This window comes from Megalobrama amblycephala, linkage group LG5 (assembly GCF_018812025.1).
Source record: "Megalobrama amblycephala isolate DHTTF-2021 linkage group LG5, ASM1881202v1, whole genome shotgun sequence".
Classification (NCBI taxonomy): domain Eukaryota; kingdom Metazoa; phylum Chordata; class Actinopteri; order Cypriniformes; family Xenocyprididae; genus Megalobrama; species Megalobrama amblycephala.
The window spans coordinates 30,213,360-30,357,538 of NC_063048.1; the positions used below are offsets into that span (position 1 = coordinate 30,213,360).

Here is a 144,179-nt window from a genome sequence, read left to right on the forward strand (position 1 = left end):
TTGCATTGTCCTGCTGAAATACACAAGACCTTCCCTGAAACAGACGTCGTCTGGAGGGGAGCATATGTTGCTCTTAAACCTTTCTATACCTTTCAGCATTCATAGTGCCTTCCAAAACATGCAAGCTGTATGCACTTATGCACCCCCATACCATCAGAGATGCTGGCTTTTGAACTGAACGCTGATAACACGCTGGGTGGTCTCCCTCCTCTTTAGCCCGGAGGACACGGCGTCCATGATTTCCAACAAGAATGTCAAATTTGGACTTGTCATAGAACACTTTTCCACTTTGAAACAGTCCATTTTAAATGAGCCTTGGCCCACAGGACACGGTGGTGCTTCTGGACCATGTTCACATATTGCTTCCTTTTTGCATGATAGAGCTTTAGTTGGCATCTGCAGATGGCACGGCGGATTGTGTTTACCAGCAGTGGTTTTTGGAAGTATTCCTGGGCCCATTTAGTAAAGTCTTTGACACAATTATGCCGATGAGTGATGCAGTGTCGTCAGAGGGCCCAATAAACGGGCAACCAATAAAGGTCTAGGTCCAGTTTCTCTAAATCTTTTGATGATGTTATGCACTGTAGATGATGAGATTTGCAAAGCCTTTGCAATTTGACATTGAGGAACATTGTTTTTAAAGTATTCCACAATCTTTTTATGCACTCTTTCACAGCTTCAATTCAATTCACATTTATTTGTATAGCGCTTTTCACGATACATATCGTTTCAAAGCAGCTTTACAGAGAATGCATGTCAACATTACAATTTAAAGAATGCAGTTAGCCAATAATGTAATAATTTAGGCAATTAATTTACAATCACTGTTAGCAGTTTAACTGAAGGTAGAAGCAATGAGCTCCTGGAAAAATGAATTACATATTTACAATAATTAGGATATATAGAAATTTGGGAATGTGCATGTTGATCCAGATGATTGCGACAGCTCTGCCCATCTTTACTTCTGAGAGACTCTGCCTCTCTAAGACATCCCTTTTATAGCTAATCATGTTACAGACCTGATATCAATTAACTTAATTAGTTGCTAGATGTTCTCCCAGCTGAATCTTTTCCAAATTTCTTGCTTTTTCAGCCATTTGTTGCCCCCATGCCAACTTTTTTGAGACCTGCAGCAGGCATCAAATTTGAAATGAGCTCATTTAGTGGATAAAAGTGTAAAATTTCCCAGTTTAAACATTTGTTATGTTATCTATATTCTATTGTGAATAAAATATTGACTCATGTGATTTGAAAGTTTTTTTAGTTTTCATTTTATTCAAATTTAATACCAAATTCCCAACTTTTCTGGAATTCGGGTTGTATATATTATTGTTTTTATAATAGCACTATTCAGATTTTCTCCAGAAAAATCTAGTTGTTCTTGAGGGTTTATACAAGCAGGGTGTTTTTTAGGCAACACATAACAAGGTCATTCTAAAATACAGTCTTGCTATAAACCTTATGATGCATCATGATGGCAGTTTTCTGTGTGTGGGTGTTATTTTTGACCTCTGTAGTCTCATATGGGAGTCTTTAATGGCCATAATAATAGAATAATGAAAGCCATTTCTTTCTAAATGACTGCCAACCATCTCTTGAGGTCTATTTCTTTTTATGATTCTTGTCTAGGACAATGAAAGGACTAGTTGCTTAAGACAGCAATAGTTAGGAATATCTGAAATAACCTTTTTGACTAGATATTCGCCCTATAGGAGGTTATTTGGAGTGTGAACCCAAGCTTTTGTGTGTGTCACCTATCTATGCCCATCCACCCTGAAGACATTGTATGTGTATGTTTGTTGGGTGCCTTGGCTATCAGGCTGGGAAGTGTCTCTGGGATCAATATGCTTCATCTCCCTCTGCAAAGTGGAAACAAGTCCAGTTCACTGATTTAGAGTCTCACTGGATGGCAAACGCACACACACACGCACACACACACCCTGCTCTCCTTGCCCCCTGCTGTTTGGAGATAGCCCTGAAACAGTCTCTCATTTGGCCTGCTGTGAAAGGTCTCAAGAAGGTGGGGTGCCACCCATTTCTGCAGAAGAGCCCATAATTACAGAAGCTGGGTGCCCTACTATTGGGCACAAGTGAATAATAGGCACAATTTGTCTGAATAAATGCCCCATGCCCCATGTAATCTGATGACAGAAGAAGCAAGAAGAGTGATGAAGTGATGTTTAGCTTAGATTGAGAGACTGTGATTCTTCACTATTATCTCATTTGGTGGACATCAGTCAGAGGCGCAAAAAAAAAAAAAAAAAAAAAAAAAAAAACCTTATTAGGTTTGACTCTTTCCTTCAGTCATTCTAACATCAAATGTGAAAAATGGTGGATAAAAAATGAGTGGCAATCAGTATCAAATCAGTATCAAAAGTTGCATTTTCTAATATATATATATATTTGTATATATAAAATTGTAATATATATAAATCTAATATATATCATTTTAAAATTGTTAAAACATACACAATATTTCTCTAGTCAAGCTTCACATTCCTCATTCTTTTTTATCAAAAAGACAGTACAAACAGTAATATTTGTGAAATATTATTACAGTTTAAAATAACTGCTATCTATCTATCTATCTATCTATCTATCTATCTATCTATCTATCTATCTATCTATCTATCTATCTATCTATCTATCTATCTATCTATCTATCTATCTAGTGTACATGACTTAATGGTTCTGAGGGTATAAATTTGATTATCATGAGTCAAAGAAAAGTTGATTTACACTTTTAATCTTCAAGTCTACCAATTAGAGAAAACATTTAAAGGTTAATGACTGAATAATAGCTGATTAACTCTCCAGGTAAAATTTGTTTAGAAACATCATTATTATTTATGATTTATGAACATCAATCATGTTCTTCTTCTTTGCCTTCATTTTAAATTCATGAGCTTAGCAACAATAGTCCACTGGCATAGTCCTATGGAAAAACAGAATGTGAACTTTTAGACCATGTTTACACCTGGTAAGATGCGTTTTGGTCAAGTAGTCGAGGGAGACACATTCCCGATTACACCTGGTGTTTTAATCCATGTCTTTTGTCCATTTTCAACCACTCTATGAGCTGGTAAATGTCTGGGTTTGCTGCAACAAATTGACGTTTAAAAAAAACAAACAAATTAACGTCCATTTGACTTGACTTCCCATTTGACGTTCACATACTGATGTCAAATTAATGTTTTAAAAAAACATCAAATTGATGTCAAAAACTTGACGTCCATTTGACATTCGTTCACACACTGTCATGATGTTTTTTCTTTGTTTCTACAAAATAAAACCGGAAACCGAGAGTAACGCAGGTATGATGTCATTGATAAGCGACACATGGACACGTCCTGAGTCCTGGTTAAAATTGCTTATTTCTCTGGATTTAAACATTCTTGGAAGCATTTGATATAATGAGATCACAAGTCAACAAAATATATAACATTGTTCTAGTGGATTTTGGATATTTTAATCCAAAAATTTTACATATTGTGCCTTTAATTTCAGGTTTAAACAGGGCCTCAGAAATTCCTGGCATGCATCTGACTTCTGTTAAATGCATGTCAGAGTACACAATGTGCAGGAATTTTTGCCCACCTCTCATGCTCGATGAGAATGGCTCAGTTTATATCTTTTGCGATGAAGGAGAAGAAGATGAATAATAAGTGGCACCTCTTAATGAGGGCACTGATTACACACAAAGCGCATCATCAATCAACAGGAGCATTTCTGCTTTAATAGAGCCAGACAAATGCAAAAAGGGTAAAATCAAGAGCTGCTGGCCTTCCATCTTTTATTATTCACACTGCAATGTTAATATGAGTTATTTGTGTCATTATACCAAGAGTCTCGGCACAAGAAAAGAATGTTGATTAGCACCAAATCTGGAGACTTTCTTTGAAATGACTGTTGTCAGGCGAATCACACGATCCCATTAATTATGCTGAGCTGCTTTCTAAAGTAGTCTAATCAATGACCATAAAAACTGAGGTTACTTTTTATGTGCAGAATTAATTTAATTAGCATTATATAATAACACATTTCAGCATGATACAGAAATATGATCCTATATAATACAGTGCAGAACAAGAGTAACTTGGACAAAAACATATATAAGAAGTTCAACAATAAAGAAAATGAAATTTTTTTAGTTTAAAACATATGCCAAGTTCTTAGATAGGCTATGTACTCTTTTTTTTATGTTCGTTTCATACGGTACCATTTTCAACAGTTTAAATTTAAAGGTGCCCTAGAATCAAAAATTGAATTTACCTTGGCATAGTTGAATAACAAGAGTTCATTACATGGAAAAGACATACATTGAGTTTCAAACCCCATTGCTTCCTCCTTCTTATGTAAATCTCATTTGTTTAAAAGACTTCCGGAAAACACGCGGATCTCAACATAACACCGACTGTTACGTAACACTCGGGATCATTAATATGTACGCCCCCAATATTTGCATAATGCCAGCCCATGTTCGACGCATTAGACAAGGAAAGGCAGTATTAACGTCTGGATCTGTGCACAGACAAGGTAAGCAAGCAAGGACAACAGCGAAAAATGGCAGATGGAGCAATAATAACTGACATGATCCATGATATCATGATATTTTTAGTGATATTTGTAAATTGTCTTTCTAAATGTTTCATTAGCATGTTGCTAATGTACTGTTAAATGTGGTTAAAGTTACCATCGTTTCTTACTGTATTCACGGAGACTAGAGCCGTTGCTATTTTCATTTTTAAACACGTGCAGTCTGTATAATTCATAAACAACTTCATTCTTTATAAATCTCTCCAACAGTGTAGCATTAGCCGTTAGCCACAGAGCATAGCCTCAAACTCACACAGAATCAAACGTTAACATCAAAATAAATACTTTACTCACATAATTCGAAGCATGCATACAGCATGCATGACGAACATCTTGTAAAGATCCATTTGAGGGTTATATTAGCTGTGTGAACTTTGTTTATGCACTGTATAGTCGAGAGCTCGTGGGGCAGGAGGGAGCGCGCCATTTAAAGGGGCGGCACGCTGCAAAAATCAGTGTGTTGCTAATGATGCCCCAAAATAGGCAGTTAAAAAAATTAATTTAAAAAAAATCTATGGGGTATTTTGAGCTGAAACTTCACAGACACATTCAGGAGACACCTTAGACTTATATTACATCTTGTGAAAAAGCAATCTAGGGCACCTTTAAAGGTGCAGTGTGTACATTTTAGCAGCATCTAGCGGTGAGGTTGCGAACTGCAACTAACGCCGCACACCCCTTCCTTTCAGAGAAAGTCGTCTGAGAGAGCAGAGAGTAGCTTATGTGAAGCAATGAGGTTTCTTTTTACTTCTAACATGGAATGGTCTCTGTTTCTAATAAACCAGATGACTACTACTACTACTACTACTACTTTGTGCGTATTCAACGTAGTGACGATGCAAGCTGCCTCTAAAAACACGAACGATTAAAAGAACAACAACATAGTGATGAAACACGCTCTGTAGAGTGTTTGTCCATTTAGGGCTACTGTAGAAACATGCTGGCGCAAAATTACGACTTGACATGGAGGGGGGACCCATGGTGTATGAGATAGAAATGGCTCATTCTGAGTTAATAAAAACATATGTAAGGTCTTTATGCACCACTGTAAACATAGTTATGTATATTAAATTGCATCTCTGTCAATAGGTCCTCCCAAATTTTACACATGGCACCTTTAATGACTAAAATTAAATCTTTACACCATTTTATTTTGAATATATAATTAAAATGTATATATTATGATTTTTTCTTGCATTACTTTTTATTGCATCATTCTTGAAGTAATATTTTAAAAAGAACTAAACTGCTTAATAGATTTTTTTTAAATGATGTTACATTTTGAGAATATTTTATATCAATTAACGTAATAAATGTACAGACTTGTCTCTTCTGTCTAACCAAATTAATTATGGCTATAGAACATAATATCAACAATAGTAAATGGTAAAAAATAAAAATTGTCCACAGCGACAAAGGAACCTATAATAATAGATAAAATAAGCGGGACTCTTACAACAGCTTTTTTTCCCCTTGAAGGTAACTCTTAAGCTTCTTAACTAGAGCTATATGGCTTAGATTGTCTATTAAAAGTAATCATGTTTTGGGTTAAGGGAAGTCTAACTGTTTGTGTGGATAACACCACATGTTTGTAATAAACCAGAATGGAAAAGAGATTTGGATAAGTCTCGCAGGATCCTTTTATGAGCTATTCGATTCAGTAATCCTCCAGTTCTATATGGAATATTTGAAAGAGGTTGAAAACACTTCAGTATTGCTCTGGCAACCATCTCCACAGAGAGTCAGGTCCATGCCTATCCAATGGATTTTATTTCAATAAGTAGAGCTCCGGAAGGGAGGTTCTATGGGTTTTCATACACAGCATACAGGCCTCTGAAGATAACGCCAATAATTAATGTCCATTGTAAGGAGGACTATCTGTAACAGTTTGAATGTGCAGATTCATTCATCTTAAGGTTGGGTTGGGCTTTTTGTTTATGAAGTCATAGTTCTTTACATTTTGGTAATTACTTTTGCTATGCTAGATATGTTTATTCATTCACACACAAAACAATGAAATGCTCACTTGAAACAAAGATGTAATGCAACTCATCATGCCTCCAAGATAATACAGCTTATCTATTCAAAAAAGAGCAGCAGATTGTGTCAGTTCAATGTTTAATGTAGTTCATAGTTGTTGCGGTAGTGTGGCACCATACATGAAGAAGGAATACTCTTTAAATAAAAACTTTCATGGCCCCCAGAATACATTTTATTCTAGCTTCATGCATTCTTGAATGTGGGTAAGTTTAATAAAAAAAGCAACATTTTGAACAAAAAGCTGGGAAAATTGTGTTGTTTTCAAAGACTACAACGAGCACTGACTTCAAAGACTACAATCACTTGTTTCTGCTCCTTTTTGCCTGTGTTTTGATCTGGAGATTCTCTACTTTTACAGAAGTTGCGTAATAGCGCTTCCTATACCTTATAATAGTGAAAACATAGAAATCCGGAACATTCTGTCAATGAAAGAGTTGTCTCATAGATATGTATACATGCAGACATAATCCAGACACGTCGGTGTGCCAGCCATCTTGTAATGGTCAGTGTGTCATCACTCACAGTAAGAATCAATGATGCCACAAAATTGTGTAGCTTCTAGTTGTGAAACTGCTGAGATTTAAAGGTGCCCTAGAACTTTTTTTTAAAAGATGTAATATAAGTCTAAGGTGTCCCCTGAATGTGTCTGTGAAGTTTCAGCTCAAAATACCTCATAGATTTTTTTTTATTCATTTTTTTAACAAGAGCTCGCGCTTGCCTTAAACAACATAAAAAAAGTTCAAACAGCTAATATAACCCTCAAAATGGATCTTTACAAAGTGTTCGTCATGAAGCATGTCTAATCGCGTAAGTACAGTGTTTATTTTGATGTTTACATTGATTCTGAATGAGTTTGAGGCTATGCTCCGTGGCTAACGGCTAATGCTACACTGTTGGAGAGATTTATAAAGAATGAAGTTGTGTTTATGAATTATACAGACTGCAAGTGTTTAAAAATTAAAATAGCGACGGCTCTTGTCTCCGTGAATACAGTAATAAACTATGGTAACTTTAACCACATTTAACAGTACATTAGCAACATGCTAACGAAACATTTAGAAAAACAATTTACAAATATCACTTAAAATATCATGTTATCATGGATCATGTCAGTTATTATTGCTCCATCTGCCATTTTTTGCTATTGTCCTTGCTTGCTTACCTAGTCTGTTGATTCAGCTGTGCACATCCAGACGTTCTGCCCTTGTCTAATGCCTTTCATCCAGACGTTAATACTGGCTGTCCTTGTGTAATGCCTCAAACATGGGCTGGCATATGCAAATATTGGGGGCGTACACCCCGACTGTTACGTAACAATCGGTGTTATGTTGAGATTCGCCTGTTCTTCTGAGGTCTTTTAAATAAATGAGATTTATATAAGAAGGAGGAAACAATGGAGTTTGAGACTCACTGTATGTCATTTCCATGTACTCAACTCTTGTTATTTAACTATGGCGAGGTAAATTCAATTTTTGAATCTAGGGCACCTAGAAATTCCCAAAGAAATAAGATAACCTTTCACAGGTGAGAATGTGTTGGTTTGTGTTTTTATATGTATTAACTCAATATTACAGGTTGGTACTTTTTAATGTTTTTAGTTTTACTATGCTAACTTTTTAATGTCGTGTTAGTTGACACCTTCATCTTGTTGCATTGTGTTAGTTTAAAAAAATCATCCACTGAAGTCTATTGCAGAAATAGATATTGATACCTGCGTTTAACTGTGGTTGCAGATGCTCAGTCAACTTGCTCTCGAATGCTCACGGACCGGCTTTAACTGTTTCAATATGGCGAACAGCTTACATATAACGTAAAAACAGCTGCTAATGAGGCAGCTATGTATTAATATATATGCGTTGTCTCTGAAAATTCTGTCAATGTTGGGGGAAGAGTTAATAATAAACTTAAGAATGCAGGAGATTGCTAGGAGTACTAAGGAGAAAAGAAAACCAAACACTGCTTAAAGACGATAACCGACAGAGGACTAAACTGAACAGGGAGTATATATGCAAGAGATAACAAGGAACTAAATGAGATACAGGTGATAATTATAAGTAACCATGGAAACCAACGGACACAAGGAACCCAAAACTGAGGGGCCGTTTACATGATGCCGGTTTCAACTAAAAACTTTTTATGTGTTTTGGCCGTTCATTTACAGCATTTTGGGGGAATGCAAACTTTTAAAAATGGGTTTCAAAGTGCACGTTTTTGAAAATGATACCATTATTGTCTCCATTTAACTACAAAAAGAGAATTTGTAAAAACGGTGATGTTATGCGCATGTGTATTACATGTTCAGTCTATAGGCGCATAGTCTTTCTTTACAAAGTGACATCGCCATCTACTGGCCTGGCAGCGTAATACAGCATTTTTAGTCATTTTTACAGATTCGTGTGAATGGGGATAGTTTTGACAACGTTGTCGTCTGCACACAAAAAATGTTAAGGAATTTTTTTTTAATTTTTAGTACATTGTTGTTGTGTAAACGTACCCTAAACAGAGCTGGGAAACAGGAACTAAAGGAAGCAGAACAGAATATCAAAATAAGAGTCCATAGAGCCAAACATAACTGTTGTGTGCTTGTGCTTTGGAATAAACAATAAAAAAAAAAGAATTCTGCACATTTATCATATTTCTTTCAAACCTAGACATTTATAAGATTTTGAAAAGCAAACAAATTTAACATTAAAAATATTTAAGATTATTTCTAGGTTAAAAAAATTGAAGCAACTCTTCCAATGAAGAACAAGATGCTCATTCTGAAATCATGCTGGATAACATGATTCATCAGGTTCTCCACAAACTTTCTAACTCAAGAGTTGTAGTCTTTGTAGCAAAAGGGGACATAGCTAAGAAATATACCATATTACCATATAATGTTTCATACCTAAGTACATTTTTATGTAAATGAATCAAAATTTGCTACATAAACTCTTATGCTGGTAATATAATTTATATTGGAAATTGCCATATTAAATAGAAAAGAATGTAAAATAGAAGCCTTTTCAATAGTGGTGCTTACTGTGAACAGGCTATGTATGTGTTGCACATACTCCATAACTGTAAAATATAAACATTAAATGCAGAGTTTGTCATCGATCACAACTGGTCTGATTCCCTGAAGTGAAGCCTCCCATAGGTTATACAGCTTGACATAACTTTAGACTGACAGTGCATCGATAGTAAGGTATGAGAAATGACCTTGGTTACTAGTCAGTACATCACTGTATTGATCATTGTGCTTTTTATGAGGTTCAGAGTCTCAGTGAAGAAGAAGCCTAGTCAGCTAGAACAGATACATAACCTCCCTTAAAATAGGTGAGGTGGAGATTATATAAATTAGGAATAAAATGCTGAACTGCTTTTGGAGGCCTTTTCTGCACTTTTGTTAAAGGTGCCCTAGAATTAAAAATTGAATTTATCTTGGCATAGTTAAATAACAAGATTTCAGTACATGGAAATGACATACATTGAGTCTCAAACACCGTTGTTTCCTCCTTCTTATATAAATCTCATTTGTTTAAAAGACCTCCAACGAACAGGCGAATCTCAACATAACACTGACTGTTATGTAACAGTCGGGATCATTAATATGTACGCCCCCAATATTTGCATATGCCAGCTCTTGTTCAAGCATTAGACAAGGGCAGGACGTCTGGATGTGCACAGCTGAATCATCAGACCAGGTAAGCAAGCAAGGACAACAGCGAAAAATGGCAGATGGAGCAATAATAACTGACATGATCCATGATATCATGATATTTTTAGTGATATTTGTAAATTGTCTTTCTAAATGTTTCATTAGCATGTTGCTAATGTACAGTTAAATGTGGTTAAAGTTACCATCGTTTCTTACTGTATTCACGGAGACAAGACTGTCGTTATTTTCATTTTTTAAACACTTGCAGTCTGTATAATGCATAAACACAACTTTATATACATTCTTTATAAATCTCTCCAACAGTGTGTAATGTTAGCTTTAGCCACGGAGCACAATCAAACTCATTCAGAATCAAATGTAAACATCCAAATAAATACTATACTTACGCGATTAGACATGCTGCATGACGAACACTTTGTAAAGATCCATTTTGAGGGTTATATTAGCTGTGTGAACTTTTATGCACTTTTATGCGTTTATGCACTGTTTAAGGCAAGTGCGAGGTCCGTGGGCAGGGGAGCGTGAGCATTTAAAGGGGCTGCAGCCTAAATCAGCTCATATTTAATGATGCCCCAAAATAGGCAGTTAAAAAAAATTAATAAAAAAAAAATCTATGGGGTATTTTGAGCTGAAACTTAACAGACATATTCAGGGGACACCTTAGACTTATATTACTTTTTTTTTAAAAGACGTTCTACGGCACCTTTAAGTCACTATGAAACAGAAGGATTTTTTTCTGTATTTTGACATAGATTCGAGTGATTATTGATAAAAAAAAATGTTGGGTGGGAACTTGGTTCTATGCATTATTTGTTGAATGAATTTTGAGATGTGGCCATCAGGAATTATGATATTTTAAACATTACAGTATGAGGTCAGTGTATGTGTGTGTGTTTTTCTTTTAAAGAAACATATTCAAGCATGAATTGTTCACAATAATACTTAAAGCATGGATTTAGAAAATAGATGAGATGAATTTTCATTTCATGCTGACTTTAAGGTAGAGATAAACCTTAAGAACAATTTGAAAGAAAAATGACGAAATGCCATATTTTGTTTTGTATTTACAGATGACAGGGCTCAGGCCCTCTGTGATTTCTATTACTTCCAAAAACATAATTTGTACAATATTTCATTGTAAAAGTTCTGGTAAAGCATTCTGGTAAAAGTACAAACACATTTTGAAGTGCACAAGCAGAACACCTGGACCCCTTGGTGCATACACCAGCTGCAATAAAGTGAGGGTCCTTCAGAGAGTACCTTGCAAAGACTCCCCAGGCCCACAGTACTATTATTAGTCATATGTTATCTTACTAGCCTATTTAAGTTTAATTTTTCTTGTCATATTGCCCTTGTCGCTTGATGTAGGGTAAGCGGTCTGCCACTAGGGGCATCAGCACTGGAGAGGACCATGTGGGAATTGCATTCGGTAGGAATAAGTTTGCCGTCACGTGAGAAGAGAATAAGAGGAAAGAAAAGCATGTGTTTGAAAGTCAAATGTTAAAGTGCCCATATTATGCTCATTTACAAGTTCAAATATTTTTATATTTGGGGTCTGCAAGAATACAGTTACATTATTAACTTTTTTTTCTCATAGTGTCCAGTGCTGCAGCACCTGTTTTAACCCTCTGCCAGAAACATTGTGTTTTAGTTCCTCCTTCTTTAAAGCCCATCTTTCAACAAAAGCTTAGTCTGCCCTGATGCTGGTGCAGTGTGTTGTGATTGGTCAACAGCTTAGGGGTCTCCAAACTTGATCCTAGAGGGCCACTGTCCTTAGCTCCAACATGCCTCAACACACCTGCCTGGACGTTTCTAGAATTCCTAATTAGACCTTGATTAGCTGGTTCAGGTGTGTTTAGTTGGGGTTGGAGCTAAAACTCTGTAGGACAGTGGCCCTCCAAGACTGAGTACGGAGAACACTGGCTTAGAGCGTGTGTTGGAAATGTAACGCCCCTTACCATTATCAGGTTTCAGCTCCCGAGGCTTCATGAGCAGATGTAAACACTATTGTATCTATGAACTATGGCATAGGTATTGCTATACCAGTTTGAACCTGATTTTGATAGTGAGAGCCTCCTCGACATAGCGATTATGAGGGAGGGCCAAAGCAGCCAGCAGGCAGGCATTAAATTAGTAACATGGTAACGTAGCTAACGCTGCCTTCGCGTGCTATCGGAAATTTGATAAATGGGAGGGCGTTCATGTGCAATTTTTACCTAGGAATCTCTTATTTACGAGAACTCCGAGAGCACATGGAGGCAGCATGAAGGCCCGTTCACACCAAGAATGATAACTATAAAGATAATGATAAAGAGTTCTAAAAATCGTTCTAAATATAAAAGTATAGCACTGTCCACACCATAGCTATAACAATAACGATATAGAGAACACTTTCAGAATGATTTTTTCCAGCTGTTGAACGATAAAAACATTAACAGCCATCAGAATCAATTCTAATTTAATTTAAAATGCATTTAAAATGGCAGAGAAGTTAATCGCCGAGGTCCAGAAAAAAACCACCACTGTTTGACAAATCAACCCCCCTTTTCAAGGATACTTTAAAGAAAATGGACATATGGAAAACAATTGGTCATACCCTCAGAATAAATGGTGAGAAGTATTAATGGAGATCATTAAGCCAGGCTAGCAAAGAGTGTAACATAATTACCTCAGGTATCCAGCGCTAGTTTTGACAACATTGTCTAGCTTCCTTTGAAGTTGACTAGGTGATTTTATTCCACTATATTGACTTTGTCAGCTAAATTCACTGATTGATTACACTAGCTAGATTCACTCAAAACATAGCATGCTGAGGACATCTGCTGGTTAAAGCTGTGCAAATGCAACAAGAACAGCGAAAACATGTTGTACACACTTTGAAACCGCAGCGCGTTAGCTCAGAATAAACAGACTGTTATCGTTCATTGGTGTGGATGCAAATATAGTTACCCTTATAGTTATCTTTATAGTTATCGTTCTTGGTGTGAACGGGCCTTAAGTCACGGAAACAATGGTAGGACTACAAATCAGGCAAGTGTTTTCTTTTGGGGAGATTAACTTCGATTTCTCTGTTTTATAGCAGAGCGTTTACATGCACAGACAGCTAAATTGTACACAAAAGGAAAGGTCAAATAAAAAAATGCACAATAGGTGCATAAAATATGCTGTATTTTTTTGTCAATATATGCTGCATACAGATGATTGAGGCCCTTATTGACCTGTAGAGATTCACTTACAAACTAGGAACATGATAACCAACGTCATATTATCAATGATTCATGGTAGAGAAAATAAACCTTTTTTTTGTTTGATCTTGCATCATTTCAGAAAGCTTCATGATTGCTGCTGAAATGTTTGTTCGAGTCTGCACTCAGTGTCATTACGAAGTGTTACATCTCTGCTGTCGTCACTTTGAGTGCTCTGCACTTATAGTGAACCAGTGCTTGGTTGAGATGAAGTAAATGGAGCTATTAAAAATGAATAGGAGTTCCTGAAGAAGATCCTTAAAAGATATTGTCAGTTCTATAGCCAAGAGAATTCTGGACATCATGTCCGCTCAGTGCTTCACAAAATAGCTGCCACATTATTACTGAAGAGACTTTTCCAATTAAATCAAAGCCCAATAATTCTTTCAGAACACTGCGTATTCATGCCAGGAATAAGTAACCTATTAAAAATGTGTTAATGACTAAACCCTTGTAAATGAATGTCCTTGCTGAGTCCTCCACAGATGGATTGATACGTGCTGGAACAAATAAATCAAACCTCAGTGAAGCAATTCCCAGCAGTGACCACCACATCCCGTTGTGTTTCTTACCGTGCCCATATTTGTCATTGATGACATGAGCTCATTTTTACTTTTTTGACACTACTGCAGTGTAGCTGCAGCATGAGAAGTTTTTTTTTTTTATTAACATGTGGCTCTGTGTGTATCTCAACAAGCCATTACTCTTTCTTCATACTTGGCTGACTGTCACCGTACCGTTAGACCAAGCCTCCTTTTCCCTCTTGACAGGAAATGAAACTCAGGGAAGGCTGAACTTTACTTGACCTCATCATCTGTCTCCATGGTGATCAATTCGAACCCTACCATGGTAACTGTGTTTCCTCAGAGTATGGTAGTCTTGGACTGATCCAGAACCATAATTTACAATTCTGTATTTTTCAGTTCAGTGTCTCATCTAGTGGAGAAACTCACACCTGCTCCTGTTGTTCCTCCTTCTACCTGCAGGGGCTAACTGCACCATGCTAACCAACTAAACCTAATGCCTTGGATATTGTAGAGGATACTAAACAATGCTGGATGAAAAATGCAACCTCGGAAGGAGCGAATTTTAATCCTCCACCTTGGAAAGGTGCAATTGAACTGCATTTGCATAAACATGGTGGTACCAAGGTAAGTGTACACGATCAAATATTTTAAGCACATAAAATGTGTAACTAACTCAGAAATTCTTGATAGTAATAATAATAATAATAATTCTTGAAAATGACAAATATTGCTACAGTAATATTATACTGTAAAATTAAAATCTGAGTGATTATTATTATTATTATTATTATTATTCAAAATTATCATGTAGGAATATCCCACACATCCGACTTTGAATGGAACAGACCGGAGAGAATGGGGAAGCCTCAGACGAAGATGACAGGTGTGTGGGAACATGGTGGCCCAAGACGTGATTGTGTTAAGACCAGAGATGAAACTGGAGATTTGCGTGGGAGGCTGCCAAGAACAAAGCCAATATGCCAAGAAACAGAAAACTCTGTTGACACACACACACATACACATACGCAGTATCACAGTACTTCTATCGGCAGCAACACCATGAGTTTCTCACAGGCGGCCAGCCACAGCAGTGATCAAAGGAGCCCATCAAAAGACAGCGTCAGGCAGAACTAACTCCGGGATGTTTAGACAAGACTAATCAAATTCAAGCACTCTGCAAATATTTCTAAGCTTCTGTAGATTTGAGAACTGGTTCTGTGTGTGGTTAGATACAGTAAACCAATAGCTTACTGCTCTGTAAGGCTTTTGCATAATTCAGACTAGCGCTTTATCTTCATATCTCAAGGCTGTTTCACACTTCGGCAAACTTGGAGATAATCTCTCAATCAAAACTCAGCCTTATGCTTCATAAAATATATTCTAACAGTAATCAGGTTGGCATGAAATAAGGATCGATCGGTCAAACATTCGCTATGAACATATAGCTACTTGTGAGAATTTTAGTAATAATTCAAATCTCATCACACACGCAAAACTGCTGTTGTTCAAAATATTAGCATAAACAATAAACAGAATATTTATTATTAAAAAATGTATATTTTAGACATTGTCTATTTTTGTACACAAAATTAATTTCAGATGAAGTTAAAGGTGCCCTCGAATGAAAAATTGAATTTATCTTGGCATAGTTAAATAACAAGAGTTCAGTACATGGAAATGACATACAGTGAGTCTCAAACTCCATTGTTTCCTCCTTCTTATATAAATCTCATTTGTTTAAAAGACCTCAGAAGAACAGCCGAATCTCAACATAACACCGACTGTTATGTAACAGTCGGGGTGCACGCCCCCAATATTTGCATAATGCCAGCCCACGTTTCCAACATTATAAAAGACAAGGGCAGCCAGTATTAACGTCTGGATCTGTGCACAACCAAATCATCAGACTAGGTAAGCAAGCAAGAACAATAGCGAAAAATGGCAAATGGAGCAATAATAACTGACATGATCCATGATATCATGATATTTTTAGTGATATTTGTAAATTGTCTTTCTAAATGTTTCGTTAGCATGTTGCTAATGTACTGTTAAATGTGGTTAAAGTTACCATCGGTTATTACTGTATTCACGGAGACAAGAGAGCCGTCGCTATTTTCATTTTTAAACACTTGCAGTCTGTATAATTCATAAACACAACTTCATTCTTTATAAATCTCTCCAACAGTGTAGCATTAGCCGTTAGCCACGGAGCACTATCAAACTCATTCAAAATCAGAAGTAAACAATATAACAGTATACAATACTCACATAATCCGCCGCATGCATGCCGCATGCATGACGAACACGTTGTAAAGATCCATTTTGAGGGTTATATTAGCTGTGTAAACTTTGTTAAGGCACTGTTTAAGGCAAGCGCGAGCTCTGTGGGCGGAGAGCACGGGATTTAAAGGGGCCGCAGCATAAAATGATGCCCCAAAATAGGCAGTTAAAAAAATTAATTTAAAAAAATCTATGGGGTATTTTGAGCTGAAACTTCACAGACACATTCAGGGGACACCTTAGACTTATATTACATCTTTTAAAAACATAATCTAGGGCACCTTTAAAGAAAAATTGACCATCGCGCATCTCACAAAGTAATTTATTTCCTGAATGAATCAGTATTTTGAACAAATCGGTTGGGTAAATGATTCAGTGACTCGCTCATGAGCGCAGTCAGTTGTTTCGTTTTTGAACACATTGGTTGAGTTATTCAATGACTAGAGACACTTGTCACCATCTACTGGTGTAACTGTGTAACCTGTAGAAACAAACATTGAAAATCCCCCTTCTATACAGAATGACAGTCTGTCTGGACCAGGCAAACACAGACAAGCAGAGTGATACAAACAGTGAAAAGTCCCAGTACGTTTTGCTCAGTACTTATATAAAATAACTAACCTATAATGCCCCTTTTACAAGATGTACTATAAGTCTTTGGTGTCCCCAGAATGTGTCTGTGAAGTTTCAGCTCAAAATACCCTACAGATCATTTATTATATTTTGTCAAATTTGCCCCTATTTGGGTATGAGCAAAAAACACGTTTTTGTGTGTGTGTCCTTTTAAATGCAAATGAGCTGCTGCACCTGGTCCGCTTTCCAGAGGAAGGTGGAGCTTTAACAGCTCGTGCTTCAGTTGCTCAACAACAACAAAGCTGGAGAATCTCACGCAGCCGAAATGACGATTGTTAGTAACAGTGTTCAGCCTTACATTGTTCAAACCGGAGTCGGACACTGATGGATAGACTCAGGAAGAAGATACAACTTTTAGAATACATCTGGACGTTTCTAAACGGTTATTGATGTAGTTGCTGTGGAGTTGATTTAAGTCATAGACTAGCATGTGCCGTCAAGTTAATCTTTTGTGCAAATCCAGCATTGAATTGACCCTCTTTTGTGAAGCAGTCCAGTGTAAAATGACGGCATGGCATCAAAACTCTACTACAACAACTCTTCCTCTTCTCTAAATCAGCCCAAGATGGCCTCACCCCCTTTCTTGCATGTTCCTGGGTTAACTATATATAATTCATGTGGCCTTGTAAACTTTACTCAAGATAACTCCCATTTCCTTTTTGCAGTCTTCTCTGATGACGTGTTTACTGGTGTGAGGGCAGGACAACCTGTCACTCACATGAGATCACAGCAAAAGTAAACCACAACCATCCAATCATTTTCCGATGGAAAAAATCAAGCCCCGCCCTACATTACGTTCAAGAAGCCATTTCACTTGATCATATTTCACAATAGGGAATAAATGACTATTGCAACTTCAGTTGCATGCTGACTTTAAAGGCCTGGATACAAAGTGATTTTTTTTTTCTATCAAAAACTTACAACAGAGTTTAATCCAGGACTAAGCTTAAATTGAGTGTTGGAAAATAGTCCTAAAGTATAATTTCAGAAGGTAAAATTTTAATTTCATGCTAGTGAAATAACGCAATAAGAGGATTCTTCATGGCAGCTCATGGCAATGTTTGCACGCATGTTATAATTTAAATTGATATTAGTTTTATTCAAGCAATGGGAAATAAACATAATGGTATTATTCTCAAAATGTCTGCAAGGCAAAAGCCTAATATGACATATATGGTGAGAAAAGCAATGAACATAAAAGAAAAAAGTCAAGGAAAACCTTAATGAAGTTTCTAAAACATGATGGAAACGCATTCTTTTTCATACGAGTGACTGTAAAAAAGAGAGGGCCATGTTTAATATTCCAGGAATGAATCTATGACTTCACACCTCTCCTTCCGCTCTGCTGAGCGCCCATTTCTTATTATGCATATCATTTTGCATCTGAATCCACTGCCTTTATTAGTATCCTGGGGATAGGACACACACAGAAAACCCTCATACCCAACCTCACCAAACATCAGCTCAGAACTCACCAGGGCAGCGATACCTACATCTGCCATGAATATTTTTTATAAGAAGCTCTGCGAGTAATTTACCCCTTTATAGAAACAGGAGCTTAGTATAATCTGTTGAAAAATGAAATGTGTGCTTGCTTTAACTAATTATGAAAGCTGTGATAATACCATGACAAAATTATAGCTTTAATGGTCCATTAGGTTGATCAGATGCCCCCTAACATCACCGTATCGGTTCGGGGTCATAACGCAGCCCTCCTTACTCATTAACATCCTCTAAACTATAAAGCACCATTAAATTATGTCCTTGTAAAATATTTCACTTTTTTTTGTTGTTGTCAAGGTCTAAATTCCCTTAACAGCTGCTGCTATGACAAAGTAGTTGCAAAACATCAGATTTGGGCAGCTATGCAATCCATCCAGTCCTCTGGCACTCAGTTCAGAGCCTGAAGCCAGTGTAGCTGTTTGTCTTTGCCTCTGCCGCAGCGTGCACGGTTCATTTACTGCCAATAACCATGCACATAATCTCACCTAGCACTCGCAGGGAGCGTCTCCATCGTTCTAACATGCCTGTATAATGATTTCAGCTTGAGACAGTGATCCATACTGGGGTAAATTTATGGATTTCACTGTTGGGATATTCTCTGCATATTCATTTTGAGTGCTGGGGAGATAATTGTCCATTGACTGTTCATATACCCTCTGGAGTGTGCAAAGTAAATAGCAATGTCGGCCTTAAGCATCTGTATGCACAAAACTCATAGGTAATAGTCACATTATTATTATTATTATTATATAAACATCCATCATACTTATTTTGCACTGGATCTAACAGGCTCTTCTGAATGTCTCATCTTACTAACTAGACAGTAGTGTTATTTTACCTATATTTATATACTATATTTATAAATATATTATACTAGTATTATAATATTAGTATTATATTATTATACTAGTATTTATTAATATTTTGAATAATATACTTTTTTATATATATATATATATATATATATATATATATATATATATATATATATATATATATATATATATATATATATATATATATATAGCTTTATTTTCCACATCCAGAACACATTAGCGATGACTTGGCATCACATGCAAGGTCCTCATAAGTTTTTTTCAGAAAATCATAAAAGAGTTTTTAAAGGGATAGTTCACCAAAAAAAAAAAAAAAATCTGACATCATTTACTCACCCTCAAGTTGTTCCAAACCTGTATTAATTTCTTTCTTGTGCTGAATACAAAAGAAAGGTTTTCAAAGAATGTTAGTAACCAAAGAGTTGCTGGTCCCCATTGACTTCCATAGTATTTTCTTTTTTCTATACTATGGAAGTCAATGGGGACCAGCAACATCTTAGGTGTATAGGACTTTCTTCTTTCTGATGAACACAATCGGAGTTAATATACCGGCGCATCCAAGCTTTATAATGGCAGTGAACGGAAAACAAGTATGAAGCTCAAGAAAGTGCATCTATCCATCATAAACGTACTCCACATTGTGCTTTTTTCGTAAGTTAAATATGGAAGGCATAGGACTTAGTGTAAATGTTTTGAACTGCGAGAGGCTTTACACTTTCTTCGTAAATTGAATACGGAAGGCGGTCCAGCGGAAGCTAGATATTTTACTTTATAACTTGATAAATATGGATTTTTATGGATTTTTCTTACACAAACGCGTCGCTTCGCTTCAGAAGGTCTTTATTAACCCCCCAAAGCCGTGTGGAGTACGTTTATGATGGATGGATGCACTTTCTTGAGATTCATACTCATTGGTCCCATTCACTGACATTATAAAGCTTGGAGGCATCAGGATATTTAACTCTATATATATAACTCATATATATAACTTATATAACTCTGATTGTGTTCATCAGAAAGAAGAAAGTCATTTACACCTAGGATGGCTTGAGAGTGAGTAAAGCTTGGGCTAATTTTCATTTTAAAGTGAACTAATCCTTTAATATCTTGTTCATAAGTAGGCTAAATATTTGCAAATAATTACAAATACAAATTGTGATTGTGGAAATGATTTTAAATTTTGCTACTCTTTCTAATGACTATGCTATAATCTTATTCATATTGATCATATGAACTTTCTATGATGTTAATAAATTAGCAGGTAGACAGCCATAAACATGTTTATAGGTCACAAATCGGAAGACTTTTTGGATGCTGGGGTCTCATGCAACAAAGCTGCCCTTAATGGAACCCAAATAACATTACTGACATTCCATGCACTAGCCAATTAGACATGCTAATTGCTTTAGTAAATCACTCCCTTGGACTTTATTCCCAGTGCTGTTTGCTATCACAAGCTCCTCATACATTATTAAATTGCAATTCAGAATTTGAGGCTTGCTTCTCAGCAATACTGAAGACAGTGTTCAAAGATATACACCGTAGGTCGTAGGTCTTTATTTCATCTGGAAATCCATCAGATTGATGTCGAATTAAAACTCCAACTTCAAATCCAATGGAAGCAAGTTTCAAATCAAGAAGACCACAGTGATTTAGCTGAGCTGAGCACATTCATTCCATGTTAAGTGAAGTTCAGTCATAAAAGTACAATATTCACCTTTGAAAAGACTGACACCTTACAAGCTGAAGCAGTCCTGAAGATTTATTTAGTATTGCTCGCGGCTCAAGACAGACTCACTCAAAATGATCTGGGATTATGATTACGTTTCTATCCTGCCTTTACTTCTTGCTCTATTCTTCACGCTCACTCGCTGCCTTTCTCATGAAATCAATTTTACACACATCCTGCCAGGCGATTAATTGAACTTCATGATATTTATGGTACAGCAGATTTATCCTGCATATGGTCTGTCTTTGGCTGATAAGAAGAATGGTAACCAGGTACTTTAACAACAGCTTAGTGATACGTCAAAAATCACCCCAATGACAACGAACGACATGCAACAGACTTTCAATAACATACAAAAAAAAAAAAAAAACATCATTAGCATTAGCAGATTTTAAAAATATTTTTTCAATTAATTAATTTTTTTGTATGTAATATGCAAAAATAATGCTGCAACAAATAGTTAAAAAATCAATAAATATACATATAAATATATACATTCAGTTATGTATGTTAAATGGGTTATTAAGAAATGGGTGATGAACCTGGAAGTTGTTCTGAAAGATTTTCTAGAATCAGTCCAGTACAATTTGATTGAAAGGAAAAGTAAATTGCCATATTTGAAAGTTGTAAACCGTTAATTTGTACTTTCTAAAACTTGAAAAATGTAATTAGAAATGTCATAAAAGTTTGACTCATATATTTTCATATATATCTATATTTAAATATACAAAACTACTGAACAGTTCATCATTTTTGTACTTGTTAATGAATTATAAATGAAAGATGTTATAATTGTTTCTACACTTTGCTATCATAACACCAGTGATTCATTTTTGATGTTATCCATGTTCACACAGCAGGACACCTTGGATAAATTACTCTTCATTCACCATACGTGGGTGTCTGGATCCATATGCTGCAAAAATCTGTTCATCTTTAAACGGAAAGAACCATTTTGCTTAAACCAACTGCTTTTTTTCCCCTTTACATTCAAGGACACATACACCTTTGTACCATGACAACATTAGCGGTGCTTCATGGTAAAAAAAAAATTAAATAAATAAAATTTAAAAAATAAGTTCAAGTGGATGAGTGCCAACTGTCAGTGAGGTTAATGTGGTATCTGTTCTCCTCTGTGCTCAGTGTGACAATGTGCTGATTGTAATTGCTGAGCACTAATAACAAGGAGGTGCGGCTGTGACTGTAGCACTAATTAACTCTCTGATGCAGATTACAGAGTGAGCGGAGAGATGAAAACACCCGCCCTCCTCTTGGCCCCAAGAAGCAACTTCTAAAACATTTGATACTGATAACTTTAACTCAAGTACACAGGTACACCATATTAAAGATATTTATAACATGTCTCATTTGGATAATTGATCCCAGTTGGTCAGTACATTTTAAGACATTGAATCGTTCACTCAACCAATTCGTTCAAATCACTAAAGTTGTGTCAGAAATCTTACTACTAAATTTCAAGTATTTGAATAAGTGATTCCTTTGCAATGCTTAAAAAAATTAGGTTCTGTATAGTACGAATGTGTTTAGTATGAATGAAATCTGGACGTATTATATCCACCATTTTGTCACTGTCCTGTGACCTAATGCATCAGTTGCGTCACTGCTATGGGCGTTCGCTTTGGGTGTTACTTACTACGGAAGATCATATGACACCACATCTTCGCCCCCACCTCACTCAGGTCAACACCTATCGAAATTAAATTTAGGCTTTTATTCACATATAAACATTGATCAGCGAACATAAACAGAAGCTCAACCAAACCTGCTGGACGCGCGAGAGCAAACAAGCTTCAGTTTACCACAACTGATGTGAGTTGATGAATGTGTATATGTGAATAAAAGCCTAAATTCAATCTATTCATCATATAAAGCAATCAAGTCTCTTCAGAGAATTTGGACTAAACCACTCGATTCATATGGATTAGTTTTACAATCTCTTTATGAACTTTTTGAAGCGTCAAAGTGGTAGTTGTATAGACTATGGAGGCACAGAAAGCTCTCAGATTTCATCAAAAAGATCTTCATTTGTGTTCCGACGATGAACAAAAGTATTACGGGTTTGGAAAGACATGAGGGTGAGTGATTAATGACAGAATTTTCAGTTTTGGGTGAATTAACCCTTCAAACCTCTGCATTTATATGCTAGAGATATAACATCTACAATCCAGTGACAGCCACTGACGAGACAACTGCTTCCCTTTGTGAGGAGTAGCCTAGGACTTAAACATCTGGTCATTCTTTCTGATACCTGCTGCCCTTTCCAAATACACACAGAGAGCCCGTACTGGACATAACGAATTCAATCTCTGATCCTCTGGAGAAGAGAGTGGAGGAGGCTGGAAAGCTGTAAGTTCTGTAGTTGGACATCTATAAGCCGAGCTGACTGCTCTCCCTGTCTGAAAATGGGAGAGACACTGTGAAAGATGTGATTCTCCCCTCTGCGAGTTTATACTAAATCCCAGATATTTTGTCCATTGAGAGGGCTCTAAATGGCTCTTTTTTGTGTTTATTCTGAATCCCAAGTTTCTGTGGCGGAATCCAATGACGGTCCGCCTGCTGAACAGTTGAACAAAATCAACAAAAATTTGGATGTGCTGAGAGAGTTTGCAGGGCCAATAATATGTGAGGAACATGTATGTACATGTTTGTGTTTTTGAAGGAATAACGTTTATGCGTGGTTATTGAAAAAACAAATAACTTAAGTCACTGAAATAAAGCCAAAAAATATATATTAAATCTGTGTTCACAAGACTTCTGGGTATTGGAGGTTGTAGACTAGAGTTTTTGCTTCAAAATTATGTAAAAATTATCCTGCCTGCTCGTTCATTTATAACAATGTATTGATTTAGTTTTTGTAAGACACTTTTTGTCAAGAAACACAGTATGCGTGGAGGCGTGAATCATCATGAATAATGGGTCATTTACACCTGAGAAGACAAAATAATTGCATAATGATGACCAGTAATAACTTGCATAAATAATGAGGCCTTACAGTCAGGTAGGCTGTGAAAAAAAACCCTCTGTAATCATGTCTCAAGCTCATCGTGGTGTATTTCAAACATACAGAAAAAACAGCAATACTGTGAAATATTATTACAATTTAAAATAATGGTATTCTATTATATACTTTAAAATATAATGTATTTCTGTGATGCAAAGTGTCTGAACATTCATGTTACCTCTATGGCATTTCATATAGCCTTTTAGCTTAAAAGCATGCACATTTGGAGAAATATTGATGGATTCTCACATGTTTATGTCAGTTTTCTATACAGAGGAGTAATATTTATTTAATATTTATTGTCATCACTATGACCGCTGGATACTGTGTTTTCAATTCATACTTGCAGCCGGAGGGCGCTCTGTGCACCTTTAGTCCACAAATAAATCTAAAGAAGAACAGGACAATCCAGAAACGAACAGGCTTCCAGAGATTGCTATAATATGTAGATAAACACTTTCAATAAATACACGATTGAGACGATGTATGATGTATGCATGTATTGTCTCAGAATTTGCGTCTGAATAGCGCTGGCTCCGTGGGCGTGGCCGCATTAGCGGATAATGAGCTGAATCACAGGCGTCTGACGTGTGTCTCTTTTCATACAGATTACATAAACAGAGAATATTTGTTTTCGATTTGACTTACACGATTTAAAACCTGACATTTCAACGTTTCTTTAGACATATGTGTCATTTTTTTTTCATTAGTATTCACTAAGTTACAGTTCATTTTCTGAGAACTATCAGATTGGACTTCGTTCAGAGTGAGACGAGAGATCACGCATCATGTTAGTTTTCTTTATTTTGCAAAAAGCACAACATTTTGTTTTTACTCTGAGTGTACACAAATAAAAGAAGATATTCCACAGATTAAAATGGTGTATAACTCTTAATTGTATGTGCAACATTGACAGAGTATTTTGAGTCTCTTTCACACTGGTAAGAAAAAACCGAGGTGGTATCGCCGGCGTGACTGCCGACCCGAGGGAGAATAATAGTCTACTTTGCTAGAAATTCTTATACTGACAAAATAATTAGCTACTCATGATCTCATTTGTATTTACCCAATCGTGAGCCCAAACTACCATTTTGCTTAATTTTCTGGGGGACTTTGGATGAGACCATGCTGCTTCAGCTGTTCAAATAAAATAATAGAGCCATGATAACTTTTCCCCAAGCTCAGATGATCTTTCGCACGAATTAGGCATGTGGACAGTAGCTGAACAAGCTTCTGTTACAATGCAAATGTTAGATTTGTGTTCCACAGACACCAGATCAACCATCAATGAAAATTCATGTTTCAGAATGTCCCCCACGTGAATGCTTGTTTGAAACCACAATTCTCACCCCAACAGCAGCAGAGCTCATTAAAAAATCATGTGTGCTTCTTTAATTTGTAATCCAAAGCTGAGAAAGGTTCCACATTACTGAGCCTCGTGACATTTATGTGGGTGTGCGGTTGGTGTTGTAGAAATCAAATTGTCCCTGGCGATGTCATTATGTGACAAGCTGAAGCTCTCAGTCCACAAGGGTCAGTTCTGTCCGTTGTCAGGGGAATACGCTCAATCTCACTCAATGAAGCTGTTCGTTCACTCGTTAAATCTAATTTAAGGACCCATAATTACGTTCTAACAGACCAGGCAGAAGAATAACTCCACGAAATTGCCTAAAATAAGCCATATTTTTTCAAGCCACATTTTTTTCTGAAACACAAGAGAATTTAGATGAGAAATAAGATGACTAAGCTCTATACAAATGGTATTGAGTCCCATTTGGTCTGTAATGTAATGTAGTTTCGGCCAATATTGACATAGATTCCTATTATAAGTGTGTATGTGTGGTGGTATGTGTGTATTTAGGGATGGTATGGCCTTCTTGTCAGGGAGGTTTCATTCGTTTTCAAAGGTTTTGGTACATTTGAATAGACATTGAAATGTATAATATTGCAATGCATTGGAAGTGTTAACACTATGTAACTTTTTTCTGTTCAAAATTAACAAAATTTAAAGGGGACCTATTATGCCCCTTTTCACAAGATGTTATATAAATATCTGGTGTCCTCAGAATGTGTTTGTGAAGTTTCAGCTCATTTTTGAGTGTCCCTTTAAATGCAAATGACTCCCACTCGCACTTTGGTTGCTCAACAACAACAAAGCTGGAGAATCTCACACAGCCAAAATAAGGACTATCAGTAACAGTGTTCAGCCTTACATTGTTCAAACCGGAGTCGACACTGATGGAGAGACTCAGGAAGAAGTTACAACTTATAGAATGCATCTGGATGTTTCTGAATGGTTAGTGGATAAATTTATGTAGTTGCTGTGGAGTTGATTCAACTCATCGACTAGAATGTGCCATCATCAGCAGTCCAGCATAAAATGACGGCAACATGGCAACAACACTCTACTACAACAACTCTTCCTCTTCTCTAAAGCAGCCCAACATGGCCTCACCCCCTTTCTTGTGTGTTCCTGAAGGCAGGGTTTATGTAACTTTTGGGGTTTGTGATGTCACCAACCTGGCAAAAAGCTCATTGTAGTCCCTACCAGCCTTTGTTTTAGTCCTTAAAAAGAGATTTTTGTAAAAGAAAATGTATGTAATAAAATTGTTGCAACTTTGCAGATGTTGTTTATGCTCAGACAGCAACTTTACACACTAAATAAAAAAAATCATAAAATCAAGGACCCCTTTAAATAATCAGTACATCTATCACCAATCCTTCTTTGACAACATGTTTTTGTCATACCCTGGTTCATTATGGTAAGCCCATTAAGTGTATATTAAATGTTTATTTTTTAGACCTAGTGGCATGGTTTTTGAGGGAAATTGTGTACATATGTCACTCTCTGTGCGTGTCTTGTCATATCTGTAAATAGAGAAAAGTTGCTCCGCCTACTTTGACGCATGTATGGTGTGGGAGTGACATAGGTTAGTTGTCACAATGAGTGAGAAAGGTTGACATAAAGCAGCTAAATCTCCATCCTCCAGGGAATCAGTTTTAAAAAAATTACGAACAGAGGAGAGTCTGCTGGCAAAAAGAGAATGCGACAGAGCTCGTAATAAAATGAGAATCAACATTGGCTTGGCTTTTTGGAGATGGAGTGAACTGAGGGATTTGAAATGTTGTAAAAGTGATGCAGAGATGGCGTTTTTATTACTCAACAGGTGAGTACGGTATTTTATTGAACAGATAAATTACCATACCCACATGGAAAAAACCTATATAAACATATATGTTTCAATATAGGTTTTGATATAGGTTTTACATATATGTGACATATATAAAATTGGCCGTTTTCCTATATTATATGTACATATATGTACATATATGCACAGATATATGTACACATATATGCACACATATATGTACACATATATATATATACACATATATATATACACACATATATGTACATATATGTACACATAATATAGGAAAACGGACAATTTTATATATGTCACATATATTAAAAACCTATATCAAACCTATATTGAAACATATATGTTTATATAGGTTTTTTCAATGTGGGACCAATTTCACGTGTTTGTGTAGCGGTGTGTTTTCTGCGTTGTGTCGTAATCAAAGACAGACTGCGAAAAATCTTGCCATCAGGTCCTCACTTTATTCTGTGTAACACAAATGGCAATATATGAGGACTTGTGCAGCATACAAACAGCATGCGGCAGCAACGCACAACGCTGAGAAAGAGAGATATTAAAAGTAACTTAAGTAAAGAAAAATAATCAACGAAACATCTGAATGTACATCACAGAGGGGTTTTGGATTACAATCATACAAATATATCATGTGAATTCAGCTGTTACATGAAACATGGCCTTAATTGAATCACCACAAAAACTTTGTGCGACCTACCGCTGTGATGTCTCATGCAGACTGGGAAGCAGCAAAGTGCGTCAACACCCCAAGTCAGCATGGCGGCAGGAAACCCCAAATATGGTCATGGCAAGTGGAATCACAAAATAATTGTCTAAATACATAACTGCTACATTCGCACATACATAAGTTCTTGCATAATTTTTTTCGTTAATTCTTAGTTTTTGCCTTGATAATAGAAAATATGAGCTAGGCATCATGTATGACAGTCAAAAATGAGATATGAGCTACAAAATGACCAGATCCTGCCATTAGCTATATAGAAGACATATCTTGTATGTATAGGGCATATATATGGATATGAAGAAGCAATACAGGAGACCTATATTTCCTGTATATGCACATATATGCACCTCAATTTTGCCTATATGTGGCATATATACACATATATGCAGCATATATATAGCATACATGCAGTATATATGCGCATATATGCAGCATATATATTATCATATATGTGCATATATGCAGCATATATGTACATATACACTGCATATAGGTTTCATATATGCGCATATATCCACATATAGGTTCTTTCCATGTGGGTATGTAGCTCTCTAACAGAGTTCAAGCATTATCTTTTGTGAAGGGTCATTTCATTATGGATGTTGTAGCGCTGTGCTGGAATTTATTTTCAAGGAAGTACCGTGTCTATGGGTATAACTACTGTAACACCTTCAGCTAGTCAGCTTGAGATCCTTTCCATCAAAACTGGTTGTATCTCTTAAGCCTATAACTGAATGTTTTATGAGCAGTGGATAACCATAACAATGTTCTTTTACAAAATGCATGCAGTTTTTTTTTTTTTTTTGTCTGTTAGAGGGCCAAGGTTACATAGTGTACATTTATAAATGTTTAATATTTAACTTTATAAATCTATAATGTTTATGAATCTGACAACTAGTCTGAACTGAAATTGCCAGAACCTTTGCTGGTGACGAAGTTACACAAATAGAATTTCATAGCAGGCTTCTTGTTTATTATTAAATGATGGAAAAGCATTGGCTCTTAAGGAAAACACCATTTTAGTGGCAAATTTATTTTAAAATAAAGTCTAGATGTGAAGTAATTTGCATTCATTATGTGGATGAATTTAATTATCATCAAAGCTCAACGAGTATGGAAATAAGTCTGTGTGTTCTTGACAAGCCACACGGAACAAAAAAAAAAAAAAAATGTTATTATATAAAATGAGGTGAATACATTTACTGCATTAAAGGAACACTCCACTTTTTTTGAAAATAGGCTCATTTTCCAACTCCCTAGAGTTAAACAGTTGAGTTTTAACGTTTTCAAATCCATCTCCAGGTCTGGCGGTACCACTTTTAGCATAGCTTAGCATAGTTCATTGAATCTGATTAGACCATTAGCATCTCGTTTAAAAACGACCAAAGAGTTTTGATATTTTTCCTATTTAAAACTTGACTCTTCTGTAGTTACATCATGTACTAAGACGATAAGGAACTTTGCTGCCGTACCATGGGTGCAGCTGGTGCAATGATATTACCAAAGTCCCTTTATTAAGACAAGTCATTTCACTCGGCGGCCATCTTTGAAACGCCTCTCGGGCATCCTGGGCATCATGCCCTATCTCTTTGAATGGGGAAACATCAAATTCTCCAAAACTGTTCGCCAACCTTATGATTACATTCCATATTTGAAATCACCAATTAAATCTAACAACAGCTGTCTTATAAATGTTTTATCCATACGCTCGAATCATGACAAAAAACTGCATTTTTTAGGCTGGATCAAGCTAATGCGCATGCGCAGACCTAATGCGCGTCTCTTCTGCCATGTTTCAGAGGCGCACGTCTGACTGTTTCTATAGAAACCGGTGCTTCTAACGGCTGCTGCAGTGACGCGATGACTTTACCAGTCGGTGATTGGCTCTTATTTAGAAGGCGGGACTTATTCCGCCATATTGCGCGTTACACTTTCTTCCATTCAAAACAATACGAGTGACACGTCTTGTGTTATTCTATAGTCTTTGATATTACGCAGCGCCTCTCACAAATGTCTCCATGGTTGCAAGGCACGCTCCTTGTGCAAACAGGAGGTCACAGCCGCTGCGTAATATCACTGCGCCTGCTGCACCCATGGTACGGCAGCAAAGTTCCTTGATTATTACGCCGGAATGAGAGTATAGTTCCTAGCCATTTCGGCCATATTGACAATAACTTTTCATTTTCCGTCGGTCTTAGTACACGATGTAACTACAGAAGAGTCAAGTTTTAAATAGGAAAAATATTGAAACTTCATTTTTGAGCGAGATGCTAACAGTCAGATCAGATTCAATGAACTATGCTAAGCTATGCTAAAAGTGCTACCGCCAGACCCAGAGATCGGCTGAATGGATTTGAAAACGGTAAAACTCAACTGTTTAACTCTAGGGGAGCTGGAAAATGAGCCTATTTTCAAAAAAAAGTGGAGTGATCCTTTAAATAATGTGATGCTGTTAAACTGTTTTAATTAACTTCAGTTGTTATAAATAAAACCAAACTGTTAATTTTATAAATTCAATATTATATGTATTCATTAACAATTCTACCTCTCTAAAGTTGCATATATGCATATATATAAGTGCTGCCAGTATGTTGATATTATACAATTCAGTGTCTACCAGTGGCGTAGCCAGAATTTTATTTTTGGGGGGGCCCATCTAAAAATGAGGGGGCCGCTACTATATATATATATATATATATATATATATATATATATATATATATATATATATATATATATGGCACTAATAATGACTACAATGACACTAATAATTCTTAACTTATAAAAGAAATGCAAAATCAATCGGCAGTTATTAATAGAATAACGAGACATAAACCTTTACATTCAGTCGCGTTTGGTCCCATTTATATTTGATCACAGTGCATACTACATATACAAACTTTTACTCTCAAAGTGCGCACATTTGTAGAAATACACGTTTACCTCAGATTTCATTAGATAGAATTTATAGAACATGTACGCAGAGTTCATAATTACAGAGGTCATAAAATGTAGTTTGCTAGGGGGGTACGGGGGCATGCTCCCCCGAGAAAATTTAGATTTCCTTGGTGTACATATGTGCATTTTTAAGACGTTAAGGCCAACAAATCGGACAACAATAGCTTTAAAACTATGTCAACAAATACATGCATGCACAGTTTTGAGGCAGCTTTAATAGCATGTTTGGCAATTTCATTTTCAAACGACGGTCATTGCTCGTAGTTTCTATTGCGCTTTTTTAAAGCTGTAATAAAGTAATTATGCAGCGCGCGCCGGCGCATTTGCGTATGCAATTCTTGAGTGCGCGCCACGAGCACAGTGGCCTATAACGGCTGATTGGACAGTCGTGTTATTTTTTCTGAATTTTACCGACATAGGCTTACATGATCTCATCTGACCTCTTCTAGCAACATTACATCCAGGAGAGAAGACAATTCTAGAGAAAATGCATGTTTGATTTACATGGAACAAAGTTTGAGCACGCACAGCCGCACTCGCAATATCTGAGCGAGAGCAAATAACGCCACGGAAACTGTCTCAAATTAACTATAATGACGAGAAGAAAGATGTGTGCGCTGCAGTCAGAGGTTCTTGATTCTCTAACGACTTTTTATTGGTTAACATGAATGGAGAGTATCTGAGCTCGAGCATCCACCGGATTTCACTGCATTGAGATGCGCGTCCTGGAAACGGGAAGCCTCGGGTGCGGCTTCACATTGCCACTCACCGCATAATAATGAAGTCTCACGCGCAAAGATAATAACAGCAGAGACTACGCGCAACACGTGAAATAATCAAACCAATAAGTCTAAAAACAGCTGTTGCCTAGGCCCCCTCAGGCCCCCCGTGGCTACGCCACTGGTGTCTACACAAAAATGTTACAGTACCACACTTTACATACAAATATCTACAAATACTAATGTGATCATGTTGCGGCCAAATGCTGTTGTTTTGTATATTTTATGTGTCTACCGAATTGTTTTTGCTATGGTATTATAATACAATAGATTCACTGTATGATTGCCTTGTTATATTTTTCACTGTCTCATGATTTTTTTTTTTTTTTTTTTTTTTTTTCTGGTACAAATTTTAAGTAGAACTATGTGCCTCAGGCTATATTCTGACTTCAACAGGAAAGAAACATAAACTCTTCTCTCAAGCAATTATGTAAAGAATGAGAGTGAACAAGGTCATAAATTATTTATCGTAATTTACCACAAATGATTTAACCTACTACACATCAATAACAAAAAACAAAATTGCACGGGCAATAAAAAACTCCCAAGTAACCGCTAACATACAAGCCATTAAATCTATTGTCATGCCCTGTCAGAGAGGACAAAAACACTCCACCACTGCATTACAAACAGCATGAGCATTTTGCTTTGTCTATTGACAAAGGGACATTTGACAGCATGGAAACTCTCTCCAGGACTCCTGCTTTTGCAGCAAAGCCTCCTCGTGTGGCGAGATCTGTTAGATGGCAAAGCTGTCATGTCTCGCCAATACGCCTCAGTGCTTTGTGTTTGTATCTGCTCCAAGCAAAGAGTTACAACCCACAGAACAGAGAGAGTTATGTTAAACAGATGTATAGTTGATACATAGTTTATGGCTAAGTTGACACGGTTCCTGACGCTTCTGTTCTGTGGATGCTCTGACAAAGCAAATTACTGTTGGGAAGCTGCTTTAAAACTGTAGAATGTCAAAGTACAGTTTTTTTTTTTGTAATTTAAAGTCGTAAATGACAGTCAAGGTACTTTTATTTACTTACAAAAAGTAGCTAATTGAATTAAAACAATTGCAGTATTTCATTACAAAGCGTTATTTTTCTGGGCCCAAAATGCTGTTTTTTTTTTTTTTTTTTTTGGTATGAATTGAATGAGGTGACTTGAATAAGAACTTGATCAGACAGATTTACATTACATACCCCAACAAAAATAATGCTAAAACCTCTGATTTATCAAGAAAGATACTGACTTTTTGAATCAATGTGTTTTTAACTGAAAGCTGTTACTTCATCCAAGGTAAAGGGGAAAAAATCTCTGTTCTCTCGAAGGAAAAAGTGACATTAATCATGATGATTTTGTTTGGCATTAAGACACATTGGAGAAAGTCTCTACTGCATTATTAAATGTGATTGTAATTGCTTTTGATAGAGGAAGGTCAGTCCCTGCTTTTTAAAATCAACTTCACAGTGTCAGAGTCAGCGGCTTTTGTCACTGTCACTGTATTAAAGATAGAGTTTTTACTGTTTAATGACTTTCTTGGTAAAAGTCAGTCAGCTTAATCCAGACATACCCTCAAATCAGAGACTCAGTGCTGCGTAGATAGGATACATTTAAGTCGACCCCACTTCTCTCAGTGGGTTTTGCATGTAATTACTTGAATCCATTATTTGTCATTTCAGATAAAGCTGAGTGATTGACAACTCGGGTTTGAAAGCAGGATGGTGAAGCTTAGTGGTTAAAGATCTGGTTTAGTCAAAAGATTGTAGGTTCAAATCCTACCTTACTGTGCCCTTAACAAGGAACTTAACTTTGAGTTCAGCAACTTTGAGTTGCTATGAATAATTCAACTAAATGACAAGTTAGTAGGGCTGGATAAAAAAACAAAACAAAAACTGATCTTCATTAAAGCGAACGTATTCACATTTTTTTAAATCACATTATCAATCTTTTGCGCTGTGTCAGTGTTTCTGCGGTTTCACAGATGAATCTACAGCACAAGTCATATTTTATCTGTTTGCATTCTAACTTAAATGTGATGAGATAATTGAGTAATTAAATACACAAGCAAATTATTCTTTTTAGTTAATCAAACAAATTGGTCATGACCAGTGCAGTCTGATTCAAAAGCTAATGATTCTTGACAAACAAATGACTCCTTGTATTGAATCATTCGAAATGACTGCGGAACTTTCTGTACTCTTTCAGGTAAGTTTATAACTTAAGTATTCCCGGGTATAAATTTCCTGATAATATACTCACCACCATGTCATCCAAGATGTTTATGTCTTTCTTTCTTCGGTCAAAAAGAAAGGTTTTTGAGGAAAACATTCCAGGATTTTTCTCCATATAGTGGGGTTCAACAGGCTGAAGGTCTAAATTCCAGTTTAAATGCAGCTTCAAAGAGCTCTACACAATCCCAGATGAGGAATAAGGGTCTTATCTAGTGAAACGATCAGTCATTTTCTAAAAAAAATAATAATTTTTATACTTTTTAGCCACAAATGCTCGTCTTGCACTAGCTCTCCGATGCACCACGCATTAGTTACGTTAGAAAGGTCACGCGCGACGTAGGCAGAAGTACCGCAAAGAACTCCATCTCATTTATTTAAAAATCGTCCGACATCTTTGTTTTACCTTTTTTTGACTTGCATTTGACTTAGTCTTTGCATGTTCGCTTTGTAGACACTGGATTGGTACTTTCGCCTACATCAAGTGTGACCTTTCCAACGTGGCGCATCGTAGAGCTAGTGCAAGATGAGCATTTTTGGTTAAAATGTATATCTTTTTTTTTTTTTTCGGAAAATGGCCAATCGTTTCACTAGACAAGACCTTATTCCTCTGCTGGGATTGTGTAGAGCCCTTTGAAGCTGCCTTGAAACTGCAATTTGGACCTTCAACACATTGAACCCCATTGAAGTCCACTATATGGAGAAAAATCCTGGAATGTTTTCCTCAAAAACCTTAATTTCTTTTCAACTGCAGAAAGAAAGACATAAATATCTTGGATGACATGAGAGTGAGTAAATTATCAGGAAATTTGAATTCTGAAGTGAACTAATCCTTTCAATAGCAGTTCATTTACATAGTTTGGGCACTATTGGTAATTTTCAACCTTAATATTTTTAATAATGTTCCATGTAAGAAGTTTTAATGTATGATTTGGAGCTGAGAAAGTTTCTTGGACATTATAACAGAAATATTCCCAAATGAATAAGAATTGAATTAGAATTGAATCAGAAAATATGTATCCATATCCAACCCTACAGATCAGTGCAATTAAAAAAATAAAATTTAACATCTAAGAGGACAGGGTTAGAAAAAGAAGGAGAAAAAACATTGCTCATGCCATACAGTTACCAAGTGTAAATGAGTCCCTTGAGTGTAAATATCTCACTCTAGCAGCTCTGCTTCCATTACTGTTATTAGAACTCTATGAGTACATGTTAGCCATACAGAGAAAGGACCGTGAGGATCGAGCAATGCCTTGTTAACAATGAAATTTAAGACTAGACATCACCTTGCAAATGATATGGTGCATGCCAGCAAATTTAATTACCAAGACTAGAAATATTATACTGCCAAATCTACAGAGTCCTTTTTATTTCAGGAACACGTCTCTAGCAAAGGGCACTTGGGCTAATTTGGTAAATGCAAATATGTTGGTCAGTTGAGGACAGTGGATCTGCCCTTTATAGATTCTTTCCTGGATGCCTCGAAGGAATAATGCAGCATTCCGGTGATAACAAGGGGAGGTTAACGATTAAAGTGTGGTCAATTGTGCAGTCACCATCTGTGTCTAACTAGGCATGCAATCTCTGTTATCTTTGTGAAAAATCAGCGTGTGTGTGTTTGGATAGACTAGGTAAGGGGAGATTACTGAAGGTAGGGGGCAGCAACGCTTCAGTAGATGTAAATAGTCCAGGACACCTGCTTTGTTTTTTATACACACTGCTACACATACAGACACCCGCACACATGCTGCCAAGAGAGCTGTGCTGACACCATAAAGCTTGAGAAAAGGTTTAAACAACCACCAGTGATGCTGTTAATCACAGTCAATCTCCTGTGCACCACGCTTCACAAAGCCTGAAGAACATCCAGCGTCCTCAGTCCCTCGACACACGTAACATCTGCCTACTCCCCTCCATAGAGCACTCATGAGATGAACACAGTACTCCTCTTCACAATACTCTATAATAGCAACCTTTGTTCATTCTTCCTCAAAATATAGAATTACTACATGATTTGTGGAACCATCCTTTCAGCCAAGGTTGATTCATCCTGACAGTGTGCCCTGGAGAATCTCCTATTTCCATTACATGTAGTTGCAGCCCATTGTACTGTATTTGCATAAATAAGGAGGGGTCCTAAAGTCTGAAACCACACTGAAAATCTGGGATATTTAAACTATAGGTATGTTTTGGGATTGAAATAAAATGAGAAGAAAGTTGAATGAAGATGAAAATGTAAATTCATGAAGATAATAATTCATGGAGATTCTGCACTATTTCTAGGCCACTAATCAATTGTCAGCACAAATTGTTAGGTCTTTTGTAACTCTTAAAGGGATAGTTCACCCAAAAATGAAAACTCTGTCATCATTTACTCACCCTCAGGTTGTTCCAAACCTGTATAAATTTCTTTGTTCTGTTGAACACAAAGGAAGATATTCTGATCCAATTCATGAACAAATGATTCTTTTAAAAGGATTCTCTTTAGTGAACCAAAAACACAGCGTGACCAGTGTAGTCCGATTCACAAACAAATGAGTTGATAATTTTATAATAACTTTACACATTGTATTGTTATAAAAACAGATTTTAAATGGAACTTAAAGGGATAGTTCACCCAAAAATGAAAATTATCCCATGTATATGACTTTCTTCTTTCAGATGAACACAACCAGAGATATATTTAAAAATATCCTTGCTCCTTCAAACTTTATAAAGGTTGTGAAGGGGGGCCACATTTTGGAGCCAAAAAAAAAAGCATCCATCCATCATAAAAGTAATCCATATGGCTCCAGGGGATTAATAAAGGCCTTCTGAAGCGAAGCAATGGGTTTTTGTAAGAAAAATATCCATATTTAAAACTTTATTAGCTATAATAACTAGCTTTCGGCAGACAGCCATACGCATCGATTTGCGACGGAAGAGTGACCTCTGACCTGATGCATGACAAACGTGGAAGCGCAGAGGATAGAGCAAAACAAAACACCGGTCACGAATTAGAAATTGATCATTTTTAAAGAGAAATGTCGGAGGAGCATGAGTTTGTTGCCCAGCCCTATTTGTTTGAACCGCGAGAGGCGTCTAAGCTTACGATACTCCTACTGGGCTTAGTCATTTGGTGCAAGTTGACTTGTGCAGTATGTGTACGGTCGTCCGCCGGGAAGCTAGTTATTTGAATTTATAAAGTTTTAAAGGTGCCCTAGAATTAAAAATTGAATTTATCTTGGCATAGTTAAATAACAAGAGATCAGTACATGGAAATGACATACAGTGAGTCTCAAACACCATTGTTTCCTCCTTCTTATATAAATCTCATTTGTTTAAAAGACCTCAGACGAACAGGCGAATCTCAACATAACACAGACTGCTACGTAACAGTCGGGATCATTAATATGTACGCCCCCAATATTTGCATATGCTAGCTCATGTTCAAGCATTAGACAAGGGCAGGACGTCTGGATGAGCACAGTTGAATCATCAGACTAGGTAAGCAAGCAAGAACAATAGCGAAAAATGGCAGATGGAGCGATAATAACTGACATGATCCATGATAACATGATATTTTTAGTGATATTTGTAAATTGTCTTTCTAAATGTTTCGTTAGCATGTTGCTAATGTACATTGCTACTGTGTTAAATGTGGTTAAAGTTACCATTGTTTCTTACTGTATTCATGTTATTTTCATTTTTTTAAACACTTGCAGTCTGTATAATTCATAAACACAACTTCATTCTTTATAAATCTCTCCAACAGTGTGTAATGTTAGCTTTAGCCACGGAGCACTATCAAACTCATTCAGAATCAAATGTAAACATCCAAATAAATACCATACTTATGCGATTAGACATGCTGCATGACGAACACTTTGTAAAGAACAATTTTGAGGGTTATATTAGCTGTGTGAACTTTGTTTATGCTGTTTAAGGCAAGCGCGAGCTCCGTGGGTGGAGAGCGTGAGCATTTAAAGGGGCCGCAGCCTGAATCGGCTCATATTTAATGATGCCCCAAAATAGGCAGTTAAAAAAATTAATTAAAAAAAATCTATGGGGTATTTTGAGCTGAAACTTCACAGACACATTCAGGGGACACCTTAGACTTATATTACATCTTTTAAAAAGACGTTCTACGGCACTTTTAAATATGGATATTTTTCTTACAAAAACGCATTGCTTTGCTTCAAAAGGCCTTTATTAACCCACTGGAGCCGTATGTATTACTTTTATTATGGATGGATGCATTTTTTTTTTTTTTTTTGGCTTCAAAATGTGCCCCCCCCCCCCCACATCGCAACCATTATAAAGTTTGGAGGAGCAAGGATATTTTTAAATATATCTCCAATTGTGTTCGTCTGAAAGAAGATTATACACCTTGGATCGCTTGAGGGTGAGTAAATCATGGGATAATTTTCACTTTTGGGTGAAATATCCCTTTAAAGTTTAATTTAGTTGCTATCAAGTGGGCAGTTTTTGGTTGTGTTAATTATATTTGTTAAACAAATAGTGATTACTGCATAGTTTGGGCACTAATGATGTTTTAATATTTCTGGAATGTCCCATGTTAGAAGGTTCCTTGTGTAATTTAGAGCATTCAGGAGTTTCTAGAGAGTTTCTGAGAGCAAAATGGATGATTTATACCTGCATTTGAGAAATACAATGTGTAATGAAAAGAAAATGTTATTCAAATACTTTAAAAAAAGAATGCAAAAAAGAAGCATTTTTTCTTATGGCCCTAGCTTGCAGACCCAAATGAAGAAAAATGAAGAAATATTCCAGTGTGTGATTTTAATTATAATGCTAATTTCTTTTTATACCTATTGAACTATAAAAGGATGGAAATTAAGTGACCTAAAGGATGGTGGGAAAATTCTTGGAGGTTATTTTGTTATTATGCACAGTCAGAATATACATGAAGTGGGTTCATGCAGTCTCGAGGGAATATGCATGAACATTATGAAATTAATGAGCAGAAGGTGATCTGTTCCTGTAACAATAAGAGGAAGCCCAGCGGCCTTCAGTGAGAGTTGAGCCAATGGGAATCAAGCAGTGAAAATGACTCTTAGCTGCGGCAGAAGAAAGCAGGAGGATGTGCTCACAGCCTCAAGATGGGGAGGTTTTCTCCTCTCTTTTTACTCCTCTGATTAGGCCTGCTCAGTAATATAGGCAAGAGCTCTCAGAAAACATCTCAGCTGTCTCTCTCACTGTTTCTTTCCACCATATCCAGACTCACACCTCAGGGCATGTTCAGATCAGGGTTAAAACAACCAGAAGAGAAAATGATTCCCTTATGTTGTTCTATTGCCTGCTGATGACACCTTTGAATTCGATTTTGGCTTCTATGCAGAGAAAAACCGTTCTTGACAGGCAAATTGAACCGTAATATATCTGGCTCATAATGCTGTGAGGGGGGCCTCGCATTGTATCTGAATCCCCCAACCACCACGGGGGTGTCCGGTATGCCAATGGGAACATTCTGAGTTCATTGTCACTTTAAAAAAGCTGATATGTATATGCTGGCGGCACCAAAAGACAGTTTGAATTGCACGAGACAAACCTCAACAGAGCACGTCCTGAAAACGGCAGAAATTCCATTTAAAAGATTTGACCTCGCTGAAAGTCACTGTATAATTTGCACACTGACTATTACCACTTAGGGCATTCTGGGAAATGTCAGCTCGAAACACTTCCCATCCTTAAACATCTTGTGAATGGAGTCTCCATAAAGTATGTTTTACAAATCTTTTTTTGTGTTGTCAAACTGTTTAAGCTGTGTTAGCAGATGGAGTCTATATTCCTGCTGAATTAAAAAAAAAATTCTCCTTCAGTAATTGGTGGAGAGAAGAGTGTTATTTTACTTTCTGCTTAATGACAGCCGATGGCCTGAGGCACAAGGGAGAGAAGTTCCATTTCACAGACACCTGCAGAGACGAACATTTTGTGGCTAAGAGAGACACAGTGTATGAACTCCCTACTCACCCTCTAATGAGAACAGCCTTTTTTGCTGTTTTAATTGCAGAATATGTATGCAGAATATTTTTTCTGAACTTCATGAATATGATATGAGCACATTTATTGATGTAGGAACACTTTTAGCGGTTGCAAAGTAAGCTGAATTTGTAAAGCAATCAAGCATTTTTTGGAGGAAAATCTGAACAGGTTGTACAGTGCAAATGAAACGCCAAATGTTCTGGCAAGTACTGCAGATTATAGTTAGATGCAAATTTAAAAGTGAAAATTAAAAACTGAATGCAGTACAGTTTCTTTTTTTCCTATGAAACAAAACAAGGTGTTCATAAACGTATTTAATTCTGTTCCACTTGTTGCCTACAGTTTGAAGTCTGTAAGCTTTGGGAGGGTGGATAGTAATTTTGTGAAATATTATTACAATTTAAAATATCTGTTTTCTATTTTATTATATTTTAAAATGTAATTTATTCCTGTGAAGGCAAAGCTGAATTTTCAGCATCACTACTCCAGTCTTCAGTGTCACATGATCCTTCAGAAAGGATCAATCTCATATGCTGATTTGCTGCTCAAGAAATATTTGTTATTATCACCAGTGTTGAAAACGATTGTACTGACTGAATTCAAATTTCCTGATAATCCACAAAGTTTATGTCTTTCTTTCTTTTTATGTTTTTGCGGAAAACATTCCAGGATTTTTTCCATATAGTTGACTTCACTGGGGTCGTGAAGGTCCAAATTGTGGTTTCAATGGCCTTTACAAAAAAAAAAAAAAAAAAAAAAAAAAAAAAAAAGAAGGTAAAACAACGATGTCGGACAATTTTGAAGTTGGAGGAGAAAATGAGGTGGAGTTTTTCGCCTTACCGCGGTACTTCCGCCTACGTCACGCGTGACCTTTCCAACGAGATTACTTAATGCGTGGTGCATCGCAGAGCAGTGCAAGATGTGCATTTGTTGCTAAAAAGTATATAATTTTAATTTTTTTTTACTAAATGACAGGTCGTTTCCCTTATTCCTCAGCTGGGATCGTGTAGAGCCTTTTGAAGCTGCATTGAAACTGCAATTTGGACCATTGTTAGCCGTTGAAGTCCACTATATGGAGAAAAATCCTGGAATGTTTTCCTCAAAAACCTTAATTTCTTTTCGACTGAAGAAAGAAAGACATAAACATCTTGGATGACATGGGGGTGAGTAAATTATATATTATAAATTATAATCCTTTAATATTTTTGGGGAATCTGTGATAGATTAAAATGGGTTTAAAGCACCAATTCACATTGTCTTTGAGAATAGTGACCATCAAGGTCACATCCCTGACCTTGAGTTCATGTATTATCATCATCAGCAGTTAGAGTGGCTGTGCTGCATTCCAGTGGAGGTACAGTAAAAGGGATCTGATACTAAATTAATGCACCAAAGAATTGTTCTGAAGCAGGTTTATGAAGTGTTATACTCCACTAGCTTGTATTTCATGTGCATCTCAGTGGCAGAGAGTGAAGAACAAAGATTCAGTTTCAGGATGGGAACATATTACTCTGGGTGAGGGAAAGAAGTTAATTCATGGCATGAAAAATGGCTACAGATTTCAAGGTTTTTCGCCCCGTTGGATTCATGTTATTATTTTTAGTAAATGTCTTAACTTAAATGACCAAGTTGCCAATACTTAGAGGTGCCCTAGAATCAAAAATTGAATTTACCTCGGCATAGTTGAATAACAAGAGTTCAGTACGTGGAAAAGACATACGTTGAGTTTCAAACTCCATTGCTTCCTCCTTCTTATATAAATCTCATTTGTTTAAAAGACCTCCGGAAAACAGGCGAATCTCAACATAACACTGACTGTTATGTAACAGTCGGGATCATTAATATGTACGCCCCCAATGTTTGCATATACCAGCCCATGTTCAAAGCATTACACAAGGGCAGCCAGTATTAACGTCTGGATCTGTGCACAGCTGAATCATCAGACTAGGTAAGCAAGCAAGGACAATAGCGAAAAATGGCAGATGGAGCGATAATAACTGACATGATCCATAATATCATGATATTTTTAGTGATATTTGTAAATTGTCTTTCTAAATGTTTCATTAGCATGTTGCTAATGTACTGTTAAATGTGGTTAAAGTTACCATCGTTTATTACTGTATTCGCGGAGACAAGAGCCGTCGCTATTTTCATTTTTAAACACTTGCAGTCTGTATAATTCATAAACACAACTTCATTCATTGTAAATCTCTCCAACAGTGTAGCATTAGCCGTTAGCCACAGAGCATAAAGCCTCAAACTCATTCAGAATCAAATGTAAAGATCAAAATAAACACTGTACTCGCAGGAATCAATGCATACATGCAGCTTGAATGACGAACATCTTGTAAAGATCCATGAGGGTTATATTAGCTGTGTGAACTTTGTTTATGCACTGTATAACTGCACTTATAGTCGAGAGCTCAGGAGGGCAGGGAGCGAGAGATTTAAAGGGGCCGTGCAGCCTGAATCAGTGCATAGTTAATGATGCCCCAAAATAGGCAGTTAATTAAAAAAAATCTATGGGGTATTTTGAGCTGAAACTTCACAGGCACATTCAGGGGACACCTTAGACTTATATTACATCTTTTGAAAAGACACCTTTAAAATCTGCCATAATATTCATAATAATGTTGTGTCATTTAGATAAGATTTAGATACTTTTCTGCATTAAAAAGTTAAATGCAAACTATTAACTTTATTTAGTTTTTAATATATTTTTATTATGTGTCATACATGAAAAACATACATGCCATAGAAAGCAAAGTGCTTGTTCTCTTAAAGGGTTAGATCACCCAAAAATGAAAATTCTGTCATTAATTACTCACCCTCATGTCATTCCACACCCGTAAGATTCGTTAAGCTTCGTAAAGTATTCTCGTCGCTTCATAACATTAAGGTTGAACCACTGTAGTCACATGAACTGTTTTAAATATGTCTTTAGCAGCTTTCTGGGCATTTAAAGTGTTAATTATCTTGCTGTCAATGGAGACCTCACTGAGCCATCGGATTTTATCAAAAATATCTTAATTTGTGTTTCGAAGATTAACGAAGGTCTTAGGTGTGGAACGACATGAGGGTGAGTAATTAATGACAGAAATGTCATTTTTGGGTGAACTAAAACTTCTGACACCATACGTTGAACACAAACAAAAAACACTCATGAAATATTCAACAAACTGATTATTTTGAGTAGAAGAACAAACCCATACTGACATCATAATTTACTATTGACAACAAAATCACAAATAGCATTGCAAGTCCATATTAATTATTCATGCCCCAGTGCATGCTGGGAAGAGTGGATGGACTGAACCACACATCATTTTAGTGTATGTAGGACTAACAAAAATGCATTCATCCACAACATAAGCTATGCTTTTTCAGTATATCCTAATAGAAAAGCTTTTTGTTGTATTCCTAAAAGTTGTACTTTGTTAGAGCTTCAGAATAGCAAGTAAACAAAACACTAGCTACATCAATCAAGTAAATATTTTGTTGTTTTTTCCAACGTGATCTAAGATTTAATTTTACATCGTGGCATAATATTGTGTTGGCTACGTATGATGATCGGGACAGTCGCGCGCGTGTGTGTGTGTGTGTGTGAGAGAGAGAGAGAGAGAAGTAGCAACAACAAGGTTGATTGATCCCCAGAGGAATTCTGGTAATTATAAAACACAGAGATGGCTCGCGTTAATTAACAATCCAATTACGCTTCCGTACATTTTATTTTTTTTCACCCACATTGTAATCTTCCAATCTCTCCATCTCTTTCTCATTTAAATCATGTCATCTTGTAACGAGGTGTAATCAGTGTGATAATACACGGGCCAGCCAATTAAAATGCGTCAGTATTATTACTTCTCAGCTTTCGAAAACCCCTTAACACACACCTACCACTCTGATTATATAATCTCTGTGGGTTAGGAAGCTCAGATAAGAGATATGGCTGCTAGTTTGTGAGATGACCAACTCTCTTTCTCTCTTTTGCTTTCCAAACTCTCCCTCACATCCTGTCTCCTTTATCTTTCTCTCTCTTTTCTTATCAAACACACAAGGTCTGCAGCAACGGATGAGGAACATCGTCTGCGTACGCGCGCGCGCCAACTGTCTGTGCTCTTGTTATATGTGTGTGTGTGTGTGTGTGTGTGTGTGTGTGTGTGTGTGCAGTGCGCGCACACATGTGCCTCTCTCAGTGATGTGAGAAATCAAGAGGGACATATCTCTTAAGCCTCCTTGTGGTGGGATTTCAATTTGACGCAAAACGTAGCGCGCATCTTCGCTCTCACACACTCTCCCTTGCATGTGTGTGCGCGTGAGCGTGTCCGCTCGCTCGCTGCAGCTCCGGCGTTGGGCAGACCCTCTCACTGCTGCACTTCAGCCAATGTGGAACAACTCGTCTGCAGCCGGCCGCCTCGCATGGCTCCTAAAGAAACGGATATGCCCCAGTGCCACGGGAGACTGACGCCTTCACTGTCTTCCTCTCCTCCGCTAATGGTCCTCTTAGGGTGAGTGTGTCCTCCGTCCGGCTTCGTTTTCACATCAAGTGTTAGAGCAGGAAGGTCTGTTTGTGCATTGCAATGTGCTTCGTTGAAACACGGCTGGCTGACGGTTACTTACTGTATTGGTGCTAAGTAAAGTGACTGAGTGAGCTTGGGTTCAATTACACTTCATATGTGTCTGTGCCACAAACCGGAGGATGTTAATTAATTTCACTTTTTTTTCTGTTCCCTGGAGACGGTGGAGCTTGTGAGGTTTGAGATTTATGTGGTTTGTTTGAGCTAATTTATATAGTTGGTTATGTCACGCAACAGTCGGATGTTTAGTTCCAGACTTTCTACAGCCTAAAATATTGTATGTTAAAAGCCATGTCACAATACTTGCTGAACGCTGCAATAACAGTGTAGGTGTAAAGGCAATTTGATGAATGTGGGATTATGTCCTTCGTGGATGAGGGCTTTTTCTCTTCCACGCCTCAGCAGGCTCAACACAATGTGTTTGCGATTGGATGCTGTGATTTTGTTTTTTTTCTTTCTCTCTCTTATGTATAAGGTGTATCTTCAGTTAAAGTTATGTATTTTAATGGTGCAGACTTGGTTAAGACCTGTTTGTCACTATTATGGGTGGGTAAATAAGCATTTATTGGAAGCTATTATGTAGATGTGACAAGTAATCATTTAGAGAACTTTTATGTAAGGTATAAACGTCAGCAAAACATGAGAGGATGTGGCTTTGAATGATGGCATCCTTACCATATGATATTGTGCTACAGTGTGTGTACGTGTATGTGTGTGTGTGAAAGAGATTTCCACTTGGACCACCCTGTATGATGGAATGACACTTGCTATCTTCACTGCGATTCAGAATCTCATTTCCTTCAGATATGAACTTTTTTGTCGTTTATACACATGCCAGAATAGAAAAATCTCCAGTGTATTACTTTTTACCCATTTTGAGTAAAATGTTTCCATCATTCTTTCATTATTTTCTCCTTGCAGTAAGATTAGGTGCTGTTTTTTTTCATACAGATTTTCCTTTGAGACATCCTTGGGTCTAAAACCAGACTGAGTGAGGTATATTACATCCTTCCATCTCATTTTAGCAGAATTTTCGTCCACCGTCTTCCCCAGCTCTGCACAGTCTTAGGCCTCTATTTGAACAGAGGATGAATGCTTTTTGTCACGCTCCAGAGCGTCTTTACTCTCTTTCCTTATTTTTTGCTCCTTCTTCAGTTTTTGTTCACTTCTGTAAGTCATGACTGATGTTGGCCCTTTTGAAATAAGCTTTTGTTTAAATTCTAGAAATCTGTGAACAAAGGAAAGATATTTTAAATGATAAATCACAGTATTTCACATATGTTTTGTTCAGCATACCAAATCTCAGTAATGATTTTCATGGCAACATGTAGAATGTATTAATCACCCACCTTTCAGTTATGAAGTCCACTGTAGAGGACCTGTGTGTCAAAATCTAGTGGGGTTTAGATTTTGTATGATTTTGAAACATGTAAAAAATTTGTAAAATTAATTAAAAAAATATTCCAGATTCTGCTCTATTTCTAGGTCACTAAAAAATAGGAACATTTGAGATGGCCTATTGATCATGTGACTCTGCACAGATGTTCTTCAACTCAAGATGCTCTTTTAGATCATTCTTAAAGGGTTAGTTCACCCAAAAATGAAAATTCTGTTATTAATTACTCACCCTCATGTCGTTCCACACCCGTAAGACCTTCGTTCATCTTTGGAACACAAATTAAGATGTTTTTGATAAAATTCGATGGCTCAGTGAGGCTTGCATTGCCAGCAATATAATTAACACTGTCAAATGCCCAGAAAGCTACTAAAGACATATTTAAAACAGTTCATGTGACTACAGTGGTTCAACCTTAATGTTACGAAGTGACAAGAATACTTTTTGTGCACTAAAAAAACAAAAAAACAAAATAACAACTTTTCAACAAAATCTAGTGATGGGAGATTTCAAAATAATGCTTCATGAAGCTTACGAATCTTATGTATCGAATCAGTGTTTCTGAGCGTATATCAAACTGCCAAAGTCACATGAACTATTGAAATTTCGAAACACTTATGACGTAACGAAGCCTCGTTTACTGAAATCATGAATCATTGATTCGAAACAAAAGATTTGTAAAGCTTCATGAAGCAGTGTTTTGAAATCGTCCATCACTAGATATTGTTGAATAAGTCGTTATTTTGTTTTTTTTTTGGCACACAAAAAGAATTCTTGTCGCTTCATAACATTAAGGTTGAACCACTGTAGTCACATGAACTATTTTTTAAATATGTCTTTAGTAGCTTTCTGTGCATTGAAAGTGTTAATTTACTTGCTGTCAATGGAGGTCTCACTGAACCATCGAATTTTATTAAAAATATCTTAATTTGTGTTCCAAAGATGAACGAAGGTCTTATGGGTGTGGAACGACATGAGGGTGAGTAATTAACGACAGAATTATAATTTTTGGGTGAACTTACCCTTTAAATCATACTGAAGAACATGATCTTTCTTGTTCTTGTGGAGTTCATGCAGTTTGAGTGCTGCAAAATGTCAACATTTTTCAATTCCACTTCTTTCCTTTCTTAAATTATGTTGATAACCATTTGTAATGGAAAAAGTAGTAAATTAGAAAAATAGTAATAGAAGAATTTGTAAATTCAGAATTTGAACCGCACTGTATATCATTTTGAATTAAAAAAATGTGAATTATTAATTTTTTACTTCACAATTGTAATTCATGCACCAAAGGGTTAAATTTTTTTCTTCACTTACAGTGGTTTAATGACACCCAAGTGTACATCACAAATCCAGAAGGGGATTCCTCCATTTTCAGTCACTTTAATACTTTAGCTTGTTAGTGGGATTAGCGGCACATTTCTCATTCGCAGCCCCTCGCACCGAGCTGTGGTAATAGCAGTCATTTGATCCCACTGTACTCCTTACATGGCTTGCTGATAAGTCTGTAAATCCAGTGTTACAAACTAGTGCACTTTCTCTGTACCAGCCAGTGGCTAAAGGCAATACGTTGTTTAGTGAAGCCTGACTTAGTACAGAGAGACAGTGACCCCCTTTTAAAATGGTGATTTTGGCCTGTCCCACCTTTCATCCTTCTTAACTGAATGCAACAATTAAAATCAGAAATTGCATAATTTGTTTGATATTAAATATTCAGTTTATTGTAGTAAAAAATGTTTTAAATTAACCTTTTTTTTTAAACCAAATTTCCCCAAAAAACTAAATGTTTGCAGCAGCTGTTTTTCTCCCATTTACAAAAACTGCAAAATTTCTTAGCAATAACATCATTTCAATCATGACAACTCTTGGAGTGAATTATTTAACCAGAATTTATTGGCATGGTGTGTTGACTGTATATGCTTGATTTTGGTGGATGGCAATGTACAAAATGTACAAAAAAAAAACAAAAAAAAATTCAGCTTGAAATAACATACATAAAGGACATGCTGCTGCAAGAATATATTAAAACGCTTGTAGCAGATCTCTACAGGTGGAGCTGAGGAGGAGGAGGGGTAAACACAAGTTTTCATAATCGCACAGCAGAGCGATCAGAGGCTATACATATATAATATATGATATATATATATATATATATATATATATATATATATATATATATATATATATATATATATATATATATATATATATATATATATATGGTTACGTGGATTAGGAAGCACATCTGATTGGCTAATGCCACGGCCAATCAGCGCTCGGTTAGAGTTTTATTACTGAACTATGTATTTAAGAAAATAATCCCACTGTATTTTTACACAAAATTGTAGTGTTGACTCACTGCATTTGTCATTTTATCAATTAATAATTTTAAAGTTAAGAAAAAAAAACGATCAAACTAATGTTTTCTTTTTATCAGTATTTAAAATCTATCCATCCATCCATCCTTAGTCATTTAATCATTTTTATCTGATTAGGATATTTATTTATTGTTTAACATTTATTTTGCCCTCCTGTGCCTGAATTTTCTGAAGGTTAAACATCTCTTTTCCACTGACTTGCGTTTTTTAAGAGTGTCAGGCCTAATTTGTACCTTGTTTTTGGAAAGTAGCATGTATATTAGACAGCAGTGTGAGGACTTTTGGCCTCCCAGCCTGCAACCTTCCAGTGACTCATAACTTTTCACTGTACCGCAGTGTCAGTGCTTTCGGGTTTCAGACTGCGCAGCCATGTGGTGACAACGGAAGGCAACGGCAGCTAAGGAAAATCATTAGATTGTTTTTCATGTTAAGGTTTGATGCTACAAGCAGGGCTCAAAGCCCTTTGCAGAATAAAAGACAGAGATTACAGCTCTCCCAATATTAATGACTGTTGCACCACATGCATCTTGGGATTATGATAAGGGGAGGAGGGGGAGAGGATAAAAAGGGAAACATTGGACTGGCTGAGGATATTGTATTATCTGTGTGCTTTTGGAACAAGCATTTATAAATAGCAAACACACCAAGGTTTTCCAAATGAGACAAATACTTTGGTGGAAGTCAGTTTACAGGTTCTTTTTGGCTGAAGATGTTTTTTTAATTATTTATTTTTTATTTTTTGTACGCTGATTGATGAATAATGTCAAAGGTAAGATCTGACAAATCAGCACAGAGACAGGTCAGCCTTCATTTTACCATGATCCCCAGTGCTAATCAATGACGGTGTCACAAAAAATACGTCATATTGTGACGTATGTGACATTTTGAACATTATTATATTACAAAGCGGTCAACCCTTTGTTCAAAGGGACGTAATGAAATATGTCAGTTAAGTGTGTTATCAAAAGAGCAACAGACAATGACGGCTCAAGACCTTAGCGTGATGCAGAAGGACAGTCAGTCAGGTGCTGTTTTATCTATGGCAGACAGGGCCTGATTTATGCAAAGGCATTCTAGGCACGTGCCTATGCTCGCACGTTCCAATTACAATGAGGAGAAATTATATATATATTTAATTAAATTATTATTATTATTATTATTATTTCACTCTAATGGTAAAACAATGTATGACAATTACTATCTAAATTAACTACATTTTAAATATTGGGCAGACACCTTGTATCGCTGTATTTCATCTTTTTTCCCCATAAATCATTACTATTGGTCACCCTTTACATCTGTCTGTAGGTAGCAAATATTTAACCAATGAAATGTATTAAAATGAGTTTGTGACTAAATCTCATATCTCCATTGGAACCTCAAACTGTCAGTCAAACATCATAACTCCGCCCACCTCTATCGTGAATGAATTGCCGCAAGCAGTTTGGACCGTCTGTTTGTTTGTAATGCAAGAACTGGTTGTTTGAATCAGTGCAGCATTTTCTATACTCAAGAAACTCTCTCTCCCTCTCTCTCTCTATATACAGTATATATACAGTATACTGTTTTAGTCTAGCATTTTTCGTTGAGTCATAGTCAAGCCTATGCGTAGCACTTTATCTTTTATAACATGAGATTTTAGACAAATTACAGAAAAACTGAGCACCCACATAGCTACAATAAAGTTTGTAACTAGTAAGTTTATGAAAAGTAATGTGCTGGACTTACTGCCTTAGATGCGGCTGTTCTTATGGCGGACAAAACGAGTACGACATTCACTGGTCAAAAGCTCTATTGAGTGTCTGACCATATAAAGCCACAAAATAAACTTTGACAACAGAGTGTTTTAAAAAAATACTATTTTTATTTTCCTTTTCCTGAAAAGTAGCAGATTTGGACATTTGAGGTTTCCGCCTGACAGTGAGGATGCATAGGTTAGTATGTAAGCTACAGGTTGGGGGTACATTAGGTAAATCTGGCCAGCCATGATGGCCAGTTTTGCGAGATCGGGTCGATGATTTCCAACCCAAAAGCTCTCAAAAACCCGCCCAAATCATTCGGTGTCAAAATAATGCGATAGAATTGTATTGTCATGACAACCAAGGTGTATACTGTAAGTACCATTTACCTCCTTAAACTAAATGACAAAATAAAATTATAGAAAATTTAGAACAATACAACAGGAAAACGATTCAAAACAGGCAAGTCCAGTATAAGATTTTGAAAAATTAGCAAATGACAAAAATGTTTAGGGTTAAAACTATTAGTATGTCAAATATTTGCAAACAGCAGTCAAGAAATTAACAGAATTTAACCCTCGCACACACCATAAAAGCGGAAAATGTGCCATTCGTGTTAATAAAAAAAGAATGACAATAATAATACACTTATGTTGTTGCACTTTGACAAACAGAAATACAGTATGTCCTTCTTTAAGTACACATTGCAGAACTCTTTCAGTAGCTGTCAGGGACGAGTATGCCGGAGAGCAGTCTGGACGGTTTTAAAGTTGCAGATGTTCTGAATAGAATAGAATAGAATAGAATAGAATAGAATAGAATAGAATAGAATAGAATAGAATAGAATAGAATAGAATAGAATAGAATAGAAAACCTTTGTCATTGTACTGCTGTACAACGAAATTCAAAAGTGCACCCACATACGAAAATATACAATTTAAACAAATGTAACCTGTGCAAATATGACATATGTACAGTAAAACAGTGCAATGTAAATGGATATATATAGAATGTGCAGAATAAGGCAACTATACATGTAAGAAATAAATATATTATAGTAAATAAGGTCAGTGTGCACATAACAATGGACAGGAGTCGTCCCATATTCGATATTCAATTAAGTCATTCAACTGTGCTCTCAGAATTACAGTTATATTTAACAAAAAGCCTTAGAGTTATTTCCCACCACAGGTGTAATCCACATTTTGAGAGATGGGTCACTCTCTCACTCTTTATTGTAGCTACAACTTACTGTATATTTAAGCCACTTTGGCTAGCGATCATTTGAATATGCAGGTCAACACCAAAACCAGCTGGCTCTGCAGTGGGCATGTGTGTTTAGTAATGTCATGAAGACTGATTTTATGGAGTACATGCACTCTTGAGTTTTGTTGTTTTAGCCTATAAAATTGAGATGCTTGAAAATCGCCAAATTGACCCCAAACCAGCCCAAATTTTGGCCACTCGCCCAAACCAATTTTTACCCGCACAATTAAATTCAAAACCGGCAAATTGATGGCAGAGGCAGAATTGCACCCATCCGCTCTCTCTCTCTCTCTCTCTCTCTCTTGAATCTTGCATAGACTTCTTGGTGGGTTGAAAGCTTGCTGGTAGTTGGTTGATTGCGTCGCTCACAGGCTCCATCATAGAAATAAAAAAGGAAGACAGAAAATCAAGCCGTCAAATCAGCTCAGTTCAAACTGATGCTTTGAACCAGGTGTGATATTAAGAATACCATGGCTAAAATATTCCAGCATTCTCCACCATAATACATTAAAATTCATATTTAGCAGTCTGACAGAATAAATTGTGGCTAGAAAACCATTATAACAGAAACACAACCATTGTATAATATGAATTATATTTTAATATATAAAGTAGTTTAATATTATATTTTAAAGATTGTGCCTACACCGTCTTTATGATTTTATAAAATATATGGTGCATATTATATTATATAGGCAATCGCTCCATGTTGTCTCTAAGCGTTAGAGGCCATTTCCCTGCTAAATGTTACAATGCTTCATTCACACATCATGCTTCATTTGCATTACAAAACATGAATAATATTTGTAGGTTTTGCACAACAGCTGAGTACAATAGCACATAATAAAGCTTCCCATGCAAGCAACAACAATAAAACCAGCAAGTGCAGTTATATCACTGCGATGTAAAAGGAATACTAATTATATCTCTGTGGTATAAAAGTCATATCAGCTCACAAATCCACAGCCAATCTTATTATCCACCCAAAATCATGAGATTAGGACAGATTTTTGATATGAATTCCCTGGTGGAACTGACCCCTATATCTGAGGTCTCCTTCAATGCAGAACATCATGTTATGCTCCAAGTTGATAGGATTTAAAAAAACAAACGAAAATGAGATGAAACATAAAGAAACATCTGAGAATATGATGACACTGAAATAGGGATGCAGGATGATTTTGAACAAGGAATTGTTTGGAACTTTGGCTTCCCTGCCAAAGGAAGATCACTGGAAGCTTTACAAATCTACAGTACCTATGATAGCCATCCATAGACACAGCTGGATGAAAGTGTGGGTTAAATTTCTGAATAAATGTGTTGAAAACCTAGAAAAAATGCACATTAAGTCTGTTTCTTTTTCACAGTTGTTTTCAATAGGAGCAGTGTTTGAACTGACATGCTGCTAAAGTGCATGAGGAGAGTTAAGAGGATTACTTTTGCAATTTTAGATTCAATGCATTACTCATAATCCTGGGGTTGACGGTGGCCAAATTGTCAGGGTCGAAGGGGAACCTCTGTGTGTGTGCCTGAAAGACAGAGTGAGAAAAAGAGTGATTCGGTTTAAAGGGGTAGTTCACCAAAAATTTTAATTTTGAAAGAATAAGTTTAAGTTGTTCTTTTCCTATTACAGTGAATGGCAAATGAGGAGGTTTTAACCTTCAAAAAGGTTGCAAAAACACCATAAAAGTCATCTATGTGACTTGTGCACTATATATCAAGTCAATACAATAGCTTTGGCTGGCAGAATGATATTTGAGTAGTTTCACAGATAATCTTTGAACTTGAGAATCAGATCAGTCTGGTTTGTTAATGAATCATTTAGATGGCTTTTGTGAAACGAAAAGATTTAAAATAATGATACTTTCCTAAATTGGACATCACTTTTCTCATGAACAAGAAGAGCAAGAACGGATGTCAGTATAATGTCAGTGAATTACTACTTACTACCATTCATGTTCATATGAACTACTTTTCTGATAATTTTATGGAGCTTTTGGGTCCTTTTTTGAAGCTTCATTCATTGTAATTGGCTGGAAAAGAATAACCAGGGTGAGTAAAGCTACATTTAGACTGCACGTAAATGTGGCCCAAATCTGATTTTTTTTTTTTTCTTTCTTTTTTTTTTTCCTCATATGTGAGTGACTCAGTGGTGTTTTTGTCATGACAGTGAAGAGCACAAACCACACACTGAATCTGATCTTTTCAGTTATGGTTTGAGCTAGGGCTGCACGATTATGACAAAAATCATAATTGTCAATTATTCCCTTGAAACTGTAATTGCGATTATTAATTACAATTATCACTTACATTAAATAATGTTTTGAATAGCTTTACCATTGTTTGAAACAATAATATTTTTTTTACTTGGTCTGCTTGATTTCAAATGGTAAATTGAATTAAAAAAAAAAAAATAACAGTAATAAAATAAGAAAAAATTAACAAATTACTAACAAGAGCACAAATAAACACCATAGAATAAAGATAAAAATTAAATAGACTGCTTTCTTTTTTTTCAGGTAGGTCTAGTGATCAGGTAAGAAACTGAATAAAGAAACAAAGTAGTCAAATGTAAAATAACATTGGATAATCTTCATTGTAAAATTAAATACAGATTAATCAATTAAAGTAACAGAAGTTAATCAGTCAAGAGCAGTACAAGTGACTTTTTTTTGTTGTTTGATTAACATTAACAACTTAGAGCGCAGCATGTTTATTTGGCTACTGTCCCTTTAAGATTTGACAGACACATTCTTCCTGAACTGTTTTACGTTAATACTCACCAGAGCCATGTGCATTATAGTATTGTTTCTGAGTGTATTTGAACATTAATAATCCGCAGAAAAGAGCTTATTTTGGCGCTTATATGTCAAAGGAGGCTTTATTATGTGTCTGCGCTTCGCGTGAGCGCGAAATCTGCGGGAATTAATACAATTATGCGCAATCCCGCGCCGAAATTCAGACCCGGTCACACCAACACTATTAAACCGGAGAGCATGAGACGATGAAAGGAGCTCGTGCGTCTCAACTCGCTGTCAGAGAGGAGATCAAGAACGCGCAGCTGGTATCGGTGTATCGATACTGCAGAAAGGAGTATTGGTATCCTTTCTCATATTTAAGTATAGATACATATCGAAATATAGATATTTTTGACAGCACTAGGCTGTGTGCACGGCTTTTTGAAAATGGCGCTTCCTGTTGTTTCGCTTTTTTACCCCGGTGTTTCGTGTGCGTTCGACATATCAGCGCACACCTACGTCACTGGTAGCTCCTTTTGTGCTGGGCTTGACCTTTTACACTCTGAAGTAGTCATGATTCGCCTCTCACAACATGACATGCTAATAACACAACTCTTAAACACGCAGAATAATGTAAGTGGATATGTTTTCCTTGTAATCGCGCCTTTGAACGATTATGAAATCGTCGCATCCGTAATCGTAATCGCGATTAGAGATTCGATTAATTGTGCAGCCCTAGTTTGAGCCACTTCCATATGTGCTACTAAATACATACCCAAAGTTGCAAAAGGTAGTCAGTGGAAGGGCAGTAATGGCAGAATAGAAGTATTACAGTGCTCTATACAAGCTAAACATCAAACTTTTAAAAACTCTTCATATCCTCGTCTTTTATATTGCCTGTGCATAAATTTCCATTGGGTTCTATGGCAGATAACACAACAAAGAAACACGTACTCCCTTACTTTAATGTCCTGTGTGTTTATGACCAGCATGCTGCTTGACGTCTTTTTATCGTACTTTTGCGCATGCAGGTCAGTTCAGGACCGTGATCTGTTCACACTGGAATCTGATGTTGGCCACATTTAAAACAACAATGTGATCTGAGCAATAAATCGGAATTAAGCACTAAGGCTCACAGTGTGAACGTAGCCAAAATGATGAGAGATTGTTCATTTTCAGTCTCTATCTGTATAATGTCAAGGTATTTTTGCCCGAGTGCCCTTCGAGAGGAGAATTATTCACTGCGAATTATTGATGATGACAGTAATGATGACAGTAATTGCTGTCATCAAGAAACTATAACACTGAAGTGTTTCTGGGCCCTCTGGTATCGACCATTAATACCTTTCACAAGAGTAAACAGAATCAGTTACACAAGTGTCCACCATTACAGTTTTAATAATTGCCTCTATGGCTTTGAAATCCTTCCCAGGACATTTCAAAAACATTTCCCTGAACACCGCAGTGAGTAGTGACAAATGACCAAAGATTGTTTTCAGTCCTAATCATAATCGCGATTCAGTTGGCACTTATGAGACACGCAGGTGAGCCACTACCATGTGGATTTAATTAAATTACAGAATCAATGAATCAATCAGCCATCGCCATCTGTTTAAGGACAGATGGTGCTATAAATCAGAGATTGGTGGGACTACAGATGATGCTATGAGGGATCTGCAAGATTTTGGCATGTGCAAGACAATACAATTCTGACAAGTGATTGTATGTACGAAAAGCATTCATACGGGAAAAAAAAAAACATAGTGTTACAAAACCTTTTTTGGCCCTGTACCAAATGGCACCTGCATCACTCCTCTTGGTCTGCCACATGGCCTGCTGGGTAATAGTACGCCATGAAGTCCACACCTCAGCGGGCTCTGCAAAAGTGCACATCGAGGGGGAGTGACCACTGTTCTGAGGCCTAAAATGACAAATGGCTTCACTGACACAACCACTGATACCAAACCAGAAATGTTTGCCTTTTGAATTCACTGTATATCATTTAGCAGTATGGTTCATCATTATTATGTAACAGCGATATTATACTCTGCTCAAAAAAATTAAAGAAACACTTTTTAATCAGAGAATGGCATCAAGTCAGTTAAACTCCTGGGATATTGATCTGGTCTGTTAAGTAGCAGAGGGGGTTGTTAATCAGTTTCAGCTGCTTTGGTATTAATGAAATTAATAACAGGTGCACTAGATGGTCAACAATGAGACAACCCCCAAAACAGGAATAGTTTTAAGGCAGGAACACACCAAGCCGACGGTTGGCTATCGGGCAGTTATTATTCGTCGGCTGACTAAGTTTTCTCAGTGTGTTCTGCACCGTCGGCTGAAGTTGGTCATCGTTGGCTTTTTTTCGGCCGATTCGAAATGTTGAATCGCCGTCGGAGCTCGTCGGTCCGTCGGACCATCTGATCATTCTGATTGGCTGTTCAGATACTGCCACCTGCTGGTACGGAAAGGTATTTCATCTCCCGCAGGTGCAGAACAGACGTGCTTGGCTGTCGGCTGTTTAGCGTTGGTTTGGTGTGTCAGGCCAACTTTGGACACAGACGCTGCTGACGTGAGCCAACCCCGCAGTCTGCTTTCGTCGCCGTCAGCTTGGTGTGTTCCTGCCTTTACAGGTGGAGGCCACTGGCATTTTTTACATCTCATCTTTTCTGACTGTTTTTCAGTAGTTTTGCATTTGGCTAGGGTCAGTGTTATGGCTGCACCATTATGACAAAAATCATAATTGTTGATTTTTCCCTTGAAATTGTAATTGCGATTATTAATTACGATTATCACAATTTACATTGAATGATGTACTGAATAGCTTTATTTAACACAATTTTTTTTATGTTTTTCTATAGCATTAAACCTCAAATTATCAACTAATATATTGGTTTGGTTTCTTCTTTAAATAATAATAATAATAATAAAAGTCAACATATGCATGGTATAATAATTGGGGCTTTTGCCACCAGTGTGGTTCCCTGAGAACTAATGTTCCCCTGGGGCTTGAAGTGACGTAAACTGTGCTTGTTGTCATTACTTTTATTTTGATGCCGCTGAGAACAGTTCAGACAGATCCTGAGCACACAGTGCTCACATTCTCAGTCTTGATTAGTTTGTGATCTGTTTAACAGTCCTGTCTAATACGTTATTAGATAGAACTGTTATACAAAGAAAGTAGACAGTATATGAAAAAGTATTAGCTTTTGCCATGTGGTTGATGCCCAATGTCCCTAGCTTAGCAGAAATACATAATCATGTTTCGCTTGGTCTGCTCAAAGTTGGGGAGGTTTGGTTTGGTTATATATATATATATATATATATATATATATATATATATATATATATATATATATATATATATATATATATATATATATATATATATATATATAAATAATCTCAGAGGTTGCGTTTCGCCGTCATTTTGATGGACAGGATCGTAAAAAAATACAACATAGTCAATAATTAAATTAAATTTTAATAAGACATTTAATAGCTTCTGATTTCGTCCACATTTTTATTTTTATTCACGAACTTACAGGATAAGCAAATAGGAATAGCTATGCATTTATTTATATTATGAAAAGAAAGTTAAAGACTGCGTCACTTCTCAGTTTTCATCTTGAACACTTGTAACGGATTATGAGTGAATGCGATCATCCTTTCCTCTTTACTACACAGAACGAAATAAACATGAATTAAAATAAAAAAATATGTTGAAAGATACAGTAGCTTACCGAAATCTGTATCACGTCAGTTCAATCAGTGTTGCAAACAATGTGACGTAACGTTATACCTCAGAATAGCCATTCGTTGACCATAAACTTATAGTCAGCAAGAAAAATAACAAAACTTAATTAAGCATGCATGCATAAGTAACTTTATTATTATAAAACTGACTTAAACTGGGTGCTCGTCTTTGTGTAATCAAGCGCATCCTTTTCATTTTATTCTGGAGACTGAACACTGGAGCGCACTCACCACCTACTGGACAGGGGTGGGATATATATATATATATATATATATATATATATATATATATATATATATATATATATATATATATATATATATATATATATATATATATATATATATATATATATATATATAAAATATAATGTCACACTACCGCTGGTGACAATCCACGACCGCGGTGTCAACTTCATAACCGCGGTGGCGCGGTTGTCATGCCTATCGTCACAGCCCTAAGTCCAACTCCTCCAGGATGGCACATCAATACATGCCATTGCCAGGTTTGCTGTGTCTCCCAGCACAGTCTCAAGAGCATGGAGGAGATTCCAGGAGACGGGCAGTTACTCTAGGAGAACTGGACAGGGCTGGAGAAGGTCCTTAATCCATCAGCAGGACCGGTATCTGCTCCTTTGTGCAAGGAGGAACAGGATGAACACTGCCAGAGCCCTACAAAATGACCTCCAGCAGGCCACTAGTGTGAATGTCTCTGACCAAACAATCAGAAACAGACTTCATGAGGGTTGCCTGAGGGCTTCACGTCCTCTAGTGGGCCTTGTGCTTACTGCCCGGTACGTGGAGCTTGATTGGCATTTGCCATTGAACACCAGAATTGGCAGGTCCGCCACTGGCGCCCTGTGCTTTTCACAGATGAGAGCAGGTTCAACCTGAGCACATGTGACAGATGTGAAAGGGTCTGGAGAAGCCGCGGAGAACTGCCTGTTATGCTGCCTGTAACATCATTCAGCATGACTGGTTTGGTGGTGGGTCAGTGATGGTCTAGGGAGGCATATTCATGGAGGGATGCACAGACCTCTACAGGCTAGATAATGGCACCCTGACTGCCATTAGGTATCGGGATGAAATCCTTGGACCCATTGTCAGACCCTACACTGGTGCAGTGGGTTCTGGGTTGATTTTTAGGGCATCTTTGAATTCAGTCCTCTGTAGGTTGATAATTTTCATTTCCATCAAACAATGTGGCATCCTTTCATTCCTAACACATTACCCTGTCGATATCAGTAAAGATATCCAGCATGATATTTTTCCTTGTTGAGATCTGATGTGTTTTCAGTGTTCCTTTAATTTTTTTGAGCAGTGTATTTTATTAATAGTTTAAATTAGCTTTTATTTTTATATTTTCAGTTATAATTTTAGACATAATTTGTTTTAGTAATTTTTGTGCTTTTTTCATTTTTATCTTTATTTTAGTTTAATTTTTTATTTCAGTTTTAGTTAGATTGTATTTATTTACATGTTGTAATTTTAGTGTTTCAACTAATATTTATATTTTATTTCATCTTTATTTTAATTAACAAACATATTTGAATAGTTATAGTTTTAGATTTAGTTAATGACAATAACCCTGTTTCATTACGCTAAACTTTTTTAAGACTTTTAAACTGGAAACGATCAATATTATGGATAAAAAAACAGATGATCTAAGTACATTTTAACCCTGGATGGGAATCACTGCCATAATATACAACAGCCTGGCTGAAAGTACCTGCCATATTAGCTCCAAAAATTGACAGGTCACCAAGCTCATTATTTTGAGATGCTGATTGAATCGTTAGAGGGGGCAGTTCAATGACTCCAGGAGGATGAGTGTCATCACTGTCGAGTCAGATAAGCTTACGGAGTGAAAATCAGACACCGAAAGACACTGCTGCTGCCTGACAGATGACAAGGTGTCCATTTGTATTCTTCCCTGTTACTGAGCCTGCCAGACATTGCAATGACTAATAGTAAATGATGGACCACAGCTGAGTGAAATGAATATGATACAGAATGAAATAGTCTTGGCATTATATTTATCTACATGCTGAGACATTTATTTTACTTCGTATAGTTCAGCCATGGCCAATGTTCAAAACTTTTCTCTATTGAGCGGACATTTTTGGTCCCCTGAGCAAAAACATTTTTATATCAGACCTGTACCGTGTATGTAAACACACAAAAATGGTTTCATCATGCAATTGTAACTTTTAACTTTAATGTGCCATTTCTATTTTATTTGACCCTTGATGTAACTTAGTGATATATTAAAGCATTTTCGAAAACAAGCAGTTCAGTCACTAAATTACGCAGATTTTAGGTTACTTGTTTTTTTTGTTTTGTTTTTTTAACAGTGCTGTGTTAACTGTACCCGTCTTTACCAAATAATTCTATTTCTCCCACAGGACAGTTCAATTCTTTATAATAATAAAATGAGCAGTTACACTGAGATGGTTTGGGACAACCGTAATGTGTTTTTGTAAAGTCAATTATTAGCAATAGACAGCATTAAACCATCAAAATTAAATGTTTGTTGAATTTCCAAGATTTTCTGTATCAGGGGGTTTCAAACTTTTTAATGGCAAGGCTTTATTAGGCTTACAATATAACATAATAAAATATAAAAATAATTGAAGTATTTAAACTGATATATTATATCGGTTCTAACTCTATTTAAACTGATATCTTATATCAGTTTGCTTTAATTTGTTTTACTATTATATTATTATAATATGAAAACAAACTAAAGCATTTAAACAGATAATAGGTCAATTTTTTTTTCTAGAAAAGTTAACGTGAACTCTTTAATAGTTATCTAAACATCCCTGAAACCCACACCTCACACAAAAATCTATTTAAACTGAGGTATGTAACTGAGGTATTATGGCCCCCGAATGTGTCTGTGAAGTTTCTTCTCAAAATACCCCACAGATCATTTATTATACCATGTTTATATGCCTATTTTTGAGTGGAAGAAAAAACAAGCTGATTTTGTGCATGTATCTTTAAATGCAAATGAGCTGCTGCTCCCCGCCATGCTTTCCAGAAGAGGGCGGAGCCTGTGCAACTCCTGCCTCAGATACTCTGCCAAAAATTAACAAAATATCTGTTTGGTTTTGATTATCATGTCTATTGTGGTCACCCTCACATAATTTTGCAGTTCTTCGTCTTCATGAAAGTTATTATTTGCATGCGTTTTAAAGCAATATCAGTTTAAACTTTTGATTATATGGTATTCTGAGCGCACGCATCCAAAGCACGCACATAGAAAGCTGACTGTCATATGGCGCATCCTGTGAGTATTAAACTGCTTTCTCTTTCATGTGTTATTGCACCTAAACTGGGAAAGAAATCACATGTGTATATTAGATCTGTATATTAAAATGACAGCAGCGTAATATGCAGTACCTACTGCTGTACATGCTGTTAATATTAACCAAACAACAAAAGGAAAACAAAACAGACAATCACTCAGTGCTCTTGCTTGAATAACTTCAGTAGCTTTAATAAGAATACATTTCTTACTTGAATGCTGCTGTTAAATGCTCTGTCGAGGAGATAAACATGGCGGACTGTGTACAGCTCACTCATTATACCCTTTATACCCTACATTTATACCCTCTGCATGCGTATATACACATAGTAAATAAAAATTATGTTGTTTTAATTTATATTTTTCGTGCTGGAGACCCGCTAAGATGTCATTTATTTGCATTATGTTCTTCCTCTTAAAATATAAATATATATGTCAAATATAAGTATAAATGTCAACAACATGTATGTCTAAAGCATTGAAGTCTGTCATGGAAAACATGAGCCTATTGATGTGATCCAATTGGTCTGCCATTTTAATCCAACTGTAACTCCTGGTTGTAGACTTCAGTATTTATTGTATATGCAGGGTTATGTTTCACCTTTTTCCTTTCAAAGTTTAATGGTGCAACTTTCAAATATTTAGTAGTAAGCAATCTGTAACCTAGTGGCTATTTATGCTAAGTTAAATAACTTTCACACAAGTGGTGCAACCGACCCCTGAATATCACTTAGGGGAGTGCATAATGTTTGATTTGGACTAGCAAGCAACCACCAGAAACCACCCATAACACCTTAGCAACCACCTAGCAATGCCCCAGAACACCACTGTAATGCAAAACCACATATAACACCTTTTCAGCTTCATGTCAAATTATTCACGGTCCACCAACTGTTAAAGCATTTTTTTAACACACACCCCATCTATTAGGTTTGTACATGAATAACTTATTCTCGTCCAAATTGCTAGAAAAGTGCCAACAGTGAATACTCGTGTACATCACTCTTTTTCTGCACTTCCGCACACATCTTCGATTGCTGATGTATTTACACTTGTTCCTCATAATTCAGGTGTCATGTTTTCTTGTGTGTCTGTATTTGCCATCAAGTGTTGAGTCATATTTCATATCTAATGACTCAAAGGCCATGTTCATCTCTCTAGCAGTGCTTTACCCCCATCTCCCATGTACTGGCAGCCTCATTAGAGAGATGAAGCCTTAGTGTAATGAGAGAGCCTGAATGCAGGTCGCTCCATGTCAGCTGTGACTTCCACCGCTAAACAAAACACAGACGCACACAAAAAAGAAACAAGCTTTGACTGCCAGGATGTTGTGCGCTGAAGAAAAGACAAAACTAGGCCATCTGTGCTTGAGCTGCAATCACTGCCATTTTATTAACTGTAAACGCTTTTGCCGTCCCTTCATTCTTCTTCCTCTCTCTTGCAGGAGTTATGGTCAGTAAGGAGGCAGGCCGCTGCACTCTGTCAAGCTCAGAGTCTGACTCGGAGTCTGGCGGGCCTTCGTTGGAGCGAGGCGGAACAGACGCGGTACGCAAGCGAAACAAAGCCCTCCAGGTACGTTTTAAAGACATCTGCGAGGCGCAGAATGAGGCCGCCCACCGAGGTGCCAGGGACCGCTCTGTTTCCTGCAAGGTCATCCACCGGAGGTACATGACCATGCCGGCACGCCGTTCCATCCCGAATGTCACCAAGAGCACGGGTGTGCAAACCTCGCCCGACTTGAAAAAGCGCTACCAGACTTTCCCCTTCGAGCGCAAGAAGGGAAATGTTATCAAACACACCGCTCTGGTGGAGAAATACCCGGATCAAAACAACGGCTTTCTGAGCGACGTGAAGGGTGGGGAGCGAGCGGCAAGGTGTGACGGGCGGGTGCAGCAGACCCGAGTGTTGCTCCACACTACGCCGCAGTGCAGCGACGCAAAGGACTTATGCGCCGGGCCAGACTGCTCGGATGGAAAACTCTGCCCCGATCCATCAGATACGAGTTTGGATCAGTCAGACTCGAGGAGAGACGCCAATGTCCCAGGGAGTGGGGCCAAGCACAAAGGATTACCCAGTGAGAGCGAGGCAGGGGCAGGCCAGCAGCCCAACTGTGCCTCCTCGACCACGCCGACACAACCTCTGCAGGTCAGGGGTGACTGTTCAAAGATTTCCGGCCCTATTGCGTGGACGTCTTTGACACAAGTGGAATGCCTGGAGAGTCCCTCAGGGAGCTGCAAACGCAAAAAAGACACGGCGCAGCTGAACGGATTGCAGGCGCGGTCTCAGGCTTTGCCTCATTCGGCGAGCTGTGCTTCCCAGGCCCACATACAGGCCCACTGTCACAGTGGCCAAAACTCGGGCACCGCAGAGACCAGGCAGGGCACACGGGGGCAGATGATCGCTCTCCCTGGGGCCGATGGGAATGCGAAAGCCAGGCTTCAAGCCATGGAGGCTCTGATCAGCTCCAGTCAAGAAACTATCAAAGTGCTGCTGGGGGTCATTCAGGAACTGGAAAGAGGAGAAGCACAGCGAGAGGGGTGAGTCATAGTCTTTATGTAACACATTTACTATTCATCAACTGTATTTGTGCAGTTTTTGTGTTTCAGGCTTGTTTTTTCAATGTGAAAAGGCAGTATCACATGCAAGTGTTTACAATATACATCTGTGACACTGTTTCAAAAGTGTAAGTAACTCGTATGGAAGCTTGTTTCCGCCATGAAATAAGAAATAAAAAGTCGCAATTACCTTTTCACAATTCTGTCTTTTTTTTCTCAGATTTGCGAGCTATAAACTCAAATTTGCAAGTTATAAAGTCAGAATTGTGTGATATAAAGTCAGAATTGCGAGTTATAAACTCACAATTGCGAGAAAAAAACTTGTGTTGTAATGTCCAATTGTGAGGGGAAAAAATACATTTTTTTTTCTCAGAATTGCGAGTTTATATCTCACAATTCTGATTTTATATCTCGCAATTGCATGTCATAAAGTCAGAATTGTGTGATATAAATACAATTCTGAGAAAAAAAGTCAGAATTGAAGCGACAATATAGGTTATCTCGCAATTCTGACTTTATAAGACGCAATCGCAAGTTTATTTCATGCAGTTCTGACTTTAGGATGCAATTGCAAGTTTATATCACGCAATTCTGATTTTATAACTCGCAATTGTGAGTTTATATATCGCAGTTCTGAGAAAAAAGTCAGAATTGCGACTTTATATCTCTCAATTCTGACTTTATATCATGCAATTCTGACTTTATATCATGCAATTCTGACTTTATAACTTGCAGTTGCTGAGAAAAAGTTAGAATTGTGGGATGCAAACTTGCAATTGCAAGAAAAAAGTCAAAATTGTGAGATAAAAAGTCACAATTACCTTTTTTATTTTTTTTATTTAGTGACGGAATCAAGCTTCCATAAACTCGGAATGCATTAATTTGAACAGTTTAGCCAATACCGATAAACTTTTAAAAAACTATTAAAAACATTTTTGTATGCGATTTTCTTTAAAATAAAAATAAAACCTAAATACTAAAATCGTTTAAAGGCTTCAAATGATTTTTGTCATCACACAATCTAAAAAATGGATATTCATTTAGCGATAAAGATCACATTTTAGTAAAGGTAATTAAATTGCGAAAATAGGAGGCATCATCAGGCACAATTAAATTTACAATATGAACTTTATATATATATCCAATATCAATAAAATAATATAATATAATACCAATATGTTACTGATGTATTGTGCATCCCTAACTTTAAACAACTTTTTGGTTACGATTTTTTTTGTTGTTGTTGTTGTTGCACCAAAATGTAATTATTAACAGATCTTTTCTTATATGTTGTGATGTACATCCTAAAGAAATTGATTATAGAATTCATTGGTTATGTTTGGTTGGAGGCCAAACTGAATGCAAGCTTGCAGTCAATTTGCAAGAAAGGGGCTGTGTTTATGCATGGACAAACTTTTCACAGTAAGATCAATAACATGAATTTAGAAAATAAATAGGGTGAATTTTAATTTCATGCTGATTTAAACTGAAGACTTCATGTTCAAATCAAGTTCTTTGATTTTATTATTTTATTGAAATTATTATTGTTGGTGGTAATCAACAGGGCTCCACAAATGTGGTCCATAAAATAAAATAACCTGCAATATTCCTTTTAGCCTGGTGTTACAGTAGGTGGTCAAAAACATCTGTTATTGACACTTTTCACTTTATATTCTGAGCATTTATGTGTTTGAATAGTTCTAAATGCAATTGTTTTGGAAATGATCAAATAAATTGGGTCAGTTATAATGGTGACACAAGGTATCCAGAAGGGTGTTTTTGTCCTAATCCAAATCATTAAATAAACCTTGACAAGTGAATTAAACAGTAACACGCTTTCCTGAATGAACATGTTGAACTTCAGTAAGAACACTGACATTTGCTCTGGGATTAATTAATCGTAACGTCATAATTTTGTTTCAGTTCATTGTAGTGTTGCTAGGATTCACAGTACCATAGTGAGAGTGTTGTAGAAATGTTAGAAACAGTTCTGTTCGCTTACACTAATGTTATCACTTGTAATTGCATTCAAATGACGCTTTTCAGTTGATTGTGAAGCATTTCCCTCCATTCTGATTTGCAGTCTTTGCAGTTTTTAATCACATTACTGCAATATTTAACACTTTCTTTAGAGGGAAAATGCAATGTCACAATTCATTCCAACCCATTTAAAGGGATAGTTCACCCAAAAATGAAAATTCAGTCATTATTTACTCACCCTCAAACCTGTATGAATTTATTTCTTCTGTGGAACACAAAAGAAGATATTGATACCAAACAGTCGATGGGCCCCATTTACTTTAGAAAAAAAAAATACTATGGAAGTCAGTGAGGCCCATCAACTGTTTGTTACTGACATTCTGATATTGAGTGATGTCAGAATTTTCATTTTTGTGTGAACTATCCCTTCAAGTATTACATCTAATCAAATGTTACCACTTTATGAGCACGTTTCTAACAATAACATTGTTCACACAAATCCAGGTCATTCCTATAAGATGTTTTGTTAAGCAACAGTAGCAAAGGGGGGTGGGGCTTATTGAAGTGTCAAGTCATTGGCTGTATTAGTCACTGTTCACAAATCTTGAAGAATAATGTTTGTTTGGAAAAAGTGCTGAAGCTTCTCTCGCATTGCACTATACTTCATTTAGCAGACAAGGTCACTCGTAAAAAAACAAAGCATTTCTAAAATGATCCGTCATACCTGATTTATGAATGAAAGGCAGGTGTGAAGTCAGCAGGGAATATGTATTCAATTTCAGCAGCTTGAATATTTTAATTTCGCTGCATTTATGGTGTCAGTGCCGCACAGGTATAAACCGGCACTGTGAGGAACAAGAACATCATTTATAACAACTGTTTAAAGCTTTTAAATGCACTTCAGCTCCATTTCCATGTCAGCATCTTTCGTGAGTGCCAAAAATTCAGGGTTATGCATTGTGTGGTGACTGTTGAAATTGGAATATGGGAAGCAAATGTGTTAAAAAGATTCTTTGGTGCCTGTTGAAAGCCACTTGCGGCGCAAAACAGGGACACTTCAATGTCAGATGTCGTCCTGCATTTCCTAATACCTGATGCTCCACAGGCACAGAGCCAACCTCGCTTTCTCTCTGCCGCCTGTGACGGCATGAGCTCGATACAATCAGTGCTCCTCATGTTTAATAATGCCCCTCCATTAAGTGGACGTCTCTTCTGGTTGGGATGCTAGAAGCTTTAGAAGTGCCTGCCTCAGCTGTTGGCCGACAGGATGTGACGAGTTATTTAGTAAGGGTCGATAAGAGGGGGTTCTGGAGATATTAGCAGCTTTTAATCCCTGGTAGACGTCCAAAAGGAACGTTAGGCATTTTATGTGGTTTTTTTTGTTGTCGTTGTTTTTTCATACACTACCGTTTTAAAAGTTTGAGATCAGTACGATTTTTTTTTTTTTTTTTAATGAAATGAATTCTTTTATTCTGCAAAGATAGTTACAAACGATTTCTGTTTTAATTAAATGCTGTTCTGATGCTGTTTTGAACTTGAATTAAAGGGATAGTTCACCCAAAAATGAAAATTTGATGTTTATCTGCTTACCCCCAGGGCATCCAAGATGTAGGTGACTTTGTTTCTTCAGTAGAACACAAACGATGATTTTTAACTCCAACCGTTGCCGTCTGTCAGACGTATAATGCATGTCAATGGTAACACAATTTATAAGAGTCAAAAAACATGCATAGACAAATCCAATTTAAACCCTACGGCTCATGACGGCACATTAATGTCCTAAGACACAAAACGATCGGTTTGTGCGAGAAACCTAACAGTATTTATATCATTTTTTAACCTCAAATACACCACTATGTCCAACTGCGTTCAGCACTCGGTTAGTGAGGTCTGATCGCGCTCTGACAACGGCAGTGATGTCTCGCGCTCATTTAAGTATAATCGTGAGACATCACTGCCGTTGTCAGAGCACGATCAGACCTCACTAACCGAGTGAGAAGTGTTCCAGAAATTGCTCTTATTTACCTCATTTCTAAACATCTCTTCTCAAGGTTTTTTTTTTTGTTTTTGCAGCATTTTTGATAAGTAAATTAGACAGTTTTATTCTCAAATCAACTTTGTCTAACATAGTTTTACTGTAAATTGAGAAAATATCAGTGTTGCCATATGGCAATGCTGTACCACTATGGAAAAATAGGTATGTTGCCATATGGCAACTCTGTACCATAGTGAAATTGCAGTAATGTATTTCCCCATTGGGATTTTTTATAGATCGTAGAATCAACAATATGATTGCTGTTATTTATTTATTTTGAAGTGTATTTTTGTAGTATAGTTGCATTTATGTATAAATAACAATATAGCAATACCCCCCTTCCGGCCCTTCTCAATTTTTTGATTTCATAATCTGGCCCTCGAATGAAACTACTTGAAGAGCCCTGCATTACAGTATTAAGGTTTCCCAAACTTTTGAACGGGGTTATTTTAATAAACTCAGCTATTTTTATGTAAAATATCTTACTTAGGATAGTACTAAATAAAAAATATCATGCATTTTGTATGATCTCTCTTATTTTGTTAAAATTATTTACATTTTCACACCGTTTCACATAGTTTTTCATGCAACTGTATGATAAAGTGGTATGAATTGGATTGGATATTATTTCTACATTGGCTGGAATAAACTGTTATAATATATATGATGCTTTTCTTTTTTTATTGTTAAATTAAGCAGCAATGTGATTTTTAAATCTGAAAATCAAAATCAAGGCTTCTCACAGCCAAATGCATCTGAAGCCTCAAAAGCAATTAGAACTGATAACAAAATCCTCTCTGGATACCTTGTGCCAATTAAGAGTGAATTACTCTTTCTCTATCCAAACACAGAAATCCTCTGTAGAATAACATGCGAGAAACCAAAAGTACTTGAAAATGCAACACTTGCTAACGTAGGATTGGTTCATAGGGTTTTTAGGCTTGGCTCAGCGAGGAGTCATTTATGGTCCAGTTCTAATAGTAGCATTTATGTCTACCTTATCATTACCCATTTAGTATGGTAGACACCTTGTCAGCAGCAAATGGTTGTATTTGTGTATACCTCACCTTAACAATTCCTTGAAATGAGTCAAATTGGCCACTCAGAGCTGGTCTAAAACTCCTAGTCTCAGCACTTACGCTTCTTCAGGCATTGCTTTGGGCAGGTAATGGCCCTCAAGCATAACTCACTGTTTAAGGAGCACTGGACTTCTTTCTTTTCCTGAGCCAGGAGTGAGAGAAGCAGGGCGTATTTTCGGAGCACAAAACCACTACTCAAACAGCCTCAATTAGCAGCGCCTCATCAGGCAGCCCTTTCATCTTCCAAAGGACAAAGTGCGTCTGTTTTTGTGTGTATGTGTAGCTCCCATCTTCCACAATGAGTGCGGGGACTATTATTAGAGGCAGGACCTCCGTGCCTGCTCTCCCACATGCTAGGTGTCATCAGAGCAGCTGAGCTCAGAACCGATGAGTGGCTCAGTGTGGGCACATGAAAGCCCAGTGAGTCTCCCTGGGTTAAACCAGCCCGAGCCAAGGGTTTGATGTTCCTCTCTGTCTAAGAGCAAGGCTTTTAGTGCAAACAAAGCGTCTGCATGCTGCTGACAGCCAGGGTGGGCAGAGCCTAAAATGCCAAGCACTTGGGAGCCCTGGCATGGATGTCTCTGAAACACCGGGGTAGAGACTTTAGGTGTTAATCCAGCTTTTAGTGCTGATAGAGACGTGCTGTGGCTTGAAATTTTTCCAGTTAGTTCACATTTGCGAGTTGTAGCTTGCAATAGAAAAACGCTACAGCACCACACAATATTATCTGTGCACTAAGTCATCAACCTAACAGGATTTAGGCCATTTTTTTTTACATAATGACAAGAGTATGTCAGAAATCAATACATATCAAACAGTGAAATATTATTGGAATTAAAAACATTTACACTAGTTACAGTGAAAGTTACTTTCCCACCCATACTTTTGCATGGTAGTGTATATTAGGCTTATTTATTTTGTGAAACTTCTGTGAAACACTCCTATTTGCACAAGTATAGATATAAAAAAAAACAATTAACATGTTTCAAATGCTGGCATGAGTTTCTTGACTTTTGGCGGAGGCAATTGCAAGATAATTGTCGAGGAGGAATAAATGAAGATTTTGTGTTGCTTTGCTAACTTTGCTGAGCCCTCAAATTAGCAACAATATATCATTTTCTCCACAATACTTTAACACATTTTGTTCCGCTCACTGAGGCTCATTTCACCATTACTGTATATTAGATAATAGCTGCTTTTTTAATGCAGCACTTTCCAAGGACAGTCACTGGGTGATGTATCCAAATGGAGATCCAGCCGCCTGAACTGCTTTTTAATCATTAACACGACTGGCTCATTAGTGTGTCAATGACTTCCGCAGCCTATCCAGACGGCAACAGATTGTCAGCGTCTGGATGACAGTGGGATTTCGTAAGGCATGCGCTGCTGTGGTTTGAGGGCATTTGGATTCCTTTACACTTCTAGTGCATTTCCAAGCATTTACAATACATGACAATGCAAATAAGAATTAGTCGATGATGCATATTAGTGCTGCTAAGGCACACTAAATAGCTCTGTGAACATCTTACCAACCAATAACACCCAAGCATTTGCAGCAAGTTTTAAATGAGAAAATATCTATAAATAGAATTGAACAATTCTGGTTTAAATTCATGTTTTAATACTAATAAAACTAATAGTTTTGGTTTTGTGTTCAGTTCCTGTTTGGCAGTGTTTCCTTTGCTAGTTTGTCTCCGTGGACGTTGGTTGAGTTATACAGATATACGTTAATTATCTCTGTGTGTATATTAGCCTTCAGTTCATTCAATTTTTTTGTTCCGTGTCGTCAGTATTTTATGTTTTTTTTTCTTTTTTTTTTCGCTTTTTCTCCTGAGTTCTCCTGTGAATGGAAGCTTGTTTCTGCCATGAAATAAAAATAAAAAGTATTGCGACTTTTTACCTCACAATTCTGATATTTTTCTCGCAATTGCGAGTTTAAATCTCACAATTCTGTATTTTTATTTCTCAGAATTGTGAGATGTAAACTCACAATTACAAGTTATAAAGTCAGAATTGCGTGATATAAACTTGCACTTCTGACTTCTCGCACTTCTCGACTTTATAACTCACAAGTTTCTGTATCAGTGTTGCGGCACCATTGAATAACTATTGCAGGAAACTGTCTGAGTATTTTAGTGTGGTGTTCCATCTACATTGGCAAAAGATTGCCTTTAGACTGGGAATCAAACATCAACCGGTTCCTGGTTCCCAATCCTAGACAAGCACCTCTCGCATTACATTTAGATAACATAAATATCTGGTTCTTCTCTGTATATTCTGTCTTTGATAATCAACAGATGAATTATCCATGAGCAAATTCTGGGACATATTTGTGTCTGAAGTCAATGGACTTCAATATAAGTATCGTCAGATGCTGCTGCTTCTACCTTGTCACGTATTACTTTCATTAGCGTGTGCTAACACTGGTATGTCCCAATGACATTCACTGCATTTCAACAACATGCCAAACCATTGTGAATTCACATTAGAAAGAAACATTAGCACACTATTACACACTGCGTAATGTGAGATGTGCTTCCTCTGTCAGTGTCAGTTTTTCACAGATTATTCCAGGAACGTAGCAGTGTTCACCTCCCTGCAGACTCAGGGCACACCTCCAGCGAGAGAGGGCAGAGCGCGTCTCTCAACAGAGCTGATGTCTGCAATAACTGAGAGCCAGCTCGCAGGGAAAAAACACACAGCACTTGTGTGATTCAGCGACATGCACACACTGTCTGATCAATATTTATTTCAAAAGAACTGAAATACTGTTTATACATAATAATAATGTATTCTTACTTTCTCACTTTCACAGAATAGGAAGGGACCATAGAATTTGTCCAGTGACCTAGAAACTCTAAATTATTCCCTGCTGAAAAATCCATAGGTGTGTTTTGTAACATGGTAGCTTGCTTCTAGCTGATCTAAAATGCTTAGTTCCTATAAGCTTGTAGACCATCTTGGATCAGCAACAAAACAGCTACTTGCTGGCCATACTAGCTTTAAGGAACAGATATTTTGAAGAATGTATTGTACATGCAGTGAAAATCAGTGGGGTCCAAAACAACATTGGACTAGGGGTGTGCAATATTAAAGAGGTCCTTTTATGTGCTTTTACGAAGTCTTGATTTTGTTTTTGGTGCAATACCTTTGCAAGCATGGATTTAGAGGGTTAGTTCACCCTAAAATGAAAATTCTGTCATTTATTACTTACCCTCATGCCGTTCCACACCCGTAAGACCTTCGTTCATCTTTGGAACACAAATTAAGATATTTTTGTTGAAATCCGATGGCTCTGTGAGGCCTGCATAGGGAGCAATGACATTTCCTCTCTCAAGATCCATTAATGTATTAAAAACATATTTAAATCAGTTCATGTGAGTACAGTGGTTCAATATTAATATTATAAAGCGACGGAAATATTTTTGGTGTGCCAGGAAGCTTCGGAGCATAATGAATCAGTGTGCCGAATCAGCTGTTCGGAGCGCCAAAGTCACGTGATTCAGCAGTTTGGCGGTTTGACACGCGATCCGAATCATGATTCGATACGCTGATTCATTTATGCTCCGAAGCTTCCTGAAGCAGTGTTTTGAAATCGGCCATCACTATATAAGTCGTTATTTTGTTTTTTTGGCACACCAAAAATATTCTCGTCGCTTTTTAATATTAATATTGAACCACTGTACTCACATGAACTGATTTAAATATGTTTTTAGTGCATTAATGGATCTTGAGAGAGGAAATGTCATTGCTGGCTATGGAGGCCTCACTGAGTCATCGGATTTCAACAAAAATATCTTAATTTGTGTTTCGAAGATGAACGAAGGTCTTATGGGTGTGGAACGGCATGAGGGTGAGTAATAAATGACAGAATTTTCATTTTTGGGTGAACTAACCCTTTAACATGACGTTTTAAAGCCCTGTAGCTAAACACTTCATCAACACTGTAATGTTAGCTAGCAGGCTAGCAAAGCCACAAGTAAAAAAAAAAAAACATACTTACAGGTTGTGATCCATAAACAACTGATTGTCCCGTCAGAGTAGGAACTGCTCCGTCTTTGAGGAGAAGCTTTTGTGCATAAACAGTATTCTTCATAATCTGTTCGGTGGTTAGTTGTGCAGTGACAGAGATCAACTTTTCCATTAAGGGGTGATATTTCCAGGGGCTTATTTTTTTATTTTTTATTTCTTTTTTAACCTTATTATATGTGAATACTTATTTTTAAATACAAATCTAAAACCACCAGTAGCCAGTATAGGTAAATCAATGAAATCTTAATGAGTAAGTCACTGAATAAGTTATTCAAACAATTTGTTCAAAATGGCTGATTCAGAAACAAAGCAAGTTCTTCATGAATAGGTTATTGAATCATTCACTCGAACAATTCATTCATGCAGATTCATTCAGTACCGAAACGCTGCCTTGTGTTGCATGTTTTTGTTTGGTTTTTGCAAAGTGATTGACATACTCGATAATGTGTGCTTGCACTTGGTTAAAACAGCAATTACAAGATTATTGTAGATGATATACATATCGCTCAATCCTACATTGGACCCCATTAAGTTTCATGAACAAAACAAAAAAAATATTGAGACAATTTACAAAATCTCGTATTTTGTTTTCCACAGAAGGGGGGGAAATGCTGGTTTGGAGCAATATAAGCATGAGTAAATGAAGACATAATTATGTTCATTCCTAAACACACACCAACCTGCACACAGCTCCAACAGACCTTATTACATGTGGGTCACCTTGACCACCAGTAATCCCTTGCCCTCCCTGACCTTTAGGATATTTCTTCTCCAGTGCTTCTACCATGATGAAGGGTTCAGTCTCATCTCATTCCCATTTATTTCAGATCATTTTGACCATATTGATTTTCTTCCTGTTAAGTACCACTCTACCATGACATGGGGCTCCAGGAACGTGGTTGGGAACCCCTGCTATGGAGTAAAAATATCATTATGTTTAAAAATATCACTTTAGTCTATTAGCGAATAAAGTAAAAACTCGGTTCAGGTGTTGTTCTTGCCTCTTTGCATGGCTGCAGCGAATATTACTCCTCTACGATTGGACATAATGTGTGTAACCACTGTCGCTGTGAACTCCTCAGCAACATCAGATTGAACTGAATGCAGAATATCAATGACCATCCTGACACCTGAGCGCTCAGAGGGATAAAGTGATCCAATTAGGCTTTCATTAAGCTTTAATGAAAATGCATAACTGCATGGCTGCTGGGTACAGCCCCGTTATTGTCTCTGTAGAAATGCGAGGCATGTGTCACAGTGTCACATCAGCACACAAACAATATATCAGAACCACTTCAAGTATGCCAGGCTAGTGCATGATCCATCATTCCCTTGTACATACATTAATGCCGCTGAAGCCCAAGGGCCATGAGTGAACGGTGGATAGATACAGGGAATTCAATCCCAGTGTCTTCCATCATGAAATAATCTATAGAAATCCTGGGCACAGGGCAGAATAAAGCAATCTGCAAGAGGCTCTGCATTAAAAAAAAAAAAAAAAAAAGAGACTCCAATGCACAAGAAATAATTATGGGGCTGTGAACCAATCAAAACATTTTATTGCGTTAATTCAGATATGATGTTTCATTAATCAAATCAGTCAAAATAAATCTTGACACAATTAAAACAATAAAGCTAGCACTATAGCTGCATTTAGTTGATTAAAAATACAGTAAATATGTTGTGGAAAATTATTACAATTTAAGATATCTGTGTTGTATTTTAATATATTTTAAAATGTAATTTATTCCTGTGATGCAAAGCTGAATTTTCAGCATCATTACTCCAGTATTCAGTGTCATATGATACTTCAGAAATCAGTCTGATATGCTGCTTAAATGGTTAGTTCACCCAAAAATGAAAATGATGTCATTAATGACTCACCCTCATGTCGTTCGAAACCCGTTCATCTTCGGAACACAGTTTAAGATATTTTAGATTTAGTCCGAGAGCTTTCTTTCTCTCCATTGAAAATGTATGTACGGTAGACTGTCCATGTCCAGAAAGGTAATAAAAACATCATCAAAGTAGTCCATGTGACATCAGAGGGTCAGTTAGAGTTTGTTGAAGCATCGAAAATACATTTTGGTCCAAAAATAACAAAAACTACGACTTTATTCAGCATTGTATTCTCTTCTGGAATCCTTTCCATTGAATTGATTCCATTGAATCCTTTCATCTGTCGGCATTGGTAATGCACTTTTACGTCGTTGTGGTTGTTTTTGGCGATTAGGACATCCGCGACATTTTGAAGCATCGAAAATACATTTTGGTTCAAAAATAACAAAAACTACGACTTTATTCAGCATTGTATTCTCTTCCGTGTCTGTTGTCAATTCGCGTTCAAGACTCCGCTTCTTCTTCTCCTTTTTTGTTTTACGGCGGTTGGCATCCAGCTTATTGGTGCATTACCGCCCCCTTCTGCTCCGTATACCGTCCATACATTTTCAGTGGAGGGACAGAAAGCTCTCGGACTAAATCTAAAATATCTTAAACTGTGTTCCGAAGATGAACGGAGGTCTTACAGGTTTGGAACGACATGAGGGTGAGTCATTAATGACATGATTTAAATTTTTGGGTGAACTAACCCTTTAAGACACATTTCTTATTATCAATGTTGAAACCATGATCTTTTTTTTCAGGATTGTTTAGAAATGTTTGCCAACAATGAAGAGTCTTTACTGTCACTTGTGATTAATGTAATGCTTCCTTGTGAATAAAAGATAAAATATCAATATATATATATATATATATAATTTTTTTTTTTTTTTTTTTTTAATGTTCAAGATAAAATAGTAGATCACCCAAAAATTAAAATTCAGAAATTTCTCTGTGGAATACAAAAGAATTTATTCTGAAGAATGACTTTTTTGTTTTGTTTTTGTTTTTTGTTTTTTGTCTGACCATACAGTTCAACATTTTTTATCCCTTTAAGTTATGAGTTGTATCTTTTTATTATACTACATTTATCACATAATGTTTTTCCACAGATTGTCATATCGAACTGGGCAGGATACAGCTAACTGTGACACGTGTCGAAACAGTGCCTGCATCATCTACAGGTGAGTCTCAAACTGATACTATATCTGAATCTTTGAGCTTGGCCCAAATTTGTACTCTTGTTTTTTTTTTTTTTTTTTTTTTTTTTTTTTTTTTTTTTACATTTTGATGTTCCATCCATGCACAGTACTGGCATTGAGAGGCAGCTAAATCCTTGATTCAAAAATGTGCATACTAGGTTGCAGATGTCATTTGTACAAGTGCAGCTGTAGTGTCGTCATAGTCAAAATTGTCTCTGTTGCAGTAAAGCTTTGAAGAACTGAGTATAGAGTAAAAGAGTATAAAATCTGTGCTGTTAGCCTGAGCTCTTCTACCAATGAGAATTTTCAAGGAGGGTAAAATGAAGTTCCTTTGATGCATGCGGCAAATGGACATACATTTTTACCAGACCAATTGAAAAATCCACTCGTAGATGGCAAACGTGAACTGTAAAACTAGAGCACTTGGTTTATTTTTATTTATTTATTTATTTTTTTAAAGTTTGTTCTTTATATAGGAATGCAAGTTAGGTAGCTAATGTAATTGTACGATTCTCAGAAACAACCATTCCTGCTAAATTAATGGGTTTGCTGTTAATTATTTTGTTATAAAAGCAATAATCTCTAAATGGTTTTGCAGTTAAAGGGCCTGTTGACTTTAAATGAAGCACTTCAAAAGCATCGTAAGTGCTCTCATTTTCTACACAGATAGCACATTCTGTTATTTCCACATCTCTTTTCCTCTCTCTCTCTCTCTCTCTCTCTCTCTCTCACTACATACAAACATGAACACATATGGGTTGGATGATTTAAAGGGGCCATGAATTAAGAAATACAATTTTCCTTGATGTTTTGACCTATAAGAGGTCATTGTACTAAAAAAAAATCCTGTAATTTTCAGAACTCAAAGATTCCTTGTTAGTCCAGGAACAGCTTTTATTGAAACCAAGCTATCAAAACGACTCATTTCGGATTTTGTCTCAGTATGACATAATAGTGTGATGAAAGACCGCCTCTGCAGAAGAAGATCAGTGGCTACTTTTATGTCATTGCCTCTTTAGCCCCACCCACCACTGGGTCATTCGCGCATGCATGTAGTAGTAAATGCAAGACAGATGCAAACACAGGATTGCTCTAGCAACAAAACGATTTGCATTGCCATGCTAACATTAAGAAGGCGTGGATAAACTTTCTTTTTAACAAAGTCCTATCGCATCGTAAGACACGTTTTGTGGTCGATTCATTGTACTGTGGATTCATTTTTACTAAACACCACGGTTCAGAGAGACTGAAAATAAAAGATGATGCAGTGACGACTATATTGAATCAGACCGCAATGTGGCAACACACAAGTGTGAGTTACATTGTTTTTAATATGGGTCACTATTGCTTTGTCTGTTACAGATCATTTGATATGTACTCACTTTACTTTCACTTTGCCGAAAATGATTAACGATGAATACAACAATGACAGTGTGACAAATGATGGTAATTCATTTACACAAAACACCTTAAGTTATCCTGTCAACTATAACTATGGTTACTCCAAGTACTTAAACTTTATTTGCCACAACCAAGACTTATAAAGCATATGTAATATGCATAAATGTTTCACAAATGTTTCAACTATATACTATATCATGAGATAAACACCTTTATGTAGCATCTTCATTTCTACACTAATATAATGTAATAAAATGTTATGAGATTGTTTTAAATATTTTTAATATAAAAATAAGAAATTTTGGGGGAAAAAAATATACTTTTAAACATGAAACTAAACCGCCAGTTGGTTGCAGCAAGTGACCGTCTTAATGAGTGAGTCATTTATTCAAATGATTCGTTCAAATGCTGATTTATTCAAGAATGAGGCAGTTGTTTATGAATGGGTCATTGAATCTTTGACTTAACCAATTTGATCAAAACGCTGAATCATTCAGTAGTATTGTTGTGAGATGTGCTATGGTTCTGCTGTGATCTTTGTTCAGAACTAACAAACTTTTTGCTGCTGAAATAGAACAGTAACAGTCAATACTGTGTCTAAAATGTAAGTGTAAATTAGGCCTACATTATATATTATGATCCACTATCGATCGCCATGCACTTACACTAAGGCCTGGTTTCACAGACAGGGCTTAGATTAAGCCAGGATTTGGCCTTAGTTTAATTAAGACATTTAAGTGCCCGGCCTAGACAATGGCAGTGACATATTTTAAGATATGTCAATGCATGTTGCTTTCAGTTAAAACAGCTCAAACATGCTTTTTAGTCTGGGACTAGGCTTAAAGGGATAGTTCACCCAAAAATGAAAATTTAATGTTTATCTGCTTACCCCCAGCGCATCCAATATGTAGGTTCAACTTTGTTTCTTCAGTAGAACACAAATGATGATTTTTAACTGCAACTGTTGCCGTCTGTCAGTCTTATAATGCGAGTGAATGGGAACTCTATCAATAAGAGTCAAAAAAACATGCATAGACAAATCCAAATTAAACCCTGCGGCTCGTGACGACACATTGATGTCCTAAGACACGAAACGATCGGTTTGTGCGAGAAACCGAACAGTATTTATATCATTTTTTACCTCTAAAACACCACAATGTCCAACTGCGTTCAGCACTCGGTTAGTGAGGTCTGATCGCACTCTGACGACGACAGTAATGTCTCGCGCTTATACTTCAATGAGCGCGAGACATTACTGCATCTTGGATGCGCTGGGGGTAAGCAGATAAACATCAAATTTTCATTTTTGGGTGAACTATCCCTTTAAGCCTTGTCTGTGAAACCGGGGTAAATGTAATAAAATCAGAGTCATTTTTGCATTTTGGTGATTCCCTAGTTATGTTTTTGTTATTGGCAATTTAATCAGGCTACTTGTCTGGTCGGGCAAGTAAAATTCTCTTGCCCCTTCAAACATTAATGTCGAGCCCTGTTATTCCTTATATATTGTCTTCTGATGTCGATCAGACTCTGGCAAAAAAAAAAAAAAAAAAAAAAAAATTATGGCTGAATTTCACAGTTTTTTTATTTTTTAAACAATTCCTCGTGTGCAATGGTGCAAACAAAACTGAAAAGTATTTTAATATGCAAAACTGTTTTCCAATCATTAGAAGTGGACTTATGCAGTCTCGAAAGTCTTGAATGCGGCATGCATATCAAAACAATGTGTTTCAAAGAGAGGGTCAAAAACAGGATAGAAAAAGCCTATTACTTCTAAATTAGGATGTTTTTTGATGTAAAAAAAATTGACAACATTTAAAAGTGAAACTTTTAACATTATAACATTTTTAAAAAAAATACAGATCATAACCCTTTTAAGTCATTATTTACTCACCCTCATGTCTTTCAAACCCATATGACTTTGAAACACATAATGCAGCAAACCTATATCTCTCACACACACACACACACACGGCTATGTATTCATTAATGTTTGTTTTGTAGCAATATGTTGGCACATGGAAGAAAAAACAACTTTTTGCCTCTAAAGCATTTTTGTATTAATTTATTTACACATTGAAATCAAATGCAGTGACATGTACATAAAGGCATGCCATCTATCATCAGACAAATGCACCACTTCACCGCATACCAGATGACCTGGAATTCATTACCTGGGTCGGAAAAGAAATCAAAAATATGCAATTCCGTTTACACAATGATGGAAGTCAAATACACACAGATGTGCATATAATGTATCAGCATGTCAGCTCTTTTTTGAACACTAGCCCACTAAGGGCTGTTACTCTACTGTAGAGAAAAGCTAAAACACATTCACCAAAAACTGCACACTCTTATGCACATTTGGTAATCGGCAGATTATTTAGGTGTAATTGTTGAATTAAAGGAATTTTAAAATCAGCAATGAAATATTGTTTTTGAAATAAATAATATTGTTATTACTATCATTACATTAAAATATAGTATGTAGTAAATATATTTAATAAATATAATATTGCCACATTTAGTCTTTTTTCTTTCGTTTTCAAAGACGTACTTCGTACTTTTTTAATGTTTTTTTTTTTTTAATGAGAAACATACTAAAATGTATAAGACTAAATGAAAAGAACAAATACAAAGTCTGATTTTGCACCAGTAAGATATGAAAATGTTGTTAACATCTGTATTAAAGGACTGTTTATTTGATTGTTTGTATGTTTATCGTGAATATTCATTCGTTCTGCTCAGGGGTGCTTCTGTTTGTTAAGCAAACCATGAAATTGAAGGATCTGATTCGCAAAAGCTATAACTGGTTTCGGTTCTCTGGTAGAAACTGTTCACAGTGGAAGAACAGTGAGTTTGGATGAGCAATATAGTGTTTTAAATTGCAGTTTAATGCCCTTTCCTGAGATCCCCTATAACCTACTATTGGATGGTTCCACAGAAGAGGACACACTGTGACATAGGTATGAGAGGAATACTGAGTTGAAACGGGTTGGGGGGAGAGAGAGAGAGACCTGTATTGTTGAGGATGATGTGGTTGTCATAGATACCAAAGTGATGAGGTGGTGAAGAGGGGAAAGGTGGTCTCTGCTTTGGTTGGGATAAGTGAATCAGAGTCGCGTGTGTGTGTGTGTGTGTGTGAGTGAGTGTGTGTTTGCAGTCAGACAGAACATGTCATTCTACACTTTAGGGTTGTCATGAACCACTTTCAGTAGCTTATACCAATACCAGTGAAATTTCATGAATCTCTGTGTCACAGCAAAAATTACTATATAACATATTATATTTATTCCATTGGCCCTACTTAATTATTACACTCTTAAAAATAATGGGTTGTTTCAACCCATGTTTGGGTCAAATATGGACAAACCCAACCACTGGGTTTAAAAATTCAGTCACACTTTAGATTAGGGTCCAATTCTCACTATTAACTAACTATTAACTAAGACTCTTGCCTCAATAGACTGCTAATTACTGCTAATTAATAGTTAGTAAGGCAGTTGTTAAAGGGTTAGTTCACCCAAAAATTAAAATTTTGTCATTTATTACTCGCCCTTATGTCGTTCCAAACCCATAAGACCTCCGTTCATCTTAGGAACACAAATTAAGATATTTTTGATGAAATCAGTGAGCTTTCTGGATTCCAATAGACTGCAACATTATTACCACTTTCAAGGCCCAGAAAGGTAGTAAAGACATTGTTAAAATAGTCCATGTGACTACAGGGGATTCACCTTAATGTTATAAAGCTGTCACGATCACCGTCAGTTCCTGTCAGTTCCCGGAATACATTTCCCATAATCCTCCCTGCCAGTCACATGCACCAGAGATGGGCACTCGAGTTAGAGACTCGGACTCGAGTCGCACTCGAGTCGCATTTTTACAGACTTCAGACTCGGACTCGGACTCGACCTGAAATGACTTCAGATTTGACTCGACTCGGCACAAAAGACTCAAACGACTTAAAAACGACTCAAGTCTTTTACCCCTAACTACATATAATAAATAAAGAATTTGTGTTGTGTTTAAACAGTTTTATAATATCTGTGTCACATATAGGCTATTTCCTTACGTGTTATGGTAGATCGGACTCTTGTCATAGAATTTGATTACGTATGTGCGTGCGCATAAACTGTAATCGAAATGTCATAAGAGTCCCATGAAACATGACGGGAGCCACCGTGCCATATGTTATTTCGTTTGTTTATTATCATGTCAGATCAGCTAGACGCACAGAATGTGGGAAAACAATTAAAGACACTGGAACAACATCATCAGCCCGAGACATTGCATCCACAAAGGTTAGTCACATAAACTCACACAGCTTGCTATTATACTGTGGTGTAGCTGCATGGCTAATTTTAATTGCCAGCCTGTTAAAATATGAACAAAAAAAAATCTAGACTTTAAATCTAGCACTACGTTTTGTCAATCCTTTTGTATCATATGCAGCTTTTCTCTTTTTTAATGTGTGTCCATAAGAGAGAGAGATATGATCAATTTATTGCTTAAAGCTCATATTTTAACGTATCATAATCAGCATGTGTAGAGTTTTCTATCGACATTTTTAAACATTCAGAGGTTTTATATTTTCTGATAATGACTGTCGTCAATAACAACGAAACTGTATAACAAACCGTAACTCACTGGCGCCATCTTGCATCCACTTAGCGACTGTATTGAAAATGACTACTTGTGTTGCCAGGACGACTGTTTTGTACATTGTAATGGATTATAAAGTAACAAGCTGGATGTACATTATCCCTTACATCATAGGACCTTAATTTCAAATAAAACAGGTGATAGAAAGATCATATTATTTTGTCTATATAATACAACTAGGATAAAAAATAGGATTTTATTATGAGATTTTTTTATTTTTTTTTAATGACTCGAGACTCGACTCGGACTCGTGACAAAAGACTCCAGACTTGACTCGGACTCCAGCTTAAAGACTTCAGACTTGACTCAGACTCCAGATAAAAGACTCGTGAACATCTCTGACATGCACACTCCACACCAATCACCTGTTGCCACATACAGCTTAGCACATTACCTGGACTATAAAAGACTCACTGGCAACGTTAACTTGTTTTAATGAGGAATGTCTAATGATATTCTTTCGCGGTGGACTATCTGACCCGCTCAGTGATGTCATGCCACTACATGATCTTAACGGGACTTTAGAACAATATATAGAGCTGGCTTTACAACTGAGCGGTTCTCCCTTTACTGTGGGTGTCGCGGAGGAACGCGACACCACGCTGAATCACGTAATGTCTGCCGCTAAGGAGAACATTCACAAGATGGCGTCGACCACAACAACAACACCAGTCCATGTCTCCGTTGATCTTCATGAGCAAAGTCACAGCTGATCTTCATGAGCAAAGTCATGTCTCCGCTGATCGCCCAGAGTCACGACACGTCTCCGCTGATCACCCAGAGTCACGTCACTGGTCTTGTCCGAGAGCAGAGAGGATTGCGTTCCAGTGTGGCTGATCCACCGCTGACTTCAGCGTATATACCTGAGGGTGGGGAGCATATACCTGAGGGTGGGGAGCTTGTGGGCGGGGACCCTGCCCAGCCACTACCATCTACGGCCTCCAAACTGTTATGGCCGCCCATGGACTATAACCCACTATGGCCGTTTATGGATTCTGACCCACCGGGGTCATCTACGGACTCTGTCTCACCATGGCTGCCCAAGCCACCTAACCTGCCGTGGCTGCCCAAGCCACCTGACCTGCCATGGTTGCCCGAACCACCTAACCTGCCGTGGCTGCCCAAGCCACCTGACCTGCCGTGGCTTCCTGACACTCCTGACCTGCCCTGGCTGCCCGTGGCACCTGACCCGCCATGGCTCCCCGTGGAACCTGACCCACCGTGGCTGCCTGAGTTCCTGGATCTGCATTGGAGACCCCGTTTCCGTTTGCGTCTCCAATGCACCCATCCCCCCTCCCTATCTGTGCCATGTACGTCGCAAGGACGCGCCTTCCGGAAGGGGGGCGTTATGTCACGATCACCGTCAGTTCCCGGACTACATTTCCCATAATCCTCCCTGCCAGTCACATGCACACTCCACACCAATCACCTGTTGCCACATACAGCTTAGCACATTACCTGGACTATAAAAGACTCACACACTCACCACCACTTTGCGAAGTCTTGTTTACCACCCTTGCAATTCTGAGCGTTTGTATCCTGTCTGCCTGTCTGTTACCATTCCTGCCTGTTACCTGTTCACGATCCTCTACTGCCTACCCCTGACCTGTGCTTTGTATACCGAACTGTGAGTGATATCTGCCTGTCCTGATCTTTGCCTGTATCCCGACTACGACTCTGCCTGTCCCTTGCTGTTCCTGTTTGCTCCCGTCTTGACCCTGCCTGTACAACCATGCTCACTTTTAATAAAAGCTTTGCATTTGGATCCCTGCCCGAGTCCAGATCCCATTACAAAAGCGATGAAAATACTTTTGGTGTGCAAAAAAACAAAAACAAAACTAGCTGCCGTTCTGACTTAGAACCCGAAAACTCTGCACTATGTTTAATATGTGAACAGCATAGGATACTGACAGGGAACAAAAGAAATTGTTGAATAAAGTCGTTTTTTTTTTTTTTTTTTTTTTTTGTGCACAAAAAGTATTCTCGTCACTTCATAACACTAAGGTTGAACCACTGTAGTCACCACAGTTGGACCCTAAACTAAAGTTTTACCAAAAATTTGATAAAACAAATTAAACAAATGGTTGGGTTTGTCCATATTTGCCCGAAAGATGGGTTGAAACAACCTGACATTTTTTAGAGTGTACATTTAATAGTAATATTTAATTATTTAAATATTTGAATAAATTAAATCAAATGCACCTTTTACCTTGGTGCGCCTTTAGCTCCATTGTACCCTACTTTTATTACTTTATACTTAGGTACATTAACTTTTACTTTTAATACTTAGGTACATTAAAAATAAGTACTTTTGTACTTTTACTCAAGTAAAATTGGAAAGTAGTACAGGAGTAACTTTTTTTTTTTTTGTACTTCATCCACCAATGAGTATTTCTCAGTTGAGTAAAAGGTACTTTTAGGCTTCATAGGCATATAACAGCAGTATTCAAGTAAACAATCAGAAATTGGATGTAGTTTAATAAAGACATTTAATCAACTGGCATGCATCATTATCAATATCATTATATTGTTTTCTTATTTTAGTATCAGCTTCAGACTAATATACTGGTACTTTGACATTCCTATACATCTAACTGCTCACAAATCCTAATGGACAAGATAAGAAAGCCTACAAGGTCAAAGTTCATTGCTCATTCAGTGTACTCCACATGACCCATACAGACTTATACAGGGTTTAAAATGGATGCCAGCATGATGTAAGATAGCTCTCACTGTTCTTCCATCACAACTTTGTCAAAGAGACAGTAAGAGAACAGCATGCTGGCTGCAGCATACTGTGCCACATTGTTGCTTTATGTCATTTAACAATGACACATCCTTCACTCAACCCAAACTATTTATGTTGTTTTTCTCTACCAAACCTTGGCATCACTGAAAGCTTATATTTGTCGGGTGTCATTGAGTACTAAACCGGGACTGTTTCTGTGAAATATTATATTATATTATATTATATTATATTATATTATATTATATTATATTATATTATATTATATTATATTATATTATATTATATTATATTATATTATATTATATTATATCACGGTTAGCAATATGGCTAAATCCAAAGCTGAGATGCATGATGCAGAGAAATGATGAACAATACTAGGATTATGAATACTACTAATACCAATACTAATGAACACTTTGAGAACTACACAGCAACATATAACGTTACCACAGAACAGAGAACAAAGAAAACAGGATAGATAATTAACAAAACATGGAACAGGTATGTAACTAATCAGAAACCATGGAAACAACCTACGAACTAGAACTTAGGCAAAACAGTGACAGGGAAATCTATGAAAAAGAAACTAAACAACATTACTAAGAAACTATGAACTAAACAAGACATGAATGTAACATAGATTATATAATTTTAATTATATTATATTGTATTACAATAAAAATGTAAAAAAAAAATATAGTTATAAAATATTATTATAAAATTATAAGATACTCTTTTTTTTTTTTTAATTTCAGTCTTGCACTACACAACTTTTTAGTCTTTGAATTTATACTGCTAAATTTATTGAAAAGAGCAATAAAATATTCATGAACAGTTAAGCACCTTTCAGCTAATAAAGACGTATGAAAAGTCCAACCACACAGCCTTGATAAGAAAATTAAAAATAAGGATGCAAATAGCAGATTAAAAAGGTATAGGAGAAAATGGAAGACTAGCAATAGCAATATACTGTATTACCGGTCAGCACTGCCATTTGCAGTTTTGTGTAAAAAGAAAAAAAAAAAAGACTAATTAAAAGAATGACCCTGATTTTTTTTGCTATGTGTGTAGTGAGTATGATAAGCAAATTGCACAGCATATATTGTGGGTAGTTATAGTTGTAACTGAACCTTTAGTTCACTTCACTAGAGTCTTGATGCTCGATTCTCATTCTGCGTTTGCATCAGCTCAACTAAGCTCAAATTCTTAGTGCTTTTGTTTGGCACTCATATCTCAAAGAACATGGCTACAAAGATTCTTATCAAAAGCCCATTGCACCAGAACATATGGCAAAAACAGCATCGGCTTTATAATCCAGGGACTTATTTCTTCACTGAACCACATGACTCGCTGAATATGCTCTCTTAAGCATGTGCACAAATTGGTTAAAAAAGCAAGCCTACTTGGCATTATGAGGCCTTGCACTGTAAGTTAATGGTGTCACTGCTGAAGCATTGATAGAAATATCACAGGAAATCATCATTTACTCTCCCTAATGTCATTCTAAACCTGAATTACTTTCTCTCTTCTTTTGAAGACAAATAATCCAGTTGTGTGGAGATAAAGTGTTTAAAATAAATTAAATGGGTCAGCTGCATAATATATGGCAATGCAAACGGCTAACGCACAATCTTTTGAAACTTCTGCGTATGTAAAGACAAAATGGTATCAGCATGCCCATGTGCCTCAAAACATTTGCATCTGTGTTTTATATGTACATCCAGGTACATGCACTTCTATATTTTTCTACATTCTCATATGTTAGAGTATTGCAGCCAGCATGGTGTGATTTTGCTTCGATACCTCTGTAGTTGGACACATACTGGGAGACCGATAGCGACAGAAAGAACAGCCCGACCTGTGGCCGTCCTGCCGCAGCCTCTGTCCTCAGGGTACGCTGACAGGAGACAGGCATGACTCATTCATCAGAACTAGGACAAAAATAACTATTAGAGTTTTGATATAGTGGCAACCATCAGTTTTTCTGCACGTCCTGTGTCCAAGATAACTCCCTGTGGTATTCCTACAGTTCTCATTTAGCACCTTTTTCCTTCCAACTTCATTTATTTTGTGTCACGTCTCACAGCGGCCCAGTGGGTATCTACAGACGTTTGGCAATACCCTTCCTGCTAGGAGCTTATGAAAAAGGCCCATTAATGATGCCAACATGATACAGTTAGTTTTTTTTTCCAATTGGATCTGTACTTGGTATTTCATATTGCATTGTTTATTTCCAAGCGGATTACTGTAAGTGTCTTTCGTGCATCAATTATTGAGATGGTGTGAAGCAGATATCCTCTTCTCACTTTCAAAGGCTGCAATATTTCTCATTATAAGCAGCGAGTCGGTTTCGATTAAGTATTTATGAACCAGGAATAAACTGGGTAAATCGTGTGCTTTGTACAGGCTCCAGATGATTTCTCAAAATGTAGGAAAGTGTTCCCGTTCTTTCCTCTATTTCTAAGCCTAACACTCAGAGAAATGCAGCTAATCACAATGGCTACATCCACACAGCAGCAGAATATGGCCATCAGTCCTGTTTTAGATGAGAAATATAACTGCGTTCACAAAAAAATTGTTATTAGCAAGAATGACAATTGCATTTGGCAATTTTTTGGACTCACAACCCCCATTTTCTGTGTACCTAAGAGTTAAAGTGGCCCTATTATGCTACAGTATATTAAAGGTTCCTAATTTTGTTTTGGAGGTGTTCTACAATATGTTTACATGCATCCAAGGTAAAAAAAAAAAGTCTCTAGTCTCTCTGAACCCCTCTTTTCCATGAGTCTACCCTGCTCTGATTGGTCAGATGGCCCAGTCTATTGTGATTGGTCTATCGCTTGCAGTGCGTGTTGGAAATGAAACGTCCATTAGCATATCTGAATTTCAGCTCCGGAGGCTTCCTCAATCCTCAGCAATTGTACACACTGTTAGAACAGTAACAATGGCGTCAATTTTACCATATCAGTTCAAGCCTGAATCCGATGATGAAACATCGGAAGAACTAGTTCAACCCAGACCCCCATTGAGCATGTTTCTCAGTGGTAAGATGGACATAACTGGGAATTTAACAGAGAAAGTACTTCAGCAAGTTAGTGAGGACATCTTATTATGATACAGATAGCACTTTACTCATTTCTAATGATAAAGACTCATAGAAAAAAATCTGTATTACCCTTACACTGCGTTCCAAATTATTATGCAAGAGACAAATCAGTAAGATTTCTGTACAATAAACATTCAGATTTTAATGGAGATTATCGAATTATCATAAGATTTGTGAGTGATTTAGAGCACAGCAGAACTCGGTCAGATAAAGGCTTATTAATGAAAGTTCCTATCAAAAAAATTAATTGTATTAAATGGGCAGCTATAAAAAAGCCAGTGTTGAGCAGCAAACAGGTATTTGAAGCTGCTGGTGCCTCTGGAGTCTCAAGAAGCTCTCCATGCAGGCTGGCAGTTGTGCTTAAAGATGCATTTCAGCCACTCCAAACCAAAGCTCACAAAGAGAAACATTTACAGTGGGTGTAGAAATACATGAAGACTCATTTTTAAATAGTTTTATTCACTGACTAATGCCGTACAACAATGGAAGGTCTAAATGGATGGATTTCTGGATGGTTGGTGAATGGCCACCACGTTCCAACAAGACTGACATCAGCAAGGAGCTGGTGGGTGATGATTTGGGCTGGAATACTGGGAAGTGAGATGGAGGGTATTAAAATGACTTTTGCAAGATATGTGGAGCTCATAACTGGCCATTTTCAGCCATGGTATAAAAAGGAGGATAATGCATAGTACAATGCACTATTGTACAATGCACTATGCACTATCCCATGCTGCAAAAAAACACCACAGCAATAAAACTCTTTGAAAATGTATTTCTACACCCACTGTAAATGTTTCTCTTTGTGAGGTTTGGTTAGTGGTGTCTAAAATGCATCTTTACGCACAACTGCCAGCCTGCATGGTGAGGCTCTCAAGACTCCAGAGACACCAGCAGCTTCAAATACCTGTTTGCTGCTCAACACTGGCTTTTTTATAGCTGCCCTTTTAATACAATACATTTTTTTGACAGGAACTTTCATTAATAAGCCTTTATCTGAATGAGTTCTGCTGTGCTCTAAATCACTCACAAATCTTATGATAATTCGATAATCTCCATTAAGTTTCACACAATATTAGTTGTTTTCATGCCTTTTGCACAACATTGCACCATTTCATGCTTTTCATCTTCAGAAAGATCTTTCTTCCTCCCCATATTGCATGAGAACTGTGACTTGCTTAATAATGTGGAACAACCTCTAAGTAGGGTTTCCATAGATCTGGCAAATTATTTTGTCTGAGATTGATCCCAGTGATCTAAAAAGACATGGATAAATAAACAAACAAACATTTTCTTAGAAAAACTAAAATCTGAATGTTTATTGTACTGAAATCTTACTGATATGTCAATTGCATAATAATTTGGAACGCAGTGTATGTAAGCAAACCAGGCCCACAGCTAAATGGTAAACATTTACCCAAACAATAACGATACTTACATTAGCAGAGCACCAACATGAATGACTGATGTAACATTACAGCTTGTAAACCAAAATCTTGCTCCATCCTTTATCATTACTCAAGGTAGTGAGAATGACAGACAATCTGCATTCATTTGGTCCAAGTTGGTCTAAATAAAGTGGGTACTGCCCCATCTTTAATAGATAAGCGTTTTGCAAATCCCACGTTGACCTCGCTGAGATTTGAAAAGCAGCCGTCAGTACAATGATGAGAACATAAGAAAAGGTTGTGGTATCATTGTAAAAATGAATTTTACTGACTCTTCACATCCTCATCCTTTGGAAGTGTATACAACGAGAATTTGAAGCTGATTCTGAGAATCAGCTCAGAAAACAGTGTCTTCTCGACATGTCGGTAATACGAACCAACTACAGTTTTTGAGGGCGGGTCAAAGTAGACATTGTTCGCAGGCAGCCAATGATGACCATAGGCTGGCATTATGCAAATTGTTTACAAATCTTTGTAGATATGTTACTGAAGTGAGACTGGAATTGCTCCGTTCAAAATTGATTCTTTCTTTTAAGAGAAATAATAACTTTATTTGTTATGCACTTTAATTTTTAAAATGTTTACATTCACAAACAGCTATATTGCTCTCTACATGAAAGGAAGTATTCAGGGGGAAAAAGCATAATAGGGACCTTTTAATAATTTTAAAGTTCATTTTAATATTTTTAATCATCTTTTGACATTTGTATAAAATCAAATTGATTTATGTATTTTAATCAAACAGAATGAAATGTTTGAAAATGAGACAAATCAACTAATGACAGAGAAAACATCACAGAATTCAAGCTAATACTTGTTTGTGCTGTTGTCCCAACATGATGATGTCACTTCTTGGAGGCTTTAGTTAGTTAGAAGGGTATAACAAATGAGGAATAGGATGGAAATTGATATTGGGGCCCACTAGGGGGCTTCCAAGTTCCAAGGGGGTTGAAGAATGTTTATGGAATCACAAAATTACTTGTGGTTAATTTAATATCAGTTCGTCCAGTTTCTGTTAATAAAAAAAGTCATAATTACAGCAGAAATACTGTAAATATCATAGCCTACATGTAAGGGGGCCTTTAAATATTGTGTTTAACAACAGGGGGCCTTTGAGTCAAGAAAGTTGAGAAGCAATGATATTGTAACAGTTTATGCAGGCAGACAGATGAAGACAGATGAATCAGGTTCCAAAATTTCAAAAGTTTAATTATAACTCAAAAGACAAGCAGACAGGTAGTTGCAAACACATCAAACACAACAGTGACTGGACAAAGAGTGCAGCTTTAATAACAAACTGAAGCGAGATAATTAAACAAACACAACCAAACAAAAAAACAAACTCAAAGACAGTGACCATGAAAACAAAGGAGTGGCGGGAAACTGAACAAAGGACAAACACAAGCAATAAACAAACTGAAAATGTGACATAAAAAAAAATACAGAGAAAAAAAATATTTTGACTAATTTAACTGGCAATTAATATTGCTAAGAAAATGTTTTGTTTGAAATATTGATCAGAGATTTTCTTAATGAACTAATGAAAGTTTTTGGAAGTTTATGTTCACGTACTTGATAATTATTAAACAAGTTTTTGTATGTAATATGTAATATGTAAGATGCAATATGTAAGATGTTTGGATTACAATATCCAAAAAAACTACTAGAGCATTTTGCTGACTTGTGTACTTACATTATTCCAAATGTTTCCAGCAATGTTTAAATCCAGAAAAATCTGCAATTTTAACCAGTGTAACAGACCATGTCATTGAACACAGTGTAACAGTCACCTGTCAATGACACCGATTTTACTTCTGTAAAAACCATGGAAACACCAAAGACGCTTTGATGTTACATGTTTTATTAGACAGGTGAGCAACTGTTTGGAGCAAATCATTGTTGTAGATCTCCACACGGTTAGTCGTATTGTTTGAATCTCTTGTTTCTTGATTTACATATAAGTACAACATATAAGTACCATGCCTCAGAGACTACACTTTTTTTGTCACGTGGCTAACATGAGCTTTATTTATAGTAACAGTAATACAGCATTTTACATAATTTTAAAATTAATTTATTGCCATTTAGCAACACAAGTCATCCAGCTTTTATTAATATATTCTGATATTGATCTAGCTTACTGTAATGTGTAACAAGTGTCTCATTTCAGCGAACGCACAGAATAATGTTATAACATAACTTTCAACACACTCAAATGTATTTTTAGTATGATTGTTTTGACCAAATAAAACTCCGCTGTGGTACTCCATAATTTTAATTTGTCAAATAAAGTGATTTGTATGAGTAACAAAGATCAAGTTCAGGTAAGAAAGAGGTGGACGTTTAACTTTTATCGTGAAATATACATAAACAACAAAACTAAAGAAGTGGCAGTGGCCGACTGCAGCATATAAGCATAATAAAAACGGCAACATAAAATGTCCTGGTCCTTTCTCGCCCTTCACTGTCATCATTTCTTCTTATATCCTTCCGGAGCTCCTCTGTAGGACTCAAAACACAGTCACACAGGTGTCTAGCATTCGCTCCACCGGCCTCATTCCGCTTCCATGGCTCTTGGCCCCGCCCTGCTTCATACCACAGTAACTTTAATAAAACAATACATTACCTCATCAATGAACATGATTTCTGGCCAAGTCTGGTGAAGGTGAAGGCGACAACTCCCATGATTCCATGCATATTCAAGCTACGCCTTTGTTAAAGTTTTGAATAAGCGACCTCTAGAGGCGAAACTTACATACTGTGCCTTTAAGTAATAAAAGAAAACAAAAACTTGTTAAATAATTCTGAAACATTAAATAAACACATTAAGCTATATGGTGGGGTCCATATGTCTGGGACCACTAGTGAAAATGCTCATGTTGCTTTATTATTTAATTCACAATAATAGTTTAAAAGAATTTTTTATTATTATAAGTTCTTATTTATTTCTTTATTTTAACGAACATTTGGACCCCTCTATATATGATAAAAAAATATTCATACTGCATAGTAGGATTGACCCAGACAGTGAAGATTTTTGCGTTTGGATGCCGGTGCTCACTGGTGCTGAACACTGCGTGCTGCACTCGGTACTAATTAGCAGATCAGCTCTTCACTACCAAACAGAGAAAAGGAAACACTAGACAAAAGGAAGTCTGATTGTCTGATTGCCAAAAATCTCATTTCCTATCCTGAGCTGGGAGAGCGGCCAGTGAGGAAGTGCTGATTGTGATGCCTGTTGGTGGCATAGTGGACAGGATAAGTTTACTCTGCCGCTGCCTTTCCAAGACTGCAAGTACAACGTGGCCATCAGTCACATGACGGGCCTGTCCTTCAGCACAACCTTGGTCTGACCTGTCCACGCAGGACCACTCGAATCCAGACAAATGGACACAAGCGGGTATAGCGGGATAGATTGAATAAGAAGTGGCAGAGATACCCAGCAATGTGCACAGCAGGGATGGACAACGGTGCCGCTCAAGCAAAAATTACAGAGCTTGATAATAATCCACTCACTTCCGTAAAACCCTCAAAAATGATCCATCTGATCCCTCGCACCAGCCTCCACTCACTCAGATAAAAACCTTTAGGCCTCCTTCTAAAATCAGTTGTGATCTTGACTTGTACTGGAACATAATATTTGACATTGTTGTGTCCAAGATTGAGCTTTATTACAGTTTTTCCCTGCAGTAATATTTGTGGCATGCTGTGTTTGTATCCTGCCATTGACTCACAGCTGAACGTTTGTATATAGCTAAAGGATAACGTCAGCGTAACTGTGATTAAATATTTAGCCCCATGTCTACAGCCCCCTGAGTTTGACTGTAGTGTGTGTGTGTGTGTGTGTGTGTGTGTGTGTGTGTGTGTGTGTGTGTGTGTGTGTGTGTGTGTGTGTGTGTATTTCTGCATTACAGCAAAGCAATGAAGCAAATAATTGAGCAAGAACCAGGGTCACTTATATTTGATGTTAACAACTGGGAGTTATTTTAACATTCAACTATTCATAACCACAGCGGTTTATTAAAAATCAATTTCAAATTAAATACCTGTGAATTTACTGAAGCCAAAGGATTCACACAAGTTCACACAAAAAATAAAATTAATTTACTCAACCTAATGTTGTTCCAAACCCACATGACTGTCTTTCCACATCCAATCTGCTCCTTTCCAAAATTTCACCATAAAGGTTTAGAAAGGCATAACAGTTTTTGGGTGAACTATTTCTTTATTTTTATTTTTTTGTCAAAGTATGTAGTGTAAGTGTATAAATTGCTGCTCTTTTTGATGAACATTCAATGTACATTATTATTATTATTATGATTATTATTCACCATAAAGGTTTGGAATGACATAAGAGTTTTTGGGTGAAATATTCCTTTAGATACAAACCCAATTCCAAAAACGTTGGGACACTGTACAAATTGTGAATAAAAACAGAATACAATGATGTGGAAGTTTCAAATTGCAATATTTTATTCAGAATACAACATAGATGACATATCAAATGTTTAAACTGAGAAAATGTATCATTTTAAGGGAAAAATAAATTTAAAATTTCATGGCATCAACACATCTCAAAAAAGTTGGGACAAGGCCATGTTTACCACTGTGTGGCATCCCCTCTTCTTTTTATAACAGTCTGCAAACATCTGGGGACTGAGGAGACAAGTTGCTCAAGTTTAGGAATAGGAATGTTGTCCCATTCTTGTCTAAAACAGGCTTCTAGTTGGCTTCTTTGTTCGCATCTTCCTCTTTATGATGCGCCAAATGTTTTCTATGGATGAAAGATCTGGACTGCAGGCTGGCCATTTCAGTACCCGAATCCTTGTTCTACGCAGCCATGATGTTGTAATTGATGCAGTATGTGGTCTGGCATTGTCATGTTGGAAAATGCAAGGTCTTCCCTGAAAGAGACGACGTCTGGATGGGAGCATTTGTTGTTCTAGAACTTGGATATACCTTTCAGCATTGATGGTGCCTTTCCAGATGTGTAAGCTGCCCATGCCACACGCACTCATGCAACCCCATACCATCAGAGATGCAGGCTTCTGAACTCAACGCTGATAACAACTTGGGTTGTCCTTGTCCTCTTTAGTACAGATGATATGGCGTCCCAGTTTTCCAAAAAGAACTTCAAATTTTGATTCGTCTGACCACAGAACAGTTTTCCACTTTGCCAAACTCTTTGCAATTTTTCTCTGAGAAACTCCTTTCTGATATTGCTCCACTATTTTTCGCCGCAGCATTGGGGGAATTAGTGATCCTCTGCCCATCTTGACTTCTGAGAGACACTGCCAATCTGAGAGGCTCTTTTTATACCCAATCATGTTGCCAATTGACCTAAGAAGTTGCAAATTGGTCCTCCAGCTGTTCCTTATATGTACATTTAACTTTTCCAGCCTCTTATTGCTACCTGTCCCAACTTTTTTGGAATGTGTAGCTCTCATGAAATCCAAAATGAGCCAATATTTGGCATGACATTTCAAAATGTCTCACTTTCAACATTTGATATATTATCTATATTCTATTGTGAATAAAATATAAGTTTATGAGATTTGTAAATTATTGCATTCCTTTTTTATTCACAGTTTGTAAAAGTGTCCCAACTTTTTTGGAATCGGGTTTGTACTTCAAATTATTTAAATTTTAGCCAAAATATCCATTAAAATTTATAAATTGCTTTTTAATAAAATTATGCACATTATTATTATTATTTTTATTTATTTTTTTACAAAAACATTTTTAGAAACAGAATACAGATTTTTAGGAACAGAATTGACGCGAAGCGTTTACGCCTTGAGAGTGCATTACTTTTTTTAATAATTCAATGGCCCAGAGTCAATTATTCCACTTATACTACCACACCTCAAAACTTTGTTCAGATGATGTGTTTCAATACATTTGTCAGATTTTTGTCCTTAAAATGCTCTTGTATGTAGAGCTAATTTCTTAACGCATTTAATCCCAAGCTTCCGTTGCTAATTCCAAACGTCTTTTTAGAGCTAGTAACAGAGGCTTGGGCCTTGATAGCAGACTAATGCTGTTATTAATGTAGTCATTAGAGAGAAGAAATTGATTAAGCATATGTGAATTACCTGAGTCTGTGCGTCTCTCAACATTTTTCGGCAGCAGCATCTCCACTAATAGTAAAACTGTAAGTTTATCTGCTCCAAGAACAGCAGCGTTATAACCTCGCTATTGAGAAATGGCACGTAGCTTTGTAAGTTGTTAAACTATTTTACTGATAAAATCATCAGAGCAGCGCTGACAACACGTTTCTGTGTGAGTGTGTGTCCATACTGTATGTGTGTGTTTGAGTAAGAGAGGGAGCGGTATAAAGAATATGTGCTTTCCGTACATAATAAAACGTAATGTTGTTGTAGAAAAACATGGAAATAATTTATAATTTTTATTCTATTGTTCACTATATTTATTTGCTTGGTCAGTTTCCTGGGTTTTTGTTATTTTGGGCTGTTATATTAGGCTGTAATGCCGGGTTCAGACTACACAATAATTTTGCCGGTTACGATAGTCACTGTCAGATTATTCGATTTTGACTCCTAAAATCTTGTGTTGTGGACAAGAAACATGTCAGACATGTCAGTTGCTACCCGACCATTCATCGCCTGCCGTCTTTAAAAACATGCATGCTGTCATCAAGAAGGCGGAACTATCGACTGAGAGAAGGTGCTGTGAGTGCAAACAAACAATGGCTAGCAGCGTGTTTTGCTATGTCTTGTCCAAAAATGGACACATATCTAGATTGCATGGATATTTGGATCCACACAAGCTGAAACGATAGTATCTTGCATCCCGACACCCATTGTCGTTTACGAATAACCACGACAACCTTTGTCAAGCAGATCATTGCAAAATCGTGATAAAATCGTTTAATCTGAACTGGGCATAAGGACCTTTGAAATAAATGAAATCATTTGGCGAAATGATATGGAACTGTAATGCGGTCAAGACCTGCCTGGAACTACTTTAGCCATGTGTTTCTCTGAAAATAATTGCACACCTTAGAACGTTCATCAATCAATCAGATTTAAGCATTCAACAGCCCCGTAGTATATAATATAATATAATAAAATAATATAAGAGTAACGTCATATACAGTGTAACTCAAAATATAGCCTTTTACATTTTGTCATTTTTCTATAGTAAGGTTTTCTTTTTGGTCAACAATATCATATTTGCTTTGAATGACTATGGAGAATGAATTGAACTGATTATCAGCATTTGTTGTTGCAAAACCCTATCTGGGACAACAGAAAATAAAACAACATTTTTTCACAATACAGGATAACCTAAAGACATCCTCTTTATTTTGAGCCAGGTTTGCAGATTCTGCAATTGTTTGTTGTGCATTGTTCACCAGCCACCCATATGTTTCACTCCCCCCTGTCGGTAGTGTACACAAGGTAACTGCTCAGGTTTGTCCTGTGATTAATTGCTGAGTGTAGTTTAGCTCAACCTGGAGCAGGAACACACTGCTGTTCCATTCTCTTTCACCCTCAGAGAGTCTGCCGAGAATCGCTGCGCTTTCACAAGTTCTGTAAATAGGCAAACCAAACACTGCAGCTTCTAAATATATCATGCCAGAGAAGTTTTTCTGATCATTTGTGAAAATCCAGGACAGACTTGAAAATGAGATGCAGATCACTTTGTCTCCGTGGGTTTTAGTCTGTTTTTGGTGCACTCTGTTGTCACAGAACATATGTATTGGGAAAAAGTCCTTGGTTTAGGGTTTGTTTGTGTGGATGTGTGATACAGCACTATCGTATTTTTAAAGGCTTTAAAATTCAGTGCAAAATTCCATAATGAACAAAACATTAAGCTCAAAGCATATGTATTTTTTTACGCATATGCAAGGGTCGGCGTATAGTGTACGTTTAATTTTTTTGCAATAATAAGATTATCCACACGGTGGCAACCGTGCCCTGGGGTTGTCGATTCACAAGGTAGTCAAGTAAAAATTGCGTAAACAGAACAGACCAGTACTCATGCAAGCTACAGTGACAATGGAGGCCTACATTGATGAGAGATTGTGCGAAGAGGTTAAAAACTCTAGCATGAAAGAATATAAAGACGTTAACGCGGGTTGTAACTCGTGGTGAGAGATTGCTCAAAACTACGCATGCGTCGAATGCCTGTACGTATGTACGAGTCAAATTAAGTATACTTTGCAAGGCTGTGCGGTTGACTGTGCACGTACGCCCAGGGCTTTAATGTGTGCATTTCACCATAGCATCCTTTAATTAAACAATGTGTGTTATTCAATACAAAACTGTAAATGAAAGCCAAAAGGCTTGATTGTCGTAAATGAAGCATTCCTTACCGCAAACCAATTAAACCCCCAGTGTGAGGATGTAGGTAAACATAATTGACTCCCATGCTGCAATTTGGTCAGAGAGATCTTTTTTTTTGCACAAATCTAAATAAATGGATGTAATTGATGAGTCAAACAGCATTGATTTCCAATACGCTAATTTGTTGTGCAGGAAAGTGAAAAATGGGGCAGTTGTGTGTGATTGGTTTGTCTGTCTCTGTTCTTTACACTGATGAGTCAGACACTGCTTTGTGAATGATTTCATTTAGATCAGATTAAAGCTGCCTCTGACAGTTAATCTGGGAGTTTAGCTACTGCAATCATCAGGAATCATCTGATTGTCATGGGATTATTACTTTAGAGGGAAGACTAGGTCAGATGGCTGTGCGAGGACAGTCAAACCCATACATAGACGCATACACTGAGGTCGAGCTAAACAGCTTAGTCATGATGTTAGAGGTCAGGAATGAGGTGCTATACGTGCATAACATTTGCTTAGGCAAACAGAACCCGAACATGAAAAGGCTTTTGCATCTCAATGTACTTTCATAACTTTATGTATTAAAACAAAAAACAAAGTCACAAGTCAAAACAAACAAACCAAAAAAAATAGATTTTATCCATTGGGAATTGATCATTATAATTGTGTAAAACAATGGCTAAATAGCTATTTGGTGATTGGCTAAAACCTATCTAATGATATTAAAATATATAAAATTAAAACAATATACCATATACCGTTCAAAACCTTTTGGGTCAGAGAGATTTTTAAACCATGGCTGCATTTACTGTACAAATTATCATTACATGTGACACTGTCACTTTTAATCAATTTAACCCATCCTTTCTGAATAAAAGTATTAATTTCTTTAAAAATGCTTAAAAATGTTTTTAAATAATATTATTGTAACATGCAGTCTTGTTTCAGTTTAATGTTTCATGGACTTTTCGTTTGGTTCTCATTGTTTTCTGTTTTTCCTTTCTATTTAACTTGTTTGCATTTGTTGTCATAGTGATTCATTAGTTGATTGATTAGTCCCACCTGTGCCTTGTTTTCATCAGTTAAACTGTCTATATATAGCCCTCATTTTCAGTTGGGTTTTGTCTGTTCTTCTTGCTGTATAGTTTGGTTTGTTTTCTCCTGTGTGCTTCTGTTCCTGTCCAGTGTTCCAGAGTGTTTTGTTATTTTTGGTCTACTGTTAATTAAAGTTGCTGCAAATAGTGGGAGAAACAAAGCTTTGAATCAATTGAACCAATTGCTTCGCAAAATGATTCACTGTTTCAAAGCATTTGAAACATCACACGCTGGTCAAAACAATGTAAATGCAACAAAAACATGCATAGAAATGGCTTTTACAAATCCAATGCAAATGTTTTATTGAAAGGATAATCTATTTAATGCAATGAACTAATCAAAATTAAATATTGTGTGTCCATATAATATGTGTTCTTTTATCAATTTCCAGGACTTGTTTTGTTTTTTGTTTTTCTATGGATGGCTCAGCTAAACAGGCCAATTAGTGACTATTAACTACTATTATTCATTTTAATTATAAAAATGCCTCATTAAAATGTCTACAAATGTATAAAACTTATCAGAGATCAGATTTAAAAAAATGATGGACAATGGAGGAAATCTCAGTGGATCCACATGATTCATGGGTTCACAGAGATCACATCCCCCCCCAAAAAGCGGCAAACCATTGAAATTTCTAAACTTCTGAACCATTGAAATTTCTAGTATGATTTCTAGTATTCAGTATGACCCCCATTCAGACAGTGTCATCTGATTTGACATAATCTCTACTCTACATTATCCTCACCTAAAATGTTCCCTTATTTCTCTTTTAGTGTGGAACTAGATTTTAAACTTCAAGAAGACAAACTGCAGCCCTTAATGAAGAGACTGTGTCCATTAGAAGAGCCGTCCTACCCGTCTCTGCCTTACACACACGAAGTGTTCACCTCCACACCCAAACGTAAGTCCAAGACTGAGTCCAAGAAGCACGCTCGATGGAAACTCTGGTTCCTCTAACATATGGATTCAGGAAACCTTAAACCATCAGGCCACCTCAACGAGCAAATTCTAGTGGAATTCTGCTTTACTAAATGGATAAACATGGAGAAATGCTCACTGCTAGCCACCGTTTTGGAACATGCCTCACGGGATCCATTGAGCGACTGGATTTTTATAAGGAATAACAGTTGTTTTCTAATCATGACCCTCTGATAAACCCTCTGAGTTTGGGAACTGCTGAATTCACCCGATCTCACGATTTCCAAAGGGATTACACAATGATCCTTAGGTTTAGACAAGTTAGCAAGGTAAGAGAGCAGGGGTGTTTGTAGATGCAGTGTGTGTATGTGTGTATTTTCCAGTGTTTAACTCTGAGATCTCTCTCTCCTTTCTACATTTATCCTGTTTTATTTAGGATCCCCGCAGAGACGACAAGAAACTTCAAAGCTAAATGATAGTTTGCCACAAAACTACTTTGGAGCCGTACATCAAAGACATCTAATCAGTAAAGCACAAACTTTTGAGAGTTATAAAGTAGATTTGATAGCTGAGATATACCTCTGTCTGTTTCTTTCTTGCTTTCTTTCTTTCTTTCTTTCGAAAGACTCTCACATCTTCAATTTAAATGAAAATTGGTTATCATTCAATGACAAAATAAATGAAGTTATACCTAGTGAGTAAAAGCAGAATCAGTTGATGGCATGCACTAATAATCAATGACTTTGTAGAGATATTTCTCCAGAAAAATGTTGAGGATGTACAATTAGTATGTCAGAAGTGGTTAGGCTGTAAATGTATAAGTGAAAATGGGTTTACACAGTTGCTGTTAAAAAAAGTAGAAAAATGTTTTTTTGAAAAATTATGAAAATACTGTGAATTGTCTTTAATTTATATAGATTACTGCATCAAATAATGGGCCATAAGGAAAAAAATGGGCCATGATGAGAAAGGAAATGAACAGTGTTGCAGTGTTTCAGGCCTGAAAATATTTTCTTGGGAATATGATGCTGTGTTTACAGGACAGACATGAAACCCAGGTCATTTTTTCAGTAAATATATTTTTCAGACTCATAAAGATGCTTGAGAATATGACTAAATTGGCTGGAAATTGGTTACATATAATATGTCCCATGATGAAAAAGTATGAGAACACCGTAAATCTATTTAGATGAACATTGTTTCGTGTTATATGGTGGAAAGTGCACAACTTCAGAACACAAAACAATAGATATAGGCTCTATCCTATAGCACACACACCACTCTGTTCGAACTGACGTGTCATTTGCTCAATTAAATTTGAATATGACGGCTGTCAATCACTGAAATCTTGTGCTTGTTAAAGCAATGTAATGAAACGATCACAACACACAATTTGGGAAGTATAATAAAGCAGGTCACATACAGAGGGCTATGTGTATACAATCTGTGCTTAGCATTTATTTAGCTTTAAACAGTGTTTGTATTAGATATTCACAAGTCAAATGTCTTCAACACGTTCACTACAGTGCCAAACACTGTATTTAGCTGGTAGCCCAAGAACCTTCATACTTGAAGGGCATTTTGATAACTATATGTTATATATTTAAAACTAATAATATGTTGGTCACTTCACAATATCTTCTTGTTTAATTGGAGCACAGTACCTGCATAACGTATTCTTGTAGCATAACACAGATGCATCATTATACCTTGAGAAAGTGCAATTGATTTATATTGTGCAATATTACATTTTATACAATTTCTACCCACAGTGCATTTACAATAAAGAAACTGATGCAAAATATTATGACTCGACTGTCCTGTACACATGAATGTACTTTAGAGTAAGACCAAAGAAATGTGGGCTGCTTTGGGATTCTTGCAAAGTGGATTGTGGTGGTGATACTCAATTCAGGAAGATGATTGAATAGTGCTTTGAACAGGACTCAGCTGGAGGATGAGATGGTTGCAACACTTCTCTCCAAAATTGATTGGCTTCAGCTTTGGCGCACACTCCACAGACGTGCTCTGTGATTGGACGGCCGCCAATAGAACACCTGCTGCCAATATACTGTCACTCACTTTGACTCTAGGGAAGAAATATTCCTCTGAACTCATTCTGCAAACATAACTAAGGTAAACATGGCGAATGTAATTCTGCTGACCCATCGAAGGGATATGATTCCAAATGAATCTTTCAAGACTTTGCATGCACGTATTCTCTGATCAAACAGCCTTATTTTAGTATTGTAATAGTAGCCACTTAAGTTGATGAGCACATGGAAGTCATGACCAAAATGACTCCGAAATCTGATTGCAGTTTTGTCTCCTTGCAATCTTTCCAAACAGATTCACAGAGGAGTCTTGATTTTGAAAAATTGTAAGTGCAGGGAACAGAGAAATTTTTACAAGAACAGGAACCTAATTTATCCTTAAAGTCACCATAAAATCATTCTTGTTCTTTTATGGAATATTGATGTAACTATAAATGATTTAATCATTCACATCATTGTTTTTTAATACATGTGGCTTAATAATCTTGAATTAAAATAACTTCCCCTCCCTCTTGCAGCAACACCTCTTCTCTGATGACACGTTTACTGGCGTGAGGGCGGGACAACCTGTCACTCACATGAAATCCACCAATAGCAAATTTTGTTCCTGATGGACAAAATCAAATCCGGCCCTACATTTTTGCCTGGTCAAGAAACAGTTTCACTATATACATCGCAACAAGGAAGAAAAGACTATTGCAATTTTCGTTTCATGCTAACTTTTCATGCTAAATTTTGCTGTTTTAACAAAACAGAAACCTTGAGATTTTTTAAAGGGGTCCTTGATTATGATTTCACAACTTTAGTTAGTGTGTATTGTTGCTGTTTGAGCATAAATGACATCTGCAAAGTTACAATGCTTAAAGTTCAATTCAAAGGGAGATATTTTCTTTTACAGAAATCGCTTGTTAAGGACTACAACAAACAGCTGGTAGGGACTACAACGAGCTTCTTCCAGGGTTGGTGACATCACAAACCCCAAAATTTACATAAATCCCAACCTGGTCTCATGACGAAAACGTACCCGTGGGTACGTTTTCGCGAGCCGCGAAATATGTACCAGTGAGTACATATTGCTGCAGTTTCGATGCGAATGATGAGCTACCGAGCAAGCTTGGTTCAGCCAAAAAAAACGAAACGCGTGGAGCCGTAAAGTCCAAAGTACGTTCGTTTACAAATCGGGCACTCTGGTAAGAAGCGTTTTGAAGTCGTGACATGATATTGCGCGAGGAGACGTCAAAACGAGTCTTTATGAATCCATAATCCGACCCCGGCCGTCGTCAAAAGCGTGTGTGAAAACGAGCCAAAGCACTCATTGACGTTTTCCCGGCCTCTAGCGTTCATTTCTGTTGGAAACTGCAGCGAGGCGTACACGCTGGTACGTAATTTTGTGTGTCGCAAAAACGTGCCCACGGGTACGTCTCTCCCATGAGACCAGGTTGATAAATCCTGCCCTCGGGAACATGCGACAAAGGGGGCGAGGCCATGTTGGGCTGCTTTACAGAAGAGGAAGAGTTGGTGTGGTAGAGTGTTGTTACCATGCCGTCATTTTACGCCGGACTGCTTCACAAACGAGGGTCAATTCAGTGCTGGATTTGCACAAATGATTAACATGACGGCACATGCTAGTTGATGAGTTGAATCAACTCCACAGCAACTACATAAATTTATCCATGAACCATTCAGAAATGTCCAGTTGCATTCTAAAACTTGTAACTTCTTCCTTCCTGTTTGAACAATGAAGGGCTGAACACTGTTACTGACAATCCTCATTTTGGCTGCGTGAGATTGTCCAGCTTTGTTGTTGTTGAGCATCCGAAGTGCGAGCTGTTAAAGCTCCGCCCTCTTCTGGAAAGGGGGCCGGGAGCAGCAGCTCTTTTGCATTTAAAGGGACACACACAAAAACGGCATGTTTTTGCTCACACCCAAATAGGGGCAAATTTGACAAGCTATAATAAAAGATCTGTGGGTTGAAAATGATTTTGAGCTGCGGACAAAAGAGACTTATATTACATCTTGTAAACGGGCATCCTTTAAAAAATAAGATCTCCAAGTTGCTTTTATTGTCTTGGAGTGCATATTCATTTTTGAAAATCATTTTATATATTTATTTTTGACTTTTCATGGGAAGATCCTTACACTTTCTTGCCAAAACTACAACAAAGGCAGAGGATTGTGATGGTGGAAGAAAACTGTTTTACCAGTGAACAGATAACCAGATCTCATTTCAAAGAGGGTTGTGCTGAGGATAAATCTTATATAGCATATGGAGTGACTGTAATCTTCCCAATAGCCACTCATGCTTTGAGTGCCTCCCGTGTCTGACAAAATCCATACTTCACCACTGGCCTTTAAAAAGAAAGATTTAGCTGTGAAAAGTTGTTCAGCTTGTCTGCTTCCATGACCTCAAAATAATAACTGTAGACTATCGAATAACTGTAGACCACAGAATAACAAGATCTCAATATGATATAAACCAAGGGTTTTCAAATAAATGAGAGAAAAATACTTCTTTATAAAAACACTTTATAATTTATAAAAAAGTACTCAATGCTTATTTAATTTAATCATTTTTATTTATTAATTATGTTTAACAATATTTTTTTTTTAAAAATGTACAAATTTGATGTTATTACTATTTAATTTTGCATTCTTAAGACTGGTTGGAAATCATGAGATTAATCACGATTATTTTAATCTATTGACAGCTGTATTTTTTAACATAATATTTTAACAATTTGTTTTGTCCTTAGAACAGTGGAAATATAAAAGCAATTTATTTATTTTTGGAAACAGTTTGTCTTTATAATATGATGCTTGTGGTATTTACACATGAAATTGTATAATAAAATGAATATATAATAAAATCAACATAATTTCTTCTTCAATAAAATGCAGCTGAATTTTAACATCTGGTGTTTACGTTTAGCACTGCATAGTTTGTATGGGAAGCGATTGTATATAGACTTTCCATATTTCATATTTTAAAACCCTCTAAACATGGGTTGGTGAGGGCAGTTGTAAAAGGAAGCAGTGTCCTCACAACATTTGAAATGGCAGTAGAAACCCAGATTATCTGCCATACTGACACAACACACTTATATGAGCTGTAGCCATGGTCACCCTCAGTGATTTTCCCCACGAGCGAGAGGGAACAGCATAAATGAAATGTTCAGTAAACACAGTCTTGCACACAGCAGGAACAGGTTGAGCGTTTTATACAGCGAAACGGCCCAAAGCACCTTCCGTTAATAAATTAAGCATTTGCATTAGGAGTAATTACAACTGCAAGAGAGGAGAGAGAAAGCGAGCGAGATAGTCAGCAAAAGCCGGATGGGCTTGTCGACAACCGGTTTGGTCTAAATTTTAATCTCCATCCCGCACTGCTTTAAAAATTCAAGGTTTCCTAAGAGCTCATTAATAAATGATAGAGGACTTGAGCTTAGTGGGCTTTAAAAGTAAGCAGCCGGGTCCCGTGCCCCCAACCCTTCAAATGTTTATGAGGACACTCAGCAGTGGACTTAACAAGGCCTGTAGAACTTTTGTGACAACAGAAGGTTGAGGAGCTTTAATGTAAATTACAGCCTAAGGTTAATGTGTGCAAGAACCAGAGCTACTGTACTCGTAAAATGCTTACTCTGCATCGGTGTCATGCGGGCCTGTTCAGATCTCCGTATGAACCATCAGAACTACGGAACGCAGCATTATCCCTTCGGTAATTGTGATTAGTCTAAATGCAAGTAACCTGTTTTCTCCTGTTTTACAATGAGATAAGGGCTGAGCAGATGTGAGGATCAGTGATCATATTGGGGTAAATGTGAATCAGGTTTATAGCTGTTAATAACAGTTTACTCAGTGCAACTTACTATGATTTCCATGGAGATTTAAAGGGTTTAGCGGAAAAGTTACCTATAGGAAAGAGTAAAAAACTGATATCTCTGTAATTGTAAACATACGTCATATTGCGACAGGAAGCTCGTGCTCCAGACTGCCCTGAACATGCTCAGGACTGTTTGCCAAGGCTGTAGATTATACAGGTAATAATGTTGTAAATATTGTTCAGTTTCTTGCACAGACTGATTGTTTTGCTTCATAAGACCTCAGTAGCTATGTTTTTATCCAAAGATGTGAATTTAACAAATGTGGAATATCGCATAAAACATTTGTGAACAAAGCAGTTTCCATCCAATGAGTCGAAGAGAACAAAATTGGCACTTCCTGAAAACTGGCGCCAAATATCACTGAGAAAAATGGATGTTACTGCAGTAGAAGCCACTTTATATAATAATTTTCGTATATAATAAATAACTTAATTACAGTTGAAACACAATAAACGCTAGGGCTGGGTATTGACACAATTTTCACAATTTGATTTGATTACTATTCACATGCTTTCGATTTGATTATGATTTCGATTCGATATCGATTATTTTGGATGTAGTATTTCAGTTACAGTACATGGCAAATTTTCTAGAGGAAAAAAATCTCTCGACTAATGCTGTAAACACATGAGAGTCAGTTGGTACTACTATAATAATATTGAAGGTTAAATTAACTTATTCATATACAAACGCTTAAATTACACTCGATGTTTTTATTATAAATAAAATTTAGAATTACATAATCATATTTCTACTCCAATTCGTTTTTTTTGTTTTAAATATGAACATTTAAATCACGGCTGTCATAACTGATTTATTCAAACATGCATTAAATATTGAAGAACATTAAAAATTATAATGAATACTATGTAACGGTGCATATATTTATCAGAATGTTGCTCTACACTTTTCTAGCTGACTAGTGAGTTTATGGTCACTGAATATGTTTTTCTGAGGTAAATGTGACGTTACGCGACATTGTTTACAAGCTGTTTTATTGACGTCTTTATGAGGATGAAACACTGATTGAGCTATTACACGAGACATGATACGGATTTCGGTAGGTTGTACTGTATTTTAACATACCTTCAGATGTTTAGTTGTGTTCATTTCGCGCTGTAACTGGTATTAAAGCGGAGGAGAGGATTCACATGCGCTCGTGCTGCCGCTTCACTTTAACTGAGGCGCTAGAGATCTGTCACGTCACATTAAACAGCGCCAAAACGGTATTTATTTTTTGAATCTCATAATAAGATGGACGTCATTTGAAATCTGAGACTTTGCTTCATATCAAAAGTAACAAAGCACAATTGGATGGGAGGAATGCTACTGTTCATTCATCAACTGAAAACAGACTAGACTACTCGATTCTTGGGATTTAAGAATCGATTAAAATCGAGAAATCGATATTTTTTACCCAGCCCTAGTAAACGCTGTCATGTTATCTTGCATTCAGATTCCTGGTGTTTGTGAACACAATCGTGGGAGGTGCTTCTGGGAGGGAATAAACATAATTTCAGATGCTGCGCAGTGTATTTTTTGATGCGCATCTAGGAATTTATTTAGTAAAAGTGTTGTATCATATCACATAAAAAATGTATCCGACTCAGTTGAGCGCATACGTTTTTTTATGTGCATTGTTAGAATTTATGCGCATCTTGTCATTTCCATCCAGCATTTTTTTAATGCAATATCCCAAAATGTGCAAAAAAATAGGTGGATGGAAGGTGGATGTTTGTTTTTTACCCTCAAAGTGACGGTAGCCATTGACTTGCGATTATGCCATTATGCGAATCACCAAAGACTATGGTTTCAGCTAAAAAGCTTATTTACTGTTCTACTGAAGAAAAAAAGACACCTACATCATGGATGGCCTGAAGGAGAGTGAATTAACAGCAAATTTTCATTTTTGGGTGAACTATCCCTTTAACGACATCCGTCAAGCATGTTTAAAAAACTATTAAAACAACACAGTATACTTTCACTTAGTTCACACAGAACCCATTTTTGTGATTAAAAATGTGAAACGCAGGGTAGTGGAATGGGAAAAAATTGCAAGGTCTAGAGACACATTTTTTATAAAAGTGCCTTTTCCACACGTGACCTTTCCAACATGATTATGTAATGCGTGGCACATCGCAGATTTAGTGCAAAACAAGCATTTGTGGTTAAAAAGTATATACATTTTTATTTACTTTTTTTTTTTTTTAGAAAATGACAAGTTTCGCTAGATAAGACACTTATTCCTCGGCTGGGATCGTGTAGAACCTGTTGAAGCTGCATTAAAAACTGCAATTTGGACCTTCAACACATTGAACCCCACTGAAGTCCACTATATGGAGAAAAATTCTGGAATGTTTTCCTCCAAAACCTTAATTTCTTTTCAACTGAAGAAAGAAAGACATAACATCTTGGATGACATGAGGGTGAGTAAATTATCAGGAAATTGTAATTCTGAAGTGAACTAATCCTTTAAAGGAAACATTACTGAGAACTCCATTAGGTTCTCTTGCTTTGAAACTTAGAGCAATAAAATATTTTTTGCAAGTGATTTTGCAGAGCAGGCAAATATATCAGAAATGCAAAGCAAATAAATTAATTACAATCCCCCATTTTAATAACACCCTTTGCATATCTTGAAGAAAAAAAAAGAGGAAACAGACTGCGAGAATTTTTGTATCTCCTGCTTTGTAAGAGGAGTTAATCACTGGGGTAATGCAGCTGTCAATGTGAGGATACTAGTGACTAATGGACTGAAATGTTGAATCAGAGGAGCAGTAAAACAGGGTCTTTCTAATAACTCAGTTCTCATATATGAGACCTGCCCTGTTGTGTCAGGAGGAGAATGTGATAATATGGGCCTGAGACTATAACACCACAGTGCTTCTATTATACTGCGCCACAATGGAAGAAAAGATGACAGGTTAAGGTCATGAGAGAATGCGAGAAACATAATACTGATGTTTATAGTGCCATCCGTTCTCCCATCTGACCCTAACAGTGTTTATTTACAGTAAGCCACTAACAGCTTGGTTTTTGCTTTCAAAGCCGTAATAGCCTCTGAAAGTCTCTGCAGACATTAAAGCCTGTACAATTTCACGCCGCTGTGCCCCACAAGTGCTAGAAGGCAGGGGTCAAAAAAAATGTTTGATTTAAAGCTTTAGAATTGGTCCCACAAAAACTGACAGAAGAAACGACCTAAACTTTCTAGCTGCACTTCATGGAGGGATCATACCGGTCTAAAGGCCCAGGGCGCAGGTCTAAGCCTGGAAGATAAAGCATGAATAATGCATGGCACGGATCTGCAGGAGGAAAAAAGCACAGCTCCTTGGATTTCGTCCTCTCTCTGCTCAGTGGAATGGATGTTTCCAGTCCTGCTAGCCGACAGCTGCAAAACTCATCCAAAAAGACCTCCAGAGCAGAGCCACAGTATCAGCAAACACTAACTCACAAATCACCATTTTGGACTCAATTCATCCATCTACCTGAGTCTTAGATCATCACAAGTGCACTAACCAGGTGTTAACCAGGTGATCCGTCACTAGAACCATTAATTTGGGTAGTTGTTTCAGATTTTTGCACAAAAGAAAAACAAATCTTGTTGCATATTTGTACTACCAATATTAGAATACTTAATTTTAGCTTAAAAGAAAAAATCTTAATTTTATATTAAAAGCTGCTGTCACTGCAAATCCTAATAATTAACCTCAAAATAATTAATTAGTTTGAGTAGGGTAAACTTAAATTTAACAAATTAGTTTTATGAGTATTTAGAACTTTCTTTTTCTTTTGAGTTCACAAAACTGACACATTTTAAGTAATCTGAACTGTTTGATTGTTTTGAGTGTTAACATGTTTCTTTTAATTTAGAGGGGAAATCACATAATGAAATAAATGTTTTTCTCCAAAACATGTTGGCCACAATTATTGGCACCCCTAGAATATTTTATGATTAAAATATCTCTGAAGTATATTCCCATTCATATTTACATTTTTTTTTTTAGCACACCAGATCATGAACATGAAATTCTCCAGCCATGACTTTCTGTTCCACAGGAGTATAAACATGAGGAAACACAAAGACCAAATTCCCATAATCATTCATCATAATGATGAATGATTCATTGTGAGTAAAACCAAAGAATATAGTTCTGATAAGCAGCAAAAGATTGTTGAGCTTCACAAAATAGAAAGTGGCTGTAAGAAAATAGCTAACGCATTGAAAATCCCCATTTCCATCATTAGAGCAATAATTAAGAAGTTCCAATCAACTAAAGATGTTACAAATCTGCCTGGAAGAGGACGTGTGTCTAAATCATCCTAATGCGCGGTGAGGAGGAGAGTTTGAGTGGCCAAAGACTCTCCAAGGATCAGCTGGAGAATTACAGATATTAGTTGAGCTTTGAGTCTCAGAAAGCCTAAAAAAATGATCAAACAGAACCTATATCCCCACAAGTTGTTTGGGAGGGTTTCAAGAAAAATATTCTGCTCTCATCCAGAAACAATCTCCAGCGTATTCAGTTGTCAGACAAGACTGGAACTTCAAACGGGACTGGCTTCTATGGTCAGATGAAACTAAAAAAAGAGCTTTTTGGCAGCAAACCCACCAGATGGGTTTGGTGCACACATGGATAAAAAGTAGCCCATGCCCACAGTTAAATATACTGCTGGATCTTTAATATTGTGGGCCTATTTTTCTGCTGGAGGTCCTGGACATCTTGTTCAGATATATGGTATCAAGGATTCTATCAAATACCAACAAAAAAAAAATCAAAACCTGACCGCTTCTGCTAGAAATCCAATAATGGGCTGTGGTTGGATCTCCCATCAGGACAATGATCCAAAACAAACATCAAACCCCCCCCCCCCCCCCCCCCAATGAAAGGTTCGATTTTTGCTAATTTAATGAATTAAAGATCAAAAGGATAAACAATGCAGATTTATTTTTACATTCATCTTTGATCATATTTACCAAGGGTGACAATAATTCTACCACCACTGTAACTGATTACCTCAATTTTTTTTGAGTTTTGCCAACTTATTCAGGTTTACAGTGTAACAAGGAGAAACTGGGGGCTTTGCAGAAATAATTTCTGCAATCCATAAACTAAATTAAACTAATAATATAATACAATATTTTTCTTTAGGAAATGAATACTTTTATTCAGCAGGGATGGATTAAATTGATCGAAAATGGTCATGATTTCCACAAAAACATTAAGCAGCACTGTTTCCAACATTAATGATAATAAGAAATGTTTCTTGAGCACCAAATCAGTATGTTAGAATGATTACTGAAGGATCATATGACACTGAAGACTGGAGTAATGATGCTTAAATTTCAGCTTTGACATTACAGTGGCTATATAGCTAGAGCTACATATAATATAATGTTTACTCATACTAAACATTTAGCAGGAAACCTTGCAGTGGAGTATAGACACTGAGGAATATCTACCTGAAACTTGGAAGAAGCAGTCCATTTTCTTCACCATCACTCACTAGTGTGAAGGGGGCCTGGCTGCTTCACACGGTCGATAAGTGGACATTAGGGGCTAGATCACACTATATGAAGGATAGGCAGTGGGGATCAAAATGAACAGGTTTACTCCCAGAACTCTGGCTTAGAGCCATGAAAACACAAGAACAATAAGCTAAAGCCTTTTCCCATTAGATAGGAAAAATCTGATGTTAACACAAAAGATTGATGCCTGCATCCCTAAGGGTGTAAAATCCCTTTTAGGCTCTATCTATGGTCCTGATGTAGACATATTGAATGTGGATTTTCTAAAGCTTAGTAATCATTCTCCTTATAAAGGCCAACTTAATTTCATAATGTCTCATCTCTCCATGGAGTTGATCATCTGCACAGGAAATTACATCTCCAATGTGTGAATGTCACATGGGATATCTGGTTTAAGGATTTAGAAGAGAAATTTACTTAGAAAAATCTTGTGATTCTGCTACATCACAAATGAAAACTCTCACTAAAAATCATTCATATATATTTATGGGTTGCGATGAATGAAATTATTTCTAACAAGGAAAAAAAGGGATAGTTCACCCAAAAATGAAAATTTTGTCATCATTTACTTGTTCCAAACCTCTATAAATTTCTTTGTTCTGCTGAACACAAAGAAAGATATTTGGAAGAATGTTTGTAACCAAGGAGATCTCATTGACCCCACCATTGACTACCATAGTAAAAAATACTTTGGTTCCTTTTTTTTTAATCAAAAACAGACAGCGTGACCAGTGTAGTCTGATTCGTGAAGGAATGACTTTGAGAAATCAGTAGCCTAACTGATTGGTTGCTCATGTGACACCATGTAGTTAAAGATATACATTATGATTTTTTATAATGAAATGCATTCCGCCAGTTTCACGGACAAGGCTTAAGCTAGTCCTAGACTAAAATGCATGTTTGAGCTGTTTTAACTAAAAGTAACTTGCCCTGACATACAGTATCTCACAGAAGTGAGTACACCCCTCACATTTTTGTAAATATTTTATTATATCTTTTATCCTCAGCTTCTTTAGCAAGACAGTGGTCGTCTTGGAGGTGTGTTTGGGGTCGTTATCATGTTGGAATACTGTCCTGCGGCCCATTCTCTGAAGGGAGGGGATCATGCTCTTCTCATTCATGGTTCCCTCAATAAACTGTAGCTCCCCAGTGCCAGCAGTACTCCTCACCTGGTTGCCACCAAACACACTTGACACCATTTGAACCAAATAAGTTTATCTTGGTCTCATCAGACCACAGGACATGGTTCCAGTAATCCATGTCCTTAGTCTGCTTGTCTTCAGCAAACTGTTTGCGGGCTTTCTTGTGCATCATCTTTAGAAGAGGCTTCCTTCTGGGATGACAGACATGCAGACCAATTTGATGCAGTGTGCGGCGTATGAGCACTGACAGGCTGACCCTCCACCCCTTCAACCTCTGCAGCAATGCTGGCAGCACTCATACGTCTATTTCCCAAACACAACCTCTGGATATGATGCTGAGCATGTGCACTCAACTTCTTTGGTTGACCATGGCGAGGCCTGTTCTGAGTGGAACCTGTACTGTTAAACCGCTGTATGGTCTTGGCCACTGTTCTGCATCTCAGTTTCAGGGTCTTGGCAATCTTCTTATAGCCTACACCAGTGGTTCCCAACCTGTGGTCTGCGGCCCACTAGGGGGCCGCAGTGATCCTCCAGGTGGGCTGCGAGATAAATTAAAATGAATTAAAATATATTACTATAATTAATTTAATTATTAATATGTTACATTTAATACATTAAATTAAATTAATAAAAAAATACATTTAAAACAAGGTACCACCTCTCTCGTACATATTCTGTGATTGTTTCGGTTCAGTCCAGGTCGTTTCTCATCGTGCTGCTGTGAAATACAGACTGAATGGTGTCTGAAAATGCAAACTCTCTCAGTTGGAAAAAGAAAACCTGTGTCGCTAAAAAGGTTTTGATGGATGACGATAGTAATGAAGGTAAAGACGATTACAGTGACATACAGCAGTCGTTCATAAGGCATGCGCGAGTTCGCAATTATTAATGCGCAAACAAACCGTGCGTGTGCACTTTCGACTCACTGATAGCTATAACATCGTATTTCTGCATGAACACAGTGCAATATATTCACGTAGTTGTCCAAATCAATGTACTGCGAGTGTTTTATGGGCGGTGTATGTGTGTGTGTGGGGGGGGGGTGCCGTGTTGATTCAAAGAGGAGGTGGGCCTTGGCGTAAAAAAGGTTGGGAACCACTGGCCTACACCATCTTTACGTAGAGCAACAATTCTTTTTTTTTTTTTTTCAGATCCTCAGAGAGTTCTTTGCCATGAGGTGCCATGTTGAACTTCTAGTGACCAGTATGAGAGAGTGAGAGCGATAACACCAAATTTAACACACCTGCTCCCCATTCACACCTGAGACTTTTTAACACTAATGACTCACATGACACCGGGGAGAGAAAATGGCTAATTGGGCCCAATTTGGATATTTTCACTTAGGGGTGTACTCACTTTTGTGGCCAGCAGTTTAGACATTAAAGGGGCTCTATGTAGGAATGACACCCAGTGTTCAAAATAGGTACTGCAGTCCAAATTCAAAATATTGTTTTGCCCACCCCCTCATTCAAAGATGCGGTTGCCAGCAACAATAGGGAGCGCAATTCACACTGTAAGCTGATGAGTTGATTTATCTGTTTTAATATGCTGTTGTTCATAGAGATATTTAGATGGATTCAGAGGCTTTTAGGTCAAGTAGAATCTGTGATTCTCTGACCCAGTTTGTTTGTTGGTTTCCATGGTTGCAATACGCGTGTTTTCCGCCACCTGGCAACCTGTGATGTTGAAATACTATTGGATAAACTGGCAGCACATGGTTTTTCACAGACCAAAACAAAGACAGACATTCCGACACGGAACGCACATTTTCAAAGTAGAATATCTGGCTGGAGCAATGTTTTTCTGAGAAACAAGTAGGTGAACTAAACATCTGCAAACATATCAGGGTATTTTTATGCTTTATTAAAGTAAAAATCTTACATAGAGCCCCTTTAATGGCTGTGTGTTGAGTTATTTTGAGGGGACAGCAAATTTACACAAGCTGTACACTCACTACTTTACATTGTGTTGTCACATGAAAAGATATAATAAAATATTTACAAAAATGTGAGGGGTGTACTCACTTCTGTCAGATACTGTACCTTAAAATATGTCAGTGCCATTGTTTTGTCTCAAGAAGCACACAAATAATGTTTTTTTTTTCCTAGGGCACGTTCATAAAAGCTACTTAGATTCCCTAATTGAACTAAGGCATAATCCTGGCTTAATCTAAGCCCTGTCTGTGAAACCAGGCCATTATGTTTTTGTTTTAGTAGTATTGTTAGTTAATATAGTTAAGGCTAGTTATTGGATTGAATTAATGATTAATAATGTTCTATTAATGATCTAAGAAATTACTAAAAATAACTTTCTTTTAGTTATTTCTAGTTCTTCTTTTCTTTTTCCTCAAATATTTGTTCCTGATAAGTAAAACTGTTAATGGAACCATTAAGGAACTGGTTCTTTACAATAAAATTCTTTACAATTCCCATACCAGCATAAACCAGTCTGGAGCAGCAAGGAAGTTGACCTAAGATGGTCTTTTCAGAAGGCAAAACAAACCATTTCATTCCCTTTGGGCCTGTTGACTCTAATTGCTTCAGGTCAAATACATATAGTTTCAGGTTTTTGTAGCAGATGTTGTCTATAGTGTATAGTTCCTCTGTGCAGGTTATGTTGATGTCTGTTCCTGCATTCGTGTCCCTATAGATTGCACCTCTCTGTAAACTCATTGTTTGACATCTCTTGCAGTGTGGGAGCAGGGATGCACTGCACCATTAGCCAGAGCGCTAGTCCCTAATTAAATATTTCCAGCTTCAGTACAGTCTCTATTTTGGCATCTAATAAAACACCACGGAGGACAATCTGCCAGACCAGTCAGCAGCTGAGACATTTTTAATATGCTAAATAACAGTGTTGGGGAAAGTTACTTTTAAAAGTAATGCATTACAATATTGCGTTACTCCCTAAAAAAGTAACTAATTGCGTTACTTCGTTACTTTTTATGAAAAGTAATGCGTTACTTTACTTTTGCGTTACTTTTTCTCACCGGGGCTGGGCTTGCTTGTTTGTTTGTTTTTTAATAACAACAAAAAAGTTCTATTTTTGGCAAAAAAAGCCCTTTCACACCAAAAATGAAATCAATAAGCCTCAGGCTGAAGGAAAAGCATATTTACACCTGTACAGTAGAGGGCGCAGCTCAAACAAATCTTTCAGATGTGCTGCCGTTCTGGATTTAAGAAGAATAGGATACAGGAGAAGGAAGTTCTAGTTCTTATTTCTATATCTAATCTAAAGTATTTCTGATAATTAGTATGACTGAATTAGATATATTGAAGGTCAGCAGCAAAGACATTGGTTAATAATTGAGATTAAATACATAAAGTATATTTGTGTAATTTAATACAGTGAATTATTACAGGTTTGCAAAAATTCTGAGATTGCATTTCACTGATTTTTTATTCATTTTGAGAAATACTGAATGATTTCGTGCAAGTGAGATGAGTAAATGCATGTTCACATTTAGTCTAGAACTACAATAACCATCATGCTTACACAGCGCACACAATATCTCTGCACTTTATTTCTCTAAACATGGGGACAACATGTCAGTCAATAAATGTGAAAAAGTAACTTGCGTTACTTATTTGAAAAAGTAACTTAGATATTTTGTTGTAAATTGGAAAAGTAATGCGTTACTTTACTAGTTACTTGAAAAAGTAATCTGATTACGTAACTCAAGTTACTTGTAATGCGTTACCCCCAACACTGCTAAATAATGCATTCAAAAAGAATGGACATATGCAGACATATGCAGCATATGCTTTTAGAGACACCACTGTCCCTAACCCCATATAATTGACCCTTCCGCTAAGCTCCACCTTTATCACTATAAAGGGGACCTATTATGGAAAATTCTGTTTTACATGGTGTTTGAACATAAATGTGTGTTGGCAGTGTGTGTGCACAACCACACTATAATGATAAAAACCCACCCACTCCTCTTTTCTTTAATCCCCATAAATTATAAGCAGTGCCTCAGAACAAGCCGTTTGCAGATTCTAGCATATGAGACGTCACAAATACTGAGGCCCCGCCCACGACTGCTGACAGACTCTGCCCTATTAGCATAGACCCCGCCCTGAGTGAGCTGTACATAGTCCGCCATCTTTATCTCCTCACCAGAGCATTTAACAGCAGCATTCAAGTAATAAATGTATTATTACAGCTACTGAAGTTATTCTATCAAGAGCAGTGAGTGATTTTCTGTTTTTCTTTTGCTGTTTGATTCATATTAAAGGCATAGTTCACCCAAAAATAAAAATTATGTCATCATTTATTCACCTTCAGGTTGTTCCAAACCTGTATAAATTTGTTTGTTCTGTTGAACACAAAGGAAGATATTTTGAAGAATGTGGGAAACTGAACAGTTCTGGGGCACCATTGACTTCCATAGTATTTTTTTTTTCCTACTATGGAGGTCAATGGTGCCCCAAAGCGTCCTGTTACAAACTTTCTTCAAAATATCTTCCTTTGTGTTCAGCAGAACAAAGAAATGTATACAGGTTTGGAACAAATTAAGGGTGAGTAAATGATGACAGAATTTTCATTTTTGGGTGAACTATCCATTTAAAAGCAGTAGGTACTGTACTCTGTTACTCTGTTTTCACTTTAGTATACAGATCTAATATACACATGCGATTTCTTTACTTGCTGTTTACGTTCACAGACATAATTGACTTTATGTGAACTTTGTGTGTTTTTGACATAACCTTGTGTGTATTTGACCATGTAAGCGCAATAACACATTAAAGAAAACTGAAATATTCAAGGGATGCACCGTCTGACATTCGGCTTTCTGTGTGCGTGCTTCGGGTGTGAGCGCTCAGAAAACCATATATCAGAAGTTCAGACTGATATGGCTTCAAAATGCATGCAGATAATGAACTTTCAAGAACTGCAATGTCACATAAGCATGACTGCGATAGAGATGATAATCAAAACCAAACAGATGTTTTAGTTTTTGGCAGAGTATCTGAGGCAGCGGTTGTACAGGCTCCACCCTCTTCTGGAAAGTGTGGCGGGGAGCAGCAGCTCATTTGCATTTAAAGATACATGCACGAAAACAGCATGTTTTTACTTCCACTCAAAAATGGGTATTTACAACATGGTTTAATAAATGATCTGTGGGGTATTTTGAGCTAAATCTTCACAGACACAGTATGGGGACACCTAAAATGTATATTACATATTGTAAAAAGGGGCATAATAGGTCAACTTTAACCTACTTTACAGTTGCCATCTGCTATAATCAGACAACTTTTTACTCTTTATCAGAAACAGTAATTCAGCTAAAAGTACACAGTATTGTTTCCTTTTTTCAAAATTCTGAAATTAAATCTTGAGCCTCATTTCCAAATAAATATGTACAGTATAACATCAAGAGGGACATTACATTCTGTAACATAAAGTTACAGAAATATATTCAATCAGGTCGAATTAAGTAGCTATTTTTCAGGTGACTGTGAAAAACGTTTGCATTTTATTCTGATTTGCAGATTTCTTAGTGTTTCATCACAATACTGTGTAATTTAATTCTTCATTCCAACCAACCTAAAAATAAAATCCAATCAAATAACCAACTTTTTTTCTGAAAATTGTGCTGTTCATAGATTTTTTTTTGTTTTGTTTTTTAATTTCTATGGGACATTCTATAAAGCTTGTCTGAGTGAGCAACAGCAACCAAGTTCTAGGAAACAATAACAAAATCCTGGGATTTTTGAGTATATAGGTGCCTGGTTTTCATTCGGAACGTTCAGCAATTGTTTCATAGAGTATATTATAAATGTCTGACATTCGCATATTTGCCATTACAGATTAAGGGTTTATGAAGATTACAACCTAATCCTTTAAAATGAATAAAGAAATGACACATGCATGTGTTGATGCTTTACAAGTACTTCAGAGACATCATGACAAATCATGAAAACAGATATCGAGCGATCCCCGCTAGGAGATCAAAGTCTTCAAGCAACAGTGCAAGAGAGGAAGACAGATTCGTACCTGGAGACCGATTTGTTTTTCCTGGGCTTTCAGAGTGCTGTGATAACTGCATTATGTTGGCTGAGCTCTTCTGTAGTGGATCTCAGCACAACAGCAGTGCTGCAGCTTTGGCCTGTGAGAGCTGAAGGCAGCAGAGTGGAACTATCAGTGTAGACCAGCACAGCGCTCAGACACATACTCATATCACAGCACTGAACAATTTATGTCATTCATTTCATTAAATGACTCCAAAAAGTGAAATGAGAGTCTAAAAAATGCAGGAGTATGAGCTTACATCTCTATTTAGAGCCATACTGACTCTACTTTTACCACCTGAACAATGTGGATACTGAACGAACACACTCCATGTATGATGTGGAATGTAATCCTATTTGTCCAGTAAAATAGAGAAGACAAGTTGAATTCTCGACTGACATCCCAACGTAAGAGCTTTTCCAAGAAGTACTAAATGCTCTTGAGTGAACTGGAAAATCGTTATTGGCACAAATGTGCTTTTGAAGTCCGCTGTCAACAGAACCGAGTTCATATTGGATTACAAATGTTTTTCAGATGGATGAATTGTGCATACTGCATTCATTCATCAAACTGTATTCATATTAATTGGAAAGTTTTCAGTATGTGTGTATTTTCAATGGTTCCGATTTCATTTATTCTCTACTCTGATGCCATTTAAAACACACTGAAGTGAAGTTTTAAAATGTGGTATAATATAGGTTACAAGGTATCTTGGAAGCCTTTTGTGATTTTTTTTACAAAAAAAGTACACTGTCATGGTTGCGTGCAGTGAGTCCAATGAAGATAATGCAAAATGCATGAATAAAGATGTTTTTTTTAAACACTAGGAGTATGAGAAACACACTACACTTTAACATTGACAACACAGATCAATGAACAAAAAGAACTGAGGGCTTTAATACACAGCAGAAATGATCAATGGAACAAGAAACAGGTGTGTAACTCAATTAGAAATTATAGCAACAAACTAGAAAGAAGAACTCCTGGCAAAAATGAACAGGGAAAACCATGGAAACGAAACTAAACGGAATGTGACAATGAAACTGTATCCCCTCTAAATAAGGTAGTTAAGAGACTCTTAATTTGAAAAAAAAAAAAAAAGAAAACATGTAGTAACTTCTATTCTCCACTAGAGGGCCTCTGTGACGAGTGAATAATTAAGAAGAAGCAGCCATTTACTACGGAGCCCCAGAAATGACATGCAGGAAAAAAATAGTAGGCTAAATTGTGCGCGCGATTTATAAATTTCTTCCCTCGATTTATAAATCATGCGCATAAGTCGACCTTGGGCGATTGAACGGCAAGCCAACAGTGTCTAATTGATGTTCTCAATGCACCATTCTCTGGAGCGAATTCAGTACCCTTAATCTGTCATCAGTCACTGGATACAGATAAGAGAATACAACACACCATACACTTCAAATACCTTGAGTGAATCAGTTTAAAACTACCTGGGGTGCGTTTTCCAAAGCGAACTATGGTCGCAAGTTCCATCATTACCAATAGAGTTCAATGGGACTTACGACCATAGTTGACTAATGATGCTTTCGGGAAACACACCCCTGGGTAGTAGGCTAACGGTGCGTTCCAAACGGGATATATCGCCCTCCAAAGGGCACTTCGGAGTGAAAACAATCATGGCCGCCATACTGAAGGGTTGTTCCAAACCGTAGTGCTCAAAACTGGCTTCAAAGGGCCCTTCGGAATGAAGAATTTCAAAGGGAACAACTGATGGACACTTCGGGCCCCTATGATCCTTTGCACAGGGAAGTTGTTTGACGTCACAGAATAGGTACAGGAGGCTCGGAGTTCAATTTTACCTAGAAATGCATGTATAGTATTTTTCTATACTACTTTAATATTTATACGAATAAGATTTGGTACATTATTAGGCTATGGTCAAAATGACATTGTACTTCAACAAAAATACTTTACAGCTACCTTTATCAGTCAATTCAAATGTTTAAAATTCATAGACACAATATACATTATATTTAACATAAAAGACCACCAGTAGCGTATAATGTTACTGCAGTAAATAAATGAGTATTAATACAAAGAGTAAACCAGGGGAATAAGACGAAGGCGCCTCCCTTATTGTCTCGTTAAGTTCATTCAGAAGTACATTCCAAAAAAAGTGTTTTTTTGACAACTACACCCTTCATCCCTTCGAATTTCTCACTTCGGAGGGTAAACCCTTTGAAGGGATTAGGGCATAGGGATGAGCCCTTCCGAATGGAACGCAGGGCAAATCTTTCTTCTATTTTTTCTTAGTTCTATTGACAGTATGTTTGCAAACTTTTAACTTATTTTAATTGATGGTACCAATACATTATTCTTTCAGTTGTAGTGAATTTGCTGTCTCAAATCCTCCGTACGAACTTAGACATTCAATATAATGATATGCTACTGTACTACCCATTCAACCTGACCTGTTCAAGATTGTGACATTAACATGGTCAGTGTCACAAATTTTATTATTGGCTTAGAAATATAGCAAAAATCTGATCTGAAAAATGTGACCATAATGTTTATCTGTATTATATTTTTACAATACTGGGTAACACTTTATACTGATAGTCCACTTAGACATTATACTAACTATAAGTAACTTTGTAAGTACATGCCAACTAGCAGTCATAAGAGTATAAGTAGACTGTCTGCTTAATATCTGTAATATATTATTTTTAAGTTTCCACCAACAGAAATTCTACTGACTAGGGCTGCACGATTAATCGCACGATATGAAAAATAACATTGAACTTAAACGCGATTATCACTTAAATGCGATTCTTAGTGCGATTATGAAATCACAAAGGCTGCGATTATTTTTTTTTTTAATGCGCAGCTTGTCAATGAAGTATAGCTCCAAATGCTAATCCATCCGAAAGCACCGCGAGTTTGAATCGCTTATAATGTACATTTGAAAAAGCAACACGTGTCAAACATTTTTCCAGACTTGAGAAGCATTTATTAACATTTTGTCCAACAAAAGACATTTAATAACATGTTTTTACTCCAAACTCACTTCATAACAACAGTTGAGCATCCTTCTGTGAGATGATGTGGCTTATACACAGAATGAGGCAGTCATGTGTTTATTAGTCATGTTTAATCAATCAAAACATTTCAATCTTATGTTTATTCAGCTACAGCGATGTGACACGTGTTATCTTCTTCTGTGGCAGGGCATATTTAGGGTTTCTGCGTGAGAGCGCCCTCTGGCTTTCAGATGGAGAAGCATTTACTACTGATCACAGAGCCGTACAGCTCTGACAAGCTGCGCATAAAATAATCGCAGCCTTTGCCAAATCGTGTGCAGTTTAAACGCGATAAATCTTGCAGCCCTGACTATAAATAACTTTGCAAGTACTTCAACTTATTCTACTAACTCTAATTCTAACCATAACCTAACAGTCTACTAATACTCTGAGAGTTAATTGACATGTAGGTGCAAAGTTACTTAAAGTGTAACCCAATAGTGAAACATAGTTTATTATTAAAATTTAAATCCCTGATTTTCACTGTAATCACAAACTATTGGAATCCAGCTCTACCTCAAATAATGAATAATGTTACCTGAACAACAAAAATGAGTCTTATACTCATTACCAATGATATCAAGAGAATATTACTGATATGACAGGTTACAAAAAGCACCTGTATGCATTTACAAATAGAGAGAGAGAGAAGTATATGCTTTAAAAGAGGCCAAGCAGGCCTGCAAACACATCATTTAACACAAGCAGTCTGCAATCCCCAGAGGGAGGTCAAAGCAGGAACATGAGGAAAACATCATAGCTCTCTGTTCTCTCGATGAAGCTTTTAGGTTTCCGCAGCGATATCATTTTTTTTTTTTTTTTTTTGGGTTCTCAAAAGATTGAATGTTGCAGTGAAGAAGGTGGATAGCCGTGTGTGAGATACAGATGAAGAAAAATAGAGTGGATTCTGACTGTGAGAGGAGAGAGTGATGAAGAGGGCAGGGAAAGATGAGATCGCAAGAAAGCAATATAGATTGAGGAAAGAGGCTGAGGAAAACCCAATTCTGAGATTGGCAAACGTTTTTCCACTAATAGCTGTAGAGAATTTGCAATGAACTGGATATGATGGTCTAACCTGTTACGGCTCGCTCTCCTCTCATCTGTTGCTGCACTGAGTGGCTCATTTACTGATGTTACTGCTGTTCCGCTGTCATCAGAAACGCTTTCACAACCTGAGCTCAGCTCATACTAAAAACACTGAGAATTTAAAGGCTACAAATTATTATTATTATTATTTCATTTTCATTCGGTGATACAGTACTAGTAGCAGAGAATGACACACTTCACCCTTGTATATAAGAAGATGACATAATGTGTTCATCAGGTTTATGAAATCAGGACCATCAGGTTTAAAATTCAGAACTTAAGAATTGACTCCCTTTCAATTCATGAGATGGAATTTGAAATGAATTGACCACATCCCACACGAAGTAGAATTGTATTTGGAAAAAAAACAAAAAACATATTATGGCATTCTTGGAAATTAAAGGGTTCACCCAAAAATAAAAATCATGTCATTTATTACTCACCCTCATGTCGTTCTACACCCATAAGTCTTTTGTTCATCTTTGGAACACAAATTAAGATGTATTTGGTGAAATCCAATCGCTCAGTGAGGCCTGCATTGACAGCAAGATAATTAACACTTTCAGATGACCAGAAAGGTTCAAGATGACCAGCGGTTCAACCTTAATATTATAAAGTGACGAGAATACTTTTTGTGCTCCAAAAAAAACAAAATAACGACTTTTCAACAATATCTACTGATGGGCCGATTTCGAAACACTGCTTCATGAAACTTCAAAGCTTTACGAATCTTTTGTTTCAAATCAGTGGTTCAGAGCGCCAAAGTCATGTGATTTCAGTAAATGAGGCTTTGTTACTTCATAACTGTTTTGAAATTTCAATAGTTCACGTGACTTTGGCAGTTTGAAACGTGATCCGAATCACTGATTCAAAACAAAAGATTCGTAAAGCTTCTAAGCTTCATGAAGCAGTGTTTTGAAATTACCCATCACTAGATATTGTTGAAAAGTTGTTTTTCTTGTTTTTTGGTACACAAAAAGTATTCTCGTCACTTCATAACATTAAGATTGAACCACTGTAGTCACATGAACTGTTTTAAATATGTCTTTAGTAGCTTTCTGGGCATCTGAAAGTGTTAATTATCTTCTTGCTGGTAATGCAGGCCTCACTGAGCCATCCAATTTTATCAAAAATATATTAATTTGAGTTCTGAAGATGAACGAAGGTCTTACGGGTGTGGAACGACATGATGGTGAGTAATTAATGACAGAATCTTCATTTTGGGGTGAACTAACCCTTTAAGTGTTCCTCCACCCTGATGCATGTTTATCTATAAACCCTTCCATAAACCTTTATTCTTAAAAACAAACCTGCCATGCATTCAAAGTTTACTTTTTCTTGTTAAAAAATAGTCATGGGGTTATATAAGTTTCTCCGTAACCAATGACTGCGGCCTCCACACTGCTCCTTCCATACAAAACTATCAGAAAATGTTCTCTTCTCTCTTTCTTCTCTTTTCATCTCCAGGGCTATTTGATTCTTTTTCTCTCAGATGAAACACTCAGAGCAGCTAGCACAGGTTGTGGGAAGCCCCATCTGCTTGGTCTCCTGGTTGAGTGGGTCATATAAGGGAAGTAAATAAAGTATGAGCCGGGTGTATGTACTATAGGTCCACTCTATCTGATCTATTATAGCATGACCCAGATGCTCTCCCTCGGTCCTGATGAGACCAAGAGACCTCCTTACCTGGAGACATACACATACTGCACATGTAGATGATGCACCGGGTCAACTGTCAATCAGTGGTGTTTTTGGTTTATTTTGGCCGATCTCTATTCCAGACCTGCACCCAAACTGCATTGCAGTCATTTCCCAATATGTAATTTGCATGGAAATATTATGAGGCATATAAACAGGACATCTTTTATTCTGTCCTACAGTCTTAAATATATGTAAAATAATTTCATTTATTTTATAATTAGTCCCATAGAGGGATAAATATGGTAATGACCGAAAAGTTCCCCTAATTGAAGATTACACATCAAGTACAGGTATATGCATACACAGAGAAGATACAGTATATATCTTTCTTTTTTGTGTATTCACACTCAAGATAAAGGTGTTGAGAAATCCCTTTCACCTTAATCTCTTCACTCTCATTAGTCTAAAAGGAACCTACCCAGAGATGTAGCTTACCCAAAGACTTGAATACTTCATTGTGGATCTTAAGATGTTGGCAGCAGTCTGTCGTGATTTAATATAAGTTACACAGTTTTTACTCTAATAAATAAGAACTAGGATCTGAGGAGCTTTTCCTGTACTGGAATAGAGAGAGAGAGAAAAAAAAACCTGAACTAATTCTCTGCTGCCTATACAGTGATTCATTCCAGCTGAGCCAACATTCTCAGCATTTTTTTAACATACCATGAAACAGAGCAGTGAATGGGATGAATGCTTCCTACAAATTAGGTGGAATTTCCTCATCAACATCACCATTGTCCTCCAAGTAATGACTGCAGAACATCTGCAAATACGAAGAGTGCACAATATTACAACTGACACTAATGCTAGAACTAGAATTTCCAAAGGATACTAAACAACAACCTTGATACGTCTGTAGACGTTTGCAGTCCAGACTCTCTCATGCATGTTAAAAGGTATCCTTTGCATTTTGGTATGTTGACTTAAAGATCCACAGTGTTGCCAGATGATAATTGTCATATTTGTATGATAATTTTGACCTTTGTACGACGTATGATCAAAAATGAAAAAAATCCCATAATGTACGATAATTTCAGAATTTTGTGACACTTCACAAAAACATCATAGCAATTCAGTACTCATTGATCTGGCTGTGGATTCTACGTCTACCATCATGATTGTGAGGAGAACGTAAACGTGGTGTTATGCATGTCTTCCATCTCATCTCACGTTACGTCTTTTCAGCCAATCATCTCTCTCTCATGAGCACAACTTAAGTTAACCTTCCTGCCTGACCTCAAGCTGAGGTCGCTTGTTTAGCAATAAAATCAAATCTGTAAGGACCAAAAAAAGGACCACCTCAACATCTGGCATAGGGTTGCCAAGTTTTCACAACAAAACCCGACCAATTGCTACTCAAAACTAGCCCAATCGCATTCCGGGGAGTAAAATCCTCATTTTTGGCTGGGTTCCCCTGGTAAAATTCACATTCCTGGGGCTAAATATCATGTTATTTTGGGTCTCTTCAACCCACGGACATGAAAAACAACCTGCGACAACAGTGTTAAAGTAGCCCAATTCCGCGTGAAAACCGTGGACTTGGCAACACTGCAATATGCATGCTTCCGATGACAGCAATTCAGAGGTGGAGTTTTTTCCCACTAAGTTACACCTAGTTATTTATCTATTGTGGTAATTTGCAGGTCGTGTCAAAAAGTTGTTGGTCTAGATAAATAGCTGTATTCTGTATGTTTGTCACGTATGGCACAGAGACAAAAGATCCATATGCAGCTTTAATGGGGTAATCCAGAAACGTAATCCAAACAGGCAAGGGTCAAAATCCACAGAAACAGTCCATACAAAAACCAAAACGGAGAAACCAGAAACCATACATGAAACCACCATAACAAAAGCAGAAACAAACCAGGTATAAATAGACAGACACTAATGAACAAACACAAAACAGCTGGGTGCAATGAAACGGGATAATGAGTCCGGGAAGTGTGTTATGGGAAATGAAGTCCAAGAGTGAAAACAAGAGTCCGGGTTGGAGTGCCCTCTAGTGGCTGATTAGGGCACTCCCACTAGTGATCATGACAATGTTTGACTTGTGTACGATAATTTTCTTCCCAATTTTGAGCTTCTGGTTTTATACTTGGACATTTCCAATCTGGCAACACTGAACATCCATAACATTGGCATTTGCATTTAATATGAGATTGGTCAGCAGATGGCAGTAAGCAATTTATAAAGTTACCATAATAATATAATTTAGAGGATTCCTCCAGGTTATCATTTTAAAAACAGTCACATCAATAAAACCAATAATAGGCTACTCCATCAAAAGAGTAAACACAATAATACTTAGACTATGATTACACTTTCTTGCAGGATATCTCAATCAAAGATTAAGTACATGTATATGCCAGATATACTTTGCTGTACACTTGTCAATATAATCCAAGTTTACTTGAGTATAATTTTATGAAGCACATCAGATAAGCACAAAACGTAGTTTATAAGAAGTATACCAATAGCACACTTGAAACTTTTTGTAAGGGTCACTCCAACATTTAAATGCTTTTGTTACTGCCAAAACCTTGCATAAATGCCATTGAAACTCACTACATTTTAAATGAAGATACTTGAGTTCAGCATGGTGGCCTGAAGATCTTCAGCTTCCCATGCTCCTGTTCGCTTTAAGGCAATGTGGTGCACTCTTAGTCTAACTAGTTCCACGAGAAGCACCCTTGGAAGCAGAAACGTTAAAAAAAAAAACCTGTCTACCCAGGCCACAGGAGGACCTAGCAAAGCCTTGTCCACACAGCTGATCTGCACTGTCCTGGGAATGGGAGAGAGCTGTCTTTGAAGTCTAGCGGTCTCATAAATCACAGCAGCCTCAATCAGTACATTCGCTTCCAGGAAGCACTACAGCACGTTTAGTGGCAGCAGACATTCGTGATTCCTAATTGCGCTATGCAGATTATGTTAATGTCCGTCTATCGGGTGAACAACATTGTCCGGTTAATTCGATGACAAGACATGCTGGTGCTGTCAACCCTCATAATGTCATTTTCTCTAAACAGTTTACAGGTTATTAAATTTTAAGGCACAGCAAGAGCTCTATAACAACTGAGACTGGAGGCTTGTAGATTATGTTGCTTGTCCTCATGGCTAAGTGGCCACAAGCAGTGTAATGTGCTTTAACGATTTGTTGACAAGTGATAAGCAAGATGCTCATTGGTAGGTAATCTGTGCACATGTGGTGTAATAAATTTACTGACACAGGTTGGAGACACAGTGACTGCCACCTGAAACAACAATGACCCTACTGGCACCAATGCCGATGTGTGTATGCGCAAATCTGTTCATTCTGACAGACTGCTTAACATGTTTGTCAATTAAAGAAATATTCTAGGTTCAAATTAAGCTCAATGGACAGCACTTGTGGAATAATGCTGATTTAAAAAAGAAAAGAAAAAAACAAGGTTACTTTGACACACTAACAATAGAAGTGAATGGGGCCAATTTTTGGAAGTCTGAATGAAGAAAAATGAAGCAAATAATTTTTTAAAGCACTTTCATGACTTTTCATGACCATTTTATGCTGGACTGCTTCACATATGGAAGTCAATTCAACGCTGGATTTGCACAAAAGATTAACATGACGGCACATGCTAGTCGATGAGTTGAATCAACTCCACAGCAACTATACAAAAATTCATCCACTAACCATTCAGAAACGTCCAGATGCATAATAAAAGTTGTAACTTCTTCCCGAGTCTCTCCATCAGTGTCGACTCCGGTTTGAACAATGTAAGGCTGAACACCGTTACTAACAATCCTCATTTTGGCTGCGTGAGATTCTCCAGCTTTGTTGTTGTTGAGCAACTGAAGCGTGAGCTGTTAAAGCTCCGCCCTTCTTCAGAAAGGGGGCTGGGAGCAGCAGCTCGTTTGCATTTAAAGGGACAAATTTGACAAGCAATAATGAATGATCTGTGGGGAATTTTGAGCTGAAACTTCAGACATTCTGGAGACACCAGAGACTTATATTACATGTTGTAAAAGAGGCATTATAGGTCCCCTTTAATGTTTACAGATTGGTCCCTTTCACTTCCATTGTAGGTGCCTCACTGTGTTATTGATTTTTTTTTAAAATAAAATGAGGGATAAGTGGAAATGATTTTTTTTTGTGGGAATGAATATTGTCACAAAAGTGGTTGATTGAGCTTAACTTGTACCAGACATTAGCTATTTCCAATCTCCCTCAAGTAACTGTGAGCTTCAGGGTGGGAGTCATCTCTTTTTTTTTTTTTGTAGATCCGTTCCCCAAGATCAATTTTTAATTTACTGACAGTTCAACTAATAACAAATCCAATTACACAGCAGCTGCATCCAAATAGACTTATTGGAGCCTGTGTTTTTACCGTCTGAAAGAGAGAAGGCTCTTGCATGGAGTATTTTTCCTCCTTGCGTGAAGAATGCATGCTGTTTTACTTATTAGCATTCAAAGAAGGACAGGGTGAAGCAGTGAAGGGAGGGAGAGTGGAACAGTGAGAGAGGACATTTGAGAGGTTGCTTGGGATAAACCTAAAGGTCATTTCAACCACCAAGTGTCATAACAACGTCAATTTATGACTGTTCTAGGCAGAAATAAAATGAGCTCTTAAACTTCAGTCTCCTCAAAAATAATTTCAGACATTCCATCAGATCTAGAATTATTATTCACTTGGTACACATGTAGTCTTTAGAAAAACTGATGCTCTGAAACAGTGACAATGTTTACATGCACATTATGTGTGTGTTCATGTTTGAATATGCACAGACATAAATGAATAAGGTGTATATGCCATCTGTCATTTCTAAAACCACATATTTCTCTTGATTTTAATACAGCAATCAGAATAATGATGCTTACATAATTGGAAAAATGAATAAATTCTGATTAATGTACACTACCAGTCAAAAGTTAGGGGTCAGTAAGATTTTTTAAATGTTTTTTTAAAAAGTCTCTTATGCTCACCAATGCTGCATTTATTTGATCATAAACACAGCAAAAACAGCAATATTGTGAAATATTAGCTACTACAATTTAAACTGTTTTCAGTTAGACTTTATTTTATGGTGGCTCTTGTTACAATGTAATTATACATTTAAGTACTGAGTAATAGAAATTAACAACATATTTAGTATATAAATAGAGTTAGGGTTTGGTTTGGTTTAGGGCTAGTTGCATGCAATTATGCATAATTTGCTGATATTACATAATAAGTACTTAATAATAACATATGTAACAAAGACACTGTAAAATACAGTGTTACCCTGTTTTCTGTTTGAATATATTTTAAAATTGTAATTTATTGTCACATGATCCTTCAGAAATCATTCTAAGATGCTGATTTGATGCTCAATTAACACAATGTTATCAATGTTAAGGCCAGTTGTGCTGCTTAATATTTTTGTGAAAACCATGATCATTTTTTCAGCATTCTTTGATAAATAGAAAGCTAGACATTATAAATGATCATTTAAGATCAATTTAAGTTAGTCTTAAAGAGGACCAGTTATGCCCCTTTTAACAAGATGTATTATAAGTCTCAGGTGTCCCCAGAATGTGTCTGTGAAGTTTCAGCTCAAAATACCCCACAGATCATTTATTATACCATGTTGTATATGCCAATTTTTGAGTGGAAGGAAAAACGTGCTGTTTTCGTGCATTTGTCTTTAAATGCAAATGAGCTGCTGCTCCCCACCCTGCTTTCCAGAAGAGGGCGGAGCCTGTACAGCTTGTGCCTTGGATACTCTGCCAAAAACTAACAAAATATCTGTTTGGTTTTGATTATCATATCTATTGTGGCCACGCTCATGTAACATTGCACTTTCTTCATCATTATGAAAGTTAATTATTTGCATGTGCTTTAAAACCATATTGGTTTAGAATTCTGAAATGTGATTTTCTGAGTGCACAAATTTGAAGCACATGCACAGAAAGCTGGCTGTGAGATGGCGCGTCCCGTGAGTATTAAACTAAGTTCTCTTACACGTCTTATTGCACTTAAACTGTCAAATACAACAAAACCAAGTCTCAATGCAAATGTTTCGACATTTTATGTAGTCTGAGTCTTATACTTTTTCCATAGTTTTGTTCAGTTTTCAAGGACGAGGTTATGTTAGGCAACTTGTCCTCATTGGTATCTGCATAATCATGTTTTTAGTTGCATTTTATCATTTGCATATAACATTGTTGTCTTTTTTTCTGCTGTCTTCAACACACCAAAGCATTTACACTGCAAACATCACTCACGATATTTGGGTTATTCATTAACAATATAAAGAAAACAAAAGGTTTGTTTCAGCATTCAAGCAGGTATGCTACTGTCCTCCAGTGCCAGAGGATCCTCTATCATCGCCAGGAGACTCATCCATCAGAACAACACAACTATCTTCCTGCCAGTCAGCCGTTCACATCCACCCATTACAAAGCCATTATCCATTATGAATGCGCTTCAAAAGATTATTAATAGAGTAAATGGTTTCTCCGCTATTAATCACATCCGGTCTCTGGCCCCTACAGCTAAAATGTGGCTCCCTGAGTCATTTACATCTTATGAAAATCAAATTCTCAAACTGCAGGAATAAAAAGCACATGCTAATAATGGCTTGAACTTCAAACCCTTTGTAAAGTTCGTGTCCAAACTGCTCACGCGGCAGTTAGTCACGGATCTGACTGGGGTGTGGAAATATCTAGAACAGCCAAACCCCAAATATTTGGTTTTCTAATTTTGTTTTCTAAAATAAATTCAGTCTCATAATGTAGTCTGCCTGATGTCAGATTTTGTTACATGTACGACTCTCTCTAATTGCTCCGAGCAGAATGTCGACATCACTGCTTTGCAATATTCGTCAAATACAAATAATTAGATGCACAGACTCTTTTTATCTCTCTATTGCTGGACACAAATATCCAAATGATGCAGATTATATCTGAACTCTCTCACACACACATTCCCTTAAAGCTCATTAATTTGTTGAGATATATCCTGGGAGGTCTAGAAAATCACTCGGTTGCTAGGATACACGATTAGGTGAGGTATACCCTAAGTGTCCCCATGCTTGTATGTCTAAGTACTCTCAGCACAAGCCAACTCCAGACAGAGAAGGGCTCTGATTCAAAACGAGTCCCGTTTTTACACTATTAGAGTTAATTCAATTAACTCATTTGTGCTATTTGTTACATTTTAAGATAAACATAATTGAAAATTATTTAAAAGCACAAATGAGCAGCTTAGCACTGAATTTAGGCTGAACCGCTCTGCATCGACAATGAGACAAATACAAATTTATTATAATAGACATGGTATCCCGCTGAGAGCAATGAGCCATCCAAGCCAATAATGGAGTCGAGCAGCATCCAGAAATTCCCTAAACTTTTTTTTTTTCTTTTTTTTTTTGGGATATGAGACAGCAAACTGGGATGAGAGACAATCCCTTGCACGGCGGAAGCTGATTTCCCTGAGGTTCTTGTGAGTGGCAAAGGCTCCCAGCAGTGCTCAGTTGGAGACAGTGATACATGAAGATGTGTCAGTGGAGGATCTTTTCAGTGTTTCTATAGAACCTCTGTATAAACACAGTGGCTACACAAATTACCTCTGCTTTCTCTATCTGGGTTACAGGAAAGCTGGAGAACAGTGAACGATTCCTCTGTTGTGGATTGTGTTTTGGGAAATGATCCAAAGTGTTGTACTGTTTTTCTGTAAACACAAATTCCTGAGGTTTGTGCCTTTTTGTGCACATGAAAAGTTTAACAATGCACAGCATCATTTTAGCAACACAATATACAGGTGCTGGTCATATAATTAGAATATCATCAAAAAGTTAATTTTTTTATTGTAAATTATTTTTAAAAATGAAACTTTTATATATTCTAGATTCCCTACATGTAAAGTAAAACATTTCAAAAAAAAATTTTTTTTTTAATTTTGATGATTAGACCGCACAGCTCATGAAAGTCCAAAATCCAGTATCTCAAAATATTAGAATATTTCCTAATATCAATCAAAAAATGGATTTGAAAAACAGAAAAGTTCAAGTTCTTTAAAGTATGTTAATTTGTGCACTCGATACTTGGTTGGCAGCACATATTACAGCAAATGACTTGCTCCTATCACAAATTACAGCATCAGTGAAGTGTGGCATGGAAGTGATCAGCCTGTGGCACTGCTGAGGCACTATTGAGCCTTCAGATCATCTGTATATTGTTGGGTCGACTGTTTCTCATCTTTCTCTTGAAAATATCCCATAGATTCAGGTCAGGCATGTTGGCTGGCCAATAAAGCACAATAATATCATGGTCAGCAAACCACTTGGAAGTGTTTTTTGCACTGTGGGCAGGTACTAAAGTCCTGCTGGAAAAGGAAATCAGCATATCCATAAAGCTTGTCAGCAGATGGAAGCATAAAGTGCTCCAAAATCTCCTGGAAGATGGCTGCATTGACTTTGCACTTGATAAAACACAATGGACCAACACCAGCAGACGTCACGGCCCCCCCAAATCATTACTGACTTCAGAAACTTCACACTAGACTTCAAGCAGCTTGGATTCTGTGCCTCTCCAGTCTTCCTTCAGACTCTGGGACCATGATTTCAACATGAAATGCAAAATTTACTTTTATCTGAAAAGAGGACTTTCGACCACTGTTCACTGTCCAGTTCTTTTTCTCTTTAGCCCAGGTAAGATGCTTCTGACGTTGTTTCTGTTTCAGAAGTGGCTTGGTAGTCCTTTTCCTGAAGATGTCCGAGTGTGGTGACTCTTGATGTGCTGACTCCGGCTTCATTCTACTCATTGTGAAGCTCTTCCAAGTGTTTGAATCGGCTTTACTTGACAGTATTCTCAAGCTTGCGGCCATCCCTGTTGCTTGTGCACCTTTGCCTACCCAATTTCTTCCTTCCATTTAACTTTGCATTCAATATGCTTTGATATTTCACTCTGTAAACAGCCACCCCATTCAGTAATGACCTTCTGTGACTTACTCTCTTTGTCGAGGGTGCCAATGATTGTCTCCTGGACCATTGCCAAGTCAGCAGTCTTCCCCATTAGTGTGGTTTCAAAGAACAAGAGATACCCGGAATTTATACTGTAGGGATGGTCATTTAATGAAACTCAAATGTAAATATTCTAATATTTTGAGATACTTTTGAAATGTTTTACTTTACTGTAGGGAATCTGGAATATATGAAAGTTTCATTTTTTAAAATAATTTACAATAAAAAAACGAACTTTTTCACAATATTCTAATTATATGACCAGCACCTGTAGGTCTTGTCCTCAAATTTGATTGCCGTGTTTTTGAATTTCACTGCGCTGTTTTTCCACTTTTTCTATGTAAACATGCACTAAACAGACGTGTTTGACAGTTGTGCTCGCATCTCGCATATTTTGCTGCATCTCGTGCGTGACGCAGTGCATAATGCACGATTTTCAAAGTCGTCATATTGCAGTTCTTTTCACACTGCAAGACTATCTGGGGTAGCATTCAGTCGAACAAGAACCTTGTAATCCAAACTGTCTGTGTGCTAATTTGCAGCAAAAAGGAGAAAAAGAAAAAAGATTATGGAGGAGGAAATGGCTGGGAAAACTCCTCCTGAACTTCCCGCTGCCTTGTATCTTGCTCTCTCATTGGCTATAGGTCATTGCCGATGTCATTTTGAGTCAGAACACATTTCACACTGCAGATTTTGAATTGCGGAGAGGTCCAGATGTTTAGCATGCCAAATATCTTATGGGTGTCGGCGTCGCATTGTCGATTCTCTCAGATCGCATCTTTGATAATTCACATTGCCGCTTGTCGCTTGCGTGAACAAGCACCGATTTGCCTGAGAGTTCGGGCATTTGTTGACGATTTCGCAAAATCTCTCACGAGTGAAAATTAGGACTAAAATCATGCAGTGTGAAATTGCCATAGGTTAAAACTTTGATAAACGTCTATCTAGACCTTGCGCTTTTTTGTTCAACTTGTGAATACTTTACGTTTCAAATACAAAAAAAAGCGTTCTGTGTTAATGGCCCCTTGGCCTACTTTGTCTGTATTTGTTACATCGATATGCACCAGTAGGTTTCATTGAACCGATTAATACAATCTGCCAATTCATTCATTCAACCAATTCATTCAAAAGCCCTGATTCACTGAATGACTGTATGAGGGAGTCATTGAATCAGTTACTCAATCTAATCAGAAACACTGATTCATCCAGGACTAAACTAAACACCCCCTACCACGTGTGTTCATTGGAAAAGCGTTCTGATGTGGCTTGGGATTGTTCTGGCAAAATGTGGCTAAAACATAAGTTACTGGATAATAAAGGTAGGGTAGGCAATTTCGGAGTGACTAGCAATAGCAAGCTAGCTTTGAACGCATAAGATCCCACCCTCCCTTCAGAGCGTATCCAAGGTCATGCCTCCTTCAAAACACATTAACGCAGATCCTGCAAAGTGTCACAAGACAAGAGACAAGAGAAGTTAAATTACCTCATGTCTCAGAGCACATGACATTACAATAATAATGAATGTAAACAACTTGCAAATTCATTTTGGTGTTGATAGTGTTGACATAGAAACGCATAACTCACTGTCTGAGAATGTGAACAGCTCCGGGTAGAACGTCACGGGTTGCCATCTTGCAATTACGGTTACGACATGGCGTGAACACAGAATAGGCATGTTGTTTTGGTTCAGGAGGAACTGTAAAAAAGAGGCTGCTGTTTATTTGTGGTGCCCGGTGACTGTCTGTCCACAACTCTGCATAACCTTATGGAACGGGCTGATGACGTGTGATGTCTGCGTGAGCAGGTGCGCGGAGGTATGGATATATATGTTGAAAGGCAGGTATTGTACCATTGCATTTGGACTGAATCCAATGATTGGACAAACATTTTTTAATCCTTAGACTTCCACAGAAAATATATATATATACGATTTTAAAATATTTAGATCACTTCCATTTCTGATTGCTATCAGAGTATGAAGAGCCAGTATAACAAAAAGTGTTAAAATACAAATTGCCCTACCGTTAATTTATAAGTATTGTTTACTGAACCAGGACTGTTACCGAAACTTCCTGTCTTAATTCTCAATTTAAAATTTGAATAAGTTCTATTTCCTATAGTGCAATTATCATAGTTACTAAACAGGTAGAATACTATTCTGAGTTAATATGTTTCTGTAATAGGCCTAATTGGTTCACATTCTGTAACTGGTTCTCCTGCTAGACTACACCATTACCAAACCAGCACTAACTTGTATAAACCATCCTGGTTAGACTATTCTTAACCAGGTCTTTTCAGCAGGGATTGTTTGATGTGCTTCTTTTTGCATCCTGTTCAGACCACAGAAATATGATTTCTTTTCATAACGCATTCATTTCTTGTATTAATGTTCTCTGTCTATCTGTCTCCCTCTTTTTGTTGTTGTGCTAAAGATTCAGCACATTTTTCTACCCCCCTTCTGTTTTATACTTCCAATATTTCATATTTCAGTCTTATCCACTGGGGTGGAGATATTTGTCACTGTCTGCAGGCCATAACTTCACCATCATTAAGCTGTCAGGTGCCATGCATTGACCTGGTTAATACATGCTAAAGGTGACTCTTCAAGACAAAAACCACCATGTGGAGTGTCGAAGGACTTAAATGTAAGCGACACAAGCCTGATTTACATCTGACAGATACAGTGGCCTATATTTATGATTTATGCTGTGAATAGTAAAATAAAGAAAATATAGGGTTGTTTCTGACCATGTAACCTTGTAGGCCATGCTGAGAAAGAGAATAAATTACCTTCGCAAATATTACATGCAGTTAAATAAGCATCTTTTCAATGCCTTCAAGGCGTACATTGAAAGCTGTGGATGTCTGCCAGAGAAGGTTTAAAACACTTGTGGATAATCCCTGCTAGACAGAAAGGCCTGATTTCCAATTCAAATAAATGGTTTTAAATGGAAGAACACAGTGGAAAGTAATTTGGTTATGATTTATGACATTTCATCTTATGCAAAAATATAGTGTTCCTGTTCCTGAACCCAGAGTGTCCAAATTAGTGTCCTCTATTCTATGCCATTTTTTAGTATAAATATTGCGAGTAATGTTTTCTACAGAGCCTCTAAGGGGACATGGTGGTGGGAAAAATTTTGAGATGGGAAGAAAATGCTTTTGCGTTCTCTCGCAAATATTTTGCTTTTTCCCCGAGAAACTTTGCGTTCACTCGCAAAATGTTTGCGTTCCCCTGTGAAATTATTTGTTCACAAAATGTTTGTGTTATTTTTAAACGAACACAAAGATTCTTGGGGGAACGCAAACATTTTGCGAGTGAACGCAAAGTTTCTCAGGGGAACGCAAAACATTTGCGAGAGAAGTAGTGATGGGAGAAACCAAGCTTTTCAGAGCTTCGAATCAGCTGAACCAATTGCTTCGCAAAATGATTCACAGTTTCGAAGCGTTCAAAACACCACACACTGATGCCCCCTGCTGGTCAAAACAGTGTAAATGCAACAAAAACTCAGGCCAAATATGCACAAAAAAGCTTTCATAAACACATTGCAAATTTTTCATTGAAAGTATAATCTATCAAATGCAATGAACTAATCATCTAATAGCATTAAATATTAAGTGTCTGTATAATACTGAATGTGCTCTTTTATCAGTTACCAAGGTTTGTTTGTTCTATGGGTGGCTCAGCTAAACAGGCCAATAAGAGACTATTAGCTACTATTATTCCTTTTAATTATATAAATGCCTCATTAAAATGTCTACAAATGTATAAAACTGATCAGAGATCAGGAATTGAAATCAGAGATCAGGAACCATTGAAATTTTGAAACATTTTGAAACAGTTATGATGTAACAAAGCCTTGTTTACTGAAATCACTTGACTTTGGCAGTTTGATACATGCTCCAAACCACTGAATCGAAAGGAGGTTTCGAAGCTTCATGAAGCAGTGTTTTGAAAGTGTCCATCACTAGAGAGAAAGCAAAAGCATTTCCAAATAAGTTTTCCTCCCATCTCATATTTTTCTTCTTCACCATGTCCCTTAGGGGCTCCATAGTTTTCACACTGAAAATTCCAGAAATAAAAAGTACACTTCAAATGTCACAATTGACTCAATTGTCACAGCTTTCCTTACGTAGCGGAGGTGCTACGTAATGGTAGATGGTAGAGCGCATAGTATAAGTTCATAGTGTGTCATTTGGGACACAACTTATATTTCTCCAATCAGTCCCTCATTGAACAATCCAGTGGAAGGAACCCTAGCAGAGGGTGTGACCAGGGTTGCCAGGTTTTCACAAAAACCCTGCCCCAATTGCTACTCAATCACGCAGTCGCATTTCAGGGAGGTCACCCAGTAAAAATAGCATACCGGGGGGTAAAATCTGCATTTGTTGGTGGGGTTTGAATTCCAGGGGCTAAATATCATGTTATTTGGGGTCGCTTCAACCCGCGGACATAAAAAACATCCCGCGGCAACAGTGTTGAAGTAGGCGACACTGGGTGTGATGCACTTGTCCTGTGACCTACTATAAAATGAAGGCAACTAAATATGCAAATCAAGGGTTGTGGCAACATCTTATTTCGACATATAAATGTGGAATAGACTACACCAGACTTCACTAGACTACACACAATGTGAAGTCACAGGCGTAAGTGTGTCACAAGTGATTAAGTGTAATCAAGTTTGTTTTTGTTCTTAAAGGCACTAGGAAAACTAATAGGTTTAGTTCCTAAGAAACATAAATGAACCAGTTATATGTGTATTTGGACTTAGTCAATACGGCTGTACTTTTGGACAGGCAGCAATTTTGCTCACAGTCTATACGCAATTTCTGTTATTTTTCCAGTGTTTTTTGTCCAACTCTTTGTGGAGCCTGCAATTTTTTCACAGCAGTCTATTACTGTTGTAAAACCTATTACAGAAAATAACCCCCCCCTCAAAAGACAACAAAAATAAAAACAAAACAAACTACAAAAGACTAAAGTTGAATGCGCTGTAATTCGCTTCGAATAAAAGCATCTGCCAAATGCATAAAATGTAAATGTAACAAGTCTCTTGATTGTGTCATTAAACCTCAGCTCTCACGGTGAACAGCAGGCAAGCAGTGATAAGCATCATGAACCCTGCAGTGACATCACTTTCAGTGTTTATGGAGTGATGCTAAACGGTATCGGGCATACGCTGTATTAAACCAGTGACATTACTTCCAACTGCCAGCCATTTAGATGCAGCAGGGCTACATGTCTGAGATCATACTGATGACCCAGACAGTGAAAATGTGTGAGATGCAATCTCGGTCTGGGATGCTTGAAGATAAAAAGACCCAGCTGAGAGGTTTATGTAATCCTTATGAGACATGGCAGACAGGTACACATCCCTCATTAAAATGCTATAGTAATCCAGAAGTGTTTTACATGAACACTGTGTGCCAGACTGTAGGAGGAGGATGCTGAGATGGAATTTAAAAGAAAACGGGGTGAAGATGTGAACACTTTCTCTCTCACACACACATAAGATTGTGGTGAGATCTGCTCCTCTTTGCACCTGCTGCACCATTGTTAGGGGTGTCAATTAAAAAGCCTGTGCCATAACATCTACAGATAGTCGACTGGATGCCCCTTAGAGATATCAACACACACACAAGCACACACAGAAGCTTTAACTTTTTCTCTCTCATTCATTCTCAACATACGCACATACAACAGGCGATGTTTTCCTGAGACATTTCCAAGGACTGCACCAGCCATGGACATTTTATGGTGGCTTGTCCCTGGCTGGGGCAGTCCTTGGAAATGTATTTATTTATTTATTTATTTATTTTTTTAGAATGCATCCAAAATAGCCTGCAAAGTGATATAATAATAGGTAATTACACATGCTTGTTAAAATTGGAAAAATATTATCATATACATTGTGTAATTTTAGTATAGGTGAAAGGTACAATATGTCACTTTTTTTCAATACATTATCAATCCTTCTTCCAAAACTTGTTTTTGTCTTACCCTGATTTACTATAGTAAGCTGTTTATATTTTAGACTGGATGGAATGGTTTTACAGTACAGTTGTGTACATGTGTCACCGTGTGTGTCTCGTCATATCCGTAAATAGAGAAAAGTTGCTACAGCTTCTTTGGCGCATGTATGATGTGGGAGTAGCATAGGTTAGTTAATAGTTAGCTAAACCTCCAACCTCCATAGAATCACCCGTTTCTTAAAAAAAAAGGAAAAAAAGAAGATGAACAGAGGAGAGTCTGCTGGCAAAAAGAGAAGTGACAGAGCTCGTAATAAAACCAGAATCAACATTAGCTCATTTTTTTGGATATGGCGAAAACTGAGGGATTTGAAATGTTGTAAAAGCGACGCAGAATTGGTGTTTTTATTAATCAACAGGTTAGTATGGTATTTTATCGAACAGATAAATTGCCATATGTTGCTCTCTGACAGCGTTCAAGCATTATCTATTGTGAAGGGTCATTTCATTATGGATGTTGTAGTGCTGTGCTGGAATTTATTTTCAAGGAAGTACCGTGTCTAATAATGGGTATATAGCTACAGTAATGCCTTCAGCTTGAGATCCTTTCCATCTAAACTGGTTATATCTCTATCTCTTAAAGGTGCCCTCGAATGAAAAATTGAATTTATCTTGGCATAGTCAAATAACAAGAGTTCAGTACATGGAAAAGACATACACTGAGTCTCAAACTCCATTGTTTCCTCCTTCTTATATAAATCTCATTTGTTTAAAAGACCTCCGAAGAACAGGCGAATCTCAACATAACACTGACTGTTATGTAACAGTCGGGGTGTACGCCCCCAATATTTGCATATGCCAGCCCATGTTCCCAACATTATGAAAGGCATTAGACAAGGGCAGCCAGTATTAACATCTGGATCTGCACAGGTGAATCAACAGACTAGGTAAGCAAGCAAGAACAATAGTGAAAAATGGCAGATGGAGCAATACTAACTGACATGATCCATGATATCATGATATTTTTAGTGATATTTGTAAATTGTCTTTCTAAATGTTTCGTTAGCATGTTGCTAATGTACTGTTAAATGTGGTTAAAGTTACCATTGTTTATTACTGTATTCACGGAGACAAGAGCCGTCGCTATTTTCATTATTAAACACTTGCAGTCTGTATAATGCATAAACACAACTTCATTCTTTATAAATCTCTCCAACAGTGTAGCATTAGCCGTTAGCCACGGAGCACAGCCTCAAATTCATTCAGAATCAAATGTAAACAATATAACAGTATACAATACTCACATAATCCGACGCATGCATGCCGCATGCATGACGAACACTTTATAAAGATCCATTTGAGGGTTATATTAGCTGTGTAAACTTTGTTTATGCACTGTTCAAGGCAAGCGCGAGCTCCGTGGGCGTGGAGCACGAGAATTAAAGGGCCAGTAGCCCTGAATCGGCTCATTTATAATGATGCCCCAAAATAGGCAGTTTAAAAAATGAATAAAAAAAAAATCTATGGGGTATTTTGAGCTGAAACTTCACAGACACATTCAGGGGACACCATAGACTTATATTACATCTTTTTTTAAAAAGTTCTAGGGCACCTATAATCAAACATGAAAAACAGTGTCAGTGCCTCATTTCATCAGAAGCATCTTCATCTTACCTCAACGAACTCAACAGATGAAATGAGTCAGAGAAGAGTTCCACGTGAGCCTCAGCGCACACCACCTATTACGTTATCGTCACGGACCAATGGTAGTATGAAGGTCTTTTAGAGCTGGAGCGAACTTTTCCTGAGAGTTCGCTTTGGCAAGCCGTTTCGAACTCCCAAAACACAAAACGAACTTTGTTTTGGCCTGATTTTGTTCGAAATGACGTCACATCAGTTCGTTCTTCGATTTTATTTGAAGTATATCGGAGCCTTTAGTAGTGAAGCACCCCTTCCCTTCAGAAGGCCTTTATTAACCCTCTGGAGTCGTATGGATTAATTTCTTTTATGGATGGATGCATTTTTTTTTTCTTCAATTTGGGTTCCCATTCACAACCACTATAAACCTTGGAGGACTAAGGACATTTTTAAATATATCTCCGATTGTGTTCATCTGAGAGAAGATAGTCAAATACACCTAGAATGGCTTGAGGGTGAGTAAATCATGGGATAATTTTCATTTTCGGGTGAACTATCCCTTTAAGGTTATCCTAAAATAATTAGAAAGTCATTAAACAGAAGATCGTTTAAAAACTTAACCTCCACTGTTACAAAACAAAGGGGTTCATAGTTCAAGTATATTATATGACAGAGTATGATATATTATAGCTCACCAAAGCACTACATTTACCATGGTCAAAATACACAAAACCACAACTATGCCCATTTTTAATAATTGTGAGAATGAATTTAAAATAATAAACAGATGGCACAACCAGAAAGATGCCTTCAGAAATCTACAAAAACACTCCCACTAGCCATCTAAGCAGCGTCTATATTAGCATTCAAACGGTTTCCAGGTCAGAATAATGTCTGTAGCCTGTGGAGGTCTCTGAGTCAGAAGTGGCCATACATCTCAATATCAGATCAAGTTGTAATTTATGATTACAGGAGGTTATACAGTGCTCTGCATGCATAAATTCATATCCAGCTCAAAAAGCCTGGTTGTAAATAATAATTCAACTCTTTGGAAGAGGGATAAATAATACTACCACACAAGCATATGTGTGCTGTTCCTGCACAGACTCTTGAGGTTTTTTATATTTTGTTTGGTGAATTTAATTCTAAGCCCTGTTCTGTTTCAAAACAGTCATCATTTTTTGATATCCTGGTGGTAGTGTTAGCAGCGCAAAAATTGCACACTTTCCCTTTACGTATATTTCTGTGATTGTACACCTTGTTGTCATTTGGCATTTATCTTTCATTTACTGCTGTGAAGAGGCACCTCACACAGCTGTGCACGACTGTTTGAATAAGGTTGTCTGTCAACTTGCAGGACAGGAGTTCAGTTTATCTTGAACAATACATCAGTCTTCGCACAAACATCAAGAAACAAATGCATGCATGATTTATAAGCCTGCTTATCCAGGGCTTTGTGGAACATGCACTCTTTCTATTGCTCCTGATGTGTGCTATAGAACAACTAATTATTATGGATTAATATGTACTGTTTTTATGTTTAGTAGACATATGGAAGTGTGTTAAATGCGTGTACACACACAAAAACACATTTAAAGGCACAATATGTAGATTCTTTGCCGCTAGAGGTCGCTTGATGATTACTTGATTTCGTGGAATCATGGGATGTGTTGTCTTCACATCTACAGCCGGTGGAAAAGAATCCGATGGGACCGAGTGCTATGCGAGCAGAAACGAGGCCGCTGGAGCGATTGCTAATGCGAGATGAACTTTTATTATGCCGCAGGCGCCGCTTCCGCTTCTTCCGGTCATTCGTGTGTGGGTAAAGCAACGCTGTTTATCATATTAGATACATTTTTGTTGAAAGTTGTTACAGTGCTACTCTGTCGCACTTTTGTCGCACACTGCAGTAAGCTAGATCGATATTAGGCATGGTAAAACATGCATTCGCTGTAAATCAAGAAAACGAGATTTAAACAATAAGACTTACTGTGTTGAGCTATATAACATGATTCGTTTCCTATCGATGAACGTATCCATAAAAACAGCTGCTCACCTGTCTAATAAAACACATAATATATTAAAGCGTCTTTAGTGTTTCCATGGTTTTTACAAAATAAAACCGGAAATCGAGGGTAACGCAGATATGATGCCATTGATAGGCGATGCACGGACGCGGTCCGTGTCCTGGTTAAATTTGCTTATTCCTCTGGATTTAAAACTTCTTAGAAACATTTGGGATAATTTAAGTACACAAGTCAACAACATATATAACATTGTTCTAGTGGTTTTTGGATATTTTAATCCAAAAATCTTACATATTGTGACTTTAACATCCAATTTACAGATCCATATAAACCATGACATGCTCTAATGTTTGTACACAAAAAAATCTGCCCTCTTAGAACACCATTTGTCCAATCAAATTAGTGATGCGTAACTAATTGTTGTATAAAGATTAAATAAACATGTGTCACGGGTGTTAGAGCCACAATGCCTAAATGTATTTGCTGTACTGAAAGTTCATTAATCTTTCATGCTATTTAAACAATAACAGACAATAATGCTATAATCATTTATATTACAAGAGCAAAATCACATCTGGAGAAATGCGTAAGTGGGAATGCATAATTGATCCCAAACCCAATTCCAACAGTGATTTTGCTGGTGCGTTATGTATAAATTGCTCCGTAAACCTACATATCCAACGAATAGCATTAAAATGTTTAAAACTTTAAATTCCAACAAAAGAAAGATATGATTCTTTCTTAAAATGGATTGCAGTATGTCACACTGAGTCGGTAAAAGTCTTTCCTGTCCAATTAATCCCAGACTGCACAGAGTAAAAGAGGTGATCTGGGTTACATATTGGATCAGTTTTTGGGGAAGCCTGTTGTCTCTGTAGTTTCAGTCATCATAAAATGACAAGAGATTCACCAGCTACTGTTCCTGCAGAATCAAGAGCACCACCTGGTACATCAAACTCTTCTCACGGCCAGAGGGAAACAGCAGCAGCTAGTGTCTTTCATTCATAAACCATTTCAAAGTTGCCAGCTGGTCTCTTTTCAGTCTAGACGGGCTTTCAAAATTAGCAACAACAGGAGCAACAGCATGCTCAGCCTGCACACTGTTTTTCCATCAGCAAATCTGGCCACTTTTTCATCATTGCTATATTGAGAGATGTCTTGTAGTTAAGGAACAGACTGGAAAGTGCAGCTCTATTAGTCTTACTTACGATATGTAGCCTAGATTAAACAAGCTATTAGCTTATCAAACAAGCTTATCAGATTTCATGTATTATCTTCGTTTCACTCTCTCATTTTCTGTGTTCGGCTTATCAAGATCGGTTGAGACTGTTAGCATTACAACAGAAAATTACACACTGACGGATGACAACACAACAATGGAATCAAGTATGCCACATTCAGAGACATTCAGCACAGCCTATTCAATCACCCATGTTAGCATTAATTAACAATGCATTAGTTTAATGAAGCAACTTTGGTGCAAGGCCTCTGTGTGCACTTTTCAAATTAACTGTAAGAGATTCTTCACCACACACTAGCACACTGGCAGGGTCCAAAATGAACACTTGTCAAGAGTTA

General features: G+C 37.0%; 1 protein-coding gene across 2 annotated transcripts; it reads left to right on the forward strand.

Annotated features, from left to right (window-relative positions):
• The first annotated feature begins 41,032 nt into the window (after nucleotides 1-41,032).
• On the forward strand, nucleotides 41,033-100,959 carry insyn2ab (inhibitory synaptic factor 2Ab). 2 transcript variants are annotated; one of them, XM_048191790.1, is made up of 5 exons: nucleotides 41,033-41,085; nucleotides 62,527-63,619; nucleotides 75,754-75,825; nucleotides 99,393-99,866; nucleotides 99,974-100,959. In XM_048191790.1, the coding sequence occupies exons 2-4, from the start codon at nucleotides 62,532-62,534 to the stop codon at nucleotides 99,574-99,576; spliced, it is 1,344 nt and encodes a 447-aa protein (XP_048047747.1). In that variant the 5' UTR covers nucleotides 41,033-41,085; nucleotides 62,527-62,531; the 3' UTR covers nucleotides 99,577-99,866; nucleotides 99,974-100,959. The 2 variants fall into 2 exon arrangements, with proteins under 2 accessions (XP_048047747.1, XP_048047746.1); XM_048191789.1 differs by lacking the exon at nucleotides 41,033-41,085 and adding an exon at nucleotides 43,554-44,430.
• Nucleotides 100,960-144,179: the final 43,220 nt, after the last annotated feature.

What these genes read in the sequence shown, in the direction of transcription:
- insyn2ab (XM_048191790.1), top strand. Translation starts at nt 62,532, where the DNA reads ATGGTCAGTAAGGAGGCAGGCCGCTGCACTCTGTCAAGCTCAGAGTCT. An exon ending in GGAGAAGCACAGCGAGAGGG is followed by an intron (nt 63,620 to 75,753) that starts GTGAGTCATAGT and finishes GTTTTTCCACAG; the next exon opens with ATTGTCATATCGAACTGGGC. An exon ending in AGTGCCTGCATCATCTACAG is followed by an intron (nt 75,826 to 99,392) that starts GTGAGTCTCAAA and finishes TTTCTCTTTTAG; the next exon opens with TGTGGAACTAGATTTTAAAC.